Source organism: Peromyscus californicus, unplaced genomic scaffold (assembly GCF_007827085.1).
Source record: "Peromyscus californicus insignis strain IS unplaced genomic scaffold, ASM782708v3 Scaffold_19__1_contigs__length_69161282, whole genome shotgun sequence".
Taxonomy (NCBI): domain Eukaryota; kingdom Metazoa; phylum Chordata; class Mammalia; order Rodentia; family Cricetidae; genus Peromyscus; species Peromyscus californicus.
In genome coordinates, this window is record NW_026294491.1 from 61,765,866 (window position 1) to 61,904,800 (window position 138,935).

General features: G+C 48.2%; 3 protein-coding genes and 1 long non-coding RNA gene across 6 annotated transcripts in view; 2 read left to right on the forward strand and 2 right to left on the reverse strand.

Moving 5' to 3' along the window:
• Nucleotides 1–23,312: 23,312 nt before the first annotated feature.
• Bicral (BICRA like chromatin remodeling complex associated protein) lies at nucleotides 23,313–84,465 on the reverse strand. Of its 3 annotated transcripts, none has more exons than XM_052745512.1 (12): nucleotides 84,377–84,465; nucleotides 56,676–56,721; nucleotides 56,178–56,226; nucleotides 56,019–56,087; nucleotides 51,625–53,301; nucleotides 35,984–36,089; nucleotides 34,841–34,941; nucleotides 32,827–32,885; nucleotides 31,700–31,845; nucleotides 30,558–30,652; nucleotides 29,648–29,750; nucleotides 23,313–26,951 (listed from the first exon to the last, which is right to left on the reverse strand). In XM_052745512.1, exons 2-12 carry the CDS (start codon nucleotides 56,714–56,716, stop codon nucleotides 26,170–26,172), a joined length of 3,228 nt encoding a protein of 1,075 aa, XP_052601472.1. In that variant the 5' UTR covers nucleotides 56,717–56,721; nucleotides 84,377–84,465; the 3' UTR covers nucleotides 23,313–26,169. The 3 variants fall into 3 exon arrangements, with proteins under 3 accessions (XP_052601472.1, XP_052601471.1, XP_052601473.1); XM_052745511.1 differs by lacking the exon at nucleotides 84,377–84,465 and adding an exon at nucleotides 63,515–65,089; XM_052745513.1 differs by lacking the exon at nucleotides 84,377–84,465 and adding an exon at nucleotides 57,395–60,892.
• Nucleotides 84,466–84,486: 21 nt separating this feature from the next.
• LOC128115011 (uncharacterized) lies at nucleotides 84,487–108,255 on the reverse strand. Its single transcript, XR_008219955.1, has 3 exons — nucleotides 100,729–108,255; nucleotides 91,192–91,289; nucleotides 84,487–84,658 (listed from the first exon to the last, which is right to left on the reverse strand). It is a non-coding gene; the product is annotated as an uncharacterized LOC128115011 (long non-coding RNA).
• A 4,873-nt stretch (nucleotides 108,256–113,128) lies between these two features.
• Nucleotides 113,129–114,415, forward strand: Tbcc (tubulin folding cofactor C). Its single transcript, XM_052745514.1, has one exon. The coding sequence runs from the start codon at nucleotides 113,149–113,151 to the stop codon at nucleotides 114,280–114,282; it is 1,134 nt and encodes a 377-aa protein (XP_052601474.1). The 5' UTR covers nucleotides 113,129–113,148; the 3' UTR covers nucleotides 114,283–114,415.
• Nucleotides 114,416–127,420: 13,005 nt separating this feature from the next.
• The window catches only part of Prph2 (peripherin 2), a 16,014-nt gene continuing 4,499 nt past the window's right edge, over nucleotides 127,421–138,935 (forward strand). Inside the window, exons 1-2 of the mRNA XM_052743986.1 lie at nucleotides 127,421–129,092; nucleotides 138,359–138,605. Coding sequence (XP_052599946.1) covers nucleotides 128,512–129,092; nucleotides 138,359–138,605 — 828 coding nt within the window. The 5' untranslated portion in view covers nucleotides 127,421–128,511. The remainder of the gene's footprint in view (nucleotides 129,093–138,358; nucleotides 138,606–138,935) is intronic.

Consider the following 138,935-nt stretch of genomic DNA (forward strand, 5'->3'; position numbering starts at 1 on the left):
GTTAAAATAAAACCAAAGGATCATGAGATTAGTAGCAATATAATAGTCCTGAATTTGTTTTTTGTTTTGTTTTGTTTTGTCCCTTATCAGGTGGCTCTTCTGACATGAGACAGAGATTTTGGATTTTTCTTTAACAAGCATGCTTGGGTTTAGAGAAGGAGAGAGCGGCACTCCAACTCCAAAGTCAGCTTTAGCTTTCAATTGAACTGGAACTACCAAAAGGCTTTATGTGTCCGTAGCAAGCAGCAGAAACACAAATTTTAGAAGATTTATGAAATTTTATCCTGTTGGAGATGTGGTATATCAATAGGCCAATTTACTCTTTTTCTTGGGACATTTTTTTTTGATAACTTGTCCTTTTTCTTCAGATGTCTCCTTTGTCCAGTGTTCTTCAGATTCCTTAGTTGGATGCCTTCATTCTCCTGAAAGGAAAAACAAAACAAAACTCTGCCCCAACCCTAACTTGGGGGAGGTTCCCTTTTGGCAAGTTATATCTGATCAAATAAAAAGCATCTGTTAGTCGTATAAGTTAGTTTAAATTGAGCAGCCATGCTGTTTGATGGACTATCACCTCTTCTAATTAAGAGGTCTCTCTTGTTCAAATCAAACCTTTATCAATTGTGATGGTATCCATAGCTTTTCTTCTCCTGTGTAAACAAAAGCAAAACCTCTCTGTAACAGGAATTGCTAAATGATATTATTAATAAAAAATTTGGCTGGGTGGTGGTGGCTTATGCCTTTAATCCCAGCACTTGGGAGGCAGAGCCAGGTGGATCTCTGTGAGTTCGAGACCAGCCTGGTCTACAGAGCGAGATCGAGGACAGGCACCAAAACTACACAGAGAAACTCTGTCTCTGAAAAACCAAAAAAAGAAAAAAAAAATCCAGAGCCAGATACTGGGGTGAAAGCTGAAAGGTCAGAGGAATAGAACGAGCCAGCCACAAGTTCTTACCACTAGGAAATCCTCAGTCCAAGAGAGCTGCTTCCTGTATACTCACACCTATATACCTTTCTGTGCCCTGCCATCTTACTTCCTCTTTCCACCCAACTCTGTCACTTCCTGTCTGTACAGACCTCCAGACCTCTATAGTTAACTAGTGTTGGAATTAAAAGTGTGTGCCACCATGCCTGGCTCTGTTCTCAATGTGGCCTTGAACTCACAGAGATCCAGATGAATCTCTGCCTCCCGAATACTAGGATCAAAGGCGTGTGTTATCATTGCCTGACCTCTATGTTTAATATAGTGGTTGGCTTTTTCCTCTGATCCTCAGATAAGCTTTATTTCTTAGAGCACAATTAAAATATCTCTTGTATGTTATTAAAAGGACCAGCCTTAATAATATATTTCCCAGGGACTCAGTAGAGAAACTACAAATGGTGAGAATTATTTTTGGGAAATGAATCTAAGTACACCATGCTGCTTGTCCATCTACTTTATTCCTCTGGGATAAAATCCTATCTATACAGCTTCAGTTCTTTACACAAGCCAAGTACCTTTCTTGCCTGATTTCTCTCTGAATTTATCTACTGTTCCCTCTAACTTCTATCTTAATTCTCTCATCTTAGTTCTGCCCCATCTAGGTCCTTCTCATCTCATTCTTACCCAGCTAGTACTTCTCCATCTGGCTCTTCCTCATCTTCCATCTGTTAGGATTCTGCCACTCCAGCAGTTCAGTAGCTAAGTAAGGGGTCTTACGTCTTACATCATCCATGTGCTGCGTGATTGTGCAAATGCGCGCAGCGCAGTCACGCAACCAGCACATGTGTGGCAAAGCTCCGTAAGTCCACCTGCGCATGTGCAGGGGAATCCTTAAAAAGCTTGACACAGACTCCTCCCCTCTTTCTTCTCTCTGTTCTCTCCTCCCCTAACACTCTCTCTCTCTCTCTCTCTCTCTCTCTCTTTCTTTCTTTCTGCATGTGTGTCTCCCCAGGCCTGGTTACTCTCTTCTGACCCCCACTCCTTCTAAAAAAGCTCTGATACTGGGTTTTGTCATGTCTCATGACCTTTTCACCCAGTAACAGCACTGCTTATTATTTTTTATTTTTTTGTTTTTTTGAGACAGGGTTTCTCTGTGTAAGCTTTGCGCCTGTCCTGGATCTCACTCTGTAGACCAGGCTGGCCTTGAACTCACAGAGATCCACCTGACTCTGCCTCCCGAGTGCTGGGATTAAAGGCATGTGCCATCATTGGTTGTAGAGAGCCGTGCACGGCCCCGCCTCAAAGATGGCACCAGCGTCCGGCTTCCGCCTTCCTGATGGCGGGTGTTCTCTGGGATTAAACAACTCCTTATTTGGCTTGGGCGTGGAATCTGGCTTGCTTGCGTATGTCTGACCCTATCGGCATTGTCCACATGGCACTACGGGGTTGGTTGCCCAGTGGCTATAAAGGGCGTGGGCTGGCTTTCCCCGGAGTCAGAAGATGGCTTTCCCCAGGGTTGGAAGATTGTTCAAGGTTCCTGAATAAACTGCTTGGAGAAGAGCCTGGTGTTGCATCTTCCTTGCAGGTCGAGGCGGACGCGACAAGTGGTGGCCCGTACGGGGACCCTTTAAGGCTCAGAACTCTTTGCAGTCAGGGCAGTGCACTGGTAAGTCCCCAGGTAAGGTGGGGATCCATGACAAAAGCAGAAAAATTAATTAAAGCCGCGACAAAAGCAGATGGGAAAATTAAAGAGTAGAGCCGCGACAAAAGTGGACGGGAAAATTAAAACGTAGAGCCGTGACAAAAGCGGAGGGGAAAATTAAAGAAAGTGAAAGCAGGTGAAGGCAAAAGTGCTGCTAGTATCATGGGCGCAACTTTTTCGCACCCAATTTTTCTGGCTCTTAACGAGCTGCTCCTTTCAAAGAAATTAGAGATTAAGAAGAGTACTTCAGAAAGATTTCTAGAGGAACGTGATGTCGTGGCACCCTGGTTTGCAGTTCTGGAAGCCTCACGGTAGCTTCCTGGGAAAAGTTGGGCCGTGATCTAGACTTCGCTGCAGAACAAGGGACGCTTAAACATGCAGTTAGACCAGTTTGGAAATTAGTGAGAGGGTGTCTCGAAGACCAGAGCTGCAGCGATGCGGTAGAGAATGGGCAGGCAGCCTTAGAAATGTTGCAGGAGGAAAGATCAGAAAAGGCCTTGTCTGCTAAAGCAGCGTCTACCAGAAGTAAAACAAAAAAGGGGGAAGAAAAAACAAGGTTATATCCTGACCTTTCGGACCTAGAGCGTTCCGAGTCCCCTATCTCTTCCCCTGATTCTGATGATGTAGAGTCATTATGTGAAACCTTGCAGAGCGTGAGAATAAGAAAAAAAGGGGTAAAAATAAAGGAGAAAGAGAAAGAATTAAGGGATGTGAGTCTGAGTATGGAGCCGCTCCCTCAGCTCCTCCACCGTATCTGGAATCTGCCTCCATGTCTAGAGTTGTCTCTATGGGGAATTCTTTTAACCCGGAGGTTTGGAGACAGGTTAGAACTGAAATGCAGCTAGCTTGCCCAGTGTTTCTCAATGCCCAGACTCAACAGAGATACCATGAACCTTTGGATTTTAAGGTCATCAAGTCTCTAGCGGAATCTGTCCGGACTTATGGCATCACAGCCTCATATACTGTTGCTCAAGTGGAGGCTCTGCACAGATTTTGCATGACTCCATCCGATTGGATGAATCTTGCTCGAGCATGTCTCAGCGCAGGGCAGTATTTAGACTGGAAGGCATTTTTGATAGAATTTGCCAGTGAACAAGCTGCGATTAACAGGGCTGCAGGTGGAGGTCAAGCAGCTTGGGATGTAGACACGCTGCTGGGACAAGGCCAATTTGCCAATCAACAAAATGGATATCCACAGCAGGTTTATGACCAGATAAATCAACTAGCAACAAGGGCATGGAAGTCCCTACCTAATAAAGGGGAAGTGAGAGGCAACCTTACTAAGATCCTTCAGGGACCTATGGAACCTTTTTCAGATTTTGTGGCCTGCATGGTCGAGGCTGCAGGCAGAATCTTTGGGAACCCAGATGCCGTGATGCCGCTTATAAACAGCTAGCTTATGAACAATGTACCAAAGAATGCAAAGCTGCGATCACCCCTTATAAGAACAAAGGTCTAGAAGTATGGATGAAAGTGTGCAGAGAATTACGGGGACCTCTAACTAACGCAGGCCTTGCGGCTGCAGTTATACAGCTTAGTAACAAGAAAGGAGGGAACACTGGGGCATGTTTTCAGTGTGGAAAAATGGGCCATCTCAAACGTAGCTGCCCTCAAGGAGAAGGTAACCAAGGATCCTTTGAAATATTTTGAATGTGCAGGACTGATTAAACCCTCTAGTTCTGTGAGCTCCTTATTTCAGCAACGATTGGTGCGATGGGCCCCTCAGACGGAGAGACCTGATGACACCCCGGAAGCTGATGTGCCTGATCCTGATAGCCCTGATTCTGACAAGCATGCCAGCGGGAGCAGCTGAGGATCGACTCACAAGCGGAACCTGGTCGGTGGAGTTTGATAACCTGACCCAGATCCTGCGCAATGAGATCATTGCGGTCAACTCCACCCGTGTGCACCTGGCCTCCGCTGCAGAAATGATGTCTTGGCTGCGAAATTCTATCACCTTTTTAAAGGAGTGGGCAGGATTAGGTGCCCTGGCAGCCCTACTGGTAATTGTCTCCCTGATGTGCCTGTGGTGCATTGTTCATTTAAGGGTTTCTCAGCAGCGCAATGCAGCCATGATTATCCAAGCCTTTACAGTCATAGAGGCTGGACAGTCTCCCCAGGCCTGGCTGGCCGCATTAAAAGCTTGATCGCGCAGGATGGGAGGCTAGTGCACTGCACTTGGGTCTAGCTGTACTGCAAAACCCAAGAAGAGTAAGTCTAATTGCATGTAGGTTGATACCCTAATTCCCACCTTTGCAAAAAAGGGTATCGGACGGGTCAAGTGTTCTCTGAGTGGATGACACCTGGACTAACACCAGTACAATGTCCAAGTTGTATTTTGGCAGAGATTAGACCTCTGCTCTTGCCTGCTGCTTAAAACAATAAAGGGGGAACTGTAGAGAGCTGTGCACAGCCGCGCCTCAAAGATGGCGCCAGCGTCCGGCTTCTGCCTTCCCGATGGCGGGTGTTCTCTGGGATAAACAACTCCTTATTTGGCTTTGGCGTGGAATCTGGCTTGCTTGCGTGTGTCTGACCCTATCGGCATTGTCCACATGGCACTACGGGGTTGGTTGCCCAGTGGCTATAAAGGGCATGGGCTGGCTTTCCCTGGAGTCAGAAGATGGCTTTCCCCAGGGTCGGAAGATTGTTCAAGGTTCCTGAATAAACTGCTTGGAGAAGAGCCTGGTGTTGCGTCTTCCTTGCTGGTCGAGGGGGATGCAACAATTGCCCAGCTTATTTTTTCAAACAACTTTGGTGCTGTGACAAGACAGGCTCTCTCATGGCTCTGTATCTGGGGCTCTGCGTCTGGGGCCCTGTATCAAGGTTTCTTGGACCTGCAACTGCCTGTACCGCTCTTCTGATTTGCCCAGTCGCTAGGACTGCTCCACACAACACACTGGCTAACCAGATTGGTGAGTTTTCCCATTCTGATCCCTTGTCATTTCCCACAACTGTAGCCTGAGATATATTTCTTGCGCCAGACCACAGTGGCGGCGGGTGTGTGTGTGTGTGTCCTTGGGCTGTGTACCACAAAACACTCTCTCTTGACAAAATATTAAATGCGGCCAGGCGGTGATGGCGCATGCCTTTAATCCCAGCCTCGGGAGGCAGAGCCAGGCGGATCTCTGTGAGTTCGAGGCCAGCCTGGACTACCAAGTGAGTTCCAGGAAAGGCGCAAAGCTACACAGAGAAACCCTGTCTCGAAAAACCAAAAAAAAAAAAAAAAATATATATATATATATATATATATTAAATGCTATCTGTACTCCCGGGGGTCCTCTGGTACATAAGCCCCCTAGCCCTTGCCCCACCCATGATGACGAGTGGGGTAACTTGTGATGATCCTGGTCCACAGATTACCTGCCCTCAGGGACACCCGGGGTGGGAATCTAGGATCCCGTTTGTTATTTTAATTTTTTATTTTTTTCTCTTGGCTGCAGTCATGGGACATGGAAGCTTCCTCCTCTTGGTTCCACTCCTCCTCTGAGAAATGCCTTAAATATCCCCTGATACCCATAAATTTGGCTGCATAATGGAAGCTTGAACCCCAATATTTCATGGAAATTATCTAATTCTGCCAGAGACTGGGCAAATGAAAAGAGTTACCTTATCCCCATGCTTTTACCTAAGCTCTAAACCCTCCATTTCTGATTCTCTCTCTCCTGACCATGTGCATTCCTAAACCTGAGTAATCTCTTACTCCAAACAATCTCCACTTATCTGACCTCCGCTCTGTTCTCTGGTACCAGGGGGGCTGCTAAGCACGGACAGGTCTGGAAGCAGGCTAGGATGCATGCAAATAAGTTTACAATCAGGCCCACATTGGGATATAATAATCTGGATGGCTCTCTAGCCAGAGATCAGTTTACAACCTGCCTCCTGGCAGGTCTTGCTAAAGCTGTCCTCAAACCAGCAAACTATCAAAAAAAATTCAAGACATGGAATAAAATCTGTCTCTTGTCTCCCAGAACTCCCTGACATTAGGGCTAAACTTAAGCATCTGGAAAGCAAGGCTCCTGACCTCACAGGCAGAAGTTTCAGCATTTAAGGTACCATGGGAGAGATGAGAAAGCCCATGAACAGAATTGCCAAATGCTGGCACATGCCATCCAAGCAGCTGCATAAGGGCTTCCAGGTCCCTGTTTTAGAAGGCCACATGGGCTAGTGCATGCCCTGCCCCTTGAGACATCAATTGTCCTTGTTCAAAGTGCCACCTAGAGAGATAAGTGGTCAGCTGACTGCCCTTGTGCACCTCATGGTATGGGGACATCAAAGACCTACAGCAGACCTCCTAGGCTTGGCCATAGGCTCACAGGGAACTCAGGATATAGCATGGAGGCGATCCATTTCCTTCCTTCTGGACACCAGGGCCACTTGCTCAGTCCTGGGGGAGTTTTGGGGTCCTACCTCCTTCTCATTTCCCTATTGTTGGGGTAGGGGGACAGCTTTACCCACCTCACCAGACTTAATTGTACTTTCAGGGTTACTTAATGGGAAAAGATTTTCCGGCTAAGGTAGGAGCTTTCATTTCATTGCTCCCTCCACGTGCCTTACTCCAGACCGGTCAGCAGCGTTTCTCCTTCTCATGCACAGGGACACAGACAGGGCCCTGCTCTCTCTCAAGTTCCAGAGGACATCAGGATCCACTGCCTTGTCCCCAATTCCAGAAGAATGAGGTCTCACCCCACAAGCTTTTCTCTTCCTGGTTCCCTCTTCTAATTAACTACTCAGCTAATTGTTACAAGATAACCATAGAGCTGGAATCCAAGACCATCAAGTATATACCCAGGTGGTAAGGAATTGTAACAGTCAAAAGGTATTTACACCCCCAGACCCAAAAGTGTCTGGGCTCTACAAAAACAGACTTTAATATAACAATCTATTACTGTTAAATGCTCTCAGCAATTGATCACCTGTGTCTCCTGAATGCTAAACTAATAAAGGAAACAGGTGCCTTAAAATAATCTGTCTCTGATAAGGCTTATCTCAGGTAAAAATTAAAAACATGTTTCTCTCTCTCTCTCTCTCTCTCTCTCTCTCTCTCTCTCTCTCTCTCTCTCTCTCTCTCTCCCCTAACACTAACCAATGTAAGCAGAATACTAAACACTTAACACTACAATGTCATGGTCACTAGCACAAGACTTTAATTTTCTCATGGCTGCTTCTTAATATGTTCAAAATTTTTCTGAGCTCCAGAAAATCCACCTGGACAAGTCAGTGAGCTCTGGAACCGGCTTGAATCCACCTGGACAGTACCTTGTCAGACGATTCCCAAAGCAGCAAATGACCCCAGGACACCTGTCTACCTCAGAAGCCCCTTCCCTAAGAGTCAATGGACATCCACCAAGTCAGCTGGAAGCAGTTTTCCGGGAGAAACAACACCCCTCTTCCTGTTCACCTGCTTTTTTATAATAAGCAAAAGGTTAGTAATGTTAGGATTCTACCACTCCAGCTATATGACTACACATGCGTAGTTCAGTACTAAGCAGGGGGTCTTAATCTTACGTCATTAGTGTGCTGCATGATTGTGCAAATGCACACGGCGCGGTCACGAAATCAGTGCATGCGTGGCGTAGCTCCATAAGCCCGCCTGCGCATGTGCAGGGGAATCCTTACAAAGCCGACGCAGACTCCTCCCCTCTCTCTTCTGTCTGTTATCTCCTCCCCCACTACCTCTCTGTCTGTCTGTCTGTCTGTCTCTCTCTCTCTGCACATGTGTCTCCCCCAGGCCTGGTTACTCTTTTCTGTCCCCCCCAGTAAAGCTCTGATACTGGGTTTGGCCGTGCCTCACGCTTCTGACCTTTCCTCTCGCGGTAACCAGTGCTGCTTATTTTTTCATGGCACCAATGTTGTTTTAAAAATGATAGCGGCACTGTTCCTGGGTGAAAAGATCATGAGACACGACAAAACCCAGTATCAGAGCTTTCATAGGAGCAGAGGGCACAGATGAGAGTAACCAGGCCTGAGGGAGACACACGCGCAGAGAGAGAGAGAGAGTGGGAGGAGGAGAGAACAGAGAGAAGAGAGAGGGGAGAAGTCTGTGTCCGTCTTCTTAAGGATTCCCCTGCACATGCGCAGGTGGACTTATGGAGCTACACCACGCATGCGCTGATTGCGTGACTACACTGTGTGCATTTGTGTGACCACGGAGCACACTGATGATGTAAGACTTAAGACCCCTTAGCTACTGAACAGTGCATGTGTGGTCACACAGCTGGAGGAGCGGCAGAATCCTAACACCATCTTGTCCACACGTTCTCTCTGGTCAAAGTCCTCCTTATCTCTCTCAGTTCTTCATCCTCAAGTTCTCCACTCCTCTCTTCCTCTCCGTCTCCTTATACCTCCAAATCCTCTCAAGTCTCTGAGGTGTTTAGTTATAAATCCAAGCCATAGTGATCCTCCCCCTCTAGCCAGGTCACCAGGCTTGAATTCCTACAGGGTCATAAAGGCAGGTAAGAATTTTCCTCAGGCAGTGACCACCAGGCTTTGTTTTACAACCTGCAGATGGAGTGGTTAGAGGAGGAGGTCAATTGAGAGCTAATGATTGGTTAGTATATCAAGAAGGGGATCTATGTGCTCAGCCTACATTCCTGGAAGTAGTTAGGTAAGAAATTAGGAGTCTATTAGTAAGGCTGTAAGGAAGGAGGGTCTAACCCTAAATTACACAAGAAATAAAGCTGTCCTCCTGACCTAGGAGTCAGGTGTTGTTTCGTTTGGCCTTGGATACTTGAAAGGTATTTTAGATAATTACACTGTTAGGCATTCTTGGAATCACACATAGCATTGTAAGAAAATCACTGTAGGAACCAGCTAATATATATACAAAAGCTAAGATATCACCAAGACTTCTTAAGCCACGGCTTGACCTTTGGAGAAGTCCTTGACTTTTCCAAGTAGTAGCTTTTGTGATAGTAGCTGAATTCTATTACATTTTCCTGTGGTTTGCAGCAAATATCACCACACTCTTCCCAAACATAACACATTTTCTGACTTCCATTCTGAGATCAGCACATCTTTAAAGGATACAGGCTGATTTAATTCTGTAGGTTTTTTTCTATTATTGAATGTCTCTCCACAGCTGTTGTACCTTTATCATTAGCATTTAGAAAATTCAAAGTTAATAGAGCATTATGTAGTCAATTTCTGGAGGTCTTTACTATCCCCTTTTGTTTATTTAGCATGTCCTTTAGAGTTTGAATTGATTCTATGACAGCTTGTCTTGTAGGATTCTATGGTATAATTGTAATATGCTTTCTATTTTAATAAGCAAAAAACTGTTTCATTTTACTAGAGACGTATGCTGGAGCATTGCCAGTCTTAATTTGTACAGGTATATGCATGAGGGTCATAGCTTCCAGCAAATGTGTGATTAGAGAATCAGTGTTTTCATAACTCAAAGCAGTTGCCCATTGAAATCCTGAATAGGTATAAATGGTATGGTATATGTATTTTATTTTTCCAAATTCTACAAAATGGAACACATCTATCTGCCAAATTTCATTCCTTTGTGTTACTTCCTACAGGTAGTAGAGTTTGGTTGTATAAAGAACAAATAGGACATTTCCTTATAATTTCCTTGGCTTGTTGCCAAGTGATGGAAAAATCCTTTTTCAAACCTTCCCTATTGACATGGTGTTTTTTAATGAAACTCTGAGGCCTCCAGCACATTTCCTATCAATAGTTGATCAATTTCTTCATTACCTTGTGCTAGAGTGCCTGGCAGATCCCTATGGGATTGGATGTATGTTTATATATAAGGAATGATTCCTATTCCTGGTTATTTCTTATAACTGAGTAAATAACAAAGTTAATTCTGACTCATCAGGAATACAATCAGCAGTTTCAATGTGTAAAACAACTTTTTCTACATAATGAGAGTCAGTAACTATAGTAAGAGATTCTGTAAAATCCATTAATACCATCAGAATAGCATATAATTCTGACTTCTGAAGAAAATCAAAAGGGCTTTGAACCACTTTACTTAAATTTCCTGATTTATAATCCTTTTCTGATTTGTTTGCATCAGTATAAAATGTATGGGCTCCAGAAATTCGTGTTCCCCATACAATATGAGGAAGAATCCAATTAGTTCTCTTTATAAATTTAATTCTCTTGCTTTTGAGATATTTGAGTTAATTTCTCCCCAAAAAATTACTGCCCATAATTTGTCAACTTCATCATTAGTAAAAGGTACTACAATTTCTGCTGGGTCTATTCCTGCTAATTGATGAAATCTCAACTTTCCTTTTAGAATCAACCCAGAGACTTTTTCCTCATAAGTTTTTAATTTTTTACTCTGTTTATGTGATAAAAACATCCATTCTAAGAAAATATCTTCCCTTGGCAGTAAATTCTTGTAGGACAATGAGTAGAGGGTAAAATAAATAGAATGCAAACAAGCTCTGCATCCACACAAGCCATGTGGGCATTCTGTAATTTCTTTTCCACCAAAGCCAATTCTCTCTTAGCTTCAGATGATAATTTTCTTGAACTATTTAAGTCCTTGTTACCATTTAAAGTTTTGAACAAATTATTCAGTTCATCATTTTCTACCCTAATAGTGGGCCATAGATTGGAAATGTCTCCTAGCAATCTTTAAAAGTCATTAAGAGTCTGCAATCAATCTCTCCCGATTTGTATCTTTTGGTCAAGTACTTTGTAGACCTATTTTATACCCTAAGTAATTAATAGACTCTCCTCTTTGTATTTTTTGGAGCAATTTGTAATCCCAACAAGGGAAAATTTTCTTTACTTCTTCAAACATTCTAAAGTCTCTACACTTGAATCAGTAAGATGTCATCCATGTAATGGTAAACTATAGATTGAGGACATTGCTTATGTGTCATTTCCAAAGGCACAAAATATTGGCACAGGGTGGGTCAACATTCCCTGTGGGAGAACCTTCCATTGATATCTCTTAACAGGCTGAGAATCATTATAAGTAGGCACTCTGAAGGCAAATTTTTCTGTCTTTTTCTTATAAAGGTATGGTGAAGAAACAGTCTTTTAAATCAATAACTACAAGAGGCCATCCTTTAGGTAACAGAGAAGGCAAAGGAATTCCAGACTGTAGAGGTCACATTGGCTGAATCACCTTATTAACAGCTCTTAGACCCACTACTATTCTCCATTTTCTAGATTTCGTTTTAATAACAAATACAGGATTTGTTATTAAATTCCAAGGGCTGGTTGATTCTTCAATATGCTGAGCATTTAGCTGCACTTAGCAGCTATTCTAAGGCTTGCAGTTTCTCAGATGTTAAAGCCATTGTTCAACCCATAAAGGTTTGTCCATCAACCATTTTAAAGGGAGGGCTGTTGGTGCCTTTGAAAGATCAGCAGCTGTTGTGCCCTGTTCTTGTACAACCTAAATGGTTGGTGACTGTTCTTTATAACACTTTCTAATAACGTTCCAAGAAACATACATTAATTTATAGTTTCTGAGATTGGAGGAATGTTTATCTGGGTATTCTATTGCTGTAATAAATCACGTCCCCATAAATTTATTGCTATGCTAGCCACATATGGCTTTAAATTTTCCTCTCTGTCCTTTTGGCCCTATACATTCTACCCAGCTTATGCTCTGTTTTACCTGAGATAATGTTCCAACTCCTGAAAGCTGAACATTTACCTCCTGAAGAGGCCAATTTCGATGCCAAGATTCTGGTGCAATTATTGTTACATCCACACCTGTGTCTATAAGACCTTCAACAATGACATTATTTATTCATATTTTTAATTTTGGTCTTTGTTCATTCATAGAAGTTGGCCAAAATATTTGCCTTATGGTCTCTCCTGAATTTTTTGGTCTCTCTTTTATAGATGTTCTACCATCCAGAGCAGTATGGTTTCTTACAATAAGCATTAGGTTCTTTAATGCTCTGGGAAGGAGTTTCCTCCATGATGACAGGAAACAACTGAACTGAATTTGACATGGGGGCCTGAGGGAGTCCCCTCAAGGTATTTCCTGATGGCAAATGGATACCTTGACTGTCCCTTGTTAATCTACATTTATTAGTCTAATGTCTGCCTTTGCCACACCTTCTGTATGTGTTCTGTTGGTATTATTCTTAGAAAAATATTGTTTCTAGGATGCTTTGTTTATAATCCTTTTTTAGACGACCTTGTTTACCATATTTGAAACACTAGACATTTTGACTTTTCTTCAAACCTCTGGAAATCACCTCTCCTATCCAAGCATCATCATGGTTATGAGATTCAATATTGACTGTGTCTAGGATCCATTCCTCCAAGGGTGCTGATCTTGCCTTTAATGGCTTATTTACTCTTTTGCATCATGCATTAGCATATTCAAATGCCGGAGATTCAATTATTATTTGCTTAGCTTCTGATTTTGGTATCATTCTATTCACTGCTGAAGACAGCCTTTGCAAGAAATCAGTTTAGGTTTCTTTTGGGTTCTATATAACTTTAGTAAATGACTCAGTTCTCTTTCTTACTTCTTCAATTCTGTCCCAAGCATTCAAGGCTGCTGCGTGGCATAAAGCCAGGGTGTGGTCATCATATAGAGATTGCCTTTCTATGTTATAATAATCTCCCTCTCCAAGAAGTTGGTCTTAGCCGGGCGGTGGTGGCGCACGCCTTTAATCACAGCACTTGGGAGGCAGAGCCAGGCGGATCTCTGTGAGTTCGAGGCCAGCCTGGGCTACTAAGTGAGTCCCAGGAAAGGCACAAAGCTACACAGAGAAACCCTGTCTCGAAAAACCAAAAAAAAAAAAAAAAAAAAAAAAAAAAGAAGTTGGTCTTGGGAGATTTCCATACCTCTAGCCCTACTTCATTGTTCAATGGTCTTAGTCTCATCTTTCCACCAGGTTTTCCATTGTAACTGAGGACCAGGCTCCAAGACTGTTGTAACCAAGTCTCTCCAGTCTTAGAAGGATAATTCTACTACAAGTTGACCACAAGTTTATCATCTCTTTCATAAAAGGTGAATGCATGCCATATGAGACTATTGCTTCCTTGAATCTCCTCAAATCTAACATTTGCACAGGATTCCATTCAGCTCTTACACAGCCTTGGGGATATCTATCATTTGGCAGTTTCTGTAAGATTATTGGCTAAGTTAAGTTGGGTGTTTGAAAACCTTAGGCTGTTCCTTTGTAATCTTATAATACAATGCTGAGATTGGTTCTCCTTTAAATTCCTCTGTCTGGGTCTGAATATCTGTATGATCTGTTTGCAGTGGGATGGTCTGTATGTCAAATGTGTTGCTCTGATTGATCAATAAATAAAACACTGATTGGCCAGTATCCAGGCAGGAAGTATAGGCAGGACTAACAGAGAGGAGAATTGAGAGAACAGGAAGGCAGAGGGAGACACTGCCAGCTGCCGCCATGACAAGCAGCATGTGAAGATGCTGGTAAGCCACGAGCCACGTGGCAAGGTATAGATTTATAGAAATGGATTAATTTAAGATGTAAGAACTAGATAGCTAGAAGCCTGAGCCATTAGGCCAAACAGTTTAAATAATATAAGCGTCTGTGTGTTTATTTTATAAGTGGGCTGTTGGACTGCCAGGGCTTCGTGGGACCCGGAAAGAAAACTCTCCAGCTACATCTGTTTTAATAAGTTTTTCTAAAACTTTTATCTTGGCACTCATATTAACCAACTTTTTTAAAGATAAAACAAAAATGTTCAAACAGATAATATTTATAATTGACATTACATAAATCCCATCTAAATTAATTATCCTCTCATTTAATTGCTCCATTTTCAAACTGTCCAGTGTATTATCATACAGACACCTAACTCCCTCCACTGTAATAGCGTTTCCCATTTTCTAATGTGGGAAAAAACTCTCTCTTTTAACTAATTCCTCCCTTTAAGAATTCCCAATTGCCTCAGCAAATCTGCTGACGATGACGACTCAGATGACAGTGGAGTGTGGGGCTGACTGCTCTGCAGAGAACAGTAGAAGCCTGAGTGGTTTTCAAGTCAGCTACCTAGTGTGGCAGCAGCCCGAGGAGGGGGTCCAGGGAGAGCCCACAACCCACAGGGAGAGAAGAAGCCAGAGAGATGGCCATCTGCACTGCAGGGGGGGTGGTAAGGGGGAGGCGGGGAAGGTGTGAAAGCAGCTAATTCCTGTGGTTTCTGGAGCCCAAAGTCTATGGAGGTTGCTGCAGAGAGGCTGCAACAGAAAAATCTCAGCTTGCTCAGAGGCTTGAAGAAAGAAAGGAAAACCTTAGCCTGAGGGGTAGTGACTCCGGCCTCATGAGCTCTGCTGGTGGCTGCAAAGCCACAAGCAAGTGTTATTTCATGAATTTTTGCCCCAAAAGTTGGATGCCAGATATAGCAGGAATCCTAATCAGTTTAATAATAACAACCCGGAGCCAGACATGGGGTAAAAGCTGAAAGATCAGAGAGACAAAGGAGCAAGCCACAGCCACTTCTTACCTTGCCAGCTCCTCAGCTGAAAAGGGTGTGAGCTCCTGTCTCCTCTTGCCTTATATTCCTCTCTCTGCCCAGCCTTATCACTTCCTGTCTCCACCTCCCTAGTGCTGGGATTACAAGCGTGTGCCTCCCAAGTACTGGGATCAAAGGTATGAGATCCCAAGTGCTGGGATCAAAGGTGTGTGCCACCACTGCCTGGCCTCTATGGTTGACTAGTGGCTATCTTAGCCCTCTGATCTTCAGGCAAGCTTTATTTGTTAGAGCACACACACACACAAAATCACCACAAAGTTAGACTGGCTTGATCCCCCTCTGTTATTTACAGGAGCATACACTGAAGAAATCAGAATGGTATGATATAATGCAAAACAAGGAAGAGTCAGGGCCTTCCCCTTTGGGAACTTATGAGGGGAAGAGGGTCATATTATAAGACTAAGGCACAAAGGAATGTAATTAGGAAACAGCACACATAGTACCAACACTATGCCATGCCCCTTGAAGAGTAAAACGTGATCTTATAGGTTTGTTTCTCAGGATTCAATGTCTGGCCACAGAGGCTGAGACCCTGCAGAAGGAAACATAAGAAGGACCGTGGCAGGGTTACTGAACCTCAGAGGACAATGGACTAAACTTACTGGGTTTTTTTTTTAATGAATTCATTTTTTTAAAAGACTTATTTATTTATTATGTATACAGTGTTCTGCCTGCATGTATGCCTGCAGGCCAGAAGAGGGCACTAGATTTCATTACAGATGGTTGTGAGCCACCATGTGGTTGATGGGAATTGAACTCAGGACCTCTGGAAGAGCAGTCAGTGTTCTTAACCTCTGAGCCATCTCTCCAGCCCCAAACTTACTGTTTTTTGCTTCAAGAAAAATGCTGTAATGACATTAATAACTGCTTTCACCCCAGAATCATTAAATCTGCCTTCAATAGTGCTTGTGGTTAACCTATGATGCAATTATAGAGTATATAGGTGTAGTCTAATTTCAATAAACAGGCAGCCATCCTGATTCACCTTCAGATTGTCAGTCTCCTTCCCTTTCCGACTCCATACTTCCTCTTTGGGACCTGAACCCCGTAGGAGATGGAGTCCGGCAGATACTTATCCCTGTCACTGTGTGTCGTGGCAGGGGTGTGTGGGTTCACAGGGCTCCATGGAAAGAAGACTCAGAGGCATCTTAAGAATGAATATCGCCTTTCATGGACGTAGGGGGTCCAGCCTCAAAGGAAAGAAGCCTTTTCCCCTCGCTTAGGGCACTTTTACTTCTAATTACAGTTTAGCCAGGTCATTTCCGTATCTTCAAAGCAACCCAAAAGGAGCTCCCAGAGACCAAACGCCAAGTGCAAATTACTTGATTTCTCAGGTACTGTGGTTTTCCGGGTTTCCTGAGCCAAGTTTTGCATAGGCCTTTGATCCCTGGGAGACACGCTGATCCTTGACTCTCAAACAAGACTCACATAGGATGATAAGAGAAACAAAAGGTGTGGTTAAACAAAGGAAGGATTAGGGCTAGGTGCTGCTCTCTGGAGCCAGGCCAGGAGCTCAGCAGGAATGCACTACAAATCCCTACAACCTTAAATTGAGTTCTAAAACACCTGGCCCCATGCTTGCTTTCTGTGATCAAACTTGAGGTCACTGTTGATGTTGGCCAGAGACTTATGGAGGCTACTCTTATGTCCTGTAGGAAACATGATGCATATTCAGGAAGGCATTCTACCTTTTATGCAGAATGGGGGATCTGTTATATCCTAATTAAGGACCCCAGATGGGAGACAGGGGTCACTGGTAAACTCTACTATAGCATTTATCTGCTGTGGAACAATCCTTTTCTACACTATGAATATGCATTACTCTCGTTGGTTAATAAAAAGCTGACAGGCCAGTAGCTGGGCAGGAAGTTAGGTGAAAGTCAAACTGAGAATGATGGGAAGAAGGAGGGTGGAGTCAGGAGAGATGCCAGCCAGCCTCCTGTGGACTCTGTTTGCTGGCAGTGAGCAGTTACTGTCCAAAGTGGACCAGCAGGACACAAGTAAGGCGACTGCCAAACTTTGCCAAGACAAGGTAGGACAGTCCTTCAGAATTCCATGCTTCACAGGAAAGTCTGTCAGGTATGCTAGGCCTGTAGGCCGAAGATGGATGCCCTAGTGTTACAGAAGAACTTGGGGTGACTGTTCAGGCAGCCAGATTTCCTGTTGTTAGGTAACATCTCACTCTTCTGGGGTCTTTGACAGAGCTGGAGACTAGATAGTCATCATTATAGTTTTTCTTAGTTATGATAAAAGATAAATTAGTGCTGGGTGTAACTGCTGGCGTGACCACTGGAGTAGCAGGACTGACTGCTTCCCTTAGCTGTTAACCATCAGTTTTCTCCTTGGTTCATCTAGGATCTCCAATGGGTTGTTCAGACCATCCTTACCCCCTCTCTTTGTGAGGATGTCTACTGCTGTGAAGAGACACCATGACCAGGGCAACTCTTTTATTTTTTGTCGGAGCTGAGGACCGAGCCCAGGGCCTTGCGCTTACTAGGCAAGCGCTTTACCACTGAGCTAAGTCCCCAACCCCCCAGGGCAACTCTAATAAAGGAAAACATTTAATTGGAGCTGGCTTACAGTTCAGAGGTTCAGTCCATTATAGTCATGGTGGGACATGGCACCATGCAGGCAGACATGGAACTGGAGAAGGAGCTGAGAATTCTGCATCTTGATCTGCAGCAGCCAAAGGAGACTGCCACACTAGGCCTAGCTTGAGCATATGAAAGCCTACCTCCACGGTGACACATTTCCTCCAACAAGGCCATATCTTCTAATAGTGCCACTTCCTATTGGCCAAGCATTCAAACACCTGAGTCTATGGGGCTGTTCCTGTTCACACCACCACACCCCCCAGGGCCAAACGGACTCACTGGCTGCTATAGTGCTACAAAATTGGAGGATTAGATTTACTAATAGCAGAGTGAGGTGGTCTTTTGTGTCTTCCTCAGGGATCAATGTTGCTTTTAAGTCAACCAGTCAGATAAAGCAAAAGATAAGAGCCGGGCAGTGGTGGAACATGCCTTTAATTCCAGCACTTGGGAGGCAGAGGCTGGCAGATCTCTGAGTTTGAGGCCAGTCTGGTCTATTGATAGTCCTCTCCCAGGGTCTGGGAAGAATCTACAACCAACTGATAATCTTTGATGAGAAAAAAATGAATCTATTTACGCAAAACTCCTTAGTCCATATACTTTATTACTCTGTGTCAGTTACAAGCTTATATTCTGCTCTCATATTTAGCTCATTTCTAGCCTGATTTCTCTCTACACTTGTCTGCGGTCCCCTCTAGGTTCTATCTTAATTCCTTCATCTAGTTCTGCCCCTTCTAGGTTCTCATCCATCTAGTTCTTTCCCATATCAGCTCCTCTCCCATCTCCTTCTCTCCTCATCTCGTTCTTCCTCATCTTGTTCTTCTTCCCCATCTGGCTCTTCCTCATTTTCCATCTTGTTCCTCTAGTACTCTCCTCTAGCCCTTCAACCTAGTTCTTCTCCATCTCAGTTTGTTCCTCTCAAGTTCTTACCTGTCTAGTTCTTCCATTCTCTTTTCTCTCCTCTGTCTCCCGTGCCCTGGAATTCCTGGTATATACACACTTACAAGCAGTAATCCCTTAGCAGTGCAAAGCCAGGCTTCCAGGGTCAAACGGAGGGGTGATAAGAATCACATAGGGAGGCAATAGCCGTTAATTATCATTTGCAACCCCAAAGGGAAGTGACCAATGGGGAAATGAATTAACTAAAGGCTAAATTCAGGTAATATCTAAGAAGAGGGCTCTTATGTGCTCAACTATAATCTTAAACATGATTGGTAGAAAATGTTAAGAATCTATAAGTTGCTAGGTCAATGGGAGAAAATAAAATTGTCTTCTTTTTTCCTGTGACTCATATCTGTCTGAGCTATCTGCCATTTTTCTGCAGGGTTGGGGAAAGTGTGTTCGGTTGGTCACTAGGCAACCTGTGTACAGCTAGATGCCTCTGGTAATAGTTAAAGGGAGATCTGGAACTAGAGGTAAGGTTTGGAAAAGGAGGAAGTAAAGCTTAATTGGCACATCTGCCAGGCCTTCTCAAACAGGTCGCCCGGATGCTTAAGTCTGTTCTTAGAGAGTACAGAGGTATCTCTGATAAAGTACTTTCCTCCATCTGGAGATGGACCTGGCTGGATGCTGCCAATGATGATAATTACAGGGAGGCTTGAACTGGGGTTCTGGCTGAGCATAGCTATCAGTGCAGAAGGTTATCCAAATATTCCTAGAAGTGGTTAGGTAAGGAGTTAGAGGTCTATAAAGTTAGTAAGGATGTAAGAAAGGAGGGTCCGAGCTAAATTGTGTAAAGCTATTACTAAACATCCACCTGACCTAGGTGGTGTCTCCTTGTGGAATTTGTCTTAAATCAGGAGACTTGCATGTGGACTGTTATTACTGCTAGTCCTTGAAAGTGGCTAAGGGAGATATCTGATTCCAGAGAAAGCCTTTCCTGAGGCAGTTCTCCAAATACCTGGAATGTGTATGTCCAGAGAGTGATCAGTCCACATTGTTAGCCCTTCTTGGGGAAAAGTCAATTGGGAAAACTATGAAGGCACACATGATTTTCATAACAGAAGACAGCTGATATATACCAAGCCAAGTAACACCAAAAACTCCTTGAAAGTTGGCTTCCTCTGGAGGAATTCCCTGATTCCTCCAGGTAGTGACTTTGCCATAACCAGCTGAGTTCTTATGATATATTCCTGTGGCCTGCAACACTGGTCTACTGAGTGAGTCCCAGGACAGCCAGGACTGTTACACAGAGAAACAAAGAAAAATAAGATTGGACAACTCCAGATGGATCTCCAAAAATGTAAGAAAACAGCTCTATGCCTCTGGCCAGTGGATCATTGACAGTCCAATATGGAACTGGATACTACTCTTCTTAACCACCTTCTCTCTCTCTCTCTCTCTCTCTCTCTCTCTCTCTCTCTCTCTCTCTCTCTCTCTCTCTCTTCTCTGTGTAGCCCTGGTTGTCCTGGAACTCACTTTGTAGAAAAGGCTGGCCTTGAACTCACAGAGATTCACCTGCTCTGCCTCCTGAGTGCTGGATTACCGACTCTAACCACTCTTAGTTGCTATTACAGGATTACTGAACTTTAGCTATGGAGCCAGATGCCTGCAACTCCTGATTATATTTGACAGTGAAGATCAAACTTGACCCATTCAACAGGAAGTAGTCTAAGGATAATAACACCCCCCTTTTCCAACCCCTTTTATCAATAACAAACGAAAAAGGGGGATGTAAGACCAAGCCCCATCTGTGCCTTAGGAGCTCCAACTGCCAGGGTCTTCCCACAGAACACTCTAGTGGCTAAAACAGCCAGACTCAGCCCCTTGAGACACAGGCAACCAAGCTCCGTCGTACAGAGTAAAAAGCCCAAGCTCAGGACTTGAAAACGCACCAGTGCCTACCCTGGAAATCTCTACCCCGGAAAACTCTGCCCCCAAGAAGCCCTACAGAAAGCTTGCCTCCTGCCCAGATTCTGCTGCTTCTCTCCTGTCAGAGGCAGTCACCCTCTGTGTCTTCCCTGTAACTCTGTGTGAGGTTTGTGGTGCAGTGTGACTCTGTGGTATTTCCTGGCTCCCAACTTCCAGGATACCTTTCTCCTCAGAGCTGTAACACTTACAGCGTCTGCTGCAATGAACTGCTCAAGACGTGGTTGCTGGTTAACTCTCCCATCAGCTGGGCACCAAAGAAGCCCTACTTCTGTCTTGACGAGAACACAGAGCTGAGACACAGCCATCCGCTGGAGTCGAGGACCTCGTCCCTACAGGCCAACACAGCTGCCGTTCTGCCTGAGCAATGCTGTGCCAGGGTCCCCAGCTGCAGAGAAGTTTCCATCTTTCCTGTCAATGTTTCCCCCAGTAGCCCACCTGCTGCTCTCTGCATGGGGAAATGCTGGGACGCCATTTTCTGGCACCTGACCTCCTACCATAGACTGAAGGCTTCACTGTCCTAACAGAAGCCCTGACTTGCCTCTGGGCGTGCCCCAAGGGAATATGGAGACCTTGGCCATAACTAAGCAATAAGAAAAGCCTTCCGTTTAAAAGATTTACTACAATATTTTTATTTTATTTATTTATGTGTATGGTTGTTTTGTATGCATGTATGTCTGTGTACTACTGCGTGCCTAGTAGGCCCTGGGACTGGGGTTACTGATGGATGTGAGCAATATGGATGCTGGAAGTTGAATCTGAGTCCTGTGGAAGAGCAGCCAGTGCTCTTAACCACTGAACTATTTCTCAAACTCCGTGTTATTTTCTTTCTTTTTAAAGATTTATTTCCTACAGTGTTCTGCCTGCATGTATCCCTGCAGGCCAGAAGAGGGCACCAGAACCCATTATAGATGGTTGTGAGTCACCATGTGGTTGCTGGGAATTGAACCTAGGAAGAGCATCCAGTGCTTTTAACCTCTGAGCCATCTCTCCAACCCTGCTTCCCCCCAATATTATTTTCTTTAAAAATTTATTTTTACTTTATGTGGAGAGTATTTTGCCTATATGTATGTCTGTATACCATGTTTGTCTGGTGTCCTTGGAGGCCAGAAGAGGGGTTGGGATGAACTAGAACTGGAGTCATGGGCAGCTGGGGGTCACAGGCAGCTGGGAGCCACTATGTAGGTGCTGGGAAGCAAAGCCAGGTCCCTGGAAGAACAGCAGTGTTCTTACTTGTTGACCTCTCTCTCTAGTCCTGTATTATTATTTTCTAAATAATGTTTTGTGGTTGTTATTGGCTTGGAACTTGCCATGTAGACCTGGCTGGTCTCAAACTCACAGAGATCCAGCTGCTTCTGCCTCCCTGGTGCTGGGATAAAAGACCTGGGTCAGGACTGGAGAGATGACTCAGTGGTTAACTAACTGTTCTTCCGGAGGACCCAGGTTCATTTCCCAGCACCCACATGGCAGTTCACACCTGTCTGTAACTCTAGTACCAGGGCTTCTGACACACTTCACACACACAGGCAAAACCCCAATGCACATAAAATAAAGAGAAGAAAAAAAAAAAAAAGACCTGTGTCAACAGGCTCTAATGATTCATTTTTATTTGTGCATGCACGTTTGAATAGAGCTTGTGGAGGCTAGAGGGCATCAAATCCCCTAGAGCTGGAGTCACCGATGGCTGTGAGCTACCCAGCACAGGTGCTAAGAATCGAACTGCGGCCCTGTGGAAGAGCAGCCTGTGCTTTTAACTGCTGAGCTGTCTCTCCAGTCTCTAGTCTGCCCCTTTAAAGCATCATTTCTGGGCGATGTCTAAGGCAAAGGGCCTGGACAGGGGCCATGCGATGCTGGGTACACACATGCACTTGGCATGCAGAGAAACATGACCTCAAGGTAACGCTGTAAACCACACCAAAGGACATACCCGCTCCACAACATTGCAACCTCTGCCAGGACCATGAGAACAATATCCTAGCTGTAGACTGTGCACCACTGACTTTATTTATTTACTTTTGAGGCAGGCCTCATGGGGCACAGGATGGTCTTTAGCTGTGCAGCTAAGGATGACCTTGAACTCCTCATTCTCTTGCCTCCAGCTTCAGTGTATAGGGGCTACAGGCAGGCATCCCTATGCATGCCTAGAGTTTATGTGGTGGGGATCAAACAGAGGACTTAGCTCGAGGTAGGTAAGCACCCTGTTAACTGAGCTGTGTTCCTGAGCACACACTGCCCAGCTTTTACTTCCAAATCCCCCAAGGAGTGTGAGTGTAAATTCTAAGGCCCCAGAGTGGAGAAAAATCTGTAGGTCGACGTCACACTTGTGAGGGAACTCAGAAAGGCCTCCTAGGGCTGATGTTACAGAGAGGACCCCAGAATGTGTTCTCACTACCATCTGGTTAACTTAGGAACCAAAGAGAAAGGTGTTCATTCTAGAGTGTTACAGGAGTTAATCTTACCACCCCTTAGCTTTCTCCTTGATATGACTGCTGAAAAAGCATAACAAAACCAAACCATCCTCCTGCACAGGCTCACTGGTGCCATCAGAAATGATCCCCACTTTCCTTCCTTAGCTAAGGACCCAAGTGACCAGCGGGGAGGGAGACCCAATTGCACTCACAACTTCGTTTAATCTGTCACTGCGGAGAAGCAGAGGTCGAGAGCCTGTCCTCTCACCGGAGGCTTTCTGATCTTGTTAAATGTCTCTACAGAATCCCACTGAACATTTCCTCTTTGTCTAGGGACAGGAGCCAATCATAGTTGGAAAATCAAGACAATCACAGTGACGCAGTTTCCCAAATCTTTGGCTGTATTGCAATGGTTGTTTCATTTTGTAATCTCCAACTGAACATTTCCTAACCATGGATTAACAATATAGGTACTGACTGGTTTAACAGTATTTATCCAACATAACAAAATAAACTGCAATTTGTTATACTTTTTTTTTTTACAAAACATTTTATAAATATTTTTACAAAATGTATACAAAGCAATTTCAAGTGAGACATACTATACAAATGAAGGTATTTAAGCAAATAAAGCCCACACCACACTGACAGTGAGTGACCGTCCTCTGCGCCGGCCAGCCTGTGAGGCCTCCCTAATCTAACAGAGTCTACTAAATTCTCCAGAGCTAAAGGATTTCCTTTTCGTAATTGCCAGTTCAAAATTCGCTTCATCTTTAGGCAGTACTTAGGGACACAGAAAATCAATGCGTAATAACAAATCCATACTTTTCCACAACGACAAACAGATTAAAAACAAAGAAAAGAAAAAGTGATTTGTGTTACTGAGCACGAGGACTCAACTGACTAACGAACCTAAACACCAAGTGCTGGCCACTGAGGCAGGTGCTTCCCTTCACCAGAGGGCGCTCGTCCATGAGTTATGACCCGCGTGGTGTAACCTAATCACAGGGGTAAAATACATTTTGTAATCTTCATTTGTCATTATCCAGAGTCTTTCCTCCATAAAAAGTAAACTTACATACAAGGACACAAAAATTTACAAGTTTCATTTTGGTACGTTAGGCTTTCCGTTGTGGGACCAATGTTAGGGCTCAGAAGCCCTGTACTTTGACATATAGGAAAGCTAGGTTTGGGGTAGGAAGGGTTGGAGGAGGAGAAGGAGGTAACAAATACACACGAGACTTTTCTTGTCTCAAGAATTCCACTGATTTGCAATAATTCATGTAATTCATTAGTAGCCATGTGCAGGCGTCCAGGGGCCATCTTGAATTAGGCAACCGAGGCTATGAGAAGAGCCTGTGACATCAGAGGGATAGGGCAGGCTGTTGACCCAGGGTGGCCCAAACAGAATTCTGACTGGCAAACAACTCATCTTTCTAACGGGTTATAATACAGGAGGGAAGTCAGCATCTTGGACATTGGCACAAATAAGGGAAAAAGGGTAACTCTAAGATAGCCCAGGGTTTCCTAGTTTGATTGGCTGGGCTCTGGGCTGGGCGAGGGTCCAAGGCTCTCTTGAAGACTGGCTGTCTCACGGGGCTTCTTTCTGTAGCGGACCGCGGGGTAAAGGGGGAACACACAGTCTGCTGTTGCTCAGTTTCTTTTGTTTTAAAGACAGGGGTGTGTTATGTAGCCCAAGCTGGCCTTGAACTCGTGACTCTCCTGCTTCAGCCACCTGACTGCTGGGATTACAGGCGTGTGCCAACATGCCTAGACTATGTGGCTATGTTGTTTGAAAAACATCAAAAGCCTTCCTTTCCACTTCAGGCCAGTCTGGAAAAGAAACACTCAACATGATGACCATGGGGACAGCTCCATTTTGGGGATCTAGTAATGTGGAAATCAATGGGTGCATTTACAGAGCTGGGGGATGAACAGAGGGTCAGACAGGTGGGCGGTGTGGCAGGAGCTGCGTGTGCAAACACATGGCCCGTGACCTGGCTTTCCCTGCAATGGTTATGACACAGAGAACGAAAGCCGTAACAGAAACATCATGCCCTGGGACAGGCCCACGAGGGAAATGGGAAGGCTCGCTACCTCGAACACGGGTCACCCACGTGGGTGGTCCTCTCTTTCCGTGGTGACATGTCGGCTGTTGCCCTTGGTTTACTGTGTCGGGAATGACCAATGCCAGTGCTGACTACTGTTCTCAGAAACAGGAAGCACAAAGAAGGCCAGAGTCCCCTTCAAAAGTTTCAACTGAAGGAACAGAAGACAGTTCTGGGTGCCAGCACTCCTGAGGCTTGGCTATTCGCTGAGGGCGAGGACGTAAAGAGGTAAACGAAACAGAATTCAGCAACAATCAAAGACACAAGGTATGCTGACTTCACCCGATTATAAATGCAAACTCTTTCGAGTTACATACACTGCCACTGGCTCCAGCAGCCTCCCCAGCCCGCTCGCTGCCTTTGACTGGTTCCCATTGTTCCCTACTGAGCTTGGGAGAGCTTGTATTACCTGGGACTAAGAACAGAGCTTTCTCAGATGGAAGTCAACATGGATGTGCTAAAGACAAAGGAAGGTTTTGCTTCAGCAGCATCAGTAAACACTCAGATGTTCAAGAGGGAGGGCTACAAACGCTCTGCGTCTATGCTACAGCTGTCTTCGCTGGCCAGGGCTGTGGGGTTCCAGGCAGAGCAACTGGCCCCCACTGCTCAGAGAGCATGGAGGAGTCATGCGGACTTCCCTTCACAAATACCCTTTTCCCCAAACAAAAACAGAACCACTAGTTTGGAGCTGCAGTGAGAAATTCTTTAAAAAAGTAGCTTCTATCAGTCCTGTTTGATTTTTCTTTAATAAGTCTGTTCTTTTGAAATGACTTATGATTGTCAAAATTTTACCCAGGGTCAAGTGTACTGTGGTCTCATCGAGTGACAGTGCTAAAAAACCAACAAACCACGAAACAAGGAAACGAACAACAACAATGGCCATAAGCACTTTCGTAACACTTGAAATGTGTAGGGCCTATCGGGCTGCCTTCTAGAGAGAGATGGGTTTACTGAGGGTCTCCCTGCAGCCACGACGACGTGTATTGCTCTTCAAAAGAACAGGGTCGAGATTAGAAAGGATAACCTGTGATGGAGGACCAAGCAGGCTGGAGACAGGAGACGTTTCCATTTGCTTTGCTGGGAGAGAATGTAACTGGTCCGGGGCGGGGTCTGGGGAGGGCGGCTGCTACTAACACTCAAGGATACTATTTACAGCGGCTTCTAAAATCGAGTCCGTTTCTACAACGCCTTCACTGTGGTCCGGGATGAACTTTTCCAGGCAGTTTTCCTGCGAAGCCATTGGAGAAAAGCTGGGGAAGTCAAGGTCCACGGCGCCGCTGGCCGCGGGGTCGCTCTGCGGCCGGCCCGCCTTCTTGAGTTCCAGAATGTTCTTAAAGGTTTTCTCCAGGCTCTTGGTGAGCTGGAGATCCGGCTGGGGCTCACCCGACCCTTTCATGATGTCTGTGTGTAAAACCTCATTCTTTGGGGAATTCCTCAGGGCTTTGTCCTGGAAGGAGTCGAGGCACGGCATCTCCAGGTGCGAGCCGGCCAGCATGCCCGGGAGCTTGCTCTCGGAGCCATGATCCGGCCTGGGCATAGTCTTGCGGTGGCCCTCGGGGCCTGGAGAGCACCCGCTGGCCTTGGCGGGGTCCCTCCGGCTGCCCTTGTCCTCAGGTGCACCCCGGTACTGGCCTAAGCCCCCTTTGTCATATTTCAGTGTTCTACCGTGGCCTTCCGACTTTTTAGCAATGGTTCCCTCTGCAGAGACCACGACGTGGTTAGGCACTAGATGAAACTGGTCATGATTCGCGGCTTCTGCCATGCCCGGCTTGGCTCGGTCTCTGCTTTGGGCCCTGGGCCCCTGATGGAGCGAGCTGGTTCTGCTGCGATGCTGGTCACTCCTGTCCAGTGGTGTCTCGGGTGCAGCCTCGTCAAGTTTGAAGGAACAGCAGAAATCGGCCTGAAAACCCTCTGGGAATGAGATGGGAAAGAGCTTTAATGGTCAAAGTGAGGCCTGGCCCACGACAAGCCCTCCTAACTAGGAGCAGAGAGCAGTCCCTCGGCCAGTAGGCCTTCTGCTCCTCCTCCCGACCACCCCACAGAGCGACTTCCACAGAAACATGCAGAGACAGTTTAAGCAAGGGGCATCCTCTCAAAGTAGCCCAGGTTCTGGGGCCAGCTTCCACACAGGAAGCCTGACCCAGGGTTTTGTGCACTCAAAGGAGGCCCTCTACCAAGAGGGCTCCATGCCTGTCCCTCCATTTTTCTTTGGTTAACTGCTGTTCTGAGAACAGAAGTCATGGCTTCAACCTGCTTCCTTCCTTACAGCAGCGGCTTTGTGCCAAGGGGGTAGGTAATGCGTAATGAGGTTACAGCCAGGTGTGAGGGCTGGGCCGCTTCTCCCAGATCATGAAACTAATGGCCCAAAGGCTCACGAAACGCAATCTGCTTGGAAGGACACCGGCCATGGAGGGGCCATGTCTGAGTGTATGGGTTGCACCCTCCTCAGGTTCCGGGAGCCCAGGGATGCCAAGGGAAGCCTTTGTGAGGACTTGAGGCTACAGCAGCAGGGTCTAAGGAAGGAGCGATTCCATCTCCAAACAGGAGCTCCAGGGGAAAGAGTTGGCTAAAGTGTAACAAGGGCTCCACATGACAGACACTGCCTGCTCATAAAGGTGTGACAATGGATGACAAAGTGGCGTGGTTTTCAGAAGCACATTTACCAAAGGCACAGATTTCAGTCTCTCAGAAAGGGATAGAAACAGATCCTCTAATGTCCTCTTTGGAAGGATGTGAGGCTCCTGGTACATACATAGTACTTTTTCCAGACGCGTCCATTAGCCTATCAGTCCACACATTAAATTTGTAAACCTCCTGAGCCAAAGCAGGCCTAAAGCAGAACCTTAATATTTACATATCAATAAGGAAGAGTTAGGCATGGTGGACCTGCCTGTAATACAGCACTTGGGAGGTTGCGGCAGGTGGATTACTATGAGTTCAAAGCCAGCCTGAGTTATATCATGAGTTCTGGCATAGTCTGAGCGGCAGAGCTCAAGAAATAAACAACCAAAGCAACAACAACAACTTAAGGGAAAAAATCCTGCGGGGCCAGAGATAAGGCTCAGCTGTTAGGAGCACTGGCTGAGCTTGCACAGGACTTTGGTTTGGATCCCAGCAGCCACATGGTGGCTCACCACCAAATGTAACTCCAGGTCCCGGGGATGTGACGCCCTCTTCTGGGCTCTGTGAGCACCAGGTATGAATGCGGCACACACACACACAGGTAAAAGAACCATACACATAAAAGTTTAAACAATTAAAAAAAGAAAAAGACAAGACATTGGAGGAGAATAAAATCAAAGCAGCTACCCCAGGTAAATGAGTCCACTAAATTATCAAGGTAATGTAGTCAAATACTATTCTAAAGATTAAAATCAGATAAAAACTCCAGGGGCCGGAGAGCCGGCTCAGTGGTTAAGAGTGCTTGCTGCTCTACCAGAGGACCTGAGCTCACAGCACCCACGTGTGGGGGGTTACAACTGCCTGTGACTACAATTCCAGGGCATCCAAAACCCTCATCTGGCCACTGTGGGCACCCATACATGTGCATACATACACACACAGACAAACACATATAAACTTACATTTAAGTTAAATTGCAAACAGCTCAGTGACTTCAGGAGCTTGCCACCAAGTCTGATGACCTGAGTTCAAGCCCTGGGACCCACAAGCTGTTGTCCAACCTGCACATGCCTCTGAGTGCCCCCTTTCTCTCTCTCTCCGTCATACACACACACACACACACACACACACACACACACACATTTTTAAGATAAAAAAAATGCTAGAATAAAATAAAAAAGAACATCAGAATATAAAATCCTTTCTAGCATGTGACTTCTAAAACCATTTTTTAGATGGTATAAATACAGGTGAGATTTATGTTCCCTGGACTACTATGGTGTTTATGATTTACAGCTTCTAATCTCAGCTACTCAGGGGACTGAGGCAGGAGCATCACTTTAGAGACATGAACTTGAGATCAATGTGGGCAACTGAGCTGAGAGAAAATTTTTAAAATAAGATTTAAAAAGGACAGATTTGGAGCTGGGTGTAATGCCTCACACCTTTAATCTCCGCACCTGGGAGGCAGAGACAGGCCCTGTGAGTTTGAGGCCAGCCTGGTCTACATAATGAGTTCCAGGACAGCCAGGGCTGCACAGTGAGACCTTGTCTAAGAAAACAAGAACAAAAACAAGTGGGGGCAGGTTTGGGAAGCTCTAAAATGCTCACAGGGGGTGGCACAGAGAAAAGCACCTGCACAGGGCACTACAACTTCGGTGCCATGCTTCACTGATGTTTTCTTAGACACTGAGAAGCCTCTGGCTTCATTTATTCTCAAAGATTAGAATGATTAGGATTTGAAGTTGAACGGGGAAAAGCAGTCATTTAACTGAATGCAAAATTCCATTTGGATTTTGTAGACTAGAGACATTCTTGGGATATTCACATACCGCTCTCAACTGAGTTAGTTGTTTTCCCTTCCCAGAATTCACTCTCTCTTCTTCTGGACTTACCACAGGTTGGTTCACACAGACCTCCCAAAGGCCACACTGCTCAGGGACTATCACAGCTGTCCCCCAGACCTGTACCCTAACATTTCTTACCAGGATCCACGAGTGCCAGCCGCTTGTCCCGAGACAGGGAAGCTCTTTCCTCCTGGTTGAACATCCTGTCGATCATCACCATCTCAGCAGAGGGGTTGATCCTCTGAAAAGGAGAGAGCCAGTCACTTCAGATGCTCTTATCAAGGGACAGTGACCACTGTGTGGGCACTAAATCAGCAACGAGAAGTCAGAGTTTGGCGTCTAGATACTCTAGAGTTCCATCATCACACACGGGTTACACACAGGAAGCTATTACATTTGCTGCTGTTTTCAGACAGTCCCATGTAGCCTAGGGTGGCTTCAAATTTGTAGCGATCATCCTGCCTCAGCTTCCTATCTGCTGGGATTATAGTCACCCCCAACTGTAAGTAGCCCTTTCTCAAATGATAGAACTGGTTTGTATTTATTTATTTTAGTTTTTCGAGACAGGGTTTCTCTTTGTAGCCCTGGCTGTGCTAGAACTCACAGAGATCTACCTGCCTCTACTTCCCTAGTGCTGGGATTAAAGGTGTGCGCCACCACCAGTACCTGAGCTGGTTTTTAGAGATAGGGTTTCACTATGTAAGCCTGGCTAGCTTCAAACTCACTCTGTAGACCAGGCTAGCCTTGGATTCACAGAGATCTACCTGCCTCTGCTTCTGAGAGCTGGAATTAAAAGTGTGTGCCACCATGCCTGGTGAGGCAGTCTTATTAGATGGCTCAGAAGTTGTTTTTTTTTTTAAATCAGAAATGGTTGCCAGCGACATCTGCTGCTGTCACTCTCAGTGATCGCCAAGTGTGAAGTTTTCCTCCAACCACAGACATCTCTCTTTATAAACCATGGTCTGGGTGTGGAAGTCCTGGAACCATCTCTCTGTGCCTTAGGGCCAGCTGAACTGCTCAGGCAGCCATGCTGGGAGCACACTTTTACCATGGCATCTTCTAGGAGCAGGAATCTGTATTTGTTCAGCATCGCTTGGGTCCTTTTGAGGAGCTGGGTGGCGACTTCTTCAAATTCATTGTCCACTTTGAAAAAAACAAAAAACGGAGAAAACGATAAGAGGCGCGGGTCTGTTTCCTGAGACCGGCACCGACTCATTCCCACAACCTACCCGTGGCAAGGATACCCGGCAGACATCCCCCTCAGATTAGCCTTCTCTGCTTAAGCACGCTGCAGACAGACGCCTGCTTAAGCACGCTGCAGACAGACACCTGACGTCCCTGCACTGTGTGTGGTGGCGAACTCAGCCCGGGAAACCAGCAGCCTGAGCTGCTCTGAGCAGGCCAGGAAGGAAGAGCACTGGACAGAGCTCATGAGCTGCTTCCCTCAGTTCTGTTCCTTCCCAGAAGCAGGGCAGACAGAAAGAGCTGAACAAGTCAAGTCCGACTGTCTGGGAAGACACACACCAGTCCACGACCCCTTGCAGGTCACGATCTCAAGCTCTGGATTTTGACTTTTAGTCTGGAGAAATGTCACATTTTCCAACTCACTCTTCCTCAGAATCCTCACAGCACTTTACTGCTGACTCTGGAAGCCACTCTTGAGACCTCCCCGGAAGCTCCAGTGGGTCAGGAGACCCTGGAAGGATCAAGACCAGTGGGAGTGGAGGATGATATCATGGAGGGCTTGGTGGCGGGGAGGGAAAGTGGGGTGGCACCAAATCCCCGCTACTGGACTTAGACAGACGACAGCTACAGATGCTAGAACAGGTGGGGTTCTTAGGCTGGAGAAGGGGCCCTGTCCCTAATCTTGTCAGTTTCCTGAAATCCACACAATGCCTTGGACTTGCTTTGGGACCCCAGGGAGCGAACTAGTTCCTGGACCTGGTACAACAGTCAGGGTCAAGTTCACGTGCCCTGCAAGTACCTGGAAGAAGGTCACCCCACTACAGTCGGCTGCCCCTGTCAACAGCTGGAGATCCCTTCATGGACTATTAAGAACAAGTCACAGCCCTACCCACGGGCTGGGGTATTGAGGAAAGAGGAAACCAGTTACATGCCACTGGTCTACTGATGGGGTGTGTGGGAGGGCAGCCGTGGCCATGGCTGTGCCCTAGGGCCGTGGCTGCTCACCTTTCCTCAGGTCTTCCTCCGTGGGCATGGAGCCCTGGCACACGTGGTAGGAGAGCAGTCTCTGCACTGTGTCACTCAGTGATTGGAACTGGCTTTTGTCAGGTGTCACAGCATGGGCTTGGTCCCTCTGTAACTGCTGCAGGATGCTTTAAAGGAGAAGCAGAGAGTGGTCGGTAAAGGCCACATCAGGAAATCAATCAGTCAAACCACTTATTAGCAATGCCGTTCCTACAGCACAGTGACACTGCATTCTCCACACTTTAGTCTGCATATTATTCCCATGACCCGGACCTCAAGAACACAATGTTCCCACAGGCATTGGTGTACGGCTGTTCACAGAGACAGGCATTCTCTTCAAGAGCTAAAAAGCAAACAGTGCACTTTATCTCATCTATTTACAGGTCCTGATGAAAGCAAACTGCAGGAAAAGATTTTCAAAGTCATCGACACATGTCCACCCCCTTGTGTGAGTGTGCCCGTGAATCAAGACACACTTGTAGAGGTCAGCTCTCCTCTTGCACGTGTGGGCACTAGACATCAACTCAGCCCATTGGGCTGGGCGGCAAGCCCCTTTCCGCTGCCGAGTCATCCAACGGGCCCCAACCTTGTGTTTTGGAGACTGGTTCTCTCGGGTGCCAACAACTGGCTGAGCAGGCTAGACTGGCCAGCCAGAGATTCCCAGGGGTCCACCTGTGCTTGCCCCCCAGTCTGGGATTAGAGGGCTGGCTGCTGTGCCTGGCTTGTTTTACATGGGTCAGGGATCGAACCCTCATTCATCCTCACGCTTGCGGAGCAAACCTTTGACAACTAAGCCATCTCCCCAGCTCTCAAATTTCTTTAAAAAAAAAAGTGGTTTTTTAGACAGGGTCTCACTGTGTAGACCTGGCTGGTCTGGAGCTCAGTGTGTAGATCAGGCTGGCCTTGAACTCACAGAAACCCAGAGATCCACTTGTCTTTGCTTCCCACGTGCTGAGATTAAAGGTGTGAGTCATTCAAAGCCCATTTTAAAAAAGGCTAACAAACTCACCATTATAGTGAGGTGTGTGGTGTGTTTAATGAAAACAAGGGACCCTAAGATACCTTGAGAAAAACTGAGAATTAATTTTCCCTTCCGAAGCATAACTTACAAAGCTCCTTTAGTCAGCTGTTTGGTGGCAGGCCTTTTCTGTCCCGAATGACCGTCCACCTAATAACAGAACACGGGGAAAATCACAAAATACAGTTATAGATAAAGACTGCTATGCTCCAAGTGATTCCCGTTACCTATCAACAAAGACTTCAAATGTGTCATGCTGAAAACTCAAACAAGCAATCAAGGCCGACTTCCTTGTAGTCAAGAGTACCAGGGTTAAGTCTACAGAAAGCTGGACAGTAATTTCCAGGAAGCTATTAATCAGCAAATTTTGGGGAAGAACCAAGGTCTTAGAAAGCTAGACACAAAGAGCTTCCCTTCCTTTTCAAGACTAGTAGTGTGAAATGCCTTGAGATTTATACGGCACAAAGGTGGGTCAAAGGACCACAGAAACGGCCTATTTCATGCATTTATGTCTTGTCCTTATATACAAACAAGCCTCCCATCACCATGAACAGACACACTGTTTACTTTTTGAGTCTTGCTATGTACCCCTGTCCTGGAAGGCACTGTGTAGATCAGGTTGGTCACAAACCTGTGGTACCAGAACCACTTCTGACATGATGATTGCTGTGATTTTTTCCTTTGTGCAGTGTTGGGGATTGAACCCTGGGCTGTGCGCATGTTGGGCAAATGCTAACTACTGAGTTACACCCCTGTGATGGTCACTTTGGACTATCAATTGGAGAGGATCCAAAAATCCCCTCAGAAAGAAACCTCTGGGCACATCTGGGAGGGAGGGTGTGAAGAGAGACCCTGATTTTGAGTGGCACTACCCCATGCCCTAGGGTCCTGGGCTGAGTAAGGAGGATGTGAGCTGAGCACCAGTATTCATTCCTGTTCCTGCCTGCAGACACAACCCGACCCCTGCTTCACACTCCTGCTACCAAGACGTCCCCAGGGCCTGCACTCTCAAGTGTGAGCCAAACCCCTCCTTCCTCAAGCTGCTTGTCAAGTTCTTCGTCCCATAAATGACCAAAGAACTACAATCCCCAACCCTATGGGTGCAGCTTTTATGTGTCTAGCATATGTTAGCTACCGGTGTGCGTAAGTATGCGTGTGTGTGTGTGCAGGTGTGTGTATGTGTGTGTGTGCATGTGTGTGTGTATATGCATGTGTGTATGTGTGTGCATGTGTGTACATGTGTGTGCGTGTGTGTATATGTGTGTGCGTGTGTGTGTCACTGTTGGGGATCAATCCCAAGGCCTTGCACAGACTAGGTAACTACTTTACACCTGAGCTAGCCCTCTTCTAGCTTCCTTTCTGTTGCTCTGGTAAGATCTCTGAGCAAAAGCAAATTAGAGAAGAACAGGACTTATGTGACTTGCACTCTCAGGCCACCGTCCATCACTGAAGGACGTCAGGGCAGGAACTGGCAGGAACCATGAAGGAACACTGCTTGCTGGCTGTTCTCTAGCTTAGACTTAGCTCAGTGTCACCTGCCCAGAAAACAGCATCCCTCATGGTGGGCTGGGCCCCCATCAAAAAGGACAACCCAGACAGTCCCTTACAGACATGCCCACAGGCCCATCTGAGCTGGGCAATTCCTCAGGCGAGGCTTTCCTCTCAGACGACTCCACTGTGTCAAGTTGACAGTGGTAGCCAGGACAACTCACAACCCGGTAAGTGCATTTATTTACTTTTTGTGGTGTCTACTATGTGTAGGGTACTGGTGTGTGCTTTGTGTGTGTGTGTGTGTACATGTGCGCACCACTGCTAGATAGCAAACCCAGGGCCTTGCACACACTAGGCAGGTACTCCACAACACTCCAGCCCTTGATCTATGAAGGATTCATGAGGCACCAGAAACATGTCAGGAACAGTTGAGAAAGATTCATCCTGGAAACATGAATGTGACCAGGCCTGGCCTCCTGGGAATTGTTGCATGCACCTGGAGACAGACTGGCTGCATGCACAGTGCTGGACACCAACCATCAATCTTCTTGGGACTACACAATCCTCCTTTAGAGCCATGAAGGGCCACTGCAGACATGCAAACAGTCTCCTACCTGCACAGTTGTCTGGCTAGGGGAAGATCCAACTGAGTTTTCCTGCTGTGGCTGGGCGGTCCCCAAGGGTGCTGGCATAACTTTGCTTCCAGAATCCTGTCCTATTAGAACAAATGTAGAAGACAGAGCTTATCAGAGACAGACAGTCGGGTCCAGTATGTGCATTCTGAAAGGGGCTTCTTTCTTTGTTATTTTGAGACAAGGTCTTACTATGTAGTCCTGGCTGGCCTGGAACTTGCTAAGTAGACAAGGATGGCCTTGAATTTACAGAGATTATCCTGCTTCTGCCTCCAGAGTGCTGGGATTAGAGGTGTGAACCACCATACCCAGCCTGAAAGGGATTTCTTGATGAAACCCTGTTGGAAGGAAGGGAGCAGGGGACACTGATCTATTAGCTATGGAGGCAGAGGTAGGTGCTATTAAATTCTGAGTAGGCAACAAATAGACCAAACTTAATCCATGATAATAAATAGAACTGTGAATGCCATATGCAGTTTTTAGTGTCTATGGTCTGAGAAATAGGCCTCAGCCTGCAATCTGCCGCCAGTACTTCAGAACTCCAAACTACACCTGCAGGAAGGAGGCCCAGAGGGGAACTCAGAAGGATGCTCTAGCCCCCATAGCTGATCGTGTATGGAGCTGGTAAGAACAGTTACTATACACAGTCGTAGACAAAAGGCTGCTTTTACTCTTAGTGAGAATGGAGTCGAGCAGGTGTTAAGTGCCTTAAGACAGGATACAACCTACATGTTTCCAGTTTGGAGAGTGGGACCTCTGAACACACATGCACAGAGAACACGGGGCCAATTACAAAGGTCTGTGTGCCTTGCTCATCAAAACCAGAGCTCATCCCTTCTATACAATCTAATGTCTCACAATTCAGAAGTGCTTCTTTTCCTTCTGAGCGGTATGCTCTACCTCACAACTGATGGAGCCCTGCAGCTGCAGGAACACGCTCCAGTCTTTGGGCGGGAAGGGTACAGAGAAAAGGGACGATAGGGTGAATTCAGAGACCTGGGGAGACTCAGGGAGACAGAGGCGGCGAGGGAGAAGCTCACATCTCAGGCACTGGGGGGGTGGGGGTGGAGGTTGAGGGGGTGGGGGTGGGGCAGACTGCAGCGGACTTCTGCAGAGGCTCCTGACCTGGTAGTGCTGTGCTCAAGAGTCCAGGGATCTGTGGCTGCCTCAGGCCGTCTGTGCTCTTGGATGAGGGAGTTGGGGAGGTCTGGTTCAAACACTTTTTCTGAGCCTATAGACCAAAGAGCCAAGAAAAAGGTTAACGTCACTGTTATAAGTATAGATTATAGATTACTTATTTTTTTTAGATTTATTTAATGTGTTAGAGTGTTTTGCTATGTGTATGTGTTGTGCACCACATGTGTACCCGGTGGCCAGAAGACATCAGATCCTTTGGAACTGGAGTTATGGATGGTTGGAAGCCACCATGTAGTTGCTGTGAACTGAACCTGGGGCCTTTGCAAGAGCAACAAATGTTTTTAACTGTTGAGCCATCTTTCCAGCCCCAACAGGTAAGTTTAAAATGCCACACAAGCCATTTGAGGTATTGAATGCCTTTAATCTGAGCAAGAGGCAGAGGCAGGTAGAACTCTATGAGTTCCAGGACAGCCAGGCCATCATACAAACACCGTCTCAAAAAGAAAATACAAACAAATGCTAGACGATCTTCATTTTTTTAAAAGATTTATTGTTTATTTTTAAATTACTTGTATGTATGTCAGTATATGTAAGTGCATGTGTCTGCAGAGGCTAGAAGAGGGGTCAGAGGCCTAGGAGATGAAGTTACAGGCAGTATGAGCCACAGAACGCTGCTTTGAGGAACCAAACTCAGGTCCCCAAGACCAGCGCATGCTCTTAGCCACTGAGTCGTGTCTCCAGTCCCTCAACCAAAGGTCATAAATTGGTGTCACTTCCAGTTAGATATTACAAAAAGAACCCTAAAAACATTCTTCTGTCACACCGGGAGAGTTTCAGAGTATATCCTTTAAAATCTATAAGCTCATGCAATTTTCTTTTCTTTCTCTCTTTTTTGGGGTGGGGGTGGGGGGGCCCTTGGCTGACCTGACATGGTACATCAGGCTGGTTAGGAAGTCCCAGAGATCTCTCTGCCTCTGCTTGGAGAGCAGGATTAAATGCATGGACTATCACACCTGGCCAAATTTTTTTAAAAAAATGAAGTTCCCGGTATGTTAAAGAACTAAACCAAGGCCCTAACCCATTTTAAGCATCCCGATGCCATCCTGCTATCACAAGTCATGCAGAGGATCGAGAGAACTGCTTCATCTCGGTCTACAGTGGACAAACACCGCGTTAGCTCATGTGCAGTAAATGAGTCTTCTTTTCTTTTCTTTTCTTTCTCTCTCTCTCTTTTTTTTTTTTTTTTTTGTATTTTTGTCTGTTTGTTTGTTTGTTTGTTTTTCAAGACAGGTCTTCTCAGTGTAGCCCTGGCTGTCCTGGAACTCACTCTGTAGCCCAGGCTGGTCTTGAATTCACAGAGATCCGCCTGCCTCTGCCTCCCGAGTGCTGGGACTAAAGGCGTGAGCCGCCACCGCCGCCGCCGCCGCCGCCGCCGTCCTAGGCCCTTGAACTCTTGATCCTTCTGTCTCAGCTTTCCAAGCAGCTGGGATCGTAGGTGTGTGGCGTCCGGCCCAGTTTTTTTCTTTGCCATACTGACTTGAACCCAGAACTTCGCACATGCCAGACAAGCGCTATGCCACTGAGCTATAACCCCACCCTCTTTAATCTAACTACCACAGTGGCGCAGACTGCATCCTCTGTTTTGGGGACTGGAACACTTGCTGTGACTGTTACACTGTGGGGCAGAGATGGGATGGCATGGGCAGGGGAACATGGTCTGGCCCGACATTAGAGATTTATTTTTACTATTATTTGTTTACTTGTTTGTTTTTGGTTTTTTTTTTTTTTTTGGTTTTTCGAGACAGGGTTTCTCTGTGTAGCTTTGCGCCTCTCCTGGAACTCACTTGGTAGCCCAGGCTGGCCTCAAACTCACAGAGATCCGCCTGGCTCTGCCTCCCAAGTGCTGGGATTAAAGGCGTGCGCCACCACCGCCCGGCTGTTTTTGGTTTTCTAAGAGAGGGTCTATTATGTAGCTCTGATTATCCAGGAATTCACTATGTACACCAGGCTGGCCTTGAACTCTAGATATGCCTGCCTCTATCTCCCTAGTCCTGGGATTAAAGGGGTGTGCTACCACAATTGGCTATTTTTTATTATTTGTTAATTAATGTGTATCTACACACACACACACACACACACACACACACACACACACACACACACCCTCTCTCTTATGCACTTGCATGCACGCACACGCATGCGCGCGCACGCATGCGCGCGCACGCACGCATGCAGGCCCAGTATGCTCCATGTGAGTTTAATTGGCTGTAGAGGCCCAAAGAAGGCACTGACTATTCTGGAGCTGCAATGAGTTTCGGGAGGGCTTGAGTGGCCTGATGTGGGTGTAGTAGCCCCCCTCAGGTCAGTCTCCCCAGCTCCAGCCCTTCTCCTTGCTTCCGTGGTGAACTTCATCTTGCTCTCATTACAGTTTTACCCATTTTGTTTCATTTGTTTAATAGCCCGGAGATGTCCAGGTCACGTCTAGTAAATACAGTAGGAGATGAAGCTGGCGAATTTTTTTTTTTTTAATAAAAACAAAGTTTGCTCCAAGCTGTAAGGGTGACTTTCATCTCCTGAGTCCCAGGCACCACCCAAGTCTCCCGAGGCAGGAGCACTGCTCTAAGAATGCTTGCATTCAGGTTACTCTTTTCCGGCTGTTCTCTCTCTCTTTCACATTTTTTTGAGATTAAAATATAACTGCATCATTTCCTTCCCTCTCCTCCCTCCAGCACCTCTCATGGACCTGCCTCTTTGTCTCTCAGATTCACAGCCTCCTTCTCCTAATCCGTTCACTCTCTGCTTCATGCTTTCGGGTGAGATGTGGTCTCTGAGCTCCCTGCCCAGGCCACCATGCCCGTCACTAACACTCCCCCAGCCATAACAGATTCTCAGACTCTGGAACTGTATGTCCAAATATGTTCTCCCTGCTTTCATTTGCTTTGGTCGTAGTATTTTATCACAGCAACAGAGAGTGACTAATTCATCAACTTGATCAATGGGACGAGCTCCAGGTTTGAGAGGATGAGTCGACATTTAAAAAATATGATGGTTTGAAAGAGAATGGCCCTCACAGGCTTAGAGATCTGGATACCTGGACACTAGGAAGTGTCAGTATTTGAAAAGATTAGGAGGTGTGGCCTTGTTGGAGAAAGTGTGTCACTGGGGGTGGTGGTCTTTGACGTTTCAAAAAACCCATTCTGCAGGATGTGGTGGCACAAGCCTTTAATTCCAGAGTTTAAGGCCAGTCTGGTCTATAGAGCAAGTTCCAGGACAGTAGGGCTATGTGGAGAGACCCTGTCTTGAAAAACTAAAAACTTAAAAAAACAAAACAAAACAAAACAAAACATCAAAAAATGATTTACTTATACTGTATATGTGTGTGTGTAGCATGCAAATGCACAATGTGTAAACCTGTGCACATGCGCAGAGGCCAGAAGAGGGCGTCGGCTGTCCTCCTATCACTCTGCCTGTTACCTCAAGGCTAGAGTTTTCTAGGCTGCAAGGGAGCAATCTTCTAGTCCCCACCCCTCTGATGTCACAGCATGCGATGAACACACTAGACTTGTTACTTGGGTACTAGGATCCCAAATTAAGACCTCAGTCATCTCTCCATCCCCTTCTCTTTTCTTCAGAAAAGGCATTGTTGGACAGCGAGGCTGGCTGGTCTTGAATTCACAGCAGACTCCTGCCTCAGTCTCCCAAGTGCTGGGATTGCAGTCATGAGCTGCCACACCTGACTCAGTCTACTGAATGTGACTCTGCACTGAACAGCCTCCTAGTTGCTAACCCCATCTCAGGCTCTCGGCTCCCCTCTACTGACTTCCCACATGCGCGCTCCCTCTGGCATGCACACTGTTTCCAGGTCCTTAGAGCTAAGCTTACCATTCCTGGTCCTCACACCGACTGCCACTGCCCAAGATGCTGCAGCTCTGACTTTCCTTCTCTACCTGTACAGTCTCCTAGCTCCATCTCAGTCACTTTCTTTCTTTCTTTTTTTGAGGTGAGGATCGAACCCAGGGCCTTGTGCTTGCTAGGCAAGTGCTCTACCACTGAGCTAAATCCCCAACCCCCATCTCAGCCACTTTCACGGCTTCACTTACAATTTATACGCGGCTCGATGAATACCCTTTCGGTCTTCACATTTATGGTTGTTTAGCACCCACTGTCCATTGGCTACCTCAGACCTGATGATAATACCTGAAGCTCAGCAACTTCCTTTAGAGGTAAAAACTCCCTGTTTCTGTCACCGTTAGGACTTGTGGCATATTGCTCCTCCACCAGGGCAGCCAGTCCCAAGTTCTAACTTCATCATTTCAAATCCGAGTACTTCCCACCACATCCCCAACATAAGGCTACACGAGTCTTCACTATTTCACATTTAGGCTAACACAATGGCTATTTTTGTTTATTTTTTTGAGACAGGGTCTCACACAGCCCATGGTGGCTTCAAGCTGAGGTGGCTTTGCAGTCGAGGCTAACCTTGAACTCCTGATCTGGTGTCTACCTGCCAACTCCCAAGTGCCTGGACCACACACAGGTGTGTGTCCTTGCCTGGCCTATGACACTGGCTTTCTTGTTTGCTTGTTTGTTTTTGAGACAGAATCTCACTATGTAGCCCTGGTTGTCTTGGAACTCACTATGTAGGGCAGGCTGGCCTCGAACTCACCAAATCTGCCTGCTACTGCCTGAGTGCTCGGATCAAAGGCATGAGCCACCGTACCCAGCAACACAGGCTCTTTTTTGGTTTTGTTTTGTTTTTGAGACAGGCTCTCATTGTGTAGCCCTGGCTAGCCTTGAACTCCCAGAGATCTGCCTGCCTTGACCTCCGAGTGCTGAGATTAAAGGTTCACACCTGGCACAACACGGCTCTGAACGCGACCTGTAAGACCCACAGGACGTGCACCCACACACCTGTCCCACCAAACACCTTCCTCCCATCACCTGGACCTGCTTCCCTTCCTTCCCCCAGGGTACACACCTTCTCCTCTCCCAGACTTTTCACATCTCCTTTCTGGAACATTCTCCACCTAGACCCTCTTGTCTTATTAGTCCTTCCTTCCTTTAGAAGTTTACAGATCAGCAGCCAGTGAGATGGCCTAGCAGGTAAGGCTCCTGCTGCCAAGCCTGAGTGTGACCCCTGGGACCCACATGGGGTTAGAGAACCAGCTCCTGCAAGCTACCCTCTGACCCCCACACTCACACTGTGGCATGCATGTGTGACCACACACACAAACAATGTAACAACGGAAGGTCCCAGATCAGCCAGCACTGTCTTGTGCTGTCCGATCTTGTTAGAATTTGCCCAAACCTGACACGTGTTTTGGAAACCATGTATGTGAACACTGGCTTCTCTGGGTTCCTGGAACAGGGTTTTATATTCCAGGGACGGCTGTGTGGCAATACTCAGTGCTGAGTGAGTGATCAAAGAAACACCTCACACAGACTGGGGCCACATACTTAGAGGTCAGTACAAATGAAAAGAAACACAGACGAGGAGAGAGGAAACCAAAAGAGCCTTGAACTTCGAGGTATGTGGGGCGGAGCCTGAAGGAGGAGGGCGGCTGAAGCAGGGTGGAAAAGGGCGGGTTGTGGATGCCATCAGTGTTGGTTCAAAGGCACCACGTACATGTCTGGCCTGTTCCGAGGACCCTGAGTGCAGGCTAGCCCTGCGTGCTTCCTCCGAGGAGTGGAAAGCTCCCAGAGGGCCTGGCTCAGGTCACCAGGCAGATGGGTTAGGATTGGTGTTCTGGAAGCAGGCACATCAATCACTGATGAGGAGCACTTGTCTAATGAGGTGCCATTAGGGCCGGAACCGGCTGTGGGGACTGGCTAACTCTGTGCCCTCCACCCTGAACTGCATTTAAAGTCACTTGGGGAGCTTTTGTAAAATACCGGTGCCTAAGGTCCTTGCTCCAAACAGTTCAGATCAGAATTTATGGGGATAAGGTCCAGGCATCCACATTGTAGAAGCTCCCCAGATGACTCTATTGTGAGGCTAAGTTCCTCATTTTAGGGACGAGAGAACTAAAGACAGGCTGAGGCCACAAGCCACTCACTGACAGGCGAGGATGACTCAGCTGGGCTTCCTCACCCAGCTCTCGTTTTCCCAAGAAGGTTCCCTACAGCCCACTGCAGAGTGTGAATATGGAAAAGGAGAAGCAGGGCATGAGGCAGCCTGTGTGAGCGCTGTGCCCACCTCCCGCACTGTGGTGTGGGGCGGCCCGTGTGAGCGCTGTGCCCACCTCCCGCACTGTGGTGTGGGGCTGTCACTGCAGAGCTGTGTGCAGCTCCAAGAAAGGATAAAAAAGAATTTGCTTAAGCCCGGCATTGTCCTGGTTAGTCAATATTTCCAACCTTCATGGAGTGAATGTTTGAGACATTTTCAAAGAAGAATTTAAAGCTGGGTGTAGTGGCACACTTTTTAGCACTGGGGAAGCAGAGGCAGGTGGATCTCTGTGAGTTTGAGGCCAGCCAGAGCTGTAACAGTGAGAAAGCCTGTCTCAAAAAATTTTTTCTTTTCTTTTTTTTTTTTTTTTTCTTTTAAGTTTTTGGAGACAGAGTTTCTCTGTGTGTAGCCCTGGCTGGCCTTGAACTCACAGAGATCCACCTGCCTCTGCCTCCCGAGTGCTGGGATTAAAGGCGTGCGCCACCACTGCCCACCTCAAACAATGTTTTTTATTGGGTTTGGTGACTTATTGAAAGTATGGGAGAAGAAAGCTAGCCGATGGCGTCTACAGACATGGTAAGACAAGAGGGTAGGACTGGAGAGAGGCAGGCTGGAGATCTCGACAGAAAAATCAGCCTGCTCACACCTGCACCTCACAGCCAAGCCCACGAGGGTGTATGCTGGCTGTGGCTCTCAAGGAATTTTAAATCTACTAAAGCTTTGGGAGCACTGAAGAGATTTGGACCTATTATAGTCTTGTTTGACAAGCTAAATTCTCATACAAATCATCTGGTTTAATCAAGGACTTAAATTTTGAGTCATTCACAAGGCAGTGTAAAGCTTGGGGGTTACTTTTGGCTTTAAGGCTTCAGTTCACAGGGCTGGCTCCACGGAGGATGACCGGTTCTCAGTTTGAGGCAAGGCATTCTCCACCAAGCCTACAAACAGAAGACGTGCTCAGAGATGGAAACCTGTCAAAGCAGAGGGTCCAGCTGCACCGGCACACCATGGTCAAACTCAGGACATCTTGAGCATCGAAGAAGGAAAGTATGTTAAGTAGCAGGAACATAGCAGGATCAGAGATGCACTCTAGACCGTGGGTTAGCTTCAAAAGAGCAGAGGGGGCGTGGGGGGTGGAGTGGGTGAGGTGCAGATGAACAGGAGCAGCCATGAGCTTCACTGGGGCCACAGCCAATAGCTGACTGAAGAGTCAGGCTCATTACACTACTTTATCTACTTTGTTCAAGGATTTATTTTATTTTCTTACATTTGTGGAGGGATACGGAGCACATGCCACAGTGTACATGTGGAGATCAGAGGACAACCCATGGGCCTGGGTTTTCTCTACCCACCGCATGGGGTCCAGGGATTGAGCTCAGCTTGGTGGCAAGCATCTTTACCTGTTGAGCCATCTTGCAGGCCCTTGAGGCTTTTATAAAATGTTGGTTTTTATTATTTTTAATTGTGTGTGTGTGTGTGTGTGTGTGTGTGTGTGTGTGTGTGTGTGTGTGAGAGAGAGAGAGAGAGAGAGAGAGAGAGAATGTCAGTGAAGGTGCCCACATAGGCCAGAAGTGTCAGAGCTCTTTGGAGCTGGAGTTATAAACAGTTGTGAGTTGTCCTATGTGGCTGTTGGGAATTGAACTCAGTTCCTCTGTAAGAGCAGCAAGGTGCTCTTAACCACTGGGATTAAAGATGTAAGCCACCAATGTGCAAACAGTATTTTCTGATTGAATTTTGAGTGAAAAACTCTTGTAAATGGCATTAATGTCTTACTCAAAGAAATCTGACATTATTTTACTGTCAACATTAAATGTCTTGGGTGTGACAATGACAACATAGAATGGCAACAAGTTCCTGTTCTCTGGAGATGCCTGCTGAAGAATTTACAGTCACATGATTATAAAGGATTTTGAAATGGTTCAGAGGAAAAGGGTGTTTGTGTCTGTATGTGTGCACACCACACAGGCACACATGGACACAGCCCAACTGCACAAATACTACAGACTAGAGGCTACGGAGACACGGGTGAACAGTTTGCTGCAGCCTTCCAATTGCTGTGGCTCTAGAGCCTCCCCATTACAGAGAGTGGGGCTGAGACTCACAGGAAGCTGGCTCCGTGGGACACCTGTAGCAAGTGGTGGCTGGGGAACTGGGGAGGAAACTATGACTCAACATTCCCCGTCCTATGGGAGAGCCTGGGACCAAGCTAATGAAGTACTTAGACGGAGTGCAATGCTGAGTGAAAGATACATTGTGTGTGTGTGTGTGTGTGTGTGTGTGTGTGTGTGTGCGCGCGCGCGGCGCGCGCACATGTGTGCCAGTGCGCACGTGTGTGTGTGTGTGTGTGTGTGTAGCTGAGAAGACACCTCTTCGGAGTGGGTCCTCTCCTTCCACCTTTACGTGGGTTTCAGGGATTAATTCAAGTTGCCAGGCTTGCTCAGCCAGCGCTTAACTGCTGAGCTCTCTCACTGACCCATAACATTAACCATTTCTATGATTAAAATGCTGGATTATGGGCTGGAGAGGCGGCTCAGCAGCGAAGAACACTTACTGCTCTTGCAGAGGACCTGGGTTCAGTCCCCAGCACCCACCCTGGTTGGCTCACAAGTGCCTTCAACTCCAGCTCCAGGGGACCTCGGACCTCTGCTTGCTCAGGCACATGTATTCATGTGCCTACATTGATCCATACATGCACAAAATTAAAAAGAATAAAAATAAATCTTTAAAAAAACACTTGCTAAATTTAAATTCTCACAAGCATAAACACTACATGCTTGGATAATGGTGTTTTTGTTCATCACAACAGCCCATGATGTCTATAGGAGAGTTAGAAAGCGACTGTAAGGCAGGAGTCACTCTGGGTTCTGTGGATAGAAATGGCAGGTGACCTACTTACTACCTCACAGTACGTGCTGCCCTCAAAGCCATGTCCCTCACTCCCTCACTCCAGACGGAATTTCTGAAAAATGACGGCAGGAACAGCCTGGGAATTACACCAGTGACCTACTTCCCTGATCTTCTTGCATAAAAGTCACAAAAACTATTCTGAAGCTAAGGACAAAACCTTCTTTGTGGGTGTTGTTTCTTTTTTCTGAAAGCTTTCAGAGCTCCAGGTGGGTGTGAGGAATCACACTCAGGTCCTCTGTTGGAGCAACAAGTGCTCTTAACCTTAGCTGAGCATCTTTCTGGCCGAGAGGGGCTTCTCGTTAGCTTTATGTACAAGAAACTGGGGAGTCGGCAACAGGCTCCTCCCCCTTGAGGTGGGGGAGGCGAATAGCCATGCTACGGGTGAAAATAGTTAACTGATTACGACAAAAATAAAGCTGACTGCAGGGTGGCGCACGCCTTTTAATCCCAGCACTCAGGAGGTAGCAGCAGGCAGATCCCTGTGAGTTCGAGGCCAGCCTGGTCTACAGAGAGAGCTCCAGGACAGCCAAGGATACACAGAGAAACCCTGTTTCGAAAAACCAAAACTCAAAAGAGAGAAACAAACAAAAAACCAAAAAGCCAAAACTTATCAATATATATTATTTCAAGTTCCATAATGGAGGGAAGTGTTTGCAGTGTGGTGAACAGTCTGTCATTTCCTGTCATCCAGCTTTTAAGGACAGGCTGTGTCACAAGGAATTGAAAGTCCACAGGAGGAGATGTGGAGTGGGCACTGGCTGGAAGCCCTCCACTGCTGGGTACCACTCTGCATTATCATCTGCTGCACAGCCTATGTTTGCTGGCTTCTATCTGGGTCGGGGTCTCCCACTCTTGGCCCAGGCTGCCCTGAACCTGCTGCAGCTCTCCTCTGGGGGTTTATAAGCAGGAGGGGACTCCGTTTCCAATCTGTCATACTGTCTTTATTCATAATTCTCCCAAGCTGTTTATTAAAGATTTTACATTTACACTAACATTTTCACTGAAAATTATCAGCTTTCCCCTAAATTTTTGGAAACCACTTTATTTTATTTTATCTTGGTTTTTCAAGACAGGGTTTCTCTGTAGCTTTGGAGCCTGTCCTGGAACTCACTCTGGTAGTCCAGGCTAGCCTTGAACTCACAGAGATCCGTCTGCCCCTGACTCCTGAGTGCTGGGATTAAAGGCGTGCGCCACCACCGCCCCACTTGACTTACTTCTTATATGTGCACAGCCGCCATTTCAGCACTTTGAGAACATCAGCAGCATACACACACTGCTCAGTTTATTTGGCGGGGTAGATGGAATCCGGGGCCTTCTGCATGCTAGGTAGGCATGTACAACTGAGCTGCACTCCACCTCTCCACACACACACACCCCCCCACACACACACCCATATCCACCATACCCCCTCAACTGTGCTATGTGTATGCACGGTGCAGGTCACCAGACCCAGAACTCTAGGCCTGCTTGGCAAGTACTCTACTGCTCAATTTTACTCCCAGCTCCAGATGTTGGGTTTTAGATACACTGTCTCCACCAGAATAGGATTCTCCTTTAAAAAAAAGAAGATTCCAGTCAGGCGTGGTGACACATGCCTATATCCCAGCACTTGGGAGGTGGGGCTTGGAGGAGGATCAGGAATTCAGGGCTATCCTGACCACACTACAACTTTGAGGCCACCCTGGGCTATGCAAGACCTTGTCTCAAAGAAAAAAAAACAAACAAAGTGTTGATTCCAGGAAAGGGGCAGAGAAATCAAATAATGAATACAGAATGAAGTGTTTTGTTGGTGAAGGGCATTCAAATCACGAAGGACATTTGGCAAAAGGGACGGCAGACCATGTGGAGGGCACCATCGGCCCGGTCTGGGATAGACTGGGATAAAAGCCACATCAGCCAGCCTGTGTCCACTGTGTAAAAGAAGAGCCTGTGGGTCTAAACACCACTGAGGAGGAGGAAGACCACCCAGAGGGCACTCACTCTCAGTGCAGAGCAGCCGGGGACCCTGGGGAAAGTCAGGCTTGCCATTGGCAGTGGGGGCTAGTGTAGACACCTGAAAGGAGTCTCAAGGATTTCTGATGTGTGAAAATCAGGGTCTCAGGTGACCCAGGTGGCCCCAAGCTCACTATGTAGCCATGGCTAGTTTTGAACACCTGATCAACCCTCCCGCCTCCATCACCCAATGCTGGGATCACAGTGTGCACCACCATACCCAGCAGGACACCCAGTATTCAGAGTTAACGGTACCAGGGTCAGGACCAATCACACTGAGAGTCTGGAGGGCACAGCATCTGACAACCCGGAAAATGATACTCCAAGTGTACTCATAGCAATCCAAACCCAGGGGCACTGTGAAAAGAACTGCTTCTGCCGGGCAGTGGGTACATGCCTATAATCCCAGCACTCAGGAGGCAGAGGCAGGAGGATCTCTGAGTTCAAGGTTAGCCTGATCTATAAAGCAAGTTCCAGGACAGCTAAGGCTGTTACACACTGAAATCCTGTCTCAGAAAACACACATATACACCAACCCCCCCCCCCCACACACACACATGCTTCATACCTTTCTAAAACGTAAGGACAGAGATTGATGGGGGAGGGGCATGGTGCCTATGCCTATAATCCCAGGACTTAGGAGGCAGAAACAGGACTGCTCAAATCCAAGGCCAGTCTGAGCTACACAGAAAATTTCAGACCAGCCTAGGCTACCATTTGAGAACTTGTCTTAAAACACAAAACACAGGGTCAGCAAGAAAGTGCAGCTGGAGGCTGGAGACCTGGCTCAGTGGTTAAGAGGTTTTACTGCTCCTGCAGAGGACCAGGGTCTGGTTCCCAGCACCCACATGGTAGCTCATGCCATACGTGATTCCAATTCCAGATGCTCCAATACCCTCTTCTGGCCTCGCTGAGCACCAGGCATGCTTTTGGGAAGTAGTGCATAGACATGCATGCAGGCAAAACACCACACACATAAAACAGATGACATGGCAGGTGAAGGGCTTGCTACCAAGCTTGACGATGACTGAACTGAATCCCCAGAACTCACATGGAGGAAGGAGAGAACTGACCCCTGCAAATTGTCCTCTGACCGCCCCCCCCCCCCCCCCCCAGGAATAAATACATGTAATAAACTAGAGCTGGGGAGATGGCTCAGCCAGTTAAGGCACTGGCTACCAAGCCTGGGCCTTGAGTCTTATTCCTGGGGTGAGGGGACCCCTACAGTTTTCCCTTGACCTCCACAGGTGCTCACAGCTTATGTGTGTCCCACCCCAAGATAAATAAGTATGTCAAGAAACAACCCGGTAAAAACAACAGCAGCAAAACTGGAGAATCTGTTGTAGCTTTTAAAGCATGGTGTCGAGATGAGCCAAGGCCTTGGACTCCGCATACTAAAACGAAAGGATTTCTTTCTTCTTTTGCTTTCAGGGTGTTGCTGGGAAGTGGGGCTGTCTGGGAACAAAGCCTGCATGATCAGGCTCCTTTCCTGATCTTGGGGATCTGTCTTTTTTTTTTTTTAAATGTGTATGGTGTTTTACCAGTGTGTATGTCTATGCACCATGTGTGTCTGGTGCCCACCTAGGCCAGAAGAGGGTGTCAGATTCCTGGGACTGGAGTTTCAGAGAGTTTGGGAGCTGCCATGCAGGTGCTGGGAACTGAACTCCAGTCCTTTGTAAAAGCAGCCAGTGTTCTTAATGGCTGAGCCATCCCTATTTTTATTTTAAAGTCTATGTGTGTGCCTCTGTGTGGATTTGTACACCTGAGTGCAGGAGTCCTCAGAGGTACACAGATTGGTGTCTGTATATTTAAAAGATTGACAATGAATTACTGCTATAGGAATGTAAGTTCCAGAGACTTCTGAATGTAGAGAAGGCTGTGGAGATGATGACGGAGGAGGCAGATGTGTGGATGGGAGCAGGTTGAACAGCAAGTCCTCTTGGGTGGGAGGAGTACCAGCGATAATTAACGTGCTTGGTACCTGTTAATGTGCTGAGGCGGGAACCCAGGGCCTCAAGCCAGGTAAAGCACGCTCTCCCTGAACTATGTGTCTGACCCTATGGAGCACGCTCTCCCTGAGCCACGTGTCTGACCCTATGGAGCATGCTCTCCCTGAGCCACGTGTCTGACCCTATGGAGCACGCTCTCACTGAGGAAATGAGGAGGAGAAAGGGAAATGTCTGCCAATGAGTCAAGGACACAAGCCGAGGACCACATGAGAGCTTTTCAGCAACAATCTCTTTGTGTTTTTACCAACTGGGCAGGCTCAGGTACTAGTCCAAGGACAGTGCCCTTGACACCTCCCCCACTCTGTGACACACACACTTGCCTCCCTCTGGGCAGGGCCAGTGACCGCTCTGAGTGGCACAGTCCCTGAGCCTTGCAGGTGGGTCACCAGCAGCAGCCATGTTCATCAGCTGCAATGTTCATACAGTAATGACGGGGTTGCTAGTTGATGGTCTTTTGGGAAGTGTCTAGATCCTGAAGTTTCTGGCCTGCTCAATGGGTTAGTCCTTGATGGATTCATAATCTGATGGCATCACTAGGAGACGAGGCCTAGTTAAAATCAGTCTCAGGACAGTGCCCTGGAAAGATACAGCTTGCCTCCAGTAAACTCCATGGTATGGTGATATTAGCCCATTTCACTCATGAGAATGAAGTCTATAGGGGTGATTTTACTGGCTGCATGTCATTCACCTAATAAATCCTAGATTCAAACTCAAGAATTAAAAAAATATGTATGTGGTGATATATTTGTCCCCCAATATATTGTGTACCCTAATAAAGCTTATCTGAGGATCAGAGGAAAAAGTCAGCCACTATATTAAAATAGAGGTCAAACAAAGGCAATGGGAGCACATGCCTTTGAGCCTAGCATTCGGGAGGCAGAGATCCATCTAGATCTCTGTGAGTTCAAGGCCACACTGGGAACAGAGCAGGCATGGTGGCACATGCCTTAAATCTCAACACTAGTTAACTGTATAGACAGACAGGAAGTGACAGAGGTGGGCAGGAAGAGGAAGTGATGTAGTTGGGCGGAGAGGAAGTGAGATGGCAGGGACAGAAAGGCATATATATAGGCGTGGGTATACAGGAAGTAGGTCTCTTTGGAAGTTGAGGAGTTGGTGAGGTGAGGTTGGCTGTGGCTTGTCCTATTCCTCTGGTCTCTCGGTTTTTCACCCCAATACTGGCTCTGGGTTTTTTATTAATAAGACCGTTGAGCAATTCGTCTTACATATATTGCACTTATTTGTATGTGTTTATATGTGTGTGTGCACACAAGTGTGTCTATGTGTGCACACAAGTGTGTCTATATGTGTCTGCACACAAGTGTGTCTATATGTGTCTGCACACAAGGGTGTCTATATGTGTCTGCACACAAGTGTGTCTATATGTGTCTGCACACAAGTGTGTCTATATGTATCTATATGTGTCTGTACACAAGTGTGTTTATATGTGTCTACATGTGTCTGCACACAAGTGTGTTTATGTGTGTGCACACAAGTGTGTTTATGTGTCTATATGTGTGTGCACACAAGTGTGTTTATGTGTCTATATGTGTGTGCACACAAGTGTGTTTATGTGTCTATATGTGTGTGCACACAAGTGTGTTTATATGTGTCTATATGTGTGTGCACACAAGTGTGTTTATATGTGTCTGCACACAAGTGCAACCTTGTAGTAGTTTTTTGTCAACTCATACAAGTTGGAGTCATCTGTTGAAGTCACCTGAGGAAATGGCCTCCATCAGACTGGCCTGGGGGCATGTCTGTGGGGCACTTTCTTGATGGTTAAATGATGTAGGAGGGCCCAGCCTACTGTGGGCAAGGCCATCCCTGGGCATGTAGTTCTGGGTGTATAAGAAACTAGCTAAGAAGCTGGGCGTAGTGGCTCACGCCTTTAATCCCAGCAGAAGCAGGTGGATCTCTATGAGTTCAAGGCAAGCCTGGTCTCCATAGTGAGTTCCAGGACAGTCAGGGCTACGTAGTGAGACCATGTCTCAAAACAAACAAACAAACAACAAAAGAAAGAAGAAACAAGCTGAGCAAGCCATGGGGAGCAAGCCAGTAAGCAGCATTCCTCCATGGCCTCTGCACTGGTTCCTGGCTCCAGGTCTATTCTGAATTACAGCGCTGACTCCCTCAGTGATGGACGTGACAGAGAGATGGGAGCCGCACAAACCCTTCCTCCTCAGGCACCTTTGGTCCTGGTGTTCCATCTCACTGACAGACAGTATGCTAACACAGCACGTGTGTCAATGTCAGAGGGCAACGCTGGGGGGCGGCTGTCTCCTTCCACCATGGGGTCCCAGGGTCAAACTCAGGTCCTCAGGCTTGGCACTGTCTACCTGCTGAGCATCTCACTGGCCCCAAGTCCATTTCATCCCAGGTTTTCACTCTAATGCCCCATGGGCTGGGAGCTCTCCTTAAGAAGGGGGAACAGTCAACCATAAACTGAAAACTCAAGTTAATAAGAAAGTCTCACCTGAGGAGAAAATGGTATTTGAGTGAATACAACAAAAATTCCGGCTTCCCACCCGTGGAACCACGTGACCGACACTAACCTGACAGAAGAACTGTTGCTGCGTTCCCGGGGTGTTGCTGAAAGTGCTGGTAGGTTTGGAAGAAGAGACTGGAAGACGATGGGGCACGCTGACCGGTACCGGAGTCCTGTTTGGTTGTGCCAGCTGGTCTCCCGTGAAGTTTGATCCCGATGCCCCAGACTGCACTGTGGACCCAAGACTGGGATGAGCAGTACTGGCCGAGCTAACAGCAGGGAACCGAGTGGGTCCTGACATGTTGGTCACCGAGGACATGGCGGTAAAGCCTGGTCTTCCTTGGGAAGCGCTGCTCTGCCCCGGTGACAGATGTAATACTGTCGGTGATGCCCGCTGCAAGGGCATCTGTCCTCCAACCATCTGAGGAGAGGCATGGTTGACAATCACTGGACTTCCAGAGGTGGCAAAAGTCTGCCCAGACACTAGCTGGACGGCGGTGTTCTGGTTGTTAAGCATCTGTCCAGAGTAGGGTTGGTTGGTCCTGAGCATGTTAGAAGAATTCCTATTCAACATGACATGCTCTGAGGCCGCTTGGCCAGAGATGAGCTGAGAGGGCTGAGTCTGAAGCAGCTGCCCATTTATGGTCTGGACATGGTGTACCGAGTTGGAGCTGACGGAAAGGCTGGTAGGTATAAGGAACTGACTTTGGGGGGTGTGAGGCTGGCCCATGGGGGAATGAATGACGATGCTGCCCCCTGCGCTGCTCACGGCCTGGGAGGTGACAGGCTTTCTCGCGGTGTTCTGTTGGTTGACAATGTTCACAGACATGTGTGGACCAACCACGGAGCCCTGGGGTGAGCTTGCGGAGGCGAAGGAGATCCCCTGCTGTACATGGTGCTGCTGGATCCCCAGGTTGTTCACATTGTACGTATTCTGCTGACCCATCTGGATCGGCTTTGGCTGGATATTAATTGGGACTTTATTTGAATTTGGTGCGAGACCCCTTTGAATAATGATGTTATGCACAGGTAAAGATGCCTGAAAATTTGTGCTGTTAAATGGAACGGTGACAGGCTGTGCTACCGGACTGGAGGTGGAGTTCCCAAACAACGAGTTGCCATTAGGAGTCTGTCTGTGAACCAGAAGTCCTCCACTCACATTGGTTGGGGTTTGCTGCCCACTGCCTTTTAATATGATTTGTGAGCCATCTAGGTTATTAATAGTCATCATGGAAGGCTGACTACCAAATGACCCGATTAACTGTATCTGCCCAGAGCCACTAATCTGGCTGCTATTGGGCAAATGCTGGCTGGGAACACTGATCCCCACGTGCTGCATAAAGCCATGTTGCACACCCACTGTATTGCTTGCAAACGATGCTCCAACAGGCACGTGAGTCACCCCGATAGGCTGCAGTGTCTGACCTGAGTAATTAGAAACAGTAGAAGCCTGAGTAAAGGATGCTGATGAAGAAGGATGAAGCTGAGCTTGTGCAAACTGTGGGCTTGAGCCTATACTGGCATCCAGGTACGCCTCTTGGGCCAACGTCTGTTCAGTGATATTAGCCTCCTGCAAGGACTTCTGAAGAATATCAAAGGGTTGGTCCTCGCCGAGATCAGGAAGAGGAGAAGACTCAAGTTCATCTTCAAGAAACTGAAGACTACTTGAAAGGGGCAGTCCATCACTGGGCCCTTCTCCAAGCTGGCTACTTACACCTTTGAGGGACGATTTAGGGTCAGCGTTCTAAAAAGCAGAAGCAGCATGTTACAAGGCACATGGAACCTTCAGAAGAAACCGTAAAAATCTCACTCTGGAATGAATATAAATAAAGCTTAATGATAGGTTTTCAAAGCACTCCAATTTTTCGTTACTTTTAAACAAGGTCTTATTCAGGCTGGCCTCGAACCTGCAGCCCTCCTGTAAGACACAACTCACTCCAAACTGCTTGCCTTATCTGTCCTATTTTATTTCATTGCTTTGACAGATTATTTTATAGAGAACATGTGAAAAGCAGGCTGAGATGTGGTAGCTCACACCCGGAGTCTCAGAACTTAAGCTTAGGACTGTCAAGAGTTCGAGGTCATCTTGGGCTACACAGCAAGTGCGAGGCTAACGGGCTACACTCTGAGACTGTCTCACACATGAATAGAGAACCTGGGCGTGGTGGCACAGGCCTTTAATCCCAGCACTCTGGAGGCAGGTGGAGCTCTGCAACTTCAAAGCCAGCCTGATCTACACAGCCAGTTCCAGAACAGCTAGGACTGTGAAGAGAGACCCTGTCTCAAACAAACAAACACCTCAAAAAACAAGTATTTTGATTTGCAAAATGTTAACAATACTGAGTCCCCAGCTAATGAGGCATTATGGGCTAAATGATTAGACAGAAAAGCCAGGCAGGACCACCTCACAGCAAATCTTGGAGAATCATGGGGAAAGTGAGCGAGGGCAGGATGAAGGTGGAGGTCAGGCAGGGTGGCTGGCACCTCTAACTCTAGCATTAGGGGCTAAGGTCGGAGAATCGCTGAGAGCTTGAGGGCCGACTGGGACCCAGGATGAAATCCAGCCTCAAGAACAGAAAAGAAGGGGCTGGGACTGTAGCTCAGTGGGTAGAGCCTTTGTCTACCATGCGTGAAGTCCTGGGTTGGATCGCCAGAACCACAAGAAAAATAAAAAGGACACTGAGTCACAAGTCTCCAGGACATGCGCTGGGAGGCTTTGAAGCCACAGAAGCAGGTCAAGAGGTCTCGAAGGATGTGATCAGATAATACCCGGAGATACTTGAAGGACCTGAGCATGGCCACAGACTCTCTGCATGCCATGGAGTTCTCCAGAAGAGGGACATAAAGACTGTGATGATGGTGGCGAGTCCACATTGTTGACTACACCAAGTGGTTTCCATGGACCACTGTGAGACGGTTTGTTATTGTGCTTTCCTACTGAGAAAACAGGACATTGCTGAGATTTACAGATACACCCAAGATTAACATGACTCAGAAGGGGCAGGAAGGACAAAGATTTGAGCAGTCCCATAGCAAACCATCATCTGTAGAAGAATGTGATGGAAAAGATTAAGGTAATACAAGTTTAAGCAGTAATTCTTCTTCTGTGTGTGTATGGTATGTGTAGCATAATGCATACACGGGTCCTGGTGTGCATGGATAGAGGCCAGAAGATGTCTGGTGTCCTGCTCTAGCACCCTCTAACTCACACCCTTGAATTGGGGTCTCACTGAAGCTGGAGCTAGGCTGGCAGCCAGGAAGCCCCAGCAATCCTTCCATCTCAGACCCCCAGCACTGGGGCTATAGGCACTTTTGCAGCCAAGCCTGGCTCTTTATGTAGGTCTGGGGATTTGAACTCAGGTCCTTACTCTGCCACAGCAAGCACTCCCACCTACTAAGCTCTTATACATAGTGATCTAGAGAGTCTCCAAGTAAGATTCCTCAGTTCCCACCCTGTCTACATTCTCCTAGAGCTTAACAACATAGGCTCTAGAAGCTGGGGCCTGAGTCAGAATCCTAGCTACGTGCCTCATGTAATTTTAGGCTGAGTAAAAACTCTCTGTACCTTAGCCTCCTTGTCTACAAAACAGAGCTAATGGTAAAACCACTTTCTGTAGGTACTGTGAACGCTGAGTGCAGTTTATACAAGACCTCAGTAACAGGTACATGCTACACCCTCAATAAGCATTAGTTATTACTTTTTTCTTTGCTTCAGATTAAAATTATTTGTAAGTAACTATAATTAAAAACAGCTTCCGGCCAGGCACTTGGGAGGCAGAGGCAGGCGGAACTTTGTGAGTTCGAGGCCAGCCTGGTCTATAGAGCAAGATCCAGGAAAGGAGTAAAGCTACACAGAGAAACCCTGACTCAAAAAAACAAAAAACAAAACCAGCTTCCTTAAACAAGACTGAACACATTCTACTATGCCTTCCTCACATACAACAATGGAGTCCTTTCACAAGGCTGAAAGCTGAGGAAACGGAAATGTAGGGCCAGAGGTGGTTCAGTGGGCGAAGGTGCCTGCCGCCGCCAAGCCTAAAGAACTGAATTCAAAATCCCTGGGACCCACATGGTGGAATGAGAGATCTGACTTATGGTTGTTGTCCTTCTGACCTCTGCATGTACATATGCACATGCACATGTACATATCGGCACACACACACATGCACATGTACATATCGGCACACACACACATGCACATATACACATGGGCACAACATGTCACCTCCTCCCCTATATACACACATAAAATATATAAATGCTAAAAACAAAGAAACCGGTGAGGTAATACTCATATAAGTCTGACTTATATGAGCAAAAGAAAACACTGACATAATCAGGAGATTTTCCTCTCCTGTAAACTGCAATGAGAGGTAATGATTCTTATCATGCTACAAAGGCAATTGAAGTTTCCAAGATTTCTCTGAGGCAGACAGCTTGCGCGCTGTTTCCAGTACTCACCGTGGAGTTGGCGAAGATTGAATTTGAATTGGCTGCAGAGTACCCTGCACTGGTCAGGTCATCGCTGCTCTGCAAAGGGGCAAATTCAACATGGTGGTTACTGGCAGGGTGTGGAGAGACAAAGGCCAAGTCTGTCTGAGATACTCAAGTGTCACTTACCGACTTATTACTAGGTCCGTGCAGAAAATAGTTCAATGCTTGTGGGTCTCTAGGAAAGAAAGAAAAGAGAGGAAAAACAAATGAACACTCTTACTCATACTTAAATATGTTGTTGATGCTTTTAAGAAGGCAAAAAGAAAGCGACATTATTAGCTTGAGCAAAATCTCCCTATTTTAAGTAATTTCTTCATTTCTGCCTCCTGGAACCAGCCCCTGCTTAGTCCCAGGGACGGCACTCAGGACCTGGTTTGTGGAGGCTGGCCCTCTAACCATAAGGAACACCCTGGCCTGGCATCTTGGGACTTAACAAAACAGGAATGGATTACTGAATTACACGCATATGTGAAGCTCTCTCTTTTGTCTCTCTGCTGCAACCACAGTTAATTATTATTTTTTATTTTCAAAGCCCAGCAAGCAGCTTTCAAGATTCCCACTGAGCTGTTTTCATTCTCAAACCTCACACAAGTGGTCCACCCTGGGTTCCGAAGAGCATCTTACCCAATAAGATCAAGGAGACACGAGTCGTCATCATCATCCATGACAACTGCAAAGAGAGACGAGAGTGAGTTTGAGCAAAGTGGCCGGCAGTGTGCGTGCGACACAATGTGACAGCCTGAGCTTTCCTGTCAGAGTAACCGGCATGCGCGTGAGCGTTCCTTTAGCCCATGATCAAGTGTGTCATTTGAGAAATGCTGTGGGTGGTGGGCCTAGTGTCATTTGCCAGTAGTCCCAGCTACTCAGGTAGGACTGAGTGGAGGGGAACTTGAGTTCAAGAGTTCAAGGCCTGCCTTGGACAGCAAGACCCCAGCTCATAAATAAATAAAGAGTAAATAAGCAAGCAAGCCAGGCATGGTGGGTGGTACACACCTATGATCCCAGAAGTTGGGAAGTAGAGACAGGAAGATCAGGAGGCGAAGGCTACCCTTGCCTACATGACAAGTTTGAGGCCAGCCTGGGCTACATGTGACCCTATCTCAAAAACAAAGCCAATAAAAATAAAGGTAAAATACATAAAATTTACAGTCACTTGAAAAAGTTTTTGACTTCAATTGCTTTTACTATAGCTTGTTTTCTACTTATGGGTAAACAGAGTCTAGAAAAGTCTAGGATAGCTGGCATCAATCTCTCACATGTGGACTCCCTGTAGGACTCTAGAGTAACTCCATCAAATATAGATGGACAAGGGGACAGAAAATTTGCTTTAGAAAAGTTCTCACAGACTCCGAAGCCTTTCAGTGATGTGACTAGACGCTTCTGAACACGGAGAGCAATTTAGATTTCTCAACGTATTTTGGCGATCTCTAGGAGGGCAGAAAGCGGGTCCTTCCCACATCCGGAGACAGAGCAGGAAGCCCTGTGCTGCGGGCGGTCCGGGCTCTGGCCACGGGGCCCGGGTGCTTCCCAGTGCAGCGATACCGTCTAAGTTCAATGCTGAATAATCCATGCCTGGACTGAGAGTGTTTAAAGAAGAAAACCTCCCGCAGAAATTCCCCCGACTCCAGCCCAGAGCTCCCTCTCCCTGCCCGCAGCAGCCCCAAGCATGGCCAGCACAGCTCTGGCCCAGACAGTAACAACTCAACAAATTCTAGGAGAGGTTCTCCCCCGAGAGCCAGTCAACTTACACTAGTGATCCGACACCTGGCAACCCTGCTTCTCACCCATTTCAAGCCATGCGTGGAATAATTTACATCACAGAACGCCAGGGCCAAGAGTTCTGGAGCAGTTGGAAAGGGCAGTTGTGAACGGCAGTTGGACTGAGGAATGAAATCCTGAAGAGATGCCCAGAGGAGGGGCATGCCCAGGGCCGGCAGAGGGAAGAGAGAGTCCTAAGGAGAGGTTTTTCCCTGTTCAAACTCCCTTCTCCCTTCGGTTCCCCCAGATCAGTCGCAAGGCCTAACAGATGTAGAAGTCCCTCCCTCCCACAGGGAAGGGTACTTTCTCTACTCTGGAAGAGCATGGAAGGGTAAGTACTCCTGTTGAGGGACCTTCCTGGGGTAGCTGGGTTTGCTGGGCTGCTGAGTGATTGGGCTGAGTACACCAGCTGAGGAGAAGCCAGGCTGAGGAGAGATGACAGTGAGAAAGGAGGAAGGGAGAGGACCTGTACAGAAGACAACACTGACGGCCAAACTAAGAACAGCCAGCATGGGAAATGGGCTCTAGGACCCAGGCTTAAGTCATTTGAGGTCATGCTGGCACGAATGTTCCTGAACACATGACTTCTGGAAACAGGCCTGGGAAGGAAACAGGAAAGCTATCATCAAAGGGATATGCCAATCTGTCACACAAGCCAGGCACGGTGGCACACATCTGTATTCTCAGCACTTGGGAGGCAGAGGCAGGAGGCTTAATGCAAGTTTAAGGACAGCCCGATCTACCTAATGAGTACCAGGACAGCCAGGGCTACATTAAAAAGCTGCCTCAAACAAACAAATACCATAAAACAGAAAACATACACACAAAAGAAACCCATAATACATCCCAATATCTAACATGCATTAGCTCAAATCATTATAAACCACACCTCATTTCCAGACATCACAATCACATGGAATAAACTGCCCAATTCCAATGTATCTTTCGGCCTATAAAACATGTATTATTTACTTCAACCAGGCTATTTAAATGGAGTATCCCTGTATCCTTAATATCCTTATGTTCGGTCTGTTTGTTTGTTTTTGAGACAGAGTCTCACTATGTATCCCTGGCTGGTTTGGAACTCACTATGTAGACCAGGTTGGCCTTGAACTCTCCCTGGCCTTTGCCTGAGAGTGCTGAGGTTAAAAGTACACATTATCGGGGCTGGAGAGATGACTCAGAGGTTAAGAACACTGGCTGTTCTTCCAGAGGTCCTGAGTTCAATTCTCAGAACCCACATGGTGGCTCACCATCTGTAATGAGATCTGGCGCCCTCTTCTGGCCTGCATGGATACATGCAAACAGAACACTGTATACATAATAAATAAATAAATCTTTTTTTTTTTTAAAGTACACATTAACATGTATGGTCCTTCTAAACGTAATTTCTAAAGTTGAGGATAGGGTCAGTGGTCCAGCACATGAGAAGCACATGAGATGCTGAAGTTTGATCTCAGCATCACAGAAATAAATAAAGTACCTAAGGCTCTGATACAAATTAATTAAGAAAACTGTGAATGAGGGGGCTGAGGAGACGGCTCAGCTGGTGAGTTCTATTTCCAGACCCACATAGTAAGTTGGACATGGTGTTACACACTGGTCACCCCCATGCTGAGGAGCACAGAGACAGGGGGAAGCCTGGACTCGCTGGCTGGCTGGCCCTCCCAGCAGAAGCCACAAGCTCTCCCAGGGAGAGACCCTGTCTCAAGTATAAAGTCGGTAACTTCTGAGGAATGTTGCCCAAGGCTGACCTCCAGCCTCCACACACATGTACATGCACACGCGCACGCACGCACGCGCGCACACACACACACACCCCTCTCCCAGTTTCCCTCCTCCCCTGCTGACACCAGTATCCAGCTCCTCTACTTGACAGTGCTGTGAGGGTAACTCAGTCCCATTAGCACCGGAAGCACTGAGATTATCTGTCACCCCAGACTCTGAGGTGACAAAGCTACCCACGGAGGAGTCCAAACACAACTATTATACACACCTATTTGATAATGGGGTGGAAGCCAGGGTCTCAGATGTGCCCAGCTGAGCAACTTTACCATGAGATGAATTTACGTAATTGTCTATTCTCCTTCACCAAACCAATGAGGCCCATCAAACACTTGACTGGAAAGACAGCCCAACCAGGCAGGCAGCCTTCTCTGGACTGGGGGGTAGAATGTATGAGCCTTCACGGTCAGGGAACCCTGAGAATTCTACTTTTTAAAGACCAGTGGCTGGGCATGGTGGCGCACACCTTTAATCCCAGCACTTTCAAGGCAGACACAGGTGGATCTCTGTGAGTTCGAGGCCAGCCTGGGCTACATAGAGCTCCTATCTCAAACAACAGCAAAAAAAGGGCTTGCGAGCTGTCTCAGTGGGTTGAGGCATCTGTCACACAAGCCTGACAACCCGAGTTTCATTCACACAACCCACAGAAAGGTGGAAGGGGAGACCCAACTCCACAAAGTTGTCCACTCACCTCCATGTGCACAACCCATAATAAAAAAAAAAAAACGAAAATCTTTCCCCAGTTTAATTGTTTTAAAGATTTTTATATGTGTGAGTGTTTACCTACAAGTATGGATGTGTGCCAACCACGTGTGTGTCTGGAGAGGCCAGAAGAGGGTGTCAGATCCCTTGGAACTGGAGTTACAGATCCAGGTTGTGAGCTGCCATGTGGGTGCTGGGAACCTAACCTGGGAGGTGAACCTGGGCCCTCTAAAAGAGCAGCAAGTACTCAGTACTGAACCATCTCTCTAGCTCCCCAGTTGATGTTTTTTAATTAGCTAATGAATTTGTTTAGAATTGTATGTGTATATAGGGTGTGTGTGTCATGGCTGCTAATGTATTTGTTTAGGATTCTATGTGTATATAGCATGTGTGTGTCATGGCTGCTAATGTATTTGCTTAGGATTCTATGTGTATATAGCATGTGTGTGTCATGGCTGCTAATGTATTTGTTTAGGATTGTATGTGTATATAGAGTGCATGTGTCATGGCTCATGTGTGATTCTTGCCTCCCACCATGTGAATCAAGGGATCAAACATCAGGCCTGTCAGAAAGGGCCTTGACCCACGAGCCATCCCAGGCCCTCCCCGGTGGGCTCACTCTCTCTGGATTCCTCCTTGGTTCCGAACTTTGGTTGAGGTCTTTCCTCATTCACGTACAGCCCCACAGTGGCGGGATGGGCCACCGACACCATGTGAATTTTGTAAGGCTGTGTTGTATGAAAGATGGATCCTTCTCTAGGGGAGACTCCCAAATAGACGACTGGAAACTATTTCTTAGTCCAAGACAGGTGACTGGGCATGGCGACGTCTCGGCGAAAGCGGCTGTGTGCGGCAGGGCTGGTCCTAGGGGAAGTGGGGGGGAGGGGGCAGAAGCTCTTACGCAGCTTGGCTTTGAATTCAGAAAATAGTAAAGCTAGTATTTAAAGATCAGAGAGTTCTAAGTCATCCTCGGTTACATACCAAGTTCAAGGCCAGCCTGGGCTACCAGAGACTTAGTCCCAAAACAACAACAGCAAAAGCAGCGTTTCAAGTCCACTAGCCGAGTACATCAGATCCATGTGTTTCTGAAATTCTAAGCTAATGGCAGTTGGGGACAAAAAATGCTTGACCTTGGAAGGCTACAATTTCAACTTCTTCACCAGGTGAACTTCGCAAAGATGAGTGGAACTGTCTCCCCCGCTTATCCTGCCCTGCCTGGTGATGTTTTTTTGTGACAGGGTTTCATGCTGCCCTGGCTGGCCTTGGACTCGCCATGGAGCCAAGGGGGAACTTGAACTCCTGATCCTGCTGCCTCCACCTCAAGCCACCACATCCAGCTCTCTGCTCTTTTCCTTCTTCCAAAAATACAACCTAGAGACGATGACATTAAAAGACCACCAAAGAGCCACCACAGCAGGCGAGCTCATCAAAGCAGGAAATTCAATGCACTGGCTCATTTCTGGTGGTGCGCTGAGCAGCAGCAGGGGGCGCCACCGAGAGACCTTGCTAGGCTGCAAGCGGACAGGACCAGAGTCTTCAAAATTCTGTTTCTCAGCTCTGAGACTTTTACCCACAGTCTCAGTGTTGTTACTGCTATGATAAAGACCAGGACCAAAACCAGTTTGGGCTTATTTCAAAATGGCTTATTTCAGCTTACACTTGCACATCACAATCCATCATGGAGAGCAGAAATCAAGGCAGGATCCTGGGGACGGGAGCAGAAGGGACCATGGAGGACTGTGCTCACTGGCTTGCCCCCTGTGGCTTGCTCAGCCTGCTTTCTTACACAACCCAGGCTACCTGCCCAGGAGTGACAGCACCCACAGTGAGGTGGGCCTAGCCCTCCCCCAGCAATCATTAATCAAGAAAATGCTCCACAGACAATGTGAGGAGACATTTTCTCACTGAGGATCCTGCTCCAGATAAGTGGAGCTTGTCAAGTTGACGACAGATAACAAGAATAAAACAAGCAAAACCAACCAGACACCCAAACAGCTGCCACCTCCTGCTTTCTTTTTCTTTTTCTTTTTTAAACAGGGTGTCTCTACGTAGCCTTGGCTGTCCTGGAACTTGATCTGTATGTAGATCAGGCTGGCCTCGAACTAACAGAGATCTGTCTGCCTCTGTCTCCGGAGTGCTGGGATTAGAGGCGTGTGTCACCATAGCCTGTCTTAAAAAATATTTTTAAGGTTTTAAAAATTATTACTATTTTATGTCTAAAATTATTTTTGCCTGTATGTATGTCTGTGAACCATATGAGTGACTTGTGCCCCAAGAGTTCAGAAGAAGCCAGGTGGTGGTAGTGTATGCATCCAAGTACTAGGGAGTTACAAGGCCAGTCAAGGTTACACAGAGAAATCCTGTCTTGAAAAAACAACAAACAAAAGAGTTCAGAAGAAGGCATGGGATCCCCTAGGACTAGAGTTATGGACAGCTGTGAACCACCATGTGGGTGCTGGAAACCAAACTTGGATCCTCTGCCAGAGCAGCTAGTGCGCTTAAATGCTAACTAAGCCCTTAAGGTTTATTTTTATTTATTTACTGGTGTGTGTGTGTGTGTGTGTGTGATGTGTGTGCAAGAGCCCATGGAGCTCAGAAGAGGGTATCAGAGCCTTTGGAACTGGAACAACAGATGGTTGTGAGCTACCATATGGGTGCTGGGAACCAAACCAGGGTCCTCTGCAAAAAAAGAAAGTTCTCTTAACCACTGTTCCATCTCTTTTTACTACCTTTTATTTACTCTTTGTAATTTCATTCATGTATATAAATCTTCATCATATCCACCCCAACTCCTCCCTCCACTCCCCCAACACTTTCCCCTCCTATCTTCATACATACATACATGCGCGCGCGCGCGCGCGCGCGCGCGCGCACGCACACACACACACACACACACACACATACACAAATTCACTGACGACAATCAATGCTAACGCTGCCTGCTGGGAGCCACACCGGGTCCTCTGCAAGAGCACCATGTTCTTAACCACTAAGTCATCTCTCCAGCACCCGCTGTTGTTTTCTCACTATGTAGACCAGGCTGGCCCAAACTCCTGGCAATCATCGGCCTTTCCAGGACTGGGGTTATAGGCGTGAACCTCTGTACCATGTATTTTTCGTTTTTTTGAGGTTGTTTTGTTTTGGGTGGTGCCAGGGACTCACACTTAGAACTCTGTGTCGGTTCTCTCTTTTGTGTGTCTCATGTGCTAGAAACTCACGGAGTGGTTTCTCTGTCTTCTTCCTTTCCTTTCTCTCTCCTCTCTTTTGATGAGACAGTGTCATGTAGACCAGGCTGGACTCGGATTCAATTTGTAGCCCAGGATGACTCCGAACTTCTGATTCTCCTGCCTCCCCTTCTGAAGAGCTGGTGTTACAGGTGTGCACGTCCATAACTGTTCATGTGGTACTGCGGATGGACCACAGGGCCTCATGACAAGCATTCTACCAACTGAGCTACATTCCTGGCCCTGTACCTACTGTATTTTTGTTTTTAAACACTGTTTTGATCTCTAGGAGTCTAGAGCTGTGTGTGTGTGTGTGTGTGTGTGTGTGTGTGTGTGTGTGTGTGTGTGTGTGGTGTGTGTGTGTGTGTATGTGTGGTGTGTGTGTGTGTATGTGTGGTGTGTGTGTGTGGTGGGTGTGTGTGTATGTGTGGTGTGTGTGTGTGGTGGGTGTGTGTGTATGTATGTGTGGTGTGTGTGTGTGGTGGGTGTGTGTATGTATGTGTGGTGTGTGTGTGTATGTATGTGTGGGGTGTGTGTGTGTGGTGTGTGGTGTGTGTGTATGTGTGGTGGGTGTGTGTGTGGTGTGTGTGTATGTGTGGTGGGTGTGTGTGTGGTGTGTGTGTGCTGGCCAGAGGATAACCTCGGGTGCTATTCCTCAGATACTGCTGTCTGCCTTTATTTGCTTATTTATTTGTTTGTCTATTTTTCGACAGGCTCATTCACTATCCTAAGGCTTACCAGGTAGCTAGGCTGGCTGGCCACGAGTCCCAGGGCTCTCTCTCCCTGTCTCTGCCTCTCTAGGGCTGCGATTCTAAGCACGAGCCGCTGCGCTTGGCTTTTTTAGGGGTGCACTGAAGATGTGACTCGGGTCCTTGTGCTGCACTAGGCCTCTCATTTAATATAGCTCATTCTCCCTCTGTGGTCCCTCCCCTTTCCGTGGTGCTGTAGGTCAGACAGAAACCACGGCCTCAGACTGCTGTGCACTGTCTGAGCTTATGTAAAATAGTGGTGACTTTTAACCATTTCCCTCCACAAATTCTCCATTTATGGTCTGCTCACTATGAGAGGCATTTCCTGCTACTTTAACCTCCGTTGACCTCGAGTGGATGCCAGACACCTGTTTCTTTTTTCTTTTCTTTTTCTTTTTTGTTTTTTGGAGACAGGGTTTCTCTGTGTAGCCCTGGCTGTCCTGGAACTTGCTCTGTAGACCAGGCTGGCCTTGAACTCACAGAGATCTGCCTTCCTCTTGTTTCCCGAGTGCTGGGATTAAAGGTGTGTGCCACCACTGCCCAACTCAGATATGTGTTTCTTTCGATTATTGTTGTTGTTATTATTATTATTATTATTTTAATGCAGGGTCTCTTGTGGTGATATTGTATACCCTAATAAAATTTACCTGAGGATCAGAACAAGCCACTATAGTAAACATAGAGGCCAGGCAGTGGTAGCACACACCTTTAATCCTAGCACTTGGGAGGCAGAGATCCATCTGGATCTCTGTGAGTTCAAAACCACCCTGGACTACATGAGATTGACTCAGTCTAGGAGAGAAAACAGAGCCAGGCAGTGGTGGCACACGCTTTTTTTTTTTTTTTTGGTTTTTGTTTTTCGAGACAGGGTTTCTCTGTGTAGCTTTGCGCCTTTCCTGGGACTCACTTGGTAGCCCAGGCTGGCCTCGAACTCACAGAGATCCGCCTGGCTCTGCCTCCCGAGTGCTGGGATTAAAGGCGTGAGCCACCACCGCCCGGCTTGTCTTTTTTTTTTAATTATAAGACCTTTAGAAATTTGAACAACAGTCTCTAGAATCTATCCTGGCCTCAAACTCAAATGATCTTGCTTCAGCCTCCTGATTGGCTGGGACTACAGGTAAGGGCCACCTCAGTGGGCCACCACATCTGTACATGTTAAATTTATATTACCAGGTGCTGAGTCATTTTTAATTAAAAACCTATTTTTGTGTATGGATGTTTTGCAATATATATTTACTTACTTATCTCTCTCTCTTTCTCACTCTCTCTTCCGCTTTTCCTCCCAGGAGGTGCTTGCGCTCGCGCACGCTCTCTCTCTCTCTCTCTCTCTCTCTGTCTTTCCTATCATCGTGGATGCAGCGTCTGAGTTGTAAATTATGATACGCATACATCTGCCCAGCATGTTTCCCTGCATGCACAGGATACCCTCGGGGGTCCCCCGCACAATAATTCATAACATATCCACTTACTTACAAAGTGACTTTGTGGTGGTTTAAAAAAAAATGGCCCCCAACAGGAGTGGCACTGTTAGGAGGTGTGGCCTTTTGCAGTAGGTGTGGTCTTATTGGAGGAAGTCTGTCACTGTGGAGGCGGGCTTTGAGGTCTCACATATGTTTAAGCCATGCCCAGTGTCTCAGACCACTTCCTGTTGCCTCTGAGTCAAGATATAAGACTTCTCAGCTCCTTCTCCAGCACCATGTCTGCCTGCATGCTGTCTTGCTTCCCACTCTAACAATAATGGCCTAAACCTCTGAACTGTAAGCTGCCACCACAATTAAATGTTTTCCTTTATAACAACTGCCATGGTCATGGTGTCTATTCACAGCAATAGAAACCCTGAGACAAACTTTTTTTTTTTTGAGACAGGGTCTCTCTATATTGCACTGGCTGTTTGGAACTCACTATGTAGATCAGGTTGGTCTTGAACTCAGAGATCTGCCTGCCTCTGCCTCCTGAGTGCTATGATCAAGAGCATGTGCCACCATCCCAGCATCAGAATAAGGAGCATTTTAATGTCATTTAGGATAAAGCGTGGTCATCGCACTCCTTTGCCCTGTGGTGGTTCTGAGCTGTTAGGTCTGTAACTACAGGACCTCACCTTCTGGGACGCTTGCTGCTTCTAAGGAGCTCGTCACCTTTGGGAAGAGGGGCATGCAGGGACTCATTACAGAGGCTGGCAAGATGGCTCAGTGGGTAAAGGTGCTTTCCACACATGCCTGGAGACCTGAGTTCAATCCCCAGAGCCAACAGGAGGTGGGAGAGCCAACTCCACAGAGCTGTCCTCTGGCTCCACACACGCACTGCAGCAGGCGTGCTCCCCAGTCAGTGCACACACACACACACACACACACACACACACACACACACACACACACACACGCAGTCAGTGCACACACACACACACACACACACACACACACACACGCAGTCAGTGCACACACACACACACACACACACACACACACACACACACGCAGTCAGTGCACACACACACACACACACACTAACAACAATACATCATGAAAGGGGTTGCATTTCCTGGCCGTGTCTCCCTAACTTTTCCAGGTGAAGGAACTTGCTGTGAGAATCTTCCTGGACTAGGCTCCCGAACTCATCCGTAGGGTGGGGAGAGTGGATGGTCCAGGGGACCGAAGCCAGGACAGCTCCTGAAAGGCTTCCATCCCAGGCCTGTCTCTAGTTTCATTTCATAAATCCCAAGGTGGGGCAGGCAAGCAAGCAGGATTTTACAGAAGCCTATGAGGCGGTCGGCAGGTTGGTTGTTAAGGGCAACAACTCATTGTTTCCGCTATTCCTGCAGGTCATCCTGTTCCAGGTGGCAGGTGAAATCATGCTTGGCAAATAGGCAGGGCAAGCAGCAGGTTAAGTCAGTCACCAAATACATCAATAAACCAATATCTAATAATTGGTATTTTCTACCTTACTCTACTTCAAATTCACTGGCTTTCTTGTGAAATAATGACATTGTGTATGTTAGAAAATCATTAATCCCAGCACTCGGGAGACAGAGGCAGGCAGATCTCTGTGAGTTCGAGGCCAGCCTGGTGCACAGAGTGAGTTCCAGGACAGCCAGGGATGCACAGAGAAACCTGTCTCGAAAAAACAAAAGGAAATAAAATAAGATGCAGATGTCAGGACAGGAGATACACTTTGGTAGTTGTGGGGCAGGAATAAGAATGACCATAGGCTCATTAGCCACCAGGAAGTGCCGCTATATGAAAAAATTATATGGATTAGGAGGAGTGGCTTTGTTGGAGGAAGTGTGTCACTGGGGTGGGCTTTGAGGTTTCAAAAGTCCATGCCAGGCCTAGTCTCTCTTGGTCTGTGGACTGCGATGTAGCTCTCAGCTACTTCTCCAGCACCGTGAGTGCTGCCATGCTCCCGCCAAGAGGATAATGGACTAAACCTCTGAAGTCATAAGCAAGAAATTCAATGCTTCCTTCATAGGAGTTGTTTTCTACAGAGTCTCTTCACAGCAATAGATCAGCAACTGAGACAGCAGGAAAAGTGCTTACCACAGAAGCCTAACACCCCGAGTTCAAATCCCCAGACCTCTCATGAGAACGAAATACAACAGCACATACATCCGGAATCCCACTGTCTCCCTGAGGAAGAGACCCTGTGAGTGCACACACACACACGCACCCATGCCCACACACATCCCTGTACATGGGCCACAGCACACATGTCGGGGTAAGAGTACAACCCAAGGGAATCATAGAATCTCTCCTCCTACCATTCAGGTCCTGGGGAGTGACCTCAGGGTTGGCAGGGTGCCTTTCTTTTTTTTTTTTTTTTTTTTTTTTTGGTTTTTCGAGACAGGGTTTCTCTGTGTAGCTTTGCGCCTTTCCTGGGACTCACTTGGTAGCCCAGGCTGGCCTCGAACTCACAGAGATCCGCCTGGCTCTGCCTCCCGAGTGCTGGGATTAAAGGCGTGCGCCACCACCGCCCGGCTGGCAGGTGCCTTTCTTAAGTGAGGCATCTCATCAGCTCCAGGTTTTCTACTTAAAAAAAACATAGGGACACTTGTACCTGATGTATGATGATGTCAGTCATAAGTAGGAAAAAGGGAGGGAGATCACTACCAGCAGCCCCACCCTAGCCAAAAGTTCCCTGAAACACCATCAAAACTAAGTTATTAAGAGAATGCCAGGGCTGGAGGTGGCTCAATGCATGTGTGAGTGCTTGTGTAAAAGCAATGGTACTTGAATTCAAATCTCTAGCACCCACATTAAAAAAAAAAAAAGCCAGACACAGGTAGACACCACGAGTTTGTTGGGCAGCCAGCCCAGCCAAAATTGTGAGTGGTAAGCTTGAGATTTCAGAGAGAGCCTCTCTCAAAAATAAGGTGGAGGGTAACAGGTAAAGACACTTGCCAGCATCCTCTGGTCTCTACACGTGTGCCCAAGGGTGTACATGTCCACTCATATACATGGGCTACACTACATGCACATACACACAAACATAATTAGAGTTAAGAGTGTTCGTTGTTCTCGCAGAGGACCCAGGTTCAATTTCCAGCACCCACACGGCAGCTTCCAACCACCTGTCATTCCAATTCCAAGGAAGCTCTCTTCTGAACTCTGTGGGCACTGCATGCACAGGGCACACAAAAATGGATGAAGACAAAACACCCATACACATAAAATAAAATGGGAAAAGTACAAAGGTAATTATTAAAGAAATAGCAATTCTGACACTTGGGAGGCAGAGGCAGGAGGACCAGGAGTTCGAGGCCCATCTGGGCAAGAGACCCTGCTTCAGAGGGAAGAAGGCTGGAAACGGGCCTATAAACGACACTGCCTTCCATCACGAAGCCTTGGTTTAGGGAGCTGGCTGGCTGTGCAAAGTCTCCAATCCTAGTGCTCTCTGTCAATGAGTAACATGTAAAATATTTTGGTTTTGCAGTATGTTCCAAGAAAAACAGGCCCTATGAAAACAACCAAAAATGTTAACAGAATTCCATTCTAGAAAGGCATCGCCAAGGATTCCCCTCCTAAAGGCAGACTCACGGACGATGTGTGGCAAAATCCATTTTTAAAGAAGAAACATGAGAGGACTTTAAAACTGTTTTAAAAATGATTTAGCACGCTTGTAATGTAGCATGACAGAGGCCAGGATAAGGGTTATGACTTCCAGGCTGGCCTGTGTTGCACAATAATAATAATCTGCCTTAAATAAAGTAACAACAGGCCGAGCCTGTTGGCAACACCTTTAATCCCAGCACTCAGGAGGCAGAGGCACCTCTGAGAGTTCAAGGACAGCCTGGACTACACAGGGAGTCCCAGTCCATCCAGAGCTGTGGGAGGCACACAGAAGTACCAGGGGAACCAGGGATGTTCAACACACAGGCTTGTCCCTTCAAAGGAAGGGGTGTACAGCCTGTTCTCCACCCAGAAGGCTGGGAGCAGATGTGGTTAACAGCTTGGTGACCTTTACACTATCTGTGTGGCAGAGACCACACTGGATCCTCCCCCAGACCCTTAGCGTGAGCTTGTCAATCTACCTATCTTTAAGGAAGGTATCACATGTAGTCAATTTATAGACCCCCATCTTTATGGAAAATGTCCCATGTACTTTACAAAGAGTTTTGATGTAGTCATATATTAAGCTTTACTGTGCACACAGGATTGAGTTATTTACCAACCAGGAATTTTTCACCCAATTGTGCTGTGCTTAAATATGCCTAAAATAAACTACTTGGGGTCACATTCCAACACTGGCTACTTAGTCGAGTTGAACCCAACTGGCTTCCTGCCTCCAGCAGCTGTCCCTCTGCAGATACACTACCCCCTCCACACACAGAGTGACAGAGTGAGACTCTACCTCAAAATAAGCAAACAAATCTAAAATCATGGGACAGAGAGAGTCAGCAGACAGAGGCACCTGCTGACAAGCTTGACCACGTGAATTCAATCTCCAAGACCTACATGGTAGAGGACTCCTTCCTGTTGTCCTCTGACTTCTCTACTATGTGCAGCAAAATAAATAAATGTTTTAAAGTATTTGAAAAAATAGAATTCAAAAAAAAATCTCTAACTTAATGTAAGGTCCTTTTGCTAGGAAGATTTCAAATCTATGAGGAAAAGGAATACTATAAATTAGGAGAAAGAATTCTAGAAGTGCTTGTAGAGGATGCTGGGTATGGGGCTGAGAGAAGCAACGAGTCTAAACTGTGGAAGACTGAGGACTGAGGGAGAGCAAGCCTCATCCTTTTTCTGAGATGGGGGTTTTGCTCAAGTGATCTTCCTCGCAGCCTCCTTGGTAGCTGGACTACAGGTACAGGCCAGCATGCCAGGGAAAGACACCAAACCAAATGGATGGCAGAGGTCCCACTGGAGAAATGCTGCACACCACAGGCCTCCTCTCCATGGCATTCACAAGGCAAAGTGCCCATCTGTTCGATGAAAGTTAGTTTCCCATAGAGCTTGCCTTTCTCTCCAACTCCACTTCCTCGACTATTAGCTCCCAGAAGGCCTGGTGTAGCCCTCCTTCCCAACAGAAATATGTTACAAGTGAGAGCTGTATGTATAAGCTTAAATTTTCTAGTAGCCATTTTGTGTGTGTGTTGGGGTCAAACCCAGAACTTGACACAGGCTAAGCATATAGCCTGCTCTGAACCACCTCTTAGTGCCCCCACTTTTGTTCTTGTTTTTCAAGACAGGTTTCTCTGTGTAGCCCTGCCTGTCCTGGATCTCACTCTGTAGACCAGGATGACCTCGAACTCACAGAGATCTGCTTGCCTCTGCCTCTGAGTGCTGGGATTAAAGGTGTGTATCACCACTGCCCGGGTAGTGCCCTCACTTTTAAGTTTATTGAGATAGGGAAGGGAGTTAAGAGACAGTGAGTGTGTGCACACAAGTGAATGCACACGGACATCACACTTGTCTGTGGAAGGCACTGGACAACTTATGGAGTCAGTCAGCGCCTTCACCCTGCTGAGGGAGGCTCTCTTGCCTCTGGAGGCACTGCAGACTCCAGGCCAGCTGACCCACGAGCTTCTGTCCCGTCCTCCTGTCCTCTTCCTACCTTGTCACTGGAGTGCTAGGATCACATGTACAAACCACCACGTCCGGCCTTGTGCACGGGCCCAGACATCAAGCTCAGGAATTCAGGCTCCAGGACAAGTGGTTTTACAGTTGAGCCATCTCCCTGGTTCAGTGCCCCCAAATTTACAAAGTTTAATTAAGTTTGTTATAAATAGCCCAGCATATCTAAGACATTAATTAGAACATGTAATCCACGTGTTAACAAGATACTCTGCATTCTTGGTTATTGTATCGCCTTCAGACTCTTCTGTGGACTTTATACTTGGTAAGTGCTGTCAACCACATTTCAGGGCTAACAGCCACGAGTAACCACTGGCCACCGTAGAATTTAGGCCTAGAAACTCAGAGAATTTGGTTTTAGAAAATACTGGGCTGGGAAATGGCAGCACATGCCTTTAATCCCAGCACTTGGAAGGCAGAGGCAGGTGGATCTCTGTAAGTTGGAGGCCAGCCAGGTCTACAGAGCGAGTTTCAGGATTGCCAGGGCTACACAGAGAAACCCTGTCTCCAACAACAACAACAACAACAACAACAAAAAAAAAAAAAAAAAAAAAAAAAAAAAAAAAAAAAAAAAAAGAAAGAAACTATTGGCTTAGGCATTAATCTCCTTGTTGCTCCTTACAAATAAGGAGGAAATCTTTTATAAGACAAGAATTGAGCTGAGCACGTGGGAGGCTCACAAAGGAGAGTGAGGCTCAAGGCTAGCCTGGGCTACATAGTGAGGAGGAGAGGGGGAAAAGAAGGGCCTGGAGAGATGGCTCAGTGGTTACTCTTAACTAACTGGCTGCTCTTGCAGAGGACCTGGGTTCAGTTCCCAGCACCCACATGGCAGTCCACAACCTTCTGTAACGCCAGTTCCAAGGGATCTGACACCCTCTACTGGCCTCCACGGTCACCAGGCATAAAAGTGTGGCACACACATACATGTAGGAAAAACATTCATCACATAAAATGAAACACATCTAAAAAGGGGGGGGAAGGCAGGGAGGAGGGACTCGTCACAAGGGTGTGAGTGAAGGGCTGGTGGGGTACAGCGTAAGGCACAGCACTGTCTGGCATGCACAAGACCCTGGCTTCCATCCCTTCAACTGCAAAGGAGGTAGGGGGTGAAAAGTATTTACCCAAATCATTTCTTGTTGCTTCTGCAGATTGAACCCAAGGCCTCATGGATGCTGAGTGTGCTCTGCCATTGAACTGCATCTCTAAACACTTTCCAGGGGATGTGACACTATGTGACGCTAGGTCAAGGTTGAGAACCATTCAATCATCACAGAACTAGTATCTGCAGTTGGCCCAACTCCAAAAGCTGTTTTATCTTGTCTATGCCACACCACCTGAATGCTCCCAACAGACTGGCATTGAACTTGCTAAATGACCAAAGATGACCATGAATATAGAATCCTCCTGCCTCCACTTCCTGAGCACTAGGATTATAGACATGCACCACCACACCCAATTTATGCCATGCTGGGGATCGAACCCAAGGCTTCGAGAATACGAGGAAAGGACTGAGCATCACCTTCAGTGCTGAGTTTGATTCTGTGCTTTCTCTGTTTGCTGTTTGTGTACAGGGTTATGTATGGCTGTGTTTACATCTGTGAGTGCACACGTGTGGAACCTTGTGCTGGTGTGTGTGCATATGTGGAGGTCTGAAGTTGTTATCAGGAGTCTTCCTTAATGGATATCCACTCTGATTTATTGCGGCAGGGTCTCTCAGTTGAACCCAGAGTTTGCCAGTCAACTAGACCAGCTAGCTAGCCACCTTGCTCTGGTGACTGTCCCTGCCTCCTGGGTTTACTTGGGTGCTGGGGATCCCCAAGTCCAGTCCTCATGCTCGCACACCAAGTGCTTAATCATGAAGTCACCTCACCAGCCATGAACCTGATTTGGGGGGAGGGGTGAAATCCACAATGTTTTCCACTTAACACCGCAGAAAGTGTATAAAGTGTACAAAGAGGGAAAAATCAGAGGCATATTTCTTCAGAGAGGTGACACACTGAACTCAGAGCTGTCTGTCCCCCGATGTTGTTGACTACAGTGATTTTTGTTTAAGTTTCTCCTTTGCTTGAAGAGTCTGATTCTGCGGTATGCAAAAGCTTCTGAGGTTTGGCCCTACGCTCAGTGCACTCCAGCCTCCTCTCTCCTACACACCTTTCCCTCTCCCCACAGAAGCTTCCTACCACCTGCCTCTTTCAAGCAATCTCCACCTCATTTTAACTTTTCCCATCTGAATCCCTCTGCGTGGCCGTCATCTCCTCAGGTTAACACAACCCTCCTCCTGACTGCTTCTTCTCTTGTCCTGGCTAGTGCTCCACGCCAGAGCTGCTACCGCTGACACATCTCTGGTAAAGCTGTTCTCATCCCTAAGGTGACCAGACCAAGGCCCCTCTGCCTTTGCCACCTTCCCCCTTAAAATCTGTCCTCTGTCCCACCTAAGAGTGCCCCTCTAAAACAACTGTTCCCCAACGAACCCCATTCCCCTTCCTGTAAGAGCTAAATTAGCTTCTTCATGCTAAAATAAATGTCTGTAAATGACCGACACAGACCCTTGGTACCCCCATTTCCCAGCCAAGCCCAGGACTCACCAGGCATGCTCTTCAGGCAGGCCTTGTACTCCATACTGCCTGCCTGGAACTCTACTCCTCCAGAGCTGCAGGCCTCCCGCTACTTGGTCCAACTCTTACATCTTCTACCTCTATCACCCCCACAGCACACCACTTTTTTTTTTTTTAACTCAGATTCTTCTGCTTCTCCCATGAGAGTTCAAGATGTAGGCTAGTGATTCATGGAAACACCCTGAAAGCCCACAAGAGTACCTGGTAAACCTGTTTAGTGTCTGCCGAATGAACGTATGACTGACAGAGGCTCCCATGCCACCTTGATGAAGGCGCTTTCTCTTCGCCCGCACCCGCACCCACTGCATGTATCACTGAGTATTCGCCGTCAGGACCACTGACCAGCCATGTTCCTTTCCTTTTTCTTTTTTCCATCCTGGGGTTCAGCACCAAATGAATGAAAACATAAATAAAGGGAAAGGAAAGGACATGACCACTCCTGGGTATGGAGGAGGAGAAGGTTTACTACAGATAAAGGGAGAGCATGGCCTGAGGCAGGGACCTCTGGGAGAGTCCCCAGTGGAGTGACCCTGACTGAGCTGGGCCACGTGGGGAGAGGGGAGGGAGGAGAGAGGGGGACAAGGTGCAGCAGCCAGGAGGCCCACAGGAGGTTTAGGGTGGGAAGCAGGCATGCCAGCCAGGAGGGCTGTAACAGGTAGGGATGATGGATGCTGGGAAAACCTGGTGACCAGTGTCTGGCACCTCAGCCCCTGTCCCAGGTTAGCTACATAATACTTCCAAACCTGACCACCTGAGTTCAGTCCCCAGGACCCAAACGGCAGGAGAATCAACACACACGAGCCTGCCCTCTGACTTCCACTCTTGAATTTTACCCACAGAAAAATAAATAAAATGTAATTTTAAAAAATTACAAATAGGGGCTGGAGAGAGAGCTCAGCAGACTGCTCTTCCAGAGGACCAGAGTTCAAGTCCCAGCACCGACACGGCAACTCACAGCTGTCTGTAACTCCAGTTTCAGAGGACCTGACATCCAGGGCAAAACTCCAGTGCACATAAAAAATAAATAAGATTAACTTACAAAAAAATACAAATAAATAAGTATTTGATCGGGTCGGGGATGGGGTTACAGCTGGTGATATAACACTTTCCTGGCATGGTTTGGTCCCTGGTAATAAACCAACTAACCAACCAAGAAATCAAAACCTACAGAATAATGTAAGAAAAGTTAGGTTATTTAAAAGTAAACATAAAAGGATGAAAAAAAAATTTTTTTCAGGCAGGGTATCACTTTGTAGAACCTTGATCTCACAGATATCCTCCTGCATCTGCCTCCCAAGTGCTGGGGTTAAAGGCATAAGCTAAAAATACTTTGAAGATGAATATATGTAAATCAAAGTCATTGCCATGACCAGGGGGTTGAAGGGCTGAGCTCCCTTCCCAGGTGTGCACCTGGATGACGCAGTGCTGGAGAGCGCCGCCTCCATCCGAGCTTTGTGCACACTATACTAGCACTCCAAACACTCAACTACAGCCTCAGTCCCTTCTGGACACACCCTAAGTCATCTCGAGACAGCTTACAACTTCAAACACAGAGGGACTGTTATGTAAACAGCTGTTAAATGTAGTACTTAAAAGATGACGCGTCAGTGTGAGCTTTTTCTGAATATTTCCCACCAGCAGTTGAATCCATATGGACAAGCTGACTTTATTTAAAAGTTTCTCACTATCAATGACAAGCTAGTTTCTATTTGCATGTGTTATATGTGTGGTATGAATGTGTGCATGCATGTGTAAATTGGACAGTGGAGTCTTACTGCTTTCCACCTTATTCATTGAGGTGGGGTCTCAACTGAGCTGAGATCTGCTCACTAACAATCTAGCTAGCCAGGCTGCTCACCTCCCAACAACTAGAATTACAGGTGGGCCACCACGCCTACCCAGCGTTTGTTTGGGTTCTGAGGATCTGAACTCTGGTTGACCCACTTGGGTAGCAAGTAGTTATCTCCATCCCCACAGGCCCAGGTAAGCATATTTTAGGTGATAAAATATCAAGGTACGTGACACTATTGTGCAGTTTTACATTCAGCTAAGCTTCTCTAGGCCCTCTTTTTCAAACAGCGTGGTTACCCCATTTTTCTTGGTATTATTTCCATTCCGTTATATTGTTTCATGTATATCATATATGCCGTAACAGAAAATGAATCCTGCGCACACTATGTGACACAAAAATTCTTGACTTTCTTCTTCTTCTTTTTTTTTTTTTGTTTGAGACAGGGTTTATGTACTGTTGGTTATTCTGGAACTTGTCATGTAGACCCTCAGAGATCCAACTGCCTCTTCCTCTGTCTCAGTGCTGGTGTGGGCCACAACTGGCCAAAAGTCCAACTTGTAAAGAGAAGTAGACCTCTAAAGTAAAATAGCTATTTAAAAAAGTCTTTTTCCTTTTTCTTCTTTTTTTTCCCAAGACAGGGTTTCTCTGTGTAGCCCTGGTTGTCCTGGAACTCACTAATATAGAGCAGGCTGGCCTCAAACTCAGAGATCTGACTGTCTCTGCCTCCCGAGTGCTGGTATTAAAGGTGTGTGACACCACACCTAGCTTAAAAGAGAAAAAAAAGAAAAAAAAAGCTATCCGAAGAGCCAGGTATGCTGACACATGCTTATAATCCCAGCACCGGGGGCTAAGGCAGGGCTGCCAACGGTTCGAGGCCAGCCTAGGCTGGATACACTCTCAAAGAAGAGAGGGATGGAGAGTGGATGCAGTTCTAAGCACATTTCAGTGTAAGCCTTTATTTCTCATGTGTGATCACACCTAGAGGAACCCAGGTTGGACTTTCACAATTTCTAAAGTCACATGTTCACAGATCTGGAATCAGAATATCAACACAAGTAAGAATTAGTCTATTTCTAAGTATACTTATTTGCACTTCTAGGAAATTCTAGACTTCAAGGAAAAATACAAATGTAGTTTGCTTCATTTATACTAAAAGCTAAAAATAACTTCAAATCAAAACCACAAAACCAGGCTGCAGAGATGGTTCAGTGGTTAAGAGCACTGGCTGCTCTTGCAGAGGATCCAGGTTCGGTTCCCAGCACCCACACGGCAGCTCACAACTGCCTGTAAGTCCAGTTCCAAAGGATCTCAGGACCTTTCTGGCCTCCAAGGGCACTCACTGTATGAATATGGTGCACATACATAAATGCAGGCAAAATATCTATACCATAAAGATAAAATCCTAAAAAACAAAACAAAACCACAAAACCAAAACAGACTTTCAATCAGGCACCAATGCAATCCCAGTATTCAGGAAACTGAGGCAGGAGGACTTGTGTTTGAGTCTAGCCTCTGGTATGAAATGAGTTCTAGGCCAGCCAGAGCTACATAGTGAGGTCTTACAGCAACAAAACCGGGTTGGCAATGAACAGGGTGTGACAAGCATGCCTGAAGCCCTGGCTTATCCCAGCACCATGTACACTGTGGGGGGGGGGGGCTCAGGCCAGGGGGAGGCCCGTCCGTCCCGCTGCGAGTCCACTCCTCCCAGGGGCTCGGGATGGAAACTGGCCAGCGTTACTCCGTGAGAGCCTATCATGGCATGTGCTATCCCCTTCCACTCTGGGATCCACGCAGCTGTCAGGTTGGCATGCTGCTGGTTGGACCACGGAACCTTCTCAGCAGCCTTGATTTCACTGTTTTTAAAACTGCTGTCCAGGCTGGCCTCATGTCATCTTCCCACTTGAGCCTCCTAAAGAGCTTGGACCCTGGGTCTCTTCAGCCAGTACCACAGCAAAGTGCCATTGTGCCTGGCTAAGGTCAATTTTAATTTGTAAGACCTCAAAATTCTCCGTTTCACACAAATGGCAAGATGTAATAATTCGGGGTTGGGGATTTAGCTCAGTGGTAGCAAGCGCAAGGCCCTGGGTTTGGTCCTCAGCTCCAGAAAAAGGAAAAAAAAAAAAGATGTAATAATGCAAGAGTCTCAGCCATGGGCCTTAAGGCAAGTCACCTGTTCTCTTCATGATGCAGAAACAGGGTAGAACCTGAGCATCCGGGACTTCAGCAATCTATTTGTTTGTTTTTGAGACAGGGTCTCACTATGTAGCCTTGTCTGGCCTAGAAGCCACAGTGCAGACCACACTAGCCTCAAACTTAAAGACCCTTCTGCTTCGGCCTTCCGGAGAGTTGGGATTAAAGGCACGTGCCACCACACCCAGCAACTTTAGCATCTATTAAACAGCCGCAGGGTGTGATGCAGGATAAAAGCCTAACAAACAATATTTCTGGCTCTTCCCACTTCCTTCTTTGTGAAATGTTTAATCTCTAGCCAGGAACAATGTTGAGTTCCTGATGATTCAAGGAAGGTGGATTTTGGAGAACCTGAAACAAGCCATGTTGAGGGGCAACACCTACCCTGATTCCTTCTGAGCTAATGTAGTGTTTATGTGTTTGCAGTCAGTGAGCCAAAGAAGCCACAAGAACAGGAAGTGTTCAATTAACAACTTTATTAAGAAATTGATAATTAAACAAGTCACGACTTTAAAGAACTGGTTAGGACATTTTTTTTTTTTCTAATTTCCCTCCACTCTTACTCTGCATCCAGTTCCGGGGCCAGGAACCTGGAGAAAACTTAACAGCTGACTCAAAGGAAAAGCAAAAAGTCAAGGGGCTTTACTCACTTCTCTTGGTACCCTTTAGATACTTTTTCTTTCTCCTTTTTTTTTTTTTTTTTAACCACCCCTCTCTTCCCCCTAATGTGACTGCCCAAAGATCAGGTCAAATGTGGGGCTGGAGAGATGGTCCAGAAGTACAGAGCACTTCACTGTTAGACTCCTGACTCCAGGCTCCAGCCTGGCGGCCACCACGCACCCAACAACACTCTCTTAGGTCCCATTTGCCCCAAAGCCCAGATGACCAACACATTTCCTTCTGAACCCAGTCATCCCCTCCTCCTGGGAGCTCTTGGCCTGGCTTTCACTTTCTCACACAGAGACAAGGGAACACAAGAGCCCTTGACTCTGTGCTCACACTGTCTGCCTTCCGCTCCTGCTGTCCCCCTCCATTTCCACAGGCCAGTTCTTAGGTTGGGAATTCTCTGTCACTTTCTCAAGAGTCATGCCCCTTTACCGGACTTGCCTGTTTAAAAATCTCTCCCTCTTGGGTAGATACTCTAAGCTTATGTGAAAATGAACTTCTGGGTCGGCAAGATGCTCAGGAGGTTAAGCCCTTGCTGCCCAAGCCTGTTGACCTGGGTTTGATCCCCAGAACCATGTAAAAGGTGGAGGGAGAACTGACCCTGACCTCTACACACCACGGCACCAGTGTTCTCTTATCATACACAAAGGGCGACGTAACTCTGCCTCCCACCGTTTCCACCCTATCTCTGCACACTCCCCAGGCTCGCTGGACTGTCTCCCACTAAGCACTCCCCACACCTCTCATCTAACACACTCCCACTAGCTTTTCGACCCACACACCACACAAGTTCCCATGGTGCCAAAGGCACACAGATACTTCTCTCCACCGCCTAACTTCTCAGCAGCACCTGATAAAGGCAGCCGTTCTTCCCTCCCCCCACCCCCAACAGGAAAAACTACTGTCCTTTATCACCTAGTCATTACACAGACTTCAGAACCTGTTCTCAGAAACTGCTGTGATGACCTTGGCTAGTCCTGGGACACACCTACCATCTGTAAGCTAGTCACTTCCAAGAGCCCAACTTCAGTACCCTTTCCTTGACTCTCAATACTTAGAAGCCCTACAGGTTCCATATGAATTCCCATTAGCGCCCCTTACCACCTAGTCCTAGCCTTCTCCATATACATGTTAGGTGGCACCATCAGCCACCCAAGACTTGGCTCCAACATGAAGGCATTCTTAAGATTCCTTCCTCTCTTCCAGAGTCAGCATATTACTCTACAAACTTTCTAATCCTGCCTTGCACACAGCAGCCAGTGATTTCTGTAAAATAAAGACAGGAGCCTTTTCACACCTGTAGCCCAAGGCAGGCGGATCACGTGAAGGTAGATAACAATACTGTGACACCTTGTCTCAAAACAACAAAAGCCAAGAACTTGGTATGTAGCTCCGTAGTGAATGCTCCTCAGCATGCATGAAGCCCTGAGTTCAAACACCACCACCCCCACTACAGCCCTGCTCTAATGAAAACTCAACGGCTTCTCACTGCAATTCGGACATGTGCAAAGTCCCCATATGGCCTCATCAAAGCCCCAAAGCAGCCTTCCCACACCCTCCTCTTCCTCATTGGTCTAACACTCTGCTCGGCTAAAACAAGCTCATCCAAGTCTCAGCTCACGTCATTTCTTCAAAGAAACTCTTACTAGAGAAAATGGCCATTCCCAATTCCTGGCATTACCTGCTCCCCCCCGCCTCGCGCCCCCAGCTGTAAATTCCCAGAGTTAGACATCTTGTTTTGATTTCCACTAACACTACTAACTATTCTTTCCCTATAAGCCAGTTTGTTTAAAGCTCTGCTGGGTATTCGACAAAGACTAGAATCACTTTGAAATAAACTTGTTTATATACTTTTGGCTTTTTGTTTTATTTTGTTGTTTTTCCAGACAAGGTTTGAAATAAACTTGTTTATATACTTTTGGCTTTTTGTTTTATTTTGTTGTTTTTCCAGACAAGGTTAGAGAAACAGCTTTGGCTGTCCTGGAATTTGATTTGTAGACCAGGAAACTCACAGGGATCCACACCTGCCTCTGCCTCTGCTGGGATGAAGGGACCACACCCGGCTTAGTTTGCTGTTTTGTGTGTTAAGTCTTGCTATCTTTTTTCAGTTACACGACTGTCTTGCCTGTTTGGCCTACATGGACTTGAAGGGGGGCAGGTTCTGGCCTAACTACCTGGTTTCTCTCTGGCTCTGTGACCTCCTTAATCTTTCCCCTTGAGTCGCCTTGAATCCCAGGAACAAAGGAGACTGACAAACATCTTCATGGCTGGGCCTCTAACTCCCCGCAGGGCAGTGGGCCTGTAGGACCGCCTAAAGCCAGTGACTGTGGTGGGGAGGTGGTTACCTGGAGCCCAAGGAACTGGTCAGAAGCAGATGACACCTCAACAGATCTCCTTAGTTCTAGCTCCCGCCCCTTGCTTTCCTGACCCGGCTCTTCCTGTTTAACCTCAAAGCTGGCTGGGGGTGGAGCTCAATGGGTAGTGTCAGCACCTGGAAGACCACTCATTGTCATGGGCCCCTTGATCTGTCCCTAGTCCCTACTCCCAAAGAGGCCACAAGGAATAAGCTTTTCACTGTCCTTCGCCTCTGATATTGGTGTGCTGTGACCAGTGTGGGGGAGTCGAGCCTGTTGGGACTGTCAGAGACAGGGCTCTTGCCAGAACTCCAGTAACAGGGCTGCAGCAATGCCTGAGGGAAGAGGTGATCTACTGCCAAGCCTAACGACCGGAGTTCAATCCTCAGAACCCACATGGTGGAAGGGACTTAAACAGGCTGTCCTCTGACCTCCACACTGTACTGCACATACATAATCCTACACACACACACACACACACACACACACACACAAATAATAATAATAAAAAAAACAAACAAATCCTCCAGTAACAAGACTCAGAAGCAAGCTCTAGTACTAAGGTTTTAAAGTCTCAGGATATCTAAGCAGCTTTCTTTCTATAAGAAAATGTTTTCAATCACTTCATAAATGTCAGGAAGAAAGGAAAATTAAAAATCGATGTGAGCAGTAACCCAAACTAAAATAATGTGGACCTCAATCTGATGCTGCAACGCCCCCATCACCGGTAATAAAACAAAGCAACACAGTGTACAGTCTAGTTAGAGGATGTTCCAAACGTGCGCTGTACTAGGCTCTCCCCGGGGGGGGGGGGGGGGGGGCCCTCTGGAACAATGGACTCTTATTCACACTTATCCCTGATGAGTAGACCAGAATTTCAGTTCTGGAGGTGGGAACACCTCGTTAAAACTCAAGTTGCCTACCCACATTACTGACGGACACAGCTGGTTTTGGCAAATAATGGAGGTAACAAATCTGTAATTAAACATCTCTCAGTTAACTCTGATGCTCAGATTCAGAAATCATGGGTGTGGAGCTTTTTGGGGGAATGTAAACCTTGCTGCTTAAAATGGCTCGAACTAGATTAATAAACAGCATTGGGGTGAAAGAACGAACAGCAAGTATTTAAAGCACCACGCAGTCTCTGGAATACAAGTGTTCAATGTGGCAGGATTTATTGCTGGGCTCCTAACATACACTACTTACAGTATTGTATTCAGATACACAAAGAAAACCAACGCCACTATGTTGCCTTTAGCCACTAGAAAATTAACTATTTCCATCTCTGGATACCTCCTGACCTTTCCAGACTGCTCTCCTGTAACAATTTAAGAATGCTACACACCTCCCTGGTATTTATATAGAGAAACAATCTTTTTTTTTTTTTTAGAAAGTGAAAAAGTGCATTGAAGCTTATTTGAGTTTCCCTTATTTTTGAAGTACTATGAAATCACTTCAACCCTCACGTTCCCACAATCTGATGACTAGACCCGGGTATTTTCCGGGCTGTTTTACAATACAACCAACTAAACATACACGGATAAAATGAAGAGTACAGGAGGAGCATGTTACTGGAAGGCCGACCGACCCTGTCCTTGGCTTTGGAAGCTCGGACTCTAACCCTAATAATCCAGGGGGGTCTCAGAACCCTGCCTTAAGCCGTCGGGCCGAGGTCAAAGGAGAAAACACGGCAGGATGCGGGGCGTCGCGGGGAGGGATCCCCTAACCGAGGAACCCGACCGCATCCCACTATTCTCGGCCTGAGACAAAGGACCGAGAGCGAGCCGCCGCCGCCGCCGCCCCGGTGCGCGCAGGGTCTGGGGTCGCGGCGGCGCGGCCTCCCCGGCTCGGCGGCGCAGGGCCCGGCCTCCCCACGGGGCGCCGCCCGCCGCCAGGGAAGATGGCGGCCGCCGAGCAACTGCGCCACCAGCGCTGGCCACAGGCCAGGCCCAGCGCCATCTTAGCGCCCTCCACCCGCCGCCCCCACCCCGGGCAGCCGCCTTCGGGGCGACCCGGCAAGGCGGGGGGCCGCGAACCCCTCTCGGCCAAAAACGTGAAAAACAAGACCAAGACAAAAACCAAACTAAAAGCACAGAAACCGCTCTCCGGAGCGGCCCTCCGCCACGGCCCGCCGGCTAACTCCGGCCTCGCAGGGGCCCCGCACGGCCGAGCCGAGGGTGCGGCGGGCAGGCTCGTCCCGGCTCGGGGCCGCGGCTGCTCCGCGGTGCCTCGGGGCCGGCCGGCGGGCCACCAAGTGCGGGCAGGCGCCGCGGCCCAGGCCGGGGATGAGGCCCAGGAGGCCGGCCGCCCCGCGCGGCCCCGGCCTCTCCCCGGGCCCCGGCCTCTCCCGGCGCGCAGGGGCCGTGGAAAGCACGGAGCTGCCGGGACCGAGGCAGCCGGCTCCCGGCCGTCCCCGCCGCCGCCCGCCCCTCCCCTAGGCCGACCGCGGGCTCCATTTTGCCGGGAAGCGAGCAGCCGCGGTTGACACCCCAGAGCCTCGGAGAAAGGGAGTGGGAGAGAAGGGATGGAAGGGGTGTGTGGAGCGGCGAGGGGAGGAGATTGGGGAAGCTGATTTTTCTTGCTCGGCCGCCGTCACTGCAGGCCCTCCCTCGCCCCCTGCTCGCAGCCCCGCCGCGGCGCCGTCCTCCCCTCGCCGAGCCCCGCTCCCTCCTCCGCGGCTCCCGGGCGGCTCCGGGGGGCGGAATACACACACTCGCACACACTCGGCGCACACAACTAATTTGAAAGCGGCTCAATCAATGAGTCATTAAAAGGCTTCCCTCCCCTCCCCTCCCCACCGCCAACCGCCACGCCGCCACCTCCCCTCCTTTTTTATCCCACACCCCCCCCTTCCCGAGCTCTCCCACTCCCCGCTCTAGAAATTTGCATCCGCGGATAGGGAAAGGAAAAAAAAAAAAAAAAGAAGAAAAAGGAAGGGGAAAAAAAAAAAGGGCAGGCGCCAGGCCCCCCACACGGCCGCGGCGCCCCCGGCCCGGCGCCGCCGCCCCCGGTCCACCCGCGCCCCCGCCCGAGACACTGAACTTGGTCTTCCCAGGGCCCCGGCGGCGCTGGGAGAGGCATCCACACTAGATTCCCCTTTTCTCCGTGTCCATTAAACATCCACCCACCACCACCATCACCCACCCACAAACCCACCCCCCCCAAAAAAAAAAAAACACAGCCTTAGCCAATAGCTCTCTGGGCTGAAACCTAATATCCTGGTTTTGGCAACTCGGTGTTTAATTTGCTCCTCTTTCTTTTCTGTCTGGCTGGAGATCTATCTCCAGCTCCCCCCCCCTTCTCCTTCTTCCCTCGCTTCTCCCCTCCCCGAAGGAAAAAAGAGGCAGAGGAAGGAGGTTGTGTTTTTTTTTTCTCCTTGAAATTTTTATCACAAAATTATAATACACTCAAAGGGAAACTCACCGTCATGAAAAAGCAGTGCCTTGTCAACGGGGTTTCTGCGCCATCGCACCAGGGGCGGCGGCGGCGGCGGCGGCGGCGGCGGCGGCGGCGGCGGGCGCGGGGCGCGGGGCGCGGGCGCGGGAGCTCCAGGCCGAGCGGCGCCGGCCACACGCGCTCCGCTCTCTCTCTCGCTCACCCCCGCGCCGGGCGGCGGGCGCCCGCTCCCCGCGCCCGCCCGGCCTTCATGCTCTGCGCCCGGGCAAACGGCTCGCCCGCTCGTCTACCTCAAACTTCGGTTCTTGCCTAGTGGAAAAAAAAAAAAAAGAAAAGAAAAAAAAAAAAAAGCAAAGATTAGGATTTCTTAAATTAAAATTTTTTTTATTTTTTTTCAAAAAACCAAAAACCAAAACCAAACCAAAAAACACAAGCTCCCAGCCTGTTGATTTCTGTTTCTTTTGGATTTTTTTTTGGGGGGGGGGGACACTTTGAAATGTACTGAGGTCTATTCAAGAAACAGGTTTATTTGTGTACCCTCCCTCCTCCCCCATCTACAAGATGTGAGCTGATCCTCCTCAGGGGCCCTGTACACACACACACACACACACACACACACACACACACACACACACACACACACACACACACCAGTTTTAGCTTAACTTGGAGGGGAGGGTAAGGAAAAATAAAAATTGGTTTAGAACTCCAATTAGAGCCAGCACAGTAAAAAAAAATTTTTTTGCATATTTTTAAAAACTAAAGCAGCCCTTTTAGCTTAGTTACTTGGCAGATAACTGGGTTAGCCCAAGTTTCTTGTGTTCTACTCAACTTTACATATCCCTTTCCATTCTGGACCGCTGTGAAATCTTACCTGTGAAATTGTACCTGCAGATTAAAAAGGAAAACAAAACTACTGACTGAGAGAGGCTGAGTCCTCCCTCTGCCTCCCTTATTTATATCGCTATCTTTTAGCTTCGTGTTTGTGAAGTTTGCATTAAATAACTCCCAATCTTAAAAAGGAAAGTACAAAACCTTTTAGCACCCCTTGGCCTAACCATAATTACCACCTGTTTTAAATTTCAAATTGTTGAGACTTCTTAAGCCACCTAGTAGTACGAAAAACATTTGAATAAGCGTTCATAATAAGAGTTCTTTGCAGCCTAATTACCAATACAGACAAAATATAGCTATGGGGGGAGGGTTCTTGTCACCTGTTTTAAAGAAATATCAGAAATAAGTGATATATGAATGATTCGTGAATGTAATTCAGGTGTAAAGATACCGATTTAAGCCTAAAAATTCTTCTAAGGATATCTGAAGTTAGTTGGTGAGGTCTTGTTGATAAACATGTGTCTGGTGAGTTCTAGATAAATATATCCCAGATTTAAATTCTTTAAAATACTGTCTGGTTTCTACATCCTTTAGTGGGAAACAAAAGCAGACCTTACTGGCAGAGTTGGCCATCCTGGGAGTGGTAAATCGTGGTCTACGAATGTGTGACCCTAGGTTCAACTCCAGCACACATACAAATACTTTCCGCACCTTGCTTACTTATATAAGCATGTAATTAAACTACACTTCACAAAATAAATGTGTCAAAGCTGCCATACTATGTTGCTATATTCAACATCTTTTTCAGAAGCAAACCACCTCATGTTTTAGTAATTGCCACTCTGCCATTCTATATAATGTAGGCTTTGTATTTAGACCTGACTGGAAAATGCAGCCGGTGACTTAGTATCACATAGTATCTATCATTGAGGTGGTTTTTTTTTCTTAGAAGCCTTTTATTTATTTATTTGCTTTAAATTCAGCCAAGGCCCTCCTGGACCAGTAGTCCTTGCATAAATTAGCATATTTCTCTATACTTGATGGTTGGGTCAACCAGTTTTCTAATTGGCTTGGGAAATTTTTAAACATGTTTTAAAGTGCCTTCGGATTGGTGGGAATTTAATTAGAATACCCATTTGGAAGAATGGCGTTTCCAAAGAGTCCGTGGATTATGCATTGCGATCAGGGTACAGCAAGCCTTACAGCTGGTGCTCACAGTGCCGAGGAAACACTAATGGATTTCAGAAAGATAGCCTTCTTCATTGGCCAAAATCCCAAGGAAACCAGAAATCTCACTTTAAATCTGACCTACCATTGCCCTGATTTGATCATTATACAATGTGTGCATAATATATATAAACACATTGCACCTCATAAATATGCATTGATTATGTAGCTTTCGAGAACAAAATTAATTTTTAAAAAGATGACCTAGGACACGGCAGTCTTTTTAGTATAAGAATAGTGACCTATGCTGAGTGGCCACAGAGCTCAAGGCACTATGCTATTTACTCACACTGTCTCGAGAACTCGCCCTGAACCTAAGGAACAATGCACTAAGGTTTCATGACCCTGATTTTGTAGACAGGCTCTCAAAGCTTTCAAAGATTTGTCTGAAGTCACTAGTCTAAGAAGGGCTGACGGGAGCAGCCCTGGCTGGCGGTTTCCAGAACTTACCCTCTGTCGGGCCTGACAAGTGTCTTGGGAACCTGTCGTCTTGCTGTGTCAACGTCATGTCACAGTCCAGTGGAAAGGCACGGGCCGAGGGGCAACTCTTTAATTAGTCAGGACCTACCCAGAGACTGCCAGTTGTCAAATCTAATTTTAAATCTGGGGGAGGGGTTTGCACAATACTGGGACAGCAGTGGGGTGAACCTCGGGCTCCAGACACACTTAGATCTGTAAGCATGCCCTAACTGAGAAACATAGGCAACCTCGTAAACTTTTCCGCACAGGACTATGAAAGCAGTTTAAACAAGGGCCGCTTCTGCATGTAACATTTAAAACTCTGTTCTAGGGTTTGGAATCTAAGTTAAAATCAGGAAACCTCTTAAGAGGACTTTATTTTTTCAAAGAGGACCATTCTTTCTTTCTTTTTTTTTAATGTTTTATTTTCTGTACATGGGTGTTTGCCTGCATGCATGTCTGCACCATGTGCGTGCCTCGAGCTCAAGGAAACCACTGGATCCTCTGGAACTGGAATTACAGATGGCTAAGTGTCTCCATGGGGGTGCTGGGAATCAAACCTGGGTCCTCCGCAAGAGCAGCAGGTGCTTTTAACCTGAGCAGATACCCCAGGACCATTCTTTTTTTTTGGTAGAGGGGAGGCGGAGGGGTTAGAGACAGGGTCTCTCTGTGTAGCCCTGGCCATCCTGGAACTTGCTCTGTAGACCAGGCTGGCCTCAAACTCACAGAGATCCACCTGCCTCTGCCTCCGGAGTGCTGGGTCAAAGGCGTGCGCCACCACTGCCCGGTGCTAGAACGTTCTTAAAATGGCTTTACTATAAGTAAATGATCTTGATTGTACTATCAACAACTTAGTCATATACACTGATTCCCTTCTGTGTAAGTGACCTAGAAACAAGGGAAATTGGACACGGGGATGGGGGTGGAGGTAGGGGATGTGGGTGGGGATGAGGAGTGGAGGTTGGAGGGTGGATTACTCATTTTTCAATGTTGTAGGATATATTTGGAAGTTCTAATAAATAGTCCCAAGATTCACATAACAGTTTAGAGTGAAAGGCTGGGAATACAGATCAACCTAATATAATCCTTATCACTAGAAGAAAAAAGAAAGTGGACCCTTGCCTGGATGGCCTTTCTTAGAAGAGATTCAGGCCAGAGAGATGGCTCAGCTGGTAGCTGGGCCATCCACCAAGCCTCAGGACCTAAGTTAGATTTCTGGGGCCCACATGGTGGAAGGAAAAAAACCAGACATGCCACAGACCTGCACACATGTACTATATGGCATGTGAACACACACACACACACACAAAAACAAAAAAACAAAAAACCACATAATTAAGAAAAGAAGGTGGACATGGTGGAGCTAAGCAGCACTGTGCATGTGTGCATGACACACTTCTGTGCCCACTGCAGAAGTCCAGGGGCACCACCAAATGAGCGAGCAAGTGTGCAAGAAGCATTCTAAATCCCCAGGCTGGCAGGTGGCTCAGGGGGCACAGGCATTTGCCACCGAGCCTGATGGCATGACTTCCCACAGTGAAAGGAAAGAAGTGACTCTCGCAAGGTGTCCTCTGCCTTCACAAGTGTGCCTCGGCATGTATGTGCCCAAAATACATACATGCACATGCACAAAAACAGATGAATGTAATTCAAATAAAATTTTAGCTGGTCTGTGGTGGTACATGCCTTCAATCCCAGCACTCTGGAGACAGAGGCAAGCAGATCTTTGTGAGTTCGAGGTCAGCCTGGTCTACAGAGTGAGTTCCAGGACAGCCAGGACTCCAACACAGAGAAACCCTGTCTTGAAAAACCAAAATAATAATAATAATTAAATAAAATTTTAATTTAAATTCTCAATATGTATCAATAAGGTTCATATCCTTACTCATGCCTCTGCCTCTAACTAGTCTAGATCTCTGTCATCAGTCTAAGCGGGTTCAGATTCCATCTATGTCACTCACAGGATGGGGAGGTACTGGACGAGTCATCTCTCCCCTCAGAGCCTCAACTCCCTCATCTATAAAATGAGGTTAATTATAGTATTCACCTCTGAGGGTTATATAAGGCATGAGGAACTAGTGCATGAAGGAAGGGTGTCTCGGCAGGGCACTGGGAACCAGAGGAGCCTGTGGACTCTGCCTGTGTGATCAGCCAGTGGCAGTCTTCTACTGCGAGACCTATGGTGTGATTGGAGTCTTCCTTATTTGTTTGAGACAGGACCTCATTATGTAGCCCTGGCTGGCCTGGAACCCTCTATGAAGACCAGGCTGGCCTCATAAGATTTGCCTATCTCTGCTTTCTGGGTGCCGGGATTAAATACATGGCGCACTATATAGGCCATTGTTACTTTTTATACATGTGACTTTTGGGGGCGGTGTTGAAACAGGATCTCTCCCTGTAGCCCTGGTTAGCACAGAACTCACTCTGTAGACCAGGCTAACCTGGAACTCACAGACATCTGCCTGCCTCTGTCTCCAGAGTGTGCTGGGATTAAAGGTGTGCACCATCTCATTCTACATTTCCCCCACTTTTTTACATCTCGGTGCTTGTGTGTGTGTGTGTGTGTGTGTGTGTGTGTGTGTGTGTGTGTGTACACAGGCTTGGCAGCAAGCACTTCACCCCTGAGCCAGCTCACCGATCCCTTGGCCTGCCTTTTAAATGTCTCTCAGATTCCTCTCTGTAAACATGAGAAAAGCAATACATGTATCTGAGGTTGGTATGTGAGTTAAGGGATATTCCAGCATGCCTTTAATCCCAGCACTTGGGAGAAAGAGGTAGGCAGATCTCTGTGAGTTCGAGGCCAGCCTGGTCTGCAGTGAGTTCCAGGGCTGTTACACAGAGAAACCCTGTCTTGAAAAAAACAAAAAACAAAAAAAAACAACCCTTGCTTCAGTGCCTGGTAAATAGTAGATACTCAACAGTAGTCACCATTATTCTTGTGACTGCTATTATTAAAAGCAATGTGAATCTGGAGTGAAGGCTCAGCAGTTAGAATTTGCTGTTCTTAGGGAGGACCCGAGGAGTTTGATTCCTAGAACCTGCTGGATAGCTCATAACTGCCTATAACTCCAGCCCTGGGAGATCTGATGTTCTCTGGATTCCACAGGCATACACACATAAGTATACACACACAGATATACATAAATAAAAATATCAATCTAAAAAAAAAAGGAGTCTGGGCATGATGGTACATGTCTTTAATCCTAGCACTCATGAGGCAGAGGCAGGAAGATCTCTTTGAATTCAAGGCCAGCCTAGTCTACATAGAGATCCAACCCAGCCAGAGGACTCCACAGTAACCTGGACCCATGTATGGAGGTACACACCTGTTTATTCATTGCTCAGGAGGCCAAGGCAGGAGGCTCACAAGTGGTGCCTAGCCAGAGTAATATAGTGAGACCTCATTACAAAAAACAATAAGCCGGGCAGTGCACACCTTTAATGCCAGTGCCGGGGAGGCAGAGGCAGGTGGATCTCTGTGAGTTCGAGGCCAGCCTGGTCCACAGATCAAGTTCCAGGACAGCCAGGGCTACAGAGAAACCGTATGTAAAAAAAACAAAAAATACATAAATAGATAGATAAATAAACAAGTGACTGAATAATCAAATGAATGAAAAAGAAAAACAGCTGGGCATTGGTGGTGCACACCTTTAATCCCAGTACTTGGGAGGCAGAGGCAGGCAGATCTCTGTGAGTTCGAGGCCAGCCTGGTCTACAGAGTGAGTTCCAGGACAGGCTCCAAAGCTACACAGAGAAACCCTGTCTTGAACCCCCCCCCCCAAAAAAAAGAAAAAGAAAAACATAGAGTGAAAGGCTTGTGGTGTGACAAAGTGACAGGGGCCTACTCACTCAGCACGCTGGAGGGACTGGTCCAATTCCCAGTTACCCCCCCCCCCAAAAAAAAGACCGTGAAATTGCTTTCAAAGTAATAAATAAGCAATGTCTGGAACCCTGCCAGGGATTTCACTATCTTGCCTATATTATTCCTTCGTTCAGTGAATGGCTGTGAACACTGATGATGATGCTAAGGCTATTTAAGTCATGACACAGTTTTCAAGCTGGTCATTTTCCTTGACAGACTTTAAAAAAAAAAAAATCTAAATTCCTCCAAGCTTCTAGTCCAAAGACCAGGAATAACAGAACACAGCAGAGCTGTTCGTTTTAAGGGCCGCCAACACTCCCACTGGTCGGTCTTCAGTCTCACACACCCAGCCTGTTTCCCCACAGAGAACATGAGGGGGAGGACAGGACTGGGGTAGGGGCTACCACCTGCTGCTGGAAGGCTGGGCCACTTCCCAGCTCGCTCGCCCCAAGTGGCCTACCTCTCTTAGGCAGAGCCTTCCACTCCAGGCACCCAAGAGGTTGGGGATGGCAGAGGAGGATAAGGTGCCAGTCACATGATCATTCAGACAGTAGAATGCTGTTTTGAAGAAAAAAAAAAGTCAGCAGCCAGCATCAGCCAGCCTTGGGGGCATGTGCCCCCTGCACCTGGGGGATTAGGAGCTAGAGGCAGAATGCCAGAGAAGTGAGGTCAGCTACACAGTGAGTTTGAGGACAGCCTGGGCTACATAGGACTTCGTTGTGAAGAAAAAAGAAAAAAAAGTCAAGCCTCCTAAGGGAGGGTGTCCACGGCAAGGGGCTTGCTCAATCATTGCGGCCTCCTGAGAATGATAAAGCTGAGTGTGGGAGCGCGGCGCGCCTGTGATCCCAGAGGCAGAGGCAGGAAGGCTGCTGCACGTCTGAGACAAGCCAGGGCCCCATCTCAAGACCCTACCTCAAAAACAGAAACAGCAGCCGGGCGGTGGTGGCACACGCCTTTAATCCCAGCACTCGGGAGGCAGAGCCAGGTGGATCTCTGTGAGTTCGAGGCCAGCCTGGGCTACCAAGTGAGTCCCAGGAAAGGCGCAAAGCTACACAGAGAAACCCTGTCTCGAAAAACAAAAACCAAAAAAAAAAAAAAAAAAAAAACCAGAAACAGCGGGCTGGAGGGATGCTCAGTGGTTAAGAGCACTGGCTGCTCTGCCAGAGGACCCGGGTTCCTTTCTCAGAACCCACATGGCGGCTCACGACTATTTATTTAGGTAGAATATTTAGCTCTAGTTCCAGGGGATCCAACACCCTCTTCTGCCTCCACAGGCACCAGGCACACACCTGGTGCACAGACACTACGCTGGCCAACACTTATAAAATGAGAAAAAGAAAAAGGAAGCAAAACAGACCCAAGATAGCCAGGCTCAGCAGTTCAGACCTTCCATCTCGGCACTTGGAGTCTAAGGCAGGAGGGCCTCAGAGTTCTGGGCCAGCCTGGTCTACATGGTGAGACCCTGTCTCAAAACAAAACAAACAGGAAAACACAAATAACAAACACATCTGAAGACATCTGAAAGGAGTCACTCTATTAGTCACTTATTAATACAAAGGAGGACAGGAAGTACTAAGCAAACCTGTAAGACATAGTCTCAACACTCATGAGAAAAACTGAGGAGGGCTGGAGAGCTGACTCAGTGGAAAGTACTCGCTGCACAAGCATAAGGCCCTGAGTTCGATCCCCAGAAGCTGTATTAAAAAGCCAGGTGCTGGCCGGGCGGTGGTGGCTCACGCCTTTAATTCCCAGCACTTGGGAGGCAGAGCCAGGCAGATCTCTGTGAGTTCGAGGCCAGCCTGGGCTACCAAGTGAGTTCCAGGACAGGCGCAAAGCTACACAGAGAAACCCTGTCTCGAAAAACCAAAAAAAAAAAAAAAAAAAAAAGCCAGGTGCTGACCCTGGTGGTGGCGCACACCTTTAATCCCAGCACTCTGGAGGGCAGAAGCAGCCGATCTCTGTCAGTTCGAGGCCAGCCTGGTTTACAGAGTTCCAGGACAGCCAGGACTCCAACACAGAGAAACCCTGTCTCAAAAACCAATGCAAAAAAGAAAAAAAATCCAGGTGTTGGTGGCATGAGCTTGTAACCCTAGCACTAGGTCTAAGGCATAAACAGGAGACCAGCTAGGCTAGCCTATTTGATAAATTCCAGGCCAGTGAGAAAGACCCTGTCACCAAAAACAAGGTTGGCAGCATCTGATAAATGACACACAAGGTTGTCTTCCGGCTTCCACAGGCATGTGTACATATGTGCACATATACATACATGCACATAAAATAAAAAGAGAGGAACCAAGGAGAAGCGTCACTGTATGACTAAGGTCCATGACCATTATCGCCACATGGTTATTGGAACAGAATAATTAACCAGGCATCATTGTATGACATTGAGAGCAAAGGTCCAAATAACCTCACACCTCACAATGCTTGCACGTTGCTCATTATGAATCATACCAATCACATACCAGTTGGGTACATGTGTCAGCTCCTTGTGAGCTGACATGAGTCATATCTAACACAATCAGGAGGCTGTTCCGAAATCCACAGAGCAAAGGGCATCGGTGTTCAGGGGGAGAGTTCACATGGACCTGACATCAAAGCCTGACCGATAATCCTCCCCCCACAAGCAGGATGTATCAAGAGTCACGGAGCCATGGCTTTCTGAGTTTGTTCTTTCTCTGTCTTCACATTTCAAGGCTCAAACCTTTCACCTCCACCTCATTCTTTCCCCCAAAGCACAGAACCTGGCCCTGCCTCTCTCAAAGCCAGCCCATTTTCTCCACAGACATTCAGGCCTCCATATCTTGCTCAGCCTCCCACCAGACTCCTAAATGTAGAGTCCCCTCTCTAAATCTCAAAGCTGAACGTGTCCCCCTCCATCAGCCCCTCACTAACTGGGGAGCTGCTAAAAACACAAACTCCCGCCAGGGCTAGAGAGATGGCTCAGTGGTTAAGAGCACTGACTGTTCTTCCAGAGGTCCTGAGCTCAACTCCCAGCACCCACATGGTGGCTCACAACCATCTCTAGCGCTTATAATAAATAGCTAAATCTTTAAAACACACACACACACACACACACACCACACACACACACACACAAAAAAAAAAAAAAAAAAAAAAAACCAACAAAACACAAACTCCCTAGCTGGGGTGGAGCTCAGCACAGGCTCATGCTGGGCCTGGCTTCAGCCCCTAGCAGGCCAGAGTGAAGGTACAGGCCCGTAAACCTAAGGCCAGGAGTTCAGGCTCCTGCCTGTAACCTCATCCTCAACTACACAGAAAGTCTTAGGTCAGCCTGGGCTACATGGCCAGCCTGGGCTACATGGCTCAAAACAAACAAAAACTGGAGGGGGAGGCAGGAGAATAATCAGACCTTCAAAGTCATCCACAGCTACAGAGCGAGCTACAGCAGAGAACTGGAGACAGCTCATTCTGTGCCGTCTTGTTTTTTGTTTTTGTTTTTTTAACAAGGCCTGTTAGAGGTTTGTGAAAGGGTTTCACAAGCCACTGATGGAAGTGACTCTCATTTGGAAAACAGCAAAATCAGTAACCAAGGGAGCTGGAGAGATGACTTAGTGGTTAAGAGCAATGGCTGCTCTTCCAGAGGACCCAGGTTCAATTCCCAGCACCCCACATGGCAGCTCACAACTGTAACTCCAGGATCCAAAACCCTCACACTGACATACAATACAGGCAAAACACCAGTAAAATAAAAATAAATAACTAAAAAAAAAAAAAAAATCAGTACCTGAGGGTCAGGCATGGCATGTGCAACAATCCCAGCACTTGGGAAGTTCAAGGCCAGCCCCAGATACACAATGAGGTCTGGACCAGCCTGGGCTACATGAGATCCTATCTCAAATAAATAATTGAAAAATACAATGACAAATATCAATAAATGAGTTTTCTGTATCTACCTGACACTTACTTTCCACAGCCCATGGCAATAATCTGTTACACGTGACTACATGGCTCCGGAAAACCTGGCCCCATAGCCACGTCCGCACAGCCTCTGATCCTTACACAGCTGTTTACAACTGCAGAGGCTATTGGAGAAGGGACACTTTGTTTCTTTTTTTTTTTTTTTTTTTTTTTTTTGGTTTTTCGAGACAGGGTTTCTCTGTGTAGCTTTGCGCCTTTCCTGGAACTCACTTTGGAGACCAGGCTGGCCTCGAACTCACAGAGATCCGCCTGGCTCTGCCCTCCCGAGTGCTGGGATTAAAGGCGTGCGCCACCACCCGCTCCGGCCGGGACACTTTGTTTCTGCTTGTATGAAGTGAGTGAGTGAGTGTGTGTGTGTGTGTGTGTGTGTGTGTGTGTGTGTGTGCATATTTTTCCTGGTTACAGTTCACAGAACGTTGACAACTCTCCACTTGTCTGGGAGTTGTATTAGTTTTAACCCTGAAGTTAACACCAATTTTTAAAAAACAATTATTTATTTTTATGTGCATGGGTATTCCCCTGCGTGTCTGTCTGTGCATCATGTGAATGCCTGGTTCCTGTGGCGGCCAGGAAAGGAAGTTGGATATGCTGGGACTGGAGTTGCAGGTGGTTTTGAGCTGCCATGTAGTGCTGGGAACTGAGCCTGGGTCCTCGGGAAGACAACCAATACTTTTCACCACTGAGCCATCCCTCCAGCCCCTTAACAGTAAGTTTTTAAAAATTAAAAAAAAAAAAAAAAGGAATCACGTCAGCAGTTTTAGTTTTAGCAAGGTGTAAATTCTTCTCCCCTTAAAAGTAAAAAAACCACACACAAAACCAACCAGAGAGTATCTTCTCAGGTTGCTAGCTTGCCAAGATATCATAAATGTGGGCAAACAATCTTTCGCTTAGATGCTTAGAAGCAATATTCAAAAACCTCAAAACCTCCTTCCTGCCACTTCAGAAAGGAAACCACCCCCTGCCCCAGATGGGTGCAGTCATGGCCTCTCTGCTGTGGTGATGAAAGATCGACCGTCATTACGCTGCCCCCATCACCACAGACACATGAGAAAAATAGGGAAAAAAGAAAAGTGAGGGACTGGAGAGATGGCTCAGCGGTTAAGAGCACTGGCTGCTCTTCTAGCGGACCTGGGTTCAATTCCCAGCACCCACGTGGCAGCTCACAACTGTCTGTAGCTCCAGTTCTAGGGAATCTGACACTCACACCAATGTACATAAAATAAAGTTAAATAAATTAAAAAAAGAGAGAGAGAAATGAGAGCAGTCTAAGTAAGGCTTGTAGCCAATTGTGGGTACCTGGGACGGACGGACAGATGGACTGATGGATGGATGGATGGACAGATGGATGGACTGATGGATGGATGGATGGATATGGCCTCAAAGGGAGGGAGGGAGGCTGTTTCTGCGGCGAGCAGCTCCACAACAGGAAGCATGCCTGTTAACACCCAGCTCTACACACCGCTCATCTTCAGCATTGTCACTTGTATCACCTGATCTGCTCAATGTCCTCTGTCCTCATAAATGTTCTGAGATTAAAAACAACAGAAAAACAATATATGGGGCTTGAAGGAGGCACCCAGTGTGATGCTCTGGGCGTGGGGAGAGGGAAGGAGTGTTATGTAGGCAGCAGGTGGAGGGAGACAGGTTAAAGCTGGGTTTTCTTCCTTCTTTCTTGGCTTTTGAGACAGGGTTTGTCTGCATAGCTCTGGCTGTCCTGGAACTCACTTTGTAGATCAGGCTGAAATTTTTGTTTATTTTATTTTATGTGTATGAAATATTTTGACTACATATATGTATAAGCACCACATTCATGCCTGGTCCCCTCAGAGGTCACAAGAGGGAGTTGGACTCCTTGGAACTGGAGTTATGGATGGTTCTGAGCCACTATGTGGGTGCTAAGAACCAAATTCAGGTCTTCTACAAGAGCAACAAATGCTCTTAACCACTGAGCCATCCCTCCAGCTCTAAGGCTGGGTTTTAAAAGATGAGTAATGATAATAGGAAAGAGATGGAACGCTTCAGCTAGAGGCACCTGTGAGGGAGACAGACCCTAAAAAGGAGAGACTGTACCCAGTACTGGGTGGTGAAGGACTGGGATCTGCACTCCTCAACACTCAGTGACACCGGGGAACCTTGTGGAGATCAAGAGACTGTGACAGGTGCTTATGAAAAAGAAATAAATACATCAATCCATCAATCCATCAGCCGGGCGGTGGCGGCGGTGGTGGTGGTGGCGGCGGCGGCGGCGGCGGCGGCGGCGGCGGCGGCGGCGGCGGCGGCGGCGGCGGCGGCGGCGGCACACGCCTTTAATCCCAACACTCAGGAGGCAGAAGCGGACTGATCTCTGTGAGTTCAAGGCCAGCCTGGTCTACAAATTGAGTTCCAGGACAGCCAGAGCTGTTACACAGAGAAACCCTGTCTCGAAAAACAAAACAAACGAACAGAATCAAGCAGAGGCTAGGGAAATGGAAAGTGGGGAATCTGGGTGTAGATCTAAGTACACACGTACAAACAACTGGGCCTGGCACGTGCCTGTCAACCGGTTCTGCGGAGGTAGAGACAGAAAGACACCTAGCCAGCTGGGCTAGCCAAATCAATGAGCTCCAGGTTCGATGAGAGATCTTGTCTCAACAATAAAGGGGGGCCTGGAGAGACAGCTCAGCACTTTACAGTCTATTGCTCTTGCCTGGGGTGGTTGTGCACACCTTTAATCCCAGCTCTCAGGATGAAAAGGCAGGTGGATTTTTGTGAGTTCAAGTCCAGCCTGATCTATACAGTGAGTTCCAGGACAAGCCAGAGCATCATAGTGAGACAAATAGATAAGATGGATGGATGGATGGATGGATGGATGGACGGACGGACGGACAGACAGACAGAGTAATGCTCTTGCAGAGGACCTGAGTTCTGTTCCCACCATGCACAGTGAGTGTCTCACAAACATCTGTAACAACAGCTTCAAAACATCCAATGCCCCCTGCATATGGGCACCCGCATATACCTGCACACACATGCACCATCTCCCCCAACATATTACAAATACTTAAAAATGAAATAAATGTTTTAAAATAAAAAAACAAAAGGAGACCAGCAAGATGGCTCAGTAGGTAAAGACACCCGCTATACACATCTGACAACCTGAGTTTGGCTCCCTGGAGCGCAATTGAGGTAGCAGCAGAGAATCTATTCCACAAAGCTGCTCTTTGACCTCCACATGCCCCCGCCCCCACACACACATAAAATAAAATATAAATAAACTGGGTTGGGTGAGATGGCTCATCCAGGAAAGATGCTTGTCCCAAGCCTGGTGACTGGAGTTCAGTCCCCAGGACCCACAAGTGAGAAAACTGAGTCCTGTAAGTTATTCCGAGTTCCCTCCACACACGTGCCATTGGGCATGTATGTACACAAGTAAGTAAATATCTGTAAAATCTGTCCTTCAAAAATGTCAACAGCAATTGAGGAAGACACCAATGCCTCTGGTCACCACACACACACAAGGCACAGAAAGGCTAGGGGAGAAGGCCACTACCGTAGAGTAGAGGAAGGCAGATCCTGAGTGTGGAGGGACGGGAAGATGCTGTGCCTAGGACACTGCAGGCCGGCCGAGCCTCCTGCCTTTCTAGCTGTGGAGTTGGAAAATGTGCCCGATACTCATCTTACCTAACCCTCTCTTTTTTAAGACTTTTATTTTACAAGCATTTGCCCTGCATGTATGTATGCGTACCGTGTGGATGCTTGGTACCGGAGGAGGCCAGAAGAGGGTGTCAGATCCCCTGGAACTGGAGTTACACAGCTGTGAGCCATGTGGGTACAAGGAATTGAACCCAGGTCCTCTGCAAGAGCAGCTAATGTTCTTAACCACTGAGCCAACCTTCATCCTCTCCTTTTCTTTTTAAAATTATTTTTAGATGAAGATAGGGACTCAATATATAGCCCAGGCTGGTCTTGAACTTGTGGCAATCCTCCTGCCTCCACCTCCCAGGTGCTGGGATTCCACGCTTGCATTACCACACACAACAAATTTGATTTTTTTTTAATCAAAGCAGCAGGCGTTCCTGCTGTGGTAAGCCGATGTCTCTGCAGGGGAGTAACAGCTCACTGGAGACCAGTTTGATATGCAGGGCTCTGCAGAAACGCCCAGGGCTGAATAAGAGGCCCTTCTGGACCACGCCACTCCTTTCGCATTACTTCTTTGCCCACCGAGGAGGACTTTGGTTCTGCAGTTCAGTTTTAAAAGTTGTGTTTGAGCCAGCAGAGACAGGGGTTGGGGACGTCTGTGCCTATTATAAATTCACACATTGGCCTTGGAGCACAAATCATTCTTAAGTGACCTCCATTTCCTTCCCATTGCCCTCTGTTTGGCCGGGGCGTTTATCCAGGGATCCATGGCAACAGCCTTTCCCAGGCACTGCCCTGCTCCAACCCTTTCTCTTCACCTTCCCATCCTGAACAACCCAGACTGCAGTTCACTGCTGCGAACCCTCTGCCAGCTCTCCAGAGCCCTCAGGATGCCTGCAGGATTCTTGCGCCAGCTCTGCTCCAGTCCCTCCTCTCTGGTGACATTGATTTCCTCTGGCACCTCCCCTGCCGGGCCCCCTCACTCCTCTTTCCTTTGTACTTCCAAACAACTTCCTTTTCCTTGATAACACACACTGCCTCGCGTGACTCACAATTAGTCATGTCTATCCCTGGACTGTGAGCCTCTGGGAGACCGGGCTTTGTCTATTTTTATACCTCTCCATCTCCCCAGGGCCAGCTATGGCATCTTGCATCAGTACGCTAAGCGACCATTTATTGCATCTATGCTGTGTCAAAGGCACCTGGCTGGTGCTGGAGGCAGCAGATGCTTAATAAAGGCTGGTGACTTGTCCCTGACAAAAGGGACAGCATCAAAAAACGTTCTCTAGACTTAGGATGCTCAGGCGACATGCCCTCCTCAGCCTTCGTGGGTGGAAGTGAGAAAGCAGTTAGGTTTAGGGCGGCAGCCTACAAGAAGCAATGCATGAATCAGCATTACTGCTTTTACCTGCTTCCCCAAAAATGGAGGCACAGGGGTCGACAAGATGGCTCAGTGGTAGAGGTGCTTGCCACCAGGCCTATAGACCTGAGTTTGATCCCCGGGACCCACAGGAAAGAGAAAATAAGACTCCCACAAGTAATCCTCAGACTTCCACACAATTACTGTGACATGTATACCCACACATACAGAAGATAAACAAATGTTTTTAACTGAGGCATGTCTTACATCCTAATTAACACGGCTCTCCTCTTTTCCTCCTCACAATTGCTTCTTCCTCCCTCCTTGTATAATCACTTTAAAAAACAAACAAACAAACAACAGGGTCTCACTCTGTAGCTCAGGCTGGTCTCAAACTCTTAATCCTCCTGCCTCAGCCTCCAAAACACTAGAGTTAAAAGTGTCATACACCCGGCTAAATTGTGGGGTGGGAGGAAAAGATCATTTCAAGTGCATTCCTCCTCAGGCTCCACCCACCCTGGGTGGTTTTTATTTTGTAACTGTATAGGTGTATGTTTGTGTATGTACACACTCGTGCATGCATGTGTGTATACACACATGCTCAGAATGTGTCTGTAATTATTCAAACATGTGTTTAGAGGCCAGAGGACAGCCTCAACTGTTGTTTCTCAGGGACCCTCTACCTTGTCATTTGAGATAGTATTTCCCACAAGCCAGGACTCATCAGGTAGGCTAGGCTGGCCGGCCAGCAAGGTCTAGGCATCCACTACCCCTGCCTTCCCAGCGCTGGGATTATAAGTGTGGACTACCATGTCAAGCCCCCCCACTTTTTTCCTATAAATCGAACTCAGGTCTTGCACAGCAAATACTCTACTGACTAAGCCCTCCCACTCCAACAGACACATACAAATAAATAAATGTAATACAAAATTTAAAACAAAAAGGAAGCTGTGTTTTAAAAAAGATGGCTGCTCCTGGTTGTCAAACTGACTATATCTGGAACCAATTAAAACCCAAATGGCACACCTGTGAGGGATTTTTTTCCTTAATTAAATTATTTGAAGTGGGAAGACTCACTTTAATCCAGATCTTTGGAGGTGGGAAGGTCCATCTTTAATCTGGGCCACACCTTCTGCGGGAAGCCTGTGTAAGGACATGGAAGAAGGAAGTCTTTGCTGTTTGCCTGCTTGCTCTCACCTTGCTAGTAAGTCCATTCCTTCACTGGCATTAGAGCCTACTTCTTTGGGAGGATCTGCTGAGGCATCCAGCCTCGTGAACTGAACAACTACTAGATTCTCGGGCCTTCAATTCATAGGCAGCCATTGTTGGATTAGCTGGACCACAGTCCGTAAGTCATTCTAATAAATACTGTTCCGCAGATAGAGAGAGAGATTCATTCTATAAGTTTTGTTACTCTAGAGAACCCTGGCCAAAACAGAAGTATTTGCATTGTAAGTAAAAAACAAGCAGCCATCCCTTACAACGTTTGGTTTTGCCTCTTTCTCACTTAAACATCTATTCAGTGTGTGTGCATGTGTATGCCTGCATGTGCTGTGGAGGTCAGAAGGTAACTTTTGGGAATGGGTTCTAGTTTTCACCTTTCACCATGTGGCTCTAGGAACTGAACTCATGTCACCAAGCTTGACATCAAGCTCCCACTGAGCCATCTCACCAGCCCTGTTTCTGCCCCTTGTTAAACAAAAGAAAATGTGTATACACTACACCTATATCTTGCATAGCCTGTGCAATAAACTAATGCTGCCTCAGATCAATGCTAGCTCCCCCACGTTCTAAAAAAGCAGCAAGAATATGATATGATAGGTTTCACCTGGCTCCTAGTGCTTGGGAGGCAAAGTCAGGATCCTGGATTACAAGTTGGAGGAGAACCTGTCTTAGAAACAAATGAGCAACAACAAAAACGGGGTGGATGAGAGATCTCAGACAGTAAAGAGCGCAGCATACAAGCACGAGGATCTTGCTTCAATTCCCAGGACCCACATAAGAAGCCAAGTGTGGAAGTGTATGCTTAGCATTTCAGCACTGACAGGTGGCTAAAGGGTCCCTGGGCTCACTGGCCAGCCTAATTAATCAGCTGTAGTAGAATATTATTTTAAGGTGTGTTACTTTTGTTTATGCTGCATTTGTTTAGCTCTGTGAAGCTGTGTTGCTGTGCCTGCCTAAAACACCTGATGGGCTAATAAAGAACTGAACGGCCAATAGTGAGGCAGGAGAAAGGGTAGGTGGGGCTGGCAGGCAGAGAGAAAATATAGAAGGGGAAATCTTGGAGAAGAAGATCTAAGAGCAAGAGAAGGAGGAGGGCTCCAGGGGCCAGCCACCCAGCCACACAGCAAGCCCTGGAGTGAGAGTAAGATATACAGAAGTAAGAGAATGGGAAAAGCCCAGAGGCAAAAGGTAGACATCTATAATCCTAGCATTTCTACAGACAGGTGGAGGCAGAGGCAGGAGAACTATCAATCTCAGCCCCTGGGGCAGCTAGGCTGCAGTACTCAGCAACAGGAACAAGAGAGCCCAGCTCAACAAGGTGGGAGGCAGAACGGACTCCTGAAAGTTGTCCTCTGACCTCTGCATGAGTGCCCCCCCCAGTAAATATTAAAAGGAAGGAACGGAGGGAGGGAGGGAGGGAGGAAGGGAGGGAGGGAGGGAGGGAGAGAAAGGCTGGAGAGACGGCTCTTGAAGAAGACCTGAGTTCAGGTCCCAGCATTTGGTCAACTCCTTGTAACTCTAGCTCCTCCAGGGGATCTGATGTCCTCTCCTGGCCTCAGTGTGCACCTGCACCCACATGCACATACACACATACACATAATTAAAACAAAAATAAAGCCGTGGGGGTAAAATAAATAAAAACGAGGTGGACAGTTCCTGAGGAATGACGCACGATACTGACCTCTGGCCTGCACACACATGCACACATACAAAGAATATGGCAAGGCACGACTACCCTCTCAAGCTACCCACAGGAAGCCCAGGAAAACCATGCAGCAGCTTCGGGCTCCCAAGGAATCAGACTTTTGTCAGAGTCATCTGTTCTCCTTGGCGTCATCTTCCTCAAAACTTCCACCCTCGCTTCACCCTTGTTTACAGTTGTTCTTCAGACACGAGTGACATCTTTGTCACTTGAGGGAGTAAAGTTCATGACAAAGAGGAGGAAAAACAGCATGCCATGCTCAAACACAGACGCCAGTGTAATGCTCACACCTATGATCCCAGCACCAGGGAGATGCAGTCAGGAGGATGAGGAGTTCAAGACTCTCCTCAGCTACACAGTGAGTCTGGACTAACCTGGGCCATGGTTAGTCCTGTCACAAACACACACACACACACACACACACACACACACACACACACACACACACACACGTGAAAGACCTCAGTCACTAAGTGATGCTCCTCCCCCACAGCCCCCCATGGAGATGCCTGCACTTGTGCCTTGGCAAGTCACAAGTTACTAGACATCATAGACACTGTGGGGCCTCCTAGGAAAGAGAAACCACAGACATGCTGCACCCTATTCCTGTACCCCCTGTGTCACTGTCCCCCCAAAACCAGCAGCTTCTCTGCATCAGCAAGCTTTAGTTACTCTTCAAAGGGAGTCTCTCAGCAGGAGTGGGTCCCTCGACAGGACACTCTATAGTGCCGTCTTAGCATCTGACACACAGGGTGCTCTCTTATCCATGTCAGAACGTCTGCACTACAACACACAAGGCACAACTCACAGAACTGCTTTTCAAGCCCTCCCTCCTTCCTTCCCTTTCCTCTTCTTTCTTTCGGTGCTGAGGGCTTGAACTAAGTGCAAAAAAGATCTGGTCTACTATTAAGCCTCTGACACAAACTTTTTCCATATGATAACCTATAAAAGGAAACACAGCCGGGAAGTGTGGCACACATCTTTAATCCCAGCACTCGGAGGCAGAGACACTAAGAATGAGTTCCAGGACAGGTAAACCTTGTCTTGAAACAAACAAACAAACAGACTGATTTTATTTTATGTGCATGCGTGTTTGCTATTATAGATGTTTTTGCATCATGTTTGCCTTGTGTCCTTGGACACCAGAGGGTATTAGAGCCCTTGGAATTGGAGTTACAGCTGTGAACCACCTTGTGGGTGCTGGAAATTGAACCTGGGTCTGCTGAATGGGCATGTCAGCCTGCCTGTAATTCCAGATCTCAAAACTGGTGCCAGGAATCCAGCCAGCCCTTTCTATAAGCTCTGCGTTCAACCGAGAGACCCTGCCTCAAAGAATAAGGTGGAGAGCTATTCAGGAAGACTCCTGATGCCGACATCCAAATGCAGATGCACACACATACAAAACCATACCAATTCAAACGTGTATACACGCAAGCATGCACACCACATGTGCATGGGGAAAGATGCCTATAAGCAGACAATGGCTTTATCAGTGACACACACACCAGGACACAGACAGCCTCCCCAGAAAGGAGGTGTATGCCAGGTCATGTAGGAAGCAAGTGTCTTGTCCTGTGGAGAAGATAAGTCATGCTGTCCCAGGTAGAGGGACACAGGAGAAAGCATGTCCACCAGGGACCTGCTGGCTCTCTCAAGACCTGAGCCTCCTGATTCGCGGCTTCAAGCATCATGGTTCCCACAGACTCAACTCCGCAAGTGGAAGCTTTCCATTCTCACTAAGTCCTGTCTGGTCCCTCGAGTTCGCGGACACTTCCGCTCCCTTCTCTCCCTCGCTCCCACCTCCGTCCGTCTGTCGCTCACGCCCACCGTTCCCTCAGCTCCTGCAGTAGTCTCTGAACTGACAACCGTTTGCTCTGCTCAGTCCTGAATCATGCTGCCTGGGGCTACCAAGCTGACCCTGTGTTAAAGGGGGAAGGGGCAGACGATAGGAGCGTCTATTACCCAGCTGAAACCCTCCAGGGGCTCCAGCGCCTTCAAGATGAAGTGCAGTCTCTCCAGTGGTTTATAAGACCCATGGTGGTGGGACTCTGCTCACCTCCCAAACCTTGCCTCTGATCTCCACTTCGGGGTAGGGGACTTCGAATCCCGAGGAGCATCGTGCGCTGCTGGGTGTGGTGGTACACACTTGTAATCCTGGGATGAGGAATTTACAGCCAGCCTGCACTACACAGCAAGTCTGAAGGCAGCCTGGGCTACATGAGATCTTGTCTCAAAAACCATTGACGGATGGGGACTGTAGCTCCATAGTAGAACATTTGTCTGCCATGTACAAGACCCTGGCTTTGGTCCCTAGCAGCACTAACATGCCTAGGCCTCACTCCAAAAGGTTCAGGTTTAATTTCCCCAGGGAAAGCTCTGGCATCATGATGTCTTTAAGTCACCATGTGATGCGCCATGATGTCATTAAGTCACCATGTGATGCATCATGGTGTCATTAAGTCACCGTGTGATGCGCCATGGTGTCATTAAGTCACCGTGTGATGCGCCATGGTGTCATTAAGTCACCGTGTGATGCACCATGGTGTCATTAAGTCACCGTGTGATGCGCCATGGTGTCATTAAGTCACCGTGTGATGCGCCATGATGTCATTAAGTCACCACATGACACAGCAGGGCTGAGAATGCTGCTCTGGTCAGGTCTTTCCCACAGATCTGGGGTCCCTGCACTTGCGATGTCTGGCCAGGAACACTCAAGCTTTCCACTCTGGGCCGTGAAGCCAGACCTCACTACCTCCCTTGTCCACTGCTATATTCCCAGCACCCAGCTCTGGAATGAACTATTTGCCAAGAGAAAAGCAGGAGAGGAGCAAACGACCCTGTTTCTCCGTTCTCCCGTTAGCCCCCCTCACCCCACACTGATTACATTTCTCTCCTAGCCCATATGTCCTGCAGGAGCCCTGTCTCCATGTCCCCTGACACTTGCACGTCTAGCAGGGTGGCCAGTGTACAGTTAGCAATGATTTCAAAAGTGCAGCAGGAGACCTGGAAATACATGGATGTGGCGCACGGGGCAAAGCAGGAATTCAGTATGGCTAGAGGCAGTGGTGGCACACGAGGCTGGGGAGGCACACTGCCGGCAGCTTACGAAAGGCCTCCTGGCCACACGAGGAGGCCGGACACTGGAACAATACGCCAGCAGATGTTTTAAGTAGCATGGGGACTTCAGGCATTCGGAGCAGCACAGGGAAGACCAAAGGAAGAGCAGAGGGAGCCGAGGCACAGGATGGGGAGAAGGGGCCAGAGCAGAGAGACAGAGGTAAAATGGACAGGACTTGTAGCCTGCGTGGAGCTGGGAGAGGGGGAGGTGCTGCGGATGACTCCAGTGTCCTGTTTGGTGGCAGCACATCAGATGTGGCAATGGGATCAGACAGGCAATGTTGACAGCCTGGATGCAGGAGCCAGACTGTCTTGATTCAAATCTTAGGACTTGAAAAGGGCTTAGCTCCCTGGGAAAGGTAAGCTTGCCCAATGGGGAGGAGAGACCGACAAGAAGGAAGTCAGAACCTAGGGTGGAATTCTGTCCTCCAGGTTTCTAAAGGAACGGTAGAGGAATTCTGTGAAGGGGACAAGAGGTCGATCGATCAGGGACCTCTGGTTCTTTGGAACCAAACTGAGAGAACAGCAGTAGCAGAATGTTCAGGCTACAAAGAGCTACAGGAGGCCAGCGAGGAGGCCAGCGAGGAGGCCAGCGAGGAGGCCAGTGAGGAGGCCAGGGAGGAGGCACAGCGGGAAAGGCACTTGCCATATACACCTGGAAACCTGGGATCCACAAAAAGTGATACGGTGGTTTGCATCTGTAATCTTGGCACCCACAAGGTTAGACAGAAGGTGGAGACAGGAAAATTGCCCTGGAAGCTCATGGGCTCATCAGCATGTCTGAAACACTGTCCCCAAGCAAGGCGGAGCTGGAGAAATGGCAGTGTGTAAAGGCACTTGTCCTCAAGTCTGACAACCTGAGTGTGATCTCAGAAACCCATACAGTGGAAGTGAAGAACTGACTCCCACAAGCTGTCCTCTGACCTCCACACCTGCACACACACACACACACACACACACACACACACACACACACACAATGTAAAACTGAAGTTAAAAAAATTGACAAATGAAAATGGGAGCTGGAGAGACGGCTCAGTGGTTAAGAGTACCCGCTGCTCTTCCAGAGGACCTGGGTTCAATACCCAGCACCCACGTTGGGATCTGACACTCTCTGGCCTTTGAGGATACCTACACACACTCATGGTACACACACAGAGATAAATTTAAAAAATAAAGCTGGGTGGTAGTGGTGGTGTATGCCTTTAATCCCAGCACTTACGAGGCAGAGGCAGGTGGATCCCTGAGGCCAGCCTGGTCTACAGAGCAAGTTCCAGGGCAGTGAGGGCTACACAGAGAAACCCTTTTTAAAAACCAAAATATAAATAAAATAAAAATAAATAAATTAAAATATAGGGCTGGAAAGATGGCTCCATGGTTAAGAGCATATGCTACTCTTGGAGAGATCCTGGGTTAGATTCCTACCCCATGTGGTGTCTCTCCACAACCATCTGAAACTCCAGGGGATCCAACACCTCTTCTTGCCTCCATGGCCACCAGGCACATACATGGTACACGCAGGCAAATTATAAAATAATAATAATAAATAAACAAGGTAGAAAGAGAGACCCTGTTCTCAAAAGTTGCCCTTTGACCTCTACATACTTGCCTGCATTCAAACACACAGACACAGACACACACAGAGACATACAGACTCACAGACACACACACAGAGACATACACACTCACAGACACACACACACACAGACATACAGACTTACAGACACACACACAGAGACATACAGATTTACAGACACAGTCACACACACAGAGACTCATAGACACAGACAGACAGAGACACACACACACAAACACACACACTTTCTATTTTAAAAAATGACAAAGAAAGCAATGGGTTTGTGGGTGCAGTGGCACTTGCCGGTAGCCCCAGTGCTTGGGCTGTAGCAGCAGAGCACTGGCCTAGCATGTGCAAAGACCTGGGTTCAAGTCCTAGTCTCCTCCAAAACCAACCAAACAAGAAGTCCAGGCCCATACTCTGGGTTTTCCAGATGGCTCAGCATTAAGAGCACCAGCGAGCAGAGGACCCGTGTTTATTTTAGAAACAGAGTTTCTCTGTGTATCCCTGCTGTCCTGGAACTTGCTCTGTAGACCAGGCTGGCCTCGAACTCACAGAGATCTGCCTGCCTCTGCCTCCTGAGTGCTGGGATTAAGGTATGCGCCACCACTGCCCAGCAAGGACCCCTGCTTTTATTCCCAGCACCCTCAAAACAGCTCACAACTGTCTAACTCCAGTTCCAGGGGACCTGGCACCCTCTTCTGGTCACTACAGGCTCTGCACATATGCAGTACACATGTAAATGCAGGCAAAACACTCATACACATAAAATAATTTTTAAAATTAAAACAAAAACCTACTCTGCAGCCAAGAAGCATCTTTCCTCCTCCCAGAGTGACTCTTTGCACCTGTGTGTGGCCCTCACCCTCCAGCCTTCAAGGACGACCCTTACACTGCATGCCTAGGGCTTACCTCTTTTCTGCTGCGGTTTTTCTCTGCCCTGAATCCGTCCCTCTGGCCTCCACACACACGAAGTCTAAACAGAACAAAGCCCCTCACTGGCTTCTCCTCCTCCTCCTCCTCCTCCTCCTCCTCCTCCTCCTCCTCCTCCTCCTCCTCCTCCTCTCTTTTCTAAAATGCTCTGTATGTGTGACCGTCAGAGGACAACTCTATGGAGTGTGTCTTCTCCCACCGTCACGTGGCTTTCTGAGATCCACCTCAGGCTGTCATCAGGCTTGCTCGGCAAACCCTTTACATACCGAGCCATTTCATCACCCTAGCACACTCAGTCCTGATAAGCAGGCACTAGATACGTGAGTGAGAGCAGGGTCTGCCTGAGACACAGCGGGAAAAGTTCCTTAGCGTAATGAGTGTTGACGGGGACGAAACGGCCAGGAGCAGAAGCAGAAAGAAGTGGCTGTTATGCCTCCCGATAAGTATGGAGCCTTTTAAGAACAGGACATACCCTCACAGATGTCTTCCATTGTCTCTGTGTCAGAAAAGTCAGCATTAGAGGTGGGGAAATTGGCCTCCCCTCTGATAAGAGAGGAGTGGATCTCTTCAGAGAACACTTCACAACCCATACCCACGCATAGCTTGCTTGCTGAGAGAGGAACAGGTGAATGTTCCCTCCGGCAAGACACCATTAGAAAGCAGGGTTCAGATCCACCTTGGTGCATCTGGCTTCCGCTCTCTGCCCAGCACCCCGATATATCCCACTGAGCAGCAAGAGGCCACATTCCCGCACTGTCCAGGCACACACCAAGGCTCCTTCAAGAGGCCACATTCCCGCACTGTCCAGGCACACACCAAGGCTCCTTCAAGAGGCCACATTCCCGCACTGTCCAGGCACACACCAAGGCTCCTTCAAGAGGCCACATTCCCGCACTGTCCAGGCACACACCAAGGCTCCTTCAAGAGGCCACGTTCCCGCACTGTCCAGGCACACACCAAGGCTCCTTCAAGAGGCCACGTTCCCGCACTGTCCAGGCACACACCAAGGCTCCTTCAAGAGGCCACGTTCCCGCACTGTCCAGGCACACACCAAGGCTCCTTCAAGAGGCCACGTTCCCGCACTGTCCAGGCACACACCAAGGCTCCTTCAAGAGGCCACATTCCCGCACTGTCCAGGCACACACCAAGGCTCCTTCAAGAGGCCACATTCCCGCACTGTCCAGGCACACACCAAGGCTCCTTCAAGAGGCCACGTTCCCGCACTGTCCAGGCACACACCAAGGCTCCTTCAAGAGGCCACGTTCCCGCACTGTCCAGGCACACACCAAGGCTCCTTCAAGAGGCCACGTTCCCGCACTGTCCAGGCACACACCAAGGCTCCTTCAAGAGGCCACGTTCCCGCACTGTCCAGGCACACACCAAGGCTCCTCTCACCATTTGCTTATTCGTTTCTCGAGGCATATAACTACAATATGAGATTTTTTTTCTTCTTCTTTAAAAGACAGGATCTTGCTATATAGCCCAGGCTAGCCTGGAATTCTTGATCCTACTGCTTTGCTTCCTAAGTGCTGGGATTACAAGCATGAACCACAAGCCTGGTACATGATTCACTTTTAAGGCATTACAAGATCAAGCAGGAACTGGAGAGATGGTTCAGTGGTTAGAGCACATGCTGCTTTTGTAGAGGACCTGGGTTCAATTCCCAGCACACACACAGCAGCTCACAACCATATGTAACTCCAGTTCCAGGGGATCCAACATCCTCTTCTGGTGGGTACTGCACTCACACATGCACTCATACACATAAGAAGAAAAGAAAGAAAGAAAGAAAGAACAAAAGAGAGATCTAAAAAACAAAAAAGGAAACCCAGCATAGAGAACCATAAAATATTCAAAGTAATGTTAAATATAAGTTAAAGTTAGACAGACAATTTGCTGAACTGGTCAAGTGTTTCCTCAAGCCTGAGCCTGCATAAAGGTAGGAAGAGAGACCAGCTCCTGCGAGCTGCCCTCTGCCCTCCACACCCACGGTGTGGCGTGTACACGTGTGTGTCCCACCCCCACCCCATACAGAAATAAAATAATTAAATAAAAAAGTCCGCCAGGTGGCGGTGGCACACGCCCTTTAATCCCAGCACTCAGGAGGCAGAGGCAGGTGGATCTCTGTGAGTTCGAGGCCAGCCTGGTCTACAGAGTGAGTTCCAGGACAGGCTCCAAAACTACACAGAGAAACCCTGTCTCAAAAGACTGAAAAAAAAAATAAAAAGTTAAATTCCATATCCCTTTTACGTCCTTCTTTCCCTTCACAAGACGCCGGAAAGATTCCTCAGCCTCTCCCTGAGAGGTGCAGAGTTAACACTGTGGTTTCTGCTACTGTCTTCTTCCTCCTGCAACCCACCTCCTCCCAACAGGGCGGGCACTTACCTCTGGTGAGCCGGGATTCTGTCAGGGACACATTCTCAGTCCACTGCCCTCACATGTTAGAATGAGGATGCAACACAGTCTGGCAATGCCAGCGTTTAGCAGCCTTCCTATGGTTTTTAACTCAGAAACCAGACACCTGCCTTGGCCACCTACTCCAGCCCGGCGATAGAAAACCTCATCCCAGTGCTCCAAGGCAACCTCGAATCGACCCCTCTCAGGCCTCATGCCAGTCTTTAAAAACTGTCCCCAACACACTGAGTCAGTTCCATGACTCTCCATCTTTGTCCCTTCGTGCTTAAACGTTAAGCTAAACAACAGACAATTTCCAGCACCTTCCTCTCAAGCAGGCCGAAAAAAACCCGTCCATAGGCAGAAACGCAACCCCAAAGGGGCTGATGATACCGACTTCTACTTCGCGTATAGTCCACACTTAGAACCACGGACAGACTCACCATAGCTGACAGTCTGAAGTCCAAGCTCAAGACACCCTTCACTACCAGCTTGCTTAATTAGAACGGAACAGGCTCCCAAACTGGGAACCTTAAGTAAAACAAGTCAGATTGTTGCTGTTTCCTGTAGCAAAATCAGTCTTCTTTTAATCTTTGTAATCTAAATCTATCTTTCGATTGGGGCTGGAGAGACGGCTCAGTGGTTAGGTGCACTATGGGCTCTTTCCTAAGAACTCTTTCCCAACACCTACATAGCAGCCCATTAACTGCGGATAACTCCAGTTCCAGGGATCTGACGCCCTCTTCTGGCCTCCACAAACACTGCACACTCATGGTGCACACAAAACACTTATATACATACAACACAAATAAATAAATCTAAAAAACAATCTATCATGAAAGAAAGCAGCTACTACATTCCTCTAGGAAACCTGAACAACGTCATCAGCTAATTTCAATAGTCTCAAATTCATACTTTCGTGAAATAAAATTGCTTTAAAAAAGTAGAAAACAAAAACCTCACCTATCTTGCCCAGGAAACAAAACTAACAAAAATAAGGCCTCTTCTGCACGGCTAGCCTAAGTAACCATTGGCTTTTCTTTTTTGTCGGCGTGGGCGCTCCGTTACATCTGCCCTCCACCTCGCCTGGAATTTGCCACCCAGTGACACCTGTCTTGACTCAGTAGAGGAATGCTCTCTCTTCAATCGAGAATTTGTGCTTGAGGTTTGGATTTTTTTTTTTTTTTAATGGTTAGGAAAAGAGGCGAGTGGGATGTGAGGCTTGGAACTCAAGTCTTATTTCCAACTTAATTGAACGGCTCTCGTTCCCTCCCATCTTCCTCTGCAGAATACGCAGGTATGTGGGTTAAATTTCAAGTGAGTTTTTTTGGCAGTTAAAAAAAAAAATCCCAATTAAAAGAACAAAAATGGAGGCTGGTAACTAGGGTGGAGATGGGGCTGAAATCGAGGGCTGCGTGGGCTGCCCGGGTCCAGAAGGCCGGGCAGCTGAAGGCAGCATGCGAGGACGCCACCCTGGTCCTCGGCGGCCGCCGCCTTGGGCTTCTGCCAGACACTGCGCGGTCCTGGGTCTCGGCTGCCCACTCGCACCTCGGGTTGGTCCGGACTTTAGGCTAGGCTCGTTCACTTCCGGTGACAAATCCCTCCCACCCCCTCGAGACATAATGTACCGTTTCCCCATCGCCCTCCTCAAGACCGTCGGCCCTGTGGGGAGAGGCGAGGCGCCCCGCCTGGGGTCTGAGCCCCGCGCGGCCAGCGGCCGCCAGCTGCGCAGGGAGCGGCCGCCACCGCACCGGGGAGAACGAGGGTGGGGGTGGCGTGCCATCCTCCCCCGCTCCCCCCTCCGACTGCAGCAATTGGCTAATAATAATAATATTAATCATAATAATAATCTGTTTTTAGACTCCCCCAGGAGCCCCGGAACCCGCTCCAGCGAGGAACCCAGTCTCTTTCATAGCGGTGCTTCGCGCCTTCTTCCCGCCCCAATAACTGCCCACGGGGACCCAGGCGCCCCCAGGCCGCGCGGAGCTGCAGTGGATGGGGGAGGGCAGGAAGGATGAGGGTTACCGGGGCGGCAGGGACCGGTTGAGCAAAGAGGTGATGGAAGGGAAAAGGGAAAGAAAAAAAAAAGAAGAAGAAAAAACCAGAGGCATGCAAGCGGCTCCCTGGCCAGCTGTTCCAGCTGCAGCTTCCTCCGGCGCGGCCCGGGAGGTGCAATAACCCCCCCTCCATCTTTCTCGCACTACCTGTCCCCACCGCCACCACAAGCACACATTCCTCCCCACCACCCTGTAGCAGATCTCCGGCCTGTTAGGGGGTAGTAGGGAGGAGCTGGGGGGAGGGGGAGGCCTGCGAGTTTCTAACCTTGTTCTTATAAACAAACTCACATGTGCAGCTGCCGCTGCTGCAACTCACCCCACAATCCCGGATATAAGGCCTGCCCCTTTAAGAAGAAAAAAAAAAAAAAGCCTCACCCGCCTGCCTCCCACCCCACCCATCCACCAGGACCTTTGTCTCCCCACCCCCTCCTGCCAGCCAGCCCCGCCCTCCGCCCCGCCCCCCCAGCGCGAGGAAACCAATAGGCGAAGAGGATATGGCGGGATCTGCCGTCACCGCGGCCGACCAATCACAGGGCGCATTGGTGGGAGGCCTTGCGGAGAGCGCCCGGGAGGAAAAGCGGCCGGTGAGGCCTCCTGGAGTCAAGATGGAGGGTGTGGGCTGCTCCGCGGCTCTGGGCGACGGCGCCGCTGCGTCCCCGCGGGACCTGAGCCTGGTGCCCGAGCGAATCCAGAGGCGCGAGCAGGAGCGGCAGCTGGAGGTGGAGAGGCGCAAGCAGAAGCGGCAGGACCAGGAGGTGGAGGAGGAGAAGAGCGGCTTCTTCGCCGCCGCCTTCGCCCGGGAGCGCGCGGCGGCCGAGGAGCTGCTGCGGGGCGAGGCGTCGGCCGAGCGGCTGGAAGAGGCGGCCAGCCGGCTCCAGGGGCTGCGCAAACTCCTGAACGACTCGGTTCTGTTCCTCGCGGCCTACGACCTGCGGCAGGGCCAGGCGGCGCTGGCGCAGCTGCAGGCGACCCTCACCGAGCGGCGCCAGGAGCTGCAGCCCAAGAAGCGCTTCGCCTTCAAGGCGCGGAAGAAGGATGCTGCTGGGGCCGCCCAGGTAGACGCCGCACCTGCCGCTTCGGCGGCCCCTTCGCCGCCCTCGACCAAGGAGGAGGGAGCTCCCGGGCTCAGCTGGGCCTGTGGCTTCTCCAACCTGGACTCCCAAGATTTGGAGAAGAGAGCCGAAGAGCTGCACCAGCGCGACATCCTTTTGAGCGACCTGACCAACTGCACGGTCAGGCTGCGTGGCAATCCCAACACCTTGCGGCTGGCAAAGGCCCGCGGCTGCAAGGTGCTCTGCGGCCCGGTGTCCACCTCTGTGTTCCTGGAGGACTGTTGTGATTGCATACTGGCTGTGGCTTGCCAACAGCTCCGCGTGCACACTACCAAAGACACCCGAATTTTCTTGCAGGTGACCAGCAGGGCCATCGTGGAGGACTGCAGCGGCATCCAGTTCGCCCCTTACACCTGGAGCTACCTCGGGATCGACAAGGACTTCCAGGACTCCGGTTTAGATAGGAGCAGAAATAACTGGGACCACGTTGACGATTTCAACTGGCTGGCCCGAAATGTGCCCTCCCCAAATTGGAGTATTCTCCCTGAAGCGGAGCGGGACATCCAGTGGGACTGAGCACTGGGCACACTCAGTGACGTCCCGTTCAGTTTACTTCATGTTGTCACATTGTTTATGTTTGCGGTTTCAGGGGCTTGAAGTTGTGGAAGCTCCCCTACTTGTGAGTTCTATTAAATTCATGACAGAGCTAGCGGGCTTTGGCTACTTGGATGACATTTGCGTGCCTTCCTTTGAATGTGACAGTTTGAAGAAGTAGGGCCAGAATGGTTGGGCTCTGAGGGATTTGCTGTTCTTATAGTTGACCACAGAGCGTGCTAAAGTAGGTCTTCAATAAATAATAGGGGATGTCGGGAGAACTCCATTAGTGGACAGTTTAAATGGGAGTGGCAAGCCCATACCAGCTCCATTAACAGGGCTGTGTCGTCCCCCATACACACTAAAGGTTTGTCCTGTGTATTTTTCTGCGGGCCTATGAAGACTCCTTCCTGGACTTTGGAATCCAGTGTCATTAGGTCTGAAGTTTTGAATGGACTCCAAGAGGCATGTGAGCCTTAACTGTAAGACTGAGTCAGTCACCACGTACCACCCCCTCCGTCTTACCTTTTTCCTTTTCTTTCTTTTTGCAGCCCTGGCAGGTGTAGAACTCACCGAGATTCCCCGTGTTGCTGCCTCTGACACCACACCGGCCTCACACACCTTTTGTACACTTACGTTAGTTACTAAACCTTCAAAATCTATGAAGCAGTTACTATTGGCACCATGTTTCGCATGAGCAAACATGTAATTGGTGTAAGGTCACAGCTCACATGATGTGCTGCTGAAATTTGAGACTAGTGTGGACCCCACTTTTTTTAAAGAGTTATTTATGTGTTTTATGTATATGAGTGTTCTATCTGCATGTACACCTGCACGCTAGAAGAGGGCATCAGATCCCATTACAGATGGCTGTGAGTCACCATGTGGGTGCTGGGAATTGAACTCAGAACCCCTGGAAGGGCAGCCAGTGCTCTTAACCACTGAGCCATCTCTCCAGCCTCGACCCCATGCTAGCCCAGATCTGGCACTTACTCTGTAGGCTGGCTCAGAATGTGGAGACCTCCTACTTGAGTCTCCTCATGCTGGGATTTGGAGCTTGAGGCTGTACTCCCAGTGGGACTCATCCTAACAGCATGTTGACTGAGTACTGAGCGTGGAGTAGGAAGGCAGGCTTCTGAATACAGGCCAGTTAAGTTCTCAGTCATAATCACACTGCTAGCTGTCCTCCAGAAGGAACGGAGGTACACAGCCTGCTGAGTTTTAGTTCCCACTCACTCTGCTCTAACACCCTCAGTTACAACCTTGTCTTCTGTTCTAGAAACCACTGTCCCGCATTCTTACATGTCAGACTTCGCTTTTGAGACAGGTCTCACTAGGGGCCCTGGCCCTGGGCTTTGCTGTCCTCGAGTCCCTTGACATTCTCCCTGGTGCTGAGGCTAAAGGTGTGCACCATCAACCTGGCCTGGAGTTAGTTTTAGGACATGTTTTTAGATTTTAACATGCTTTTTTTTCTTTAATTTTTATTCCTCAAGGATAAAGATACTTGAAATACCTTACATACTTATGTTTAAAATATATAAAATGTTCTGTCTCACTCCATAAGAGGATTTAAAGTAGCTTCTTGGGTCAGTGAAATCTGACAGGGTGACAAGCTAATGAGACAGAGCCCGGGTGGACTCAAGGCAGAAGCTCTGTTCTTTGATAAGAAGTGAGCCAGATTTCCTCTCTCACCCTTGGAGTGGAACACTAATAGTGTCAGGATTTGTATCCTGTCAATTACTCAGGAGAAATGCCTCTGATAACAGACACAGGTGTAATAAATGTCTCAGTCATGTGCATCTGGTTGCAAAGGATGCATTGCAGGAAGCAACACTCCAGTAGCATGCACTAATGGCCTTGCAACTCTTTGAAGACTGGTCATTTTTGTAGGAAGGCTCACCACATTTAGAAAAGTCCGGGCATTGGGTAAGTCCTTGTGTAGGCTGGATTTGATCTCCATTACCACTGGGAAAAGAAAAACAGGAATAACAGTAAAGCATTGGGGCTGGGGAGAGTACTTGAAGAACGAGCTTGAGGACCTGAGTTCAGAACCCGAACCCACGGAAAAGTTAAGTGTTACTCCTTCAACCCCAGTGCTGGGGGACGGGGAGACAGGAGGACCAGGAGGCCCGTGGCCGGCCAGTCTAGCAAAAAAGACCGTAGGTTCTGTCAGAGACCCCCATCTCAAAAACTAAGACAGGAAGATACCCCTGGCCTTAACATAGGCAGAGAAGAGCTCACACCAAAACCACGGAACAAATGCCTTGAAATCCCTTCGATATTGGAAATCTGTCATTGAGTTTTTAGCTTATTTATCCTGGAACTCCTGATCAGGGCTGATATCACAAGCATCTTCCAATACACCAGCCACAAACCAGCAAGTTGCAATAGACAACAGAAGAGTTTGAGCCCCTAGAGCTGGCTGGCTTTGCTGAGCTCTCCCTGCTGTTCGGCATGCCCTCTGTGCCTCTGAGTGAGCCCACAGATCCTCACGCCACCTATTTCAGATCTTGTGCCTGTGGCTGTAATCCCCACCAGATGAACACTAAGCCATCTAGCTAGCACCCCATTAACATACTTCAATATTGAAAAAAAAATCATTGCCAGTCTTTCTTTCTAGAGACTCTGGATCCCCGGCACCCACCTGGCAGCTTGCAACCATCTGTAACTCCAGTCCTGGGGGGGTTGGGGGTTTGGGGGGCTGGAGCATTTGACGCCCTCTTCTGGCCTCCCTGGGCACGCCTGCAAGTGTGTGTGGGCTTACATGCAGGCTGAACACCCTATACATAACAATACAAGGGAAAAAAGGATCAGTGTAAAGTTAACCTCCCCATGTTTTTTTGTTTTGTTTGTACATTTATAAACGTGCTATACTGAATAGCCTTTTTTTCCTGAGTCCCAATGGGAGCATGCCCCTTACCTTGTTACCATTATACTCGGAGGTCTTTCACATGAGTGCGTATATCAGCTCTTTAATGATTATACCGTGTTCATTTACACAGAGAACCAATCAGTGTCTAATGAACATTAAGGCTGTCAATAAGCCAGGCGTGGCTTGCCAACAGCTCCCAGTCAGTACACTACCAATGACACCCACATCTTGCAGGTGACCAGCAGGGCCATGGTGGCGCACACCTTTAATTCCAGCACTTGGGAGGCAGAGGCAGGTGGATCTCTGAGTTCAAGGCCAGCCTGGTCTACAGAGTGAGTTCCAGCACAGCCAGGGCTACATAGAGAGACCCTGTCTTGAAAAGAAACAAAAAGTTGTCAATGAATATCCTTGTGTAGAAATGACTCGGCAATGTGCCTTTCTCGCTGTAGGCTAAGTACCTAGAATGGAAATCACTGCATCAAAGGCTATGAGCATCTGGAATATGACATCAGTAATTTTCCTAAGAGGTTTGTTAATTTACAGGTGCTTGAGAGTGCTGAGCCTTCCCTTCTTTATCAGCACGGCCTGCTATCAGACGTCCCGATCTTCCCAATCTGGTGATACGTTATCTTCTTGTGATCTGCCTACAATCTCTCCACCTCCGCTGTTGAGATCATTTTGTGTGCTGCTACCAGTGTCTTCTTGGCGTACGCCACGCCACTCTTGGTCTAAACCTTATCCACTGCTGGCCAGTGCAGACCAGCCCTCCGCTGTCTGTTCCCATTCCTCGTACATGTCATGCTCCGGCTCGTCTGAACTGACACTCATTAGCCACACACGGGGTCAATCAGGGCCCTGGTGGGAAACAGCTCAGAAGGTAGTTTGTGAAGAGCTTAACACGGGAGCTATTTACGAAGATGTAGGCAGAGTTTAGAAATGAGATGGTGTGAGCGCTGCCTCTTCCCTAGGGCTGGAGCTGTTACCTGGATGAGAAAGGGGGAGGTGTGGGGAGAAAACCAAGAGCTGTGGGCTTCAGTGCCTGAATACAGCCAACCGGAGTGGAAGTAATGAGGGGCCGCATGGAACGCAGTCTCTTGCTGCTGCCAATTGGAAATGTCAGAGCAACGGAGTCTTGGTAGAGCCCATGTTAATCACCTTCCAGAACACATGGCAGTCGGGAGAAATGGAGACCGCATCTACAGAAGCAAGTGGAAGATAATTTGGATACAAACATTTCCTCCAAAACCTCTTGGGCTCTGTTCTATCAAATTCCACACAGTTTGGTTCCAAAGTTTTGTGTAACTCAAATGTCACTTCCTCTGGGTTTTCCTCAGTCTCTGAAAATGAAGCAAAATGTGTACACACACATAACTTCTCTGTCTCTGTCTCTCTTTCACACACACACACAACACACACACACACACACACACACACACACACTTTGTGCAATACTGGGGCTGGAATCCAGGGTCTTAGCACACACTAGGCAAATGCTTTACCTGAGCAGGTCAGAATGTTTACTTGCTTTTAAGACAGGGTCTGTCTGTGTAGCTCTGACTGGCCTCGAACTCATAGAGATCTGCCTTCCTCTGTCTCAAGAGTGCTGAGATTAAAGGTGTGTGCCACCATGGCCAGCCCAGAATCATTATATTCTGAGGCAATATGAACAAGAAAGGAAAGTGAATGAGCCAGTTTCTGAGGTCAAGTTGTTGGATTCTCAGTAGCTACATTAAAAAAATAAATAAATAGATAAAACAAAACCCTAAACAAACAACAGCTCTTTGAGACAGGATTTTATGTAGCCCAGGCTGGTCTCAAACCTGCTGTGTAGCCAAGGATAATGTGAACTCCTGATTCCCCCTGCCCTTACCTCGCTTCGTGCTGAGATTACAGTCACATGTCACTATGCCTGGCTGATACAATCCTGGGAATCAAATCCAGGTTTTTCTGCATGCTACCCACTGAGCCATATCTCTAGCCCATTTATTTGATTTTGATTTTGATTCTCCTAGAGATAAGTCTCATTGTCTAGTCTAGGCTGGCTTCTAACTAATGAACCTGTCCAACCCTTCAGAGTGGTGGGAGTATAGATGTGCACCACCCACTCAGTTTAGCAGGCTTGATCTTGGAGGGGAAAAAAAAAACTGGAAGAATGTGGACAGTGCAGGCCAACTCAGTCAACATTTCCTGGACTCCATGGACCTCTGAGTCAGGCGGACTTGCACGTGACTTCAGCAAAGTCATTGTTTCTTTGGAAACATTTAAGAAACACCCCAAAGAGATCAAAGAAGGATAACTGCAGGGCGTGGGCAGAGGAGACAGTTCTTGTCTCCAGGGAAGCCAATATGAGTGATGGTGGCCCAGGATCACAGCGTTAGGTGTCCTCAAATACCATGTTCCCATGAGGGAGTAATTCCGTGAGCTTTTTATAGTAACAGAACAAAGAAAGTCAAGTTCCGGTTACAGCAAAGCAGAAATGATTCTGCTCGGCCGAGCTGCTGTCGGGCACAGTCTTGGCTTGGACTGATGGAACCAGGGGTCTGTTCCTACATTCCAAAGGATTTACCTAATGGTCACAAAAGATCAGGAACAGAGGAGGGCAGTAAGTGGCTATTAAGGGGGCTAATGATGTCCCAAGATAATGTGGCTCTGGACCTGCAATATCCCAACCTCTCCATATCACCGATGTGCTAATCAATCGGCCTTTGCAGACATGGCTTCCTTCCGAGGACTCTAGTTCACAGTGAAAAGAACAGAGAAAGCCTGTGGTGTTAGCTGTGATCAAGGAGGGCATGAAGAAAGGGGAAAAACTACCTCTTCCTAGCTTGGGCTACTAAATCCTTTGGGGAAAAGGGTACTCGTCTGTGTCCTACCGTAATGAAAATTTCTGAAAGAGAACCCTTGACCGTTGACTATGAGATAACAGGATTGTTAACTCACTCTGAAATGATAAGATTGTTGACAGACTCAGCTTCCAAAGAACTAGGAGTGAGTCATCCATCACAGGCAGACAGATAAAGGGGCCATGGATAGACAACGGAGATGGCAAACTTCCAATTTCTTCCTCACCCTCCTGATGAGGTAAATGCCTGGTAGGCTTTTTCTTCTGTCAAGAGGGCCCCCCTTCCAACTAACTGGTCTAGGCTTGAACAGTTAGATATGTTCAAGGCTGATATTGACTCAAGGTGCTCAGAGACAAGCACTGTCAAACAAATATTATACACTGTGAAAACAAGATTTCAAGTCAGTCATGGTGGCACAGCCATTTACCCCAGTACTCAGGCAGAGGCAGGCCTGAAAGTTCAAGGCTAGCCTGGTCCACATGGTGAGTCAGCCCGATCTATGTAGTGAGGCTTAGTCTCAAAGCAAAACTAAACTAAACTTCAACTTAAAGGGTCACATGCAGACACACTCAGAAACAGCCGTCTGGTGTGGTGACACACGCCACAGTACCTGTGAGGCAGAGACAGCAGATCTCAGTGAGTTGGAGGTCAGCCCCATCTACATAGTGAGTTCAAGGCCAGCCAGGGCCGAATAGTGAACTGCACAACACCACAAGAAGCAAAACAGACAAACAAACAACTCGTAAACATAAGTCCATCAGGCAGAAACAGTTGTTGGGAAAAGCCTGATGCCTACACGGTTCTTCCGGGCAGCAAAATCAGACGCCCGGAATTGTGCATTCAGAGCCGTTACCGGCTGAGCCGTTTGGACAGCGCCACATGTTTATGTCTTAAATATAACATAGGCAACATTTACAGAGGTTTCATCATAGCGTGGTATCTTGATGAAAGTAAAATGTTTCCTCTCGTGAGCCCATTTTTGGCTTCCTTCCTTTCGCCTTCCTTGGTTTTGACCTCCTCGGGGATGCTGGACTCGCAGGGGTGAGTGACCTCAGCATCCCTCTCCATCCATTGAAGCCATTCTTTTTACGGCCACCAGGGGGCGCGCATAGACTCAACATAGGCTCCGCGCTGTCCCCGGGCGGTTTGCTAAGGCGCTTGGCTAATCCACGTCCTTGCAGGGCTATTTTTGCGTGCCAATTCTGACACCTACTCAGCACTTCCCTCCTATTTTCTCTCACTCACGTGCGTGGTCTAAGGGCTTCCTCCTGCTATCTAAATCCTGTTTCGGGACAGCTTCCAGATGCTTGTGTGAGAGAGGCAGAGTCTTGCTTGGGGAAAAGTCTTCACTAAAGCTTAGCAACACCGGCAAGCAAGTTCGTTCTTTCCAACGTCTCTGGTGGCTAAAAGTTGAAGTGTTCTGAAGTTCCAAAGCTGTGAAGAGGCAAGGTGGGAGCTCGTAAAAAATGAGAGACCCGGCAGGGCGGTGGTGGCGCACGCCTTTAATGCCGGCACTTGGGAGGCAGAGCCAGGAGAATCTCTGTGAGTTCGAGGCCAGCCTGGGCTACAGAGTGAGTTCCAGGACAGGCACCAAAGCTACACAGAGAAACCCTGTCTCGAAAAACAAAACAAAACAAACAAACAAACAAAATCAGAGACCCTGGGTAATGTATAAATAAATAAATAAATAAATAAATAAACCAAAAAAGTTTTACGCAAACTGTCTGACAGCAACAACATAACACTGTTCCTATATGCCCCCGCCCCCACCCCAGTTTGCCTCCGGAGCTGTCGAGTGGCGCCCAAGCTTCGCTTCAACAGTGGAATCAGTGCTATTTTCCAAGGTGGCTCTGTTGGAGGAACAAGCTTTGTCTGGTGGCTTTGGTCTCACACCTTCTCTGCAGGTTTTGGTTTGGTTTGACTTAGAGATCTGGACACGAAAACACTGGAGACGGGGTCTGGCTATGTCTGTCTCAAACTCACAGTCCTCTCCAGTACTGGGATTGTGAGCATGCACCACAACGCTCGGGTTACCTGGAAATTAAAAGACAAACCAGCAAACCGTTGTAGTGTGTGTGTGTCCATCTAGTCGTGGCACAGCGTCTGAGCAGAAGTCAGAGGACAACTTGTAGGGGTTGGCTCTCTCCTTCCACCATGGAGACTCCTGGGATCGAACCCAGGGTGCTAGAAATGGCAGCAAGCACTTTACCTCATTGCCGCTCAATGGCCTTGATCCCAGAGCCTTTTTTTTTTTTTTTTTTTTTTTTTTTTCTGGTGGTGGTGGTGGTGGTAGCTTTTCCAGACAGGGTTTCTCTGTGTAGCCCTGGTTGTCCTGGAACTCGCTCTGTAGACCAGGCTGGGCTTGAACTCACAGAGCTCCACCTGCCTCTGCCTCCCATGCGCTGGGGTTAAAGGTGTGCTAGAAATGACTTTTCTAAGTGTCCCATAAGCAGAAGATGATGTTGAATTAGCTGAATGTGACAGAGTTGTAGAAAGCTCTGGACAGTCACCGGCCGTGGGAAACTGGTTGTGAATTGGTTTAACATTGATAGTAAAACACAACTTTGAATGGCAGGTTGATTAATTATAATTTTTTTTATTATTTTATGTGTGTGGGTGTTTTGTTTGCATGTATACATGTATATCTGTGCACCATGTGTGTGCCTGGTACCCAAGGAGACCAGAAGAGGGCATGCATCAAATGCCCAGATGCTATGTGGATGATGGGAATCAAACCTGGATCCTCTGGAAGAGCAGCCAGTGCTCTTTTTTTTTTTGAACATAAAAACAGGTTATGGGTTGGGGAGTTAGCTCAGTGGTAGAGCGCTTGCCTAGCAAGCACAAGGCCCTGAATTCGGTCCTCAGGTCAAAAAAAAAAAAAAAAAAAAAAAAAAGACAGGTTATAATTCAAAAGTCCAGGGTTATTTGAAACTGGAAATATTTTCTCTGTAGAAAATAGTAAAAATGATAACATTTCCCAATAAGCCCTTTTAAGCCAAATAATAGCTGAATTATACATATAAATATTGATTAGATTCTGGCATACAGAAGAAACCTGTCTTCATATGTTCAGGGAGCTATGTTTTACTTAAGTAGTGTAAGTGAGATTCCTATTCATCTTCCCCTTCACTGTTTGATTTATGGCAGACATTTTTCTATAGGCTAATCTATAATCTAAAAAGATTTTAGCCTCCCCTTCTTAAAGTACGGCCAGCATTTTCTTTCATCAGCTTGATGAAAGATGAAAACAGTACAAATCCTTATCCTAATAGTGAAATGTTTCACTAAAGCATGCCCAGTGATTGGGCAAAACCAAAACTTATTATAAGCCACAGTCATCCTAGGGTCCCCCCTGCTAGGTAGCCTCTCTGGATCTGTGGGTTGCAGTCTGATTGTCCTTTGCTTTCTATCTAGTATCCACTTGTGAGTGAGTACATATCATGTTTGTCCTTCTGAGTCTGGGTTACCTCACTCAGAATGATATTTTCTAGTTCCATCCATTTGCCTGCAAATTTCATGCTGTCATTGTTTTTCTCTGCTGAGTAGTACTCCATTGTGTATATGTACCACATTTTCTTAATCCATTCTTCAGTTGACTGGCTTCTAGGTTGTTTCCAGATTCTGCAGTCAGTGTTCTTAACCACTGAGCAATCTCCCCATAACTCTTTTAAATTAAAAATAAAATAGCCTAAAACAGGATCTGGAGAGTGTTGCTTTTGTGAATATGGGTATGTTAGTAAAAAAAATAATCAGTGGATTAAAAAATAATTCCAGGGCTGGAGAGATGGCTGGAGCACTGGCTGTTCTTTCAGAGGACCCAGGTTCAATTCCTAGCACCCAGCTCAAAATTGTCTGTAAGTCCAGTTGCAGGGGATCCAACACCCTCACACAGAGTATACACAGATGAAGCACATTAAATAAAAAAAATCTTTAAAAAATTAATTACAAGCAGACACTTCACACTTCAGCAAAAAAGGTACACATGAAGTAAATAAGCACTGAAAAGATGCTCAGGGGATGGGGAGATTGATGAGTGGGTAAGGAGCTTGCTGTGTTTCTATCACCCATGTGAAAGGCTAGCATGGTGGCTCACTCCTGTACCCCTGCCCTGGGAGTAGTGTGTGATCTGGGTTCCCTGCCCTGGGAGTGGTGTGTGATCTGGGTTCCCTGCTCTGGGAGTGAGTGGTGTATGATCTGGGTTCCCTGCTCTGGGAGTGAGTGGTGTGTGATCTGGGTTCCCTGCTCTGGGAGTGAGTGGTGTATGATCTGGGTTCCCTGCTCTGGGAGTGAGTGGTGTGTGATCTGGGTTCCCTGCTCTGGGAGTGAGTGGTGTGTGATGTGGGTTCCCTGCTCTGGAAGTGAGTGGTGTGTGATCTGGGTTCCCTGCCCTGGGAGTGGTGTATGATCTGGGTTCCCTGCTCTGGGAGTGAGTGGTGTGTGATCTGGGTTCCCTGCTCTGGGAGTGAGTGGTGTGTGATCTGGGTTCCCTGCTCTGGGAGTGAGTGGTGTGTGATCTGGGTTCCCTGCTCTGGGAGTGAGTGGTGTGTGATGTGGGTTCCCTGCTCTGGAAGTGAGTGGTGTGTGATCTGGGTTCCCTGCCCTGGGAGTGGTGTGTGATGTGGGTTCCCTGCTCTGGGAGTGAGTGGTGTGTGATCTGGGTTCCCTGCTCTGGGAGTGAGTGGTGTGTGATGTGGGTTCCCTGTTCTGGGAGTGAGTGGTGTGTGATCTGGGTTCCCTGCTCTGGGAGTGAGTGGTGTGTGATCTGGGTTCCCTGCCCTGGGAGTGGTGTGTGATCTGGGTTCCCTGCCCTGGGAGTGGTGTGTGATGTGAGTTCCCTGCTCTGGGAGTGAGTGGTGTGTGATGTGGGTTCCCTGCTCTGGGAGTGAGTGGTGTGTGATCTGGGTTCCCTGTTCTGGGAGTGAGTGGTGTGTGATCTGGGTTCCCTGCTCTGGGAGTGAGTGGTGTGTGATGTGGGTTCCCTGCTCTGGGAGTGAGTGGTGTGTGATCTGGGTTCCCTGCTCTGGGAGTGAGTGGTGTGTGATCTGGGTTCCCTGCTCTGGGAGTGAGTGGTGTGTGATGTGGGTTCCCTGCTCTGGGAGTGAGTGGTGTGTGATCTGGGTTCCCTGCTCTGGGAGTGAGTGGTGTGTGATCTGGGTTCCCTGCTCTGGGAGTGGTGTGTAATCTGGGTTTCCTGCTCTGGGAGTGAGTGGTGTATGATCTGGGTTCCCTGCTCTGGGAGTGGTGTGTGATCTGGGTTTTCTGCTCTGGGAGTGAGTGGTGTGTGATCTGGGTTCCCTGCTCTGGGAGTGGTGTGTGATTTGGGTTCCCTGCTCTGGGAGTGAGTGGTGTGTGATCTGGGTTCCCTGCTCTGGGAGTGGTGTGTGATCTGGGTTCCCTGCTCTGGGAGTGAGTGGTGTGTGATCTGGGTTTCCTGCTCTAGGGGAGTGGTGTATGATCTGGGTTCCCTGCTCTGGGAGTGAGTGGTGTGTGATGTGGGTTCCCTGCTCTGGGAGTGAGTGGTGTGTGATGTGGGTTCCCTGCTCTGGGAGTGAGTGGTGTGTGATCTGGGTTCCCTGTTCTGGGAGTGAGTGGTGTGTGATCTGGGTTCCCTGCTCTGGGAGTGGTGTGTAATCTGGGTTTCCTGCTCTGGGAGTGAGTGGTGTGTGATCTGGGTTCCCTGCTCTGGGAGTGAGTGGTGTGTGATGTGGGTTCCCTGCTCTGGGAGTGAGTGGTGTGTGATGTGGGTTCCCTGCTCTGGGAGTGAGTGGTGTGTGATCTGGGTTCCCTGCCCTGGGAGTGGTGTGTGATCTGGGTTCCCTGCTCTGGGAGTGGTGTGTAATCTGGGTTCCCTGCTCTGGGAGTGAGTGGTGTGTGATCTGGGTTCCCTGCTCTGGGAGTGAGTGGTGTGTGATCTGGGTTTCCTGCTCTAGGGGAGTGGTGTATGATCTGGGTTCCCTGCTCTGGGAGTGAGTGGTGTGTTATCTGGGTTCCCTGCTCTGGGAGTGAGTGGTGTATGATCTGGGTTCCCTGCTCTGGGAATGAGTGGTGTGTGATCTGGGTTCCCTGCTCTGGGAGTGGTGTGTGATCTGGGTTCCCTGCCCTGGGAGTGGTGTGTGATGTGGGTTCCCTGCTCTGGGAGTGAGTGGTGTGTGATCTGGGTTCCCTGCTCTGGGAGTGAGTGGTGTGTGATCTGGGTTCCCTGCTCTGGGAGTGAGTGGTGTATGATCTGGGTTCCCTGCTCTGGGAGTGGTGTGTGATCTGGGTTTTCTGCTCTAGGGGAGTGGTGTGTGATCTGGGTTCCCTGCTCTGGGAGTGGTGTGTGATTTGGGTTCCCTGCTCTGGGAGTGAGTGGTGTGTGATCTGGGGTCCCTGCTCTGGGAGTGGTGTGTGATCTGGGTTTCCTGCTCTAGGGGAGTGGTGTATGATCTGGGTTCCCTGCTCTGGGAGTGAGTGGTGTGTGATCTGGGTTCCCTGCTCTGGGAGTGAGTGGTGTATGATCTGGGTTCCCTGCTCTGGGAGTGAGTGGTGTGTGATCTGGGTTCCCTGCTCTGGGAGTGAGTGGTGTGTGATCTGGGTTCCCTGCTCTGGGAGTGGTGTATGATCTGGGTTCCCTGGCCAGCCAGTCTAGCCGGGTTCAGCTCCAGGTTCAGTGAGAAACTCTGTCTCAACACAACAAGGTGGAGACTGGCAGAGAAAGAAACCAGCGCCTCTGCCCTCCACACACCAAAGCACTGGCATATGTATGTACCTGCACACATGTACACACATGATCCTCAGTATAAATATGAGGCAATTGCAAATTAAAAATTAAAACTGCAAATTAAAATAGCAATGTGCTAACATTCTACATTCCTAAGACTGGTGAAAATTGCTGGGCGTGGTGGCACCCAACTTTAATCCCAGAACTCAGGAGGCAGTATGTTCCAGGACAGACAGGACTACCTAGAGAGACTTAAAAAGGTGAAAATTGGGGCAGGAGGGACGGCCCTTGCTGCTCTTGGAGAGGACTGGAGTTTGGTTCCCAGTGCCTACATCAGGCAGCTCACAAGTGCCTGGAACTTCAGCCCTAGAGGATCAGATGCCCTCTTCTGGCCTCTGTGGGTACCTGCACCCATGTGCACATTTCCCCACACCCACATACACATGTAATTAAAAAGAAAATCTTGCCGGGCGGTGGTGGCGCATGCCTTTAATCCCAGCACTCGGGAGGCAGAGCCAGGCGGATCTCTGTGAGTTCGAGGCCAGCCTGGGCTACAGAGTGAGTTCCAGGACAGGTGCAAAGCTACACAGAGAAACCCTGTCTTGAAAAACAAAAACATAAAAAGAAAGAAAATCTTCCAGATAGGGTTTCTCTGTGTAGCCCTGGCTGTCCTTGAACTCACTCTGTAGACCAGGCTGGCCTTGCTCTCATAGATCCACCCGCCTCTGCCTCTCCAGTGCTGAGATTAAAGGTGTGCACCACCATCCCTGGACTTAAACTTCCCGTTTCTATCTTTGTTTGTGACGTTGTGACAGATGTTTAATGTAATTGCTGTTTAGGTTGGTTATTTACTTGTTTGTTTGAGCTACATTTGAACCTCATGTAGCTCACACTGGTCTTGAACTTGCTACACGTAGCTACTTGTGGCATTGTATGTCTTTAATCCCAGCACTCAAGAGGCAGAGACAATGGAATCTCTGTGTTTGGGGGTAGCCTGATCTACACAGTGAGTTCCAGGCCAACCAGGGCTACATAGTGAAACTCTGTCTAAAATAAGAACAAAGTAAGAAAGCAAAAACAAAAACAAAACCGTCAAGATGAGGATAGCATCTGGGATTACTTCTTTGAGATCTTAACACATGTGAATGGTGTTTTGTCTGACATATGTCTGTGTACCGATTATGTGCCCGGCCCACGGAAGCCAGACGCGGGAACTGGAGTTATAGATGGTTGTGAGCCATGGATGCTGGAAATTGAACCCGAGTTCTCTTCAAGAGCAGTGTTCTTAACCACGGAGCCGCTCCAGCCCCAAATGCTGCACCTCTGTTCTTGCAGACTCCCGGACTCGACAACCTCACCGTGGCTCGCAGGAACTACCCAGCCTGCTCTAGCCAGCTTCAGTCGTTCTGGTTCTGGGCTTCTGAGCTGAGCTGGGTCCAGCAAGTACACACGCGGAGGCTCCTCCCAGCCATGTTTTGAATTGGCATGGCTTTCTCTAATGGGATGACCCTGGCTAAAGAGATTAACAGCTGCGTTGTGGATCCCACTCTTAATCCGCAGTGTTCCGGCTCTCCCTCCTTGCCTGGGAAGGACGCAGCAGAGACCTAGACAGCTCCCACTACCATTACTGAGTTAATGGGGATCCTAGGCTAGGGAGGCCCCAGAGATGGGCACCTCCCTGCAGCTTGGGCCCACGGTGCACTTCCTAAGGCCCTGAGTGGTCTAGCCCCTGACCTCACTCGGGTTAGGAGTGGAAGCGGAACTGTGGGAGGCTGCCTGGACCCCACTCGGTAAGCATGGCGCTGCTCAAAGTCAAGTTTGACCAGAAGAAGCGGGTCAAGCTGGCCCAGGGGCTCTGGCTTATGAACTGGCTGTCCGTGTTGGCCGGCATCATCCTCTTCAGCCTGGGGCTGTTCCTGAAGATTGAACTCCGCAAGAGGAGCGAAGTGATGAATAATTCTGAAAGCCACTTTGTACCCAACTCCCTGATCGGGGTCGGGGTGCTGTCCTGTGTCTTCAACTCGCTGGCTGGCAAGATCTGCTATGACGCCCTGGACCCTGCCAAGTACGCCAAGTGGAAGCCCTGGCTGAAGTCGTACCTGGCCGTCTGCGTCCTCTTCAACGCCCTCCTCTTCCTCGTGGCTCTCTGTTGCTTTCTGCTGCGGGGCTCCCTGGAGAGCACCCTGGCTTACGGGCTCAAGAATGGGATGAAATACTATCGGGACACGGACACCCCAGGCAGATGCTTCATGAAAAAGACCATCGACATGCTTCAAATCGAGTTCAGGTGCTGCGGCAACAACGGCTTCCGGGACTGGTTCGAGATCCAGTGGATCAGTAATCGCTACCTGGACTTTTCCTCCAAGGAGGTCAAAGAGTGAGTAGCCACCACTCCAGGGAGGGAGACCCAGGTGTTCGATTTCTCCCAGCCTGCCCAGCGTGTTTTCCCCTCTGTTGGGTATAGAATCAGTTGTGGGGGGTGGGGGTGTTAGGCTGGACCATGTGAAATTGCCAGCGGCCTGGGCCCTCTGACCCTCAACAATGGCAACTTCATCTGGTTCAACCTCACATCTGGCTGAGGCAGGGACAGGTGTGTAGTGAAATAAAGATGCTTAGTTGGATCGGAGTTACCAGGAGGAGAGCCATAGTGTGGGGCACTTCATACAGTAAGAATGGGGTCTTCAGAGCTCGCTCAGACTCAGATGTTTCTTAGTACTTATCTTGTTCCATCACATTTTCTGGTTTGCGTCTTGGTTTTTGGCGCTTTCAACACTTGAAAAGGCCAAAGGTGTTTGCAATGAGTCCGTCCTCAGACATGGCAGAATTCAAGGTGAACTATTTCCGGTGGTGTTCAGGGAGGGCAGGGCAGTCAGCTTTGGACTGTATTTTGTTCTCAACTGACTGTGACCTCAGGCAGGCTGCTCAGCCCTGCGGGTCTCTCCCCATCTTTCAAAGGAAGACACTGGAATATGTGATCATAGACTGTCTCCCGGTCTGCCTACGCCTGGTGAACAGCTCATTAAATGCCCGCTTGTTCTGGCTTTCTCTCTCTTCCTTTTTTTTTTTTTTAATTCAGAGTCTTACTATGTAGTTCGGCTACCTGGAAATCCTTATGTAGACTAGGCTGGTCTTGAACTCAGAAAGATCCTTCTATTTCTGCCTTTCAAGTGCTGGGATTAAAGGCATGTGCCACCATGCCCAGTGAATTTTATCTGTGTGTGTGTGTGTGTGTGTGTGTGTGTGTGTGTGTGTGTGTGTGTGTGTGCAGTGTGGCACACTGTGTGTGCAGAGGGCAGGGGCAGCTTTAGGGTCTTCCTTTCCGCTGTGGGCCTGGCAGTCACACTCAGGTTGTCAGGCAAGCATGGTGAGCACTTCTATCCACAGAGCTGTTTTACTGACATAGCACAACTAAGTGTTTCCAAAGCATTCCTGGCCTGTGTGAAAGTGAAGTCCCGTGGAGGGGAGGTGCTGGTGGGAAGGAGCCTTGGCCTCAGCTCTGGCTGCTCTTCCCCATAGATGCTCTCTGGGGTGGGGGCATGCTCTACACTCCCTGGCTGACATTCCAGGGTGGTGGCTCACCCGGCTGCTTTTTCCTCTGAGTAACTCTGGTGAATCTCACCGGTGTTGAACTGGCAGGCACCCAGCGGCAGGAACTGCTTGAAGCCCAGCGGTTCCTGGACCACTGACATCTTAGTTTAGAGGAGACTTTGCTCCTCAGCTGGAAGGAGCCCCAGTGAAGGTCACTGCTGGGATGTCATCTTCTCTGTGGAAGGAGATTACAGCCACAAATCCCCAGCCAAGGAGAGGATTGTGACTAGCTCTGCCCTTCCTAGATGACAGGTCTGTGGGGACAGGATAGGAGGGCCGGATTTGCATAAGCCACCTCAGCAGGATGTACGCCGGGGACACGCAGAACTCTCGGGAGTATGGGAGGCCAATTCTAACGTGGACTCTCCGTGGAAAGCTTTTCTTTTTTCTCCTTTTCAAATTGACTGAATGATTCACATGCGTGTAATGTGTTTTGAGCAGGTCTACCCCACCCTGCTGTGACCGAAATCCCCACCATGATTTCCTCACAGTTTCATGTTCTCTCTCTCTCTCTCTCTCTCTCTCTCTCTCTCTCTCTCTCTCTCTCTCTCTCGTTAAGGCTATCAGTGTGTACATGGGTGTCTGGCCATCTACTGGAGTATGGATAGTCTCTCAGGGCCCACATCCCTGAGGAACACTGACTCCCTCCCCCAGCAGCCATCCATTGCTAATAGCTCCTCAGAAGCTGGAATTCCTGACCACTCCCCCATCCACGCTGGGACTTTTTCTAGCTTGATTTTGTGCATGTGGTCAACATCTGGCTATCATTTCATATGTTTAACTGCCCTGCTGTGTCTGGAAAGCACCGTTTATCTGCAAGGGTGCATTGGCTTGGGCACTCTGCGCCCAATTCCCCCCGAGATGGTGCCTGAGCATCGGAAGGAGGGCCGTGATACCGACCCGTTTAGGGCTGAGCAGTCTCGGATTCTCTGTGCGCTGACCAGTTGTGAGCCTCTGTTACTCACCAACTACTGTGAAAAGAGGCATCTCTGGTGGAGGATGACAGCGCTTATATATGAGTTTACTAAGTCCTTAGTTGGTTTACTACTATGTCCATTCAGTAGAATTGCAGGAAGTCCTCCTCCGGGCGACCTTTGCTATCCCCACGTTGTGATGAGGGCCATCATAATGCAGGGCCTTGGGCATGCTGGAGAGTGCTTTCCCACTGACCCACCTTCTCAACGCCTGCCCATCTGCCTTGTTTCCTCCCTTCCTCCCTTCCCTTTCTTCCTTCTCTCCGTCCTTTCCCATAGGAGGCAGCTGCTGTCCCTTTCAGCCCCCCCCCCCCCCCCAGTCCTCTCTGTCAGGCTCTTCTCTTCCCCAGAGACTCAGCTTTGAAGAGTAATAGAAGAGTTCCTCTGGAATTTCAAATTCCTTCTGCTCTGAGAGTGGAGATATGACCCAGGTCACTCTACTCTAGTTGTCCAGCAGACCCAAACTTCCCAGCAGACATTTGACTCGATCAGAACTACTTCAGTGGGGCTGGCAAGGTAGCCCAGTGGGCAGAAGTACGTGCTGCCAAGCCTGATGACTTGACTTTGGTGCCACATGGTGAGAGAACCCAACAAGTGTCCCTGACACACAAGTGCTGCGGTGTGCTTTCACCCCACCACAACAAACAGTATGATTAAAAATTTACCTCTGTGGCTGGGCAGTGGTGGTGCACGCCTTTAATCCCAGCGCTCGGGAGGCAGAGGCAGGCGGATCTCTGTGAGTGCAAGGCCAGCCTGGGCTACAGAGTGAGTTCCAGGACAGGCATCAAAACTACACAGAAACCCTGTCTCGAAAAACAAACAAACAAAAAACCACAAACAAACAAACAAACAAACAAAACTTTACCTGTGTGTACCATACCAACTTGCTGGGATGCAAATGCAATTATCTTTTTTTTTTTTCCTCATGACAGGGTTTCTCTGTGACCTAGCTGTCCTGGAATTCTCTTCGTAGACTAGGCTAGAAACAGGAAGGCTCACAGAGATCTTCCTGTTTCTGCCTCCCGAGTGCTGAGATTATAGGTGTGTGCCACCATGCCTGGCTGGATTCAATTATCTTAATTCATTGTCCTAGAGAAAAATTTCACTGTTGTACACACACAAAATAAGATTGACAATACTGAGGTATGAAAACAGAAAAAGAGCAGGCCATGGTGCTGCACACCTTTAATCCCAGCACTCGGGAGGCAGAGGCAGGTGGATTTCTCTGAGTTCAAGGCCAGCCTGGGCTACAGATCTAGTTTTAGGACAGCCAGGGCTACACAGAGAAACCCAGTCTCAAAAAACCAAATAAATAATTAAAAAACATAGAAAAAGAAATTCAAGACAGATTCTCATCCATAATTGACAGGTGGCGTTACATTTTCTACATTTTAGTCCAGTAATGCTCACATTTTCTTTTCTGTTTTTCTTTTTCTTTTTCTTTTTTTTTCTTTTTTGATTTTTTTGAGACAGGGTTCTTCTGTGTAACAGCTCTGGTTGTCCTGGAAAGGGAGGTGGGGCACGTGACTATCCACAAAAAGCTTTAAAAAGAAATTTAAAATAACATGCATTCATTTATTTTGTGTGGGGGTGTGGAGGGTGCACGTGCCACAGTGTGTAGAGGTCAGAGGACAACTTGAATCTCAGTGCTTCTACGTCAGTGCCCCAGGGAGGAAAGAGGGAGCCCCATAACCAGAACTGCCCCCCAGCTCCCCACCCTTACTTCTGCAGGCTGTCCTGAAGGCTGTGTAACTGCCTCACCATCCCTCCTCAGCTGGGGGTCTAGGAAGAGGGACATACTCTGCTGTCCCCATCTGAGGTCTGCAGACGGGGGGCGCCAAGCCCGTGAATGACCCCAGTTCTCAGGAACACAGATGTGTCCCCACAGGGTTTCTTTGATCTCCTTTTAGGGCCCTGTCTCTTTCATCAGACCAGGGTGTTGGGTCCCGGAGGAGGAACCCAGTTTAGCACAGGGGAGGAAGGGCCAAGCTCAAGATGGCACTTCCCTGGGACCTCTTGGCACACAACTCTGCCCCCTGTCTGGAGTACCACCTTGTTTATTTAGGGCCTGCCCTCTTTCCAACCACAGATTAGGGCCCTACTCGCCCCCTAAGACATAGGCAGGTGGCACAGAGCTCCTTAGGTGGTGAGCTGGCTATTTATATCGGAGTATTTCCCAGGCTATAAAAGTACTCTGCTTGGGGGGGTGGGTCACTGGGTCTTGTAATGTCTTAAGGTAAAGCCTGTGTTCTAGGCTACCCCTCACAGCCAAGCTACATCTAGCCTTGTCAAGGCATCCTGCAGACTCTTCTGGAAAACATGTAATTTGGCAGGTGAATTGATAAGTGAGTGGAGAGGGTTATAGCATCTGGTACATGATGACTTAACCCTACTCAGTGTGCAGAGGGACAGGTGGGGGATGGGGGCCATTGCCTTGACCTCTGAGCTTTGGTAGCCTACCTAAAAAGTGAGAATCTAGGAAGCTATGGCGGAGAGTTGATCCAGGGGGCTGCTCCGGGCATGGGGTCTACAGCAAGGGCTTAGCAACATTGCTGGCTTCCAACCACTTCCTCCCTTCTCTCTGCTTAGCTTAGTTTTTCGATTTCTTCCCTAAGTAAGCCAGGTATAGTTCACTTCAGGCGGCGAGGAGCTGCATAAGGAAGGGAGTATGTTGTCAAGGAGCCCCAGTGGGAGGGAGACACGGTCACGTCCTGTGGAGACCAGTAGGGTGTCTCGATCACCGAAGTTTAGGAAGGGGCAGTGGAGAGTGGGGACACTCAGGAGCCTCTGCTGGCACCGACCCTGTGACTGCTGACCTGACTCTCACTCCAGACTCACTTGTGGCGTGTATGAAGCAGGTGTGCAGGCTTTAGTTCAGCTTGGGGACATCTGGGGTGGTGTGGGGTGGTTGGTGGTGCTAGGCAGTGGTTACTGAGATACCAAATGAGTAGAGGATCACATTTTCTCTCGTATTTAAGTCTCCCCAAGTAGAAGGCCTGCAGAAGCGGGGCTGGGAGGGAACTCAGATGCAGGATGCGTACCTAGCATGGTAGAAGCCTTGGGTTGCGTCCCTGGCTCTACATAAACTGGATGTGGTGGTGCATGCCTGCAGTCTTAGCACACAGGAGGATCAGAAGCGCATCCTCATCTCACCCTCAGCTCCATAAGGAGTTCAAGGCCAGCCATAGCGGCCTCTGCTCCTGAGAAGTGGGTGGATTCCAAGGCATAGGGAAGTCAGTGGGTAACTGCTGTGGGCTGTCTTCAATTACCTGTGTGGTTTTAGATTGAGACACTGCCCTGCCCAGAGTCCCACTTCCTCCTCTCTGGAACAGTCTGGTGGTTTCCAAGGTCCTTTTCAAAGGCCTTGGGTGGAGAGAAGCCAACATCTTTTTTTTTTTTAATTATTATTTATAACTGCTCGGCCATTAGCTCAGGCTTATTACTGACATGTTAAATTAACCCATTTCTATAAATCTATACTTTGCTGCCACGAGGCTCGTGGCTAACCAGTACCTTTACATCTTGCTTCTCATGGCAGCGGCTGGCAGTGAAGCCGACATCTTCTGAAGGCTGAGGGAACACTGTGTTACTTGTATTACCTGTGAGGGCTCCAGTCACCTCACACAGGCCCAGGAAGGCCCAGCCTCACAGATAACAAGTGGCACCGAGATCTGTTCTCTGCCATACCCACACTGTCCCTGGGGATACTAGCAATGGCTTCAGAGGATGTATGTGCCGGGAGAGAGGGCTCAGGGGACAGCCTGCGAGTCAGAAGCAGGACCAACAGCACCTGAGTGTGGACGCCTCAGCTGTGAGTAAAGCCAGTGAGGGTCCTGGGTGCTTGGAAGGAGGAATCCTCTCAGAGACTCAATTCTGCTCAGTGTGCCCAGGGCCACTGGTCTCCAGGAGGGAAGGGGTGGAGAGATGGGGGCCTCTGCTGCCTCAGCCTTAGGACTACCGGTCAGACTCTCAGACATCCTTGCAGTGTACTTGAGGCAGGTTTGTAGGCTTCACCCCAGCTCAGGGACACCTGAAGGCCCTGCCCACACCCCTCCAACCTGCCTTCCTGCCCCACCGAGGGCACTCCCACCAGCACTGACCCAGTGCCAAGCTCCAGGGGCTCGGCAGAAGCCCAGCAAGGTTTGGCTCATGCTGTCCATGCCCAACGGCGTCATCAGGCAGGTGGCTCCAGTGGCAGCCCAGGGTTATCAGCCCTCGCCTCCTCCAGGGCAGCGAGCCTGCATATGCCTGCCTCAGAGAGGATCCTGCCCTGCAGCTACCTCAAAGGCCCAGCACTACAGCCTCGAACTCACAGGTGGCCATGTCCCTGTGATGTCCCCTGGTCCCTTCATTTCCTAACCTGATGAAGGCTTCTCGGGTACTCGGAACGGCTCTTGCTCGGCCACTGCCCAGTGAGACATCCTTTGTGCACTTGGTATAATCCTCATGTCAGCCCCATGTTACAGCTGAGGAAACTGAGGTAGGCCAGGATTAAGGAATTTGTCTGAAGGGATGAAGCTGGACTGTGCAGAGCAGGAGTCAACTCCAGTGGTCCCCTCGGCCCCCGGCCTCATGTCCACGCCACCTAGTTCCACCTATTCTTCAGTGTACCCTGCCCATGAGTAGATGTCAGCACTGAAGGACACGTGGAAGTATGTCACAGCCCAGGCCACCATGTGCAGCCTCCCAAAGCCCCAGTCCTGATGGGTGGCAAGCAGCAGGCAGCGCACAGAAACGACCCCATGGTTGATCCGCAGCAAAGCGTGCTCAGTTTCCCTTGGAAAGAGAAAATGTAAATTCAGATAGGTTGAGGGGCCAAGTGAGATGGCTTAGTGGAGGGGCATGGGTGGGGGTGGGTGGGCAGGGATGATGATGGGAGAAACCAGGTTGTCCTCTGACCTCTGCACGGTGCCGTGATACATGTGTGTGTACACAAATAAATGTAAGAGAACCATATCCTCTCAAGTAAGACAAGATGAATTCCCTTAAAACAAAGGAAAACCCAAGGTACTATCTCTCTCTTTTTTTTTTGTTTTTTGGAACTGAGGATCGAACCCAGGGCCTTGTGTTTGCTAGGCAAGCGCTTTACCACTGAGCTAAATCCCCAGCCAGCCCTGTACTATCCCTTATCTACTAGGTCTACAGAGATCAAAGCTTGGACTGGTGTGGGTGTGAGTGTATGTGTGGGTGTGGTGTGGGTGTGGCTGGGAGATGCAGGTTGTGTCTCCCAAGGCTGGCTGGACATGCGACAGCCTCTCAGGTGAGAATGATGGGGGGGGGGCAGGCTCACCCACAGACACACGGCACTTCTTCTGTAGATTTGACGTCTGTATGCCACACGAACAAGTCTGTGGACGTGCGGTCCATCCCCACATCAGGCTGCCACAGACGTAGCTCACTGAAACAACAAACAAACAAAATCCAGGACACTCTCCATTGGCGGATGCGGAAAGACCTCTAAGGCTTAAGGCTAGTATGTAAGGCTACCTTGTGGGTTTTTCAGTTTTTAAAAACAATTATTTATTATTATCATTGGAGCGTGTGTGTGTGTGTGTGTGTGTGTGTGTGTGTGTGTGTGTGTGTACAGATGTGCATATTCTGCACCTTGCTTGCAGAGGTCAGAAGACAGAGTGTGGAAGAGGGTTCCCTCCTCCTGCTGTGAAGTCCTAGTGAGCAGACTCAGGCCATCAAGTTTGGCAATCCCCTTTACCCACTGAGCCATCTTGCCTCTACATGGGCTCTTACCAATGATGGTGCTAAGGCAGGCTTGGTTTATTTTAGACGTGTGTATGAGGGTGCATGGGCACATGTGTATGTGTACACAAGGATGCATGGGTGTGTGGAGGGCCGAGGATGACCTTAGGTGTCCTCAGGTGCTGGCCAAGCAGGCTACACTGGCTAGCCAGTGACTTCCAGGAACGCGTCTGTCTGGTTCCCTAAAGCCCAAGCCATCACGTCAGCAGATGAAATTCGGGTCCTTTCACCTGCATGGTCAAGCACGTCGTCAGTTTGAGTTGTCTCTAGCTTTTATTTATGTATTTATAAGACAGGGTCTTATGTGATATGTGTATTTATGTATTTATGTATTATTATTTATGTATTTATAAGACAGGGTCTTATGTGATCTGAGCTGGGCTTGAACGCACTGTGTAGCTGAGGACGACCTTAAACTCCCGATGTCTTGCCTGCACCTCCCAAGGGCTGGGACTACAGAGTGCTCCACCAGGCCCAGCCAAGTCCACACATTTTGGGGGAGGGGGGCTTTTTTGAGACAGGGTTTCTCTGTGTAGCTCTGACTGTTCTGGAACTCGCTTTGTGGACCAGGCTGGCCTTGAACTCATAGAGATCCACCTGCCTCTGCCTCCTGAGTGCTGAGATTAAAGGTGTGTTAAATGTACTGTTGGAAGGATTTTGTCACCTGGTCAGGTAGCCTGTACAGTCTGTGGGCGTGGGGAGGCCTTTTCACTGTAAAGATTCCAAGGCACAGTATACCCTAAAGAATCAAACTAATAGATATGAAGAGTCCTGTGAGCCTTGCCTGGTGGTTTAGGGAGCCAAGGATACAGCTTTGTCTTTCAAAGCGAGTAGGGAGGCTCCCCTGCTGTGAGTTTACAGAGCTGAGGTCTGTGCCCATCCCCAGCCCCTTGCACAGGCCCTGGGCCAGAGCAGGCCTTCCAGAAACATCTTTCTAGAAAGGGCCTTGGTCCTGAGTGACCTGTGATGGGGAGAGATGGTTGGTGAACGGGTGAGGGGTTACATTCTATCATCAGCAGCAGCCACCTTCATCCCCGGTCCTTAATTCCTACTGGCCTGGTGTGGTTCCAAGAAGTTCCTGCAAGCTGGAGGCCTGCCTGGCAACATAGGGTGGTTGGGTGAATTTCTGTGTTCTCTGTTCACTTTGCCTTCTGCCTCCACCTTCTAGAACATTCACTCCAGGAAGGCAGGGGTAGGGTCAGTGCTCACTGCTCTGTCTGTAGTTCCTAGTGCAGAGGCTGGCACGTGGTGGGTGTTCGTGGGCAGTGCGTGAAAGAAAATGCAGTGAGATGTCCCAGAAACCTGAACCAGGCTCTTTCTCTTCCAGCCGGATCAAGAGCAACGTGGATGGGCGGTACCTGGTGGATGGAGTCCCTTTCAGCTGCTGCAACCCCAGCTCGCCACGGCCCTGCATCCAGTACCAGCTCACCAACAACTCGGCACATTACAGCTACGACCACCAGACCGAGGAGCTGAACCTCTGGCTGCGGGGCTGCAGGGCCGCCCTGCTGAATTACTATAGCAGCCTCATGAACTCCATGGGTGTGGTCACACTCCTGGTCTGGCTCTTTGAGGTAGGTCCACAGAGGACAGGGAGAGGGAGCCTGCCTGACGACCTGGGGAGCAGACCTGCAGGGTCTCAAGTAGTTCGGGCTGGCTTTGAACTTGATACATAGCCAAAGCTAACCCTGAATTCCTTACTCTCCTGGCACTGCCTCCCAAGTGGGAGGCAACATGTGTCTGTCGTTATGCCCGACTTCTTTTTATTGTTGGGACAGAGTCTCACTATGTTGCCCATGCTGGCCTTGAATTTACTATCCCCTGCCTCAGCCTCCCCCTAAAAACTGGGTCCATAGTGTGTACCACCAGGCCTGGCATCATTGTTTACAAAAATATTTAGGTAA

What these genes read in the sequence shown, in the direction of transcription:
- Bicral (XM_052745511.1), bottom strand. Translation starts at nt 63,686, where the DNA reads ATGGACGTGCACACCTGTAACACCAGCTCTTCAGAAGGGGAGGCAGGA. An exon ending in CTTGAGCACAGCACTACCAG is followed by an intron (nt 34,942 to 35,983) that starts GTCAGGAGCCTC and finishes TTGTTCTAATAG; the next exon opens with GACAGGATTCTGGAAGCAAA. An exon ending in GCTGGCACTCGTGGATCCTG is followed by an intron (nt 26,952 to 29,647) that starts GTAAGAAATGTT and finishes TCTCATTCCCAG; the next exon opens with AGGGTTTTCAGGCCGATTTC.
- Tbcc (XM_052745514.1), top strand. Translation starts at nt 113,149, where the DNA reads ATGGCGGGATCTGCCGTCACCGCGGCCGACCAATCACAGGGCGCATTG.